The sequence below is a fragment of the Zalophus californianus genome, chromosome 12, assembly GCF_009762305.2.
Source record: "Zalophus californianus isolate mZalCal1 chromosome 12, mZalCal1.pri.v2, whole genome shotgun sequence".
NCBI classification, from domain to species: domain Eukaryota; kingdom Metazoa; phylum Chordata; class Mammalia; order Carnivora; family Otariidae; genus Zalophus; species Zalophus californianus.
Window position 1 is genome coordinate 64,523,786 of NC_045606.1, and position 144,179 is coordinate 64,667,964.

The 144,179-nt window shown below is 39.3% G+C and overlaps 1 protein-coding gene and 1 long non-coding RNA gene across 3 annotated transcripts; one reads left to right on the plus strand and one right to left on the minus strand.

Moving 5' to 3' along the window:
• The first annotated feature begins 3,714 nt into the window (after positions 1-3,714).
• Positions 3,715-20,327, plus strand: LOC113911948. Its single transcript, XR_003516643.1, has 3 exons — positions 3,715-3,812; positions 17,771-17,898; positions 20,031-20,327. It is a non-coding gene; the product is annotated as an uncharacterized LOC113911948 (long non-coding RNA).
• TBX20 (T-box transcription factor 20) lies at positions 6,582-64,270 on the minus strand. Of its 2 annotated transcripts, XM_027574932.2 has the most exons (8): positions 63,658-64,270; positions 60,042-60,294; positions 58,843-59,007; positions 54,956-55,064; positions 50,858-51,016; positions 42,445-42,521; positions 13,108-13,220; positions 6,582-11,648 (listed from the first exon to the last, which is right to left on the minus strand). In XM_027574932.2, exons 1-8 carry the CDS (start codon positions 63,782-63,784, stop codon positions 11,308-11,310), a joined length of 1,344 nt encoding a protein of 447 aa, XP_027430733.1. In that variant the 5' UTR covers positions 63,785-64,270; the 3' UTR covers positions 6,582-11,307. The 2 variants fall into 2 exon arrangements, with proteins under 2 accessions (XP_027430733.1, XP_027430734.1); XM_027574933.2 differs by lacking the exon at positions 58,843-59,007.
• Between the last annotated feature and the right edge of the window lie 79,909 nt (positions 64,271-144,179).

A 144,179-nucleotide genomic window follows, 5' to 3' on the forward strand; every position in this document is an offset into this window, starting at 1 on the left:
AGGTAGTTTAAAAAAAAAAAAATCACTGTCCTTGTAATAAATCAGTTTACCAAATATGAAATGTAGGGGAACTCCAAATTTAATTCCACATAAAAATAATTATGTTGCATATTTCGTATATCAAATTATTAAAGATACTCATTATGGCCAACATTTGGTTTTTGAAATAATAATGACTGCTTAAATGGATTCAAGTAATTTTTTTTTATCAAATTTAAATGTTTTAACTTTACGCAAATAGATATAAATTGAAGTGGATAGCTAAGTTACATCTATATGTAGCTTGGTTATATGGATCAGAAAAGAGAGGTAGTTCAGCGAACCATCATTTTGAAAAGGTTATATTTTCCTCTATAATTTGATAACATACTAATTTCACTTTAATTGATACTTTTCTGCATGAAAGATGGGTTTTTATCTGTGTTGTTTCACAGATTCTTATACATTACTTTTTTTTCCCTTCGACAGTACAAGGAGTTGGAATTGGTGTCAAAGTGTGTATCTAGCCTATCACCATTAGATAGTTCCAAAGATGGTAGCAGAGTTTTTAGGATCTCATAATTATGTCAACTGTAATTGAACTGCATATCCAAGATTCTTTTAGAGCCATTTTATTTAGTGATTTCATCATTTCAATTAAGAAGTTTTAAAAGAGTGAACCAAATGGGACTCTTTTTTTATATTTTTGTAGGACTTTCTATAAATTTGCAAAGATGAAAAAACTTTTTTATTTAATCACGTATCTCTGTTTTTGTCTCCAAAAAACAGGATAAACTATGGGTATGTGCTTCTTGGTGACTATGTGTTTTCTAATTGGTTTGTTTTATATGTTAAAAGGTCTTTTCGCAGGTTGTCTCCACTAAAAGAAATGTTTTTGCACATGTGTATTTTATAACACAACTACTTCAGTCAAACCATTACACACCTTGGATTGATTCACTTTTAAATAGTATGTTTGCTGCTATTGGTTTACTTTATAGATCCTGCTTTAATTCTAGCTGGATGCAGGTGCTTCTTCATAGGAGAAAATGGAAAGTCACCAGGTGCGGTGAAGCATACAGCTTGAACGTCAACACTTCATATGTAGTGCTTTGCATGCGGCTGCCTTTTCATCCACATGAGAAAGGTACCTACGATAAGTTGGAATTTCTAGGAGTTCTAGTCTACTTTCTGTGTCCACAAGGGGCTTATTCTCCTTTTAAAAACTGGAGCTCCTTCCACCATCCATACTCTGGTCAGTTGTTACCAAGCCTATGCTAGATGAAATGAGATCACTTTGCCCTTGATAGATTTATATGGGCATAATTCATTCAAAGGAAGGGGGTAATCCACGAGTTAATTGGGAAAATTCCTTCACCCACCCCCCTACCACATGGGGAGACTGCCTAATTGCATAGTATGTACACACTGATTTGAGAAGAAAGGTATTCAGTAATCATTAAGTGACTTAAGCAATATATACACAACCACATACGTGTGTATATATATATATGTACATATACACACACACACATATATATATACCACACCCCCCAAAATCTATTTTTCCATGAAACGAATGATGATAGTTCCATGTACAAACCCAAAAATACCAAGATTAGTTTTATTTACCACCAAAGTAACAATTACAAGAATTACTACATTCAATATTAATGAACAAAAGTCTTAGACTATATTAAAGAGTGAATTGTAGAATATGTGTGGGCAGATTAAATGTAAAACATAGCAAAACAGCAAAGATATATAAGGCATCTGTGTGCTGTTTTGTATCCCATAATATCCTAGATTGATTTAACTTTGATTATGACATAGTAGTCTAGAAATATCACTGTACTGGGCCCAGTATATGTTTTGGGCAATTTACTTCTCTAGCTTTTATTTCCCTGACTATGGAATATAAAGACTTTGGACTACATGGCCTGATTTAAGTCTTTTATCTGATTCTGATTAGTATTTGTGCATATACTTAAGTAGCAAGAAAAATATGGCTCTTGGGTCATACAGTGCCCTGTACCCAGCTCTCTTCTTAGCACTGCTTCCCTTCTCTCCTCGTGTGCATCCAGCTGCGTTTGGATTCCACCCTGAGGGTCTTCCTCTCAGCAGTCTACCCCAGAGTTTATCCCCATCTTGTACTCCAGGTGCTACACTTCACTGTCAATCCAGATGAGCTAAGCCTATCGCTCTTGAACCTGTTCATCCCAGCCCCAACCTGGCCTCCACTTCATCCCTGGTCTCTGTTCTGATTCCTCCCTGATTCCACTTGCTGTCCAGTCTTTTAGTATAGTGGGCTTCATTTTTCCTATTTTCTAATTATTTCTTTGCTCTAGCAGAACTAAGTTGGAACTGGAGTATAAGGGAGAAGGAAAAATATCCCCAAATGAGTAATAAGTGTTTACATCAAGACCACCAGACTCTTGCTTTGGGCAGCAGAGTCCTGCTTCCACACGGATATTGACCTATCTGCAAAAGATAATTTCCCTTCTGTTCTTTGCCATAATCTAAAACTCTTCTTGAGACATTTACCAGTGACAATTATGTAATCTAAGAGAAAATTTGTTAGGGTTATGCAGCTTTTATGTTTCTTGATTAAGGTTGTTTATATGGGTTCAGTAAAGGCAATGTAGACTTTCAAAAAATTTCTTAAAATTTAGAAATATTTGAGGGGTTAGCACAGTATCTCAGTTATGAGTACAGACAGGATTTGAATCCTGGCTATCTCACTGATGTAGGTTCTGAGCACTAATTTTCTCTACACCTTAGCTTTTTCATACCTCAAATGGAAATAATACTAGTTCCTACCTCAGAGAGCTGTTGCATAGATTAAATAAGATAAGGTATATAAAGTGCATAGTTATAGCAAATGTCCTAGAAAAGGTAGCAATTAATGCCATATCAAGGCTCAGGGTAGAGAGGGAATGATTTATATCATCTTTTTCCCACCTAGGGAGTTCAAAGAACTAGCTACAATTCTTTCTAGGAAAAAAACCAGGAGGGGATAAAAATAAATTAATATAAATGGAGGGCTTAAGGCCATACAGTGTTATCAAATTGGCAGTATTATCTTTCTTTTACAGATTAAAAAAAATGAGGCAGGGAGAAGATTCTAGAATGCCCACTCTTAACTCACAAGTATGTAAGATTTACTCCCCTGGAAGTCCTCAAAGTTGACAAGTTGGGCGCTAAAAATGGAAATAAAAGATTTGCTGCATGGCTTTTTCTCTTATGTTTAAAAATAACGATGATCTGTAATTCACATACCATAGGAGACATTCTTTTAAATTGTAGAGTTCAGTGACTTGAGTATATTCACAAGGTTGTGTAATCATCACTACTAGTTCCATCTTTTCACTCCCCCCAAAAGAGACCCCTACACCCACTGGCAGTAATCCTCATTCCTCCTTCCTTCCCAGTCCCTGCCTTCTGTCACTATGACTATACCGATGCTAGCTATTTCATACAAATTGAATCACACAATACGTGGTTGTGTCTGGCTTCTTTTACCTGGTTTTCAAGGTTCATCCATGTTGTAGTATCTATCTGTACTTCATTTCTTTCTATACCTAAATATACCATTGTATAGATATGCCAAAGTTTATCCATTCACCAGTTGATGAATGTTTGAGTTGTTTCCACTTTTTGGCTATTATGAAAAATGCTGCCATGAATATTCATGTACAAGTTTTTGTGTGGGCATATGTTTTCATTTCTCCTAGGTGTAGACTACGAGTGGAATTCCTGGGCCATAAGTTAACTATGTTTAACCTGTTGATGAACTGTTTTCCAAAGCAGTGCACCATTTTCCCAACATCAAGGTACAAGGATTATTTTCTGGACTCTCTATTGTTTGTTAATCTACTTGTCTGTTATTTCACCAATACCATACTATCTTTATTACTTTAGCTTAGAGCAAGTTCTTAAGTCAGGTATTTTCAATCTCCAACTTTGTTCTTCTTCAGTATTTTGTTGGCTATTCTGGGTCTCTTGCCTTTCCATATGGAGTCAGTTTGTTGATAGCTACAAAAGTTGCTGGGATTTTGATTGGATTATGTTGAATCTATAGATCAAGTGGGAAAGAACTGACATCTTGACAATATTGAGTCTACCTGTCTGCAAACATGGACTATCTCTCCATTTATTTAGATCTTTGATTTCTTTCATCAGAGTTTTATAGTTTTCCTCATATAGATCTTGTACATATTATACCTCAGTATTTTCTTTTCCCTTTTGGGGTGCTGATATAAATGGTGTTATGTTTTTAATTTCAAATTTTTAATTGTTCATTGCTGATATATGGGAAAGCAATTTACTTATTTATATTAATATATTTATTTATTTATATTAATCTTGCATCCCACAACCTTGATATAATTTCTTATTAGTCCTATGAGTTTTTTGTTGGAAGCATGTTAATGTTCCATATTTAAAAATCAGTAAGAATGAAAAGGAAAAAAATCCTTAAAATTATAAGCAACTGGCTGGCTTGATTGCATGTGACTCTTGATCTTGGGATCATGAGTTCAAGCCCCACGTTGGGTGTAGAGCTTACTAAATAAATAAATAAATAAATAAATAAATAAATAAATTTATTATTAAAAAAAACTGTAAGAAACTGAACAAATGAACCCAGTTGTATTGTGAATGAGTGACATAACCATACAGTAGGATAAAAAAGACACTAAGTAACTGCTAAACATGTGACTTGACTGTATTCCTTTAGTCGGGGGTGGGGCGGCAGGGAACAACTGCAAACAAAATCTGAACTCTTTTTAGAAGGTTTGTTTATTGCAGTTTTATGAGTGAAGCAATATGAAATTATTTGGGGCATATGGTAGAATTGAGTAAATATGTTGAGGTTGGGAGCCAGGAGCCAGTCTCACTGTGGAAGAAGACACATACAGATATGGAATGGGGCAAAGCAAGGCAAGTCCCCTATGGGAGTGCACTGGAATTGGAGATAGCAGCATAAACTCATGATGTCTTATACATCCTGTACACACACACACACACACACACACACACAGATGTGTGTGCTTATATACATATATATTCCCAGTTCTCTTGTCTGAGAGGGCCTAGACACAAACATACCCCAATGAGCACATCTGGCACCCAGATTTTGGTTTCTAATATAGTTCCTCAACTAAAAGGAATCTGGATTCCTTAGAGAAATGGCCGGTTCCAGAAAGGGTACAAGATGAGCCTCAAACAATGTATTATGCCAGAAACTGAGTGCAAAAAAAAAAAAAGTCAATTAGGGCATGTCAGAAGGACACAGGAGCCAACCTGAGGGGCTCCTGATGACCATACTGGGGTGATTTGAGCACTAAGATAACTAAGAATGGTAATAAATTATAAAACATTGAAAAATAGGAATTATTTTGCCATGAAAGAGACATAAAGGCCGAGGCACTGTACCAGTTTAAAGGACTGAAGAAGCGTGATAACTACATGCAAGATGTGCTCCTGCACTGGATCCAGACTGAAGGAAGAAATATACCACAAAGGACATCACTGGGTCATTTGACAAAATTGGAATACAGATGGTAGATCACAGCATTTTACCACTGTTAAATGTCCCCAAATTGCTGACTGTCCTGTGGGTATTTAATGGAATCATCTTGGTTTTAGGAAGTGCACTTTGAATTACTTAGGGTAGTGAGGCATGATATGTGAAGCTTACTCTCAAATGGAGGAAAACAATCTGTATATATTACGTGTGTGTAGGGGGTAGTACATGCACTACCTCAGTGTGAATGCAAATGATAAATCAAATGGGGCCAAAAGTTCACAATGGGTGAATCTGGGTAAAGAGTATACAGTGTTCTTTATACTGTCCTTACAACTTTTCTGTCAGCTTGGAATTATTCCAAATAAAAGATTTTTTAAAAGGTTGGTGTTTGGCATGCACAAAAAATTAAGGATAATAGAGCAGACTTCTGAAAGCAGAAGGTATGATAACGTCAAATATTCTGAAGGACTGTCATGTGGAAGGATTAAGATTGAAATTGGCTAATCTTATTTTTTATCAGCCTACTTTGTGTAATACCATTACAGCACATCGAAGAGCTCATGGCTGGAATGAGCAGTAAGCTTTAAGCTTTATGGAGTCTTCAGTATCTTTCCATACAGAGAGGTGCAAAATCCCATGATTCTAAGAATTCATCAGGTGGAGTAAGTGAATGAACGGGATTTAGGTGTAGGAAAATGGGAACCAGTGGGGACTTGAGAGCAATGACTTCTCTATAGGCTTCCAAATACAATTAAAAACAAAAACCAGGGGCACCTGGGTGGCTCAGTCGTTAAGCATCTGTCTTCAGCTCAAGTCATGATCCCAGGGTTCTGGGATCGAGCCTCCCTGCTCAGCTGGAAGCCTGCTTCTCCCTCTCCCACTCCCCCCTGCTTGTGTTCCCTCTCTCATTGTGTTTCTCTCTGTCAAATAAATAAATAAAATCTTAAAAAAAAAAAAACCCAAACTCTGTATAGTAATCCCATTGGCTGTGTCTGGTCTGGGAGTGGCCAGCTATGACCCCTAATCTTACCTAATCCATTTTTTTTCCAAGTGAGGAAACAGGTACCAAAAGTCATGAAGCAAGTGTGTAAGATAATGAAAGGTGTAAATGTGTGCATATATATCAAAACACACCATTTTTAATGAAAGAAATTAATATCACACATTTGTACTTCTGTACAATTTTGGGTAATATATAATTTTAAGCTGTTTACAAATAACATGTAATGCTTCAAATATTACATAATGTTGATAATACATTTCTAGCAGAAATAAATATATTGCACTTAAAAAGAACTTCATTAGATGTTACTTCATAGTATTAGGCTTATAACTTCTTTTTCATAAAACATTTCCCATGCCCTTCCCCCCACCCCCAACACACACACTTCATTACAGTGACTGTTCTCACGCAATTCATTAAGCAAATGAACACAGCAAACAATAGAACTGTGATAGAGTCTACTAAAGAGGGTATATCCAATTTTAACCTTTAGGAAATAAAAGACGTTCTTTTAGGTTTCTGAAAATAAGGAAAAAACAATACATATTTTAATGTATCAGAAGTAAAATACAACAAATTGTATTTTTTGTCTAGATGTATTATTTTACCAATGTTTTTATTTTCTTATTATCAGGGGAGGGGATTAGAATTGAGGGAGGGACAGAGAAAGAAGGGCCAAAAAATACTTATGGATTATTTGCCTATCAAATATTTATAAATGAAACTTTGCATATTTAAGCATGCTGAAGAAAGATAAATATTAGAATATTTTATAATTGGCATGGAATATTAGTGAAGAAATTATTTTATGGTTTTCTAAAGGTTTAAGAATTTTTAACCTTTCGTTTACATAAAATGCTTGCATTCTGAAATAATATAAAAACATGTAAAATCCATTCCTCCAACCAAGCCGTCTAAAGGAGCCAGCTGAAAATCTTTTCTGTCCAGTGCTTGCTTTCTTGTCTAGACTAGGGTATAATATTGTTTTGTTTGTAATAATTATCAATTCCATACATGTTTAATAATGTAAATAGTTTCCTTACTCAATGGAAGACTGAGTTAAAATATTGTTTGTCTTATAATATGTGACCCTGCACATTACATAACTGAGTTTTTTGAACTTTAGTTGCTGAGTCATGGCTAAGCAAGACTGCATATTTAATGGGGTGATAAAGTCATTCTATCCATTGTATCTGAAGCTCATTTTTCTCAGTATAATTCATCTTAAATATTAGCAAGACAGCCTGAAAAGCCATGAAATTTAGAAATGGGTTAAATATCCTAACATCTGTCTGAAAAATTCATAGGCAGTATGGGAATGGGGAATCCCTTTCTTCTAAAAATACTTTTTTAAGGAGGGCATGTATTGCAAGGAGCACTGGGTGTTACACACAATGAATCATGGAACACTATATCAAAAACTAATGAAGTACTGTATGGTGACTGACATAAAAAAAAAAAGTAAAAATACTTTTTTCTTGGGCTTTTGGAGGGCGTCCTTTTTCTTTTTTTGAATGGGGGGCTGGGGATGTTGTGGCTGGAGAAGTGTTGTAACAGAGATGTGGATGAGAGTGAGGAAGGGAAGATCTTGGAATACCCCAGAAGTTAATGTAACTCCTATAGTAGAGCTCTACACAGGGTTTTTCTTAGTATCTTTTTAATACCTCCCGTTCTGTGCCCATCTACTAGGAAGAACAACAAACCTTTGTTATAAACTCAAAAGGACCAGCAGTGCAACCTAAATTCATTAATATAGAACTTGTAACCTAATAATTGGTGATGTATTAGACACAAGATGGATATACTTTACCTATATAATATTGCTAAGAGTGGACAGAGGAGGGGGAAGACTTGAAAAAGAAGCAAAAGAAATAACTGAACTTACTCAGCATTATTGATAAATGTTTTAAAAACAAATCAGGTCTGCAGAACCTACTAAGATATGAATTAATCCCTTCAGGTTATATAAAGCAGTTCTGAAAGGGCCTCTTTTTAGCAGCACTGCACATCAGCGATGTATTTTGATACTGTACTATACCTTGTGGGGGGAAACCCTGAATTTATTCCAAATACACTGTAACTCATGCTCTTAATTATTCAATTGGCTTTTCCACTATCTAGTTCTAATAATTACTTTTGGTAGGATAGACTTTAGACTTTAAAATCTTAAATGCCCAAAGAGTTAAGAAAGAATCAACAACCAGAATAGCTCAGAAAGACCCAGGTTGGAGTAAATTTCTACCCTTGGTTCTCATGGCTAGGGTGACTTTGATCAAATTAAGCTCCATGTACCCTGTGCTTTTTATTTCTGGTTAAAATAATGCCAAATACTTTTAAGAATATATCCAATTTAGAATTTCAGGTGTTATTCCTGAAGAGCATGCTTTGGTATCTTAGTCTTTGCTTTCCTTGAAGCACTCTACTTATTTTTAGCCTTATTCTGCTTAATTACAAAATCAAATTATGAAGTCAGGAAATACTGGTGTAAAACCATATTTAACAAAAACATAAAACACCTACTTTAAGACACGTCAACTGGGAAAAATGTCTAAATAGTATTAAAATGATCCTTTCATTCTCATCGAAAAGAAAATTCAGATACAGATTCACTTTAGTAGACCAGCAATTTACCAGAGTATCAAGTAGCATCATGTTAAATAGCATCTAGTTTTATTACTCCTGCCGTAAGCAGCAGTACTGTGTATTAAAAAGAGTACTGGCAACAGGCCAACTATTAAGTATCAAATCCCTATCCTAAGCTCTATGGATACTTAAACATTAGTCACAGCTGCTTTTTTAAAGAAACGCATTATTTATGCTGTGTTTGAAAACAAACTACCTGTGGATACTATAGCATAACATGCAAGAAGTTAGAAATTAGCCTGCGGTGTCTGCCATAGGAATCTGAGATGCTTGGTTGGCACAGCCCATGCTTCTCCATAAGTGAACTGTGGGCCACAGTGGAAAAAAACAATTGCAAAGTCCAGCAACAATGGCATCACATAGACAGGCTCTGCCATTATGCCGCGTCTCCTAGACTAGAAATGCCCCAGAGAAGCATTTGGTATGGGAAAGCCTAATAGAACAACCAAATAGAATTCCATGCAGTCTGATGTGATCAGTATATTGCATTTACTCCCATCTCTACTCTCAGCAGTGATATTTCCCATCTCTTTTAACAGATTCAGTACTTTTATAGTCAGAACAAAGTAGATACAAAATCTAAATTAGGTTAATACAGAGTTTTGGGGAACACTGTAAAGAAGACAGGTTGTATCTCATAGCAATCTAAAGTTGAAGGACTGTAAACTTTACTCAATTTCTGTTGTTAGGGAAACGAACTGTTGCAAAATGCCAAATATGCTCCCCTGACTGTAAATGCTTAGATATATGTTGCCCCCCAAATATAATGATTATAGATAGCTAAAATATAACTAATTACTAAACACTAAAGGAAGGCTTAAGAAGACATTAAGAATGCAAAATAAAGAGGATAAATGCTTTACATTGATTTACAAGCACTGCCAGTGTTTTAGTCAGGGGGTCATTGAGTTGACATACGATTTCATATAATGGACTAGAAAAATGGTAAAGGAGTCACTGAATAGAGCAGTAAGAAAGAAGGACAAACCAGATATAGGGACACACAACTTGTAAGCATAGGTTAAATGGTGGCTATATGGGCATACAGAATGGTCATTCACAAATCCTTGTCAATCAGTGGTTAACAGCTATCTAATAACAAAGCAAATTTACCAAAAATGAGAATTTGGCCCAGTCCATTTTACCATCCAAAAGATCTCCCAAAGCTGAAGTAAAAATGAAGGGGCCTTTGGTACCCATGGCAGAGAAATTCCCTTAAGAACCGGGCAACCGTCCTGTTATTGCAGACTGAGAGAAAGTCTCAGGTGTCATCGCACAGAGGCTTTAGAAGTGTTCCTCAATGAGTAAGTCAGTAGTGCACTTAGAACGCAGCCCAGAAAAATAAAACCTCAGTTTTACAATGTAACACATAGAGCCTCTTGCTTCAAAATTGTGTATAGAAGGTTTTTCCTACATAAATGGCAAGTAATTGCAAGAAAGAGAATTAGGAAGAAAGAAGCCAAGACTGGGAAAAAGAGCTTGTCAGGTACTGGCCCTTCAGTATGACAAAAAGAACTTTGGAGGTCATTACCGCCTATTCATCCACAAAATAGGATGCTTCAGCATTATCTCGGCCCCTTCCCAAGCAAACTAATACAAAGGAAAACTAAACATGCTTAAGCTACAACACTACAAATATTTCTCTATTGGCTCTCATTTTCTACAGGGAGAAATGGACTTAAGTTAGTCATTATGCATTACGGTTGGTATGTTATATATATTGCCTCTTGGAAGATTCTTTTGACCTGTGGAAAGCAGAAAGAAAACCTCTACACATTGATTTTATACATTACTGCATTGACACAGCATTTTTAACTGCTAGGTATAATGCACCTTAAAATTCATCTGACCTGTGTTATGAAATTTCCTGGGTAAGTTAGTATACTATTGGTTGCAGGATTTAGGCTGGCTAAGTCTATACTGATTCTCTCTCGAACCCAAGAGCTGTCCCCAAACTACACATGACTCCCGGTCTGTGGTGCACTCCCTCAGTGGTAGGTTTTATTGTGAGTCCAGCTCTCCTCTTTAATAAGTCCCATGTCTCCTGGAGAGCTCCTGCTCTAACACCCCACATCCCACCCACCCAACTCTGTCCCATATTTCCATACCCATTTGCACATTCTGGATCTGGATTCTCCAAGGTTTAGAAGAGTCATACAAATGGTGTCATCACCGCAGAGGAATGGCGCAGTCCTTGGATAGCAGCATAGGGCCCCTGCTGAAAGTAGTGATGGTACCGGGGCATGTGGAATGAGGGGAATGTCGGGCCACTCCCCTGCATCGAGCTGGCAATAGCTGATGGTGTCAGAGGCATCCCAAGTCGGCTGTATGGTGGCAATGAACCTTGTATAGGGTGAGGAATGGGTGTTGCTATGGATGCTGTGCTGGTGCCAAGTGCAGTAAGGGACTGGGGGTGCTGAAATCCAGGAAAACTGGATGAAGATGATACCCAGGAGCTGAGAGACAAATTATCAGACGTTGTAAAGGCTGACCCTGAAAGGAAAAACAACTCATTAGACTAGAAACTCTGTTTCAGTGTGCGAATCAAGAATTACATTATCTGTAAGGATTGATTGATTTTTTAAAAAATATAATTGATCTGCAATTTAAAAAGACAAGCATGTCAACCATAAGTCACAGCTACCTTTCCAGGTAAGATATCATTTCTACCGTATATGGAAGAGAGAATTTACTAAACAGAAAAAGACTTAACTCATTAGATGGCCTACATGCTCCCAGAGAATGGCCAAAACACTAGAACCCTGCCTGGAAGTAATAACTGGATTCCCTTTAAAGGAGCTCCAAATAGCTAGTATCTGTCCTGACCTCTACAACATCCTTATAAGGAAGGCTGGACATATGAGCCTCAACAAAGTTACTGGGTTCTTAAAGGCATTGTGAAAACCCACAAGCATGTTTTTCTTTTTCTAGATTCCATAATTCCTTATTAAATATTTGACAAATTACAAGAGTAAGTTTTTCTTATATCACAGCATCCACAAGTTTAAACAAAAGTTGACACTGAATTTTCCAACTGTATAATTAATTACTAGTAGTCCATTTGGATTTAGTTTGAAGAGATGTCCTATATTTTGACAGATTATGCTATTCCATATAAGAGACATAAAATTATGACAGAGGGCTCTTTCCCCACACAAATATCCCTGTGCCCAGGTTTAGGCACCCTCTGGACTCCCAAGTGCAAAGTGCTCCTTTGTGAGTCTTTGGGACAGAGGAATTTTTCAGTATCCCCCTACTGTCACCGCTGGGGCCACTGCCTGTACGTAATGCCCTTCACTAAGAAAATCTTCTTTTAAGTGTTTTCCAGGGTGCCTGGGTGGCTAAATAGGTTAAGCATCTGCCTTCGGCTCAGGTCATGATCACAGAGTCCTGGTTTGAGCCCCATGTTGGGCTCCCTGCTCAGTGGGGAGTCTGCTTCTCCCTCTCCCTCTGTCCCTCCCCGACCCCACCCCACCCCCCGCTCATGCGCGTGTGCACTCTCTCAGATAAAATCTTTTAAAAAGTAAAGTCATTTTAGTCATCGATCCTAATAAGATATTTCTAGAATATCTTATAAGAGGAAGAGATATAGTTCCCAATTTTCAGATTATAAAATTAGGGTTCAGAAAGACTAAAGGACTGCCCCCAGAGTCCAACAGGTCTTTGGTGGTAGATCACAGACAAGTAACTCCTGAGCCCTGACTCAGAGGCTTGATGTCCTTTCACTAGAAAACCACAGGAAACCATCAGGCAGAATAATCACTTAAGACTCAGAAGCAAAATAATGAACTGTATGAAAATCAGCCTCAGGGGCTATCCTTTCCTCAAGAGACTCCTGAAATACTCTGGGGGAAGAGTGCACCCTGAGGACTACAAGTTTCATCACCTACCTTTCTTTCTCGTTCTGGGTGCTCTTGCTCCCAGCAGTTACATAGCCCGGAAGCCGTCTTACCTCGATTTTGTGTTGTCTGAACCTCATCCCCCAGCACATCCTCTTCTCCTCCATAGGTACGGATGGGTGAGCGGGCATAGGAATGCTTCTGGATCAGGCTCTCCACACTTTCCCTAGGTTAGAGAAGGACACATCCTGAATAAACTAAAAAGTACTTGGAGATGGGTCTGAAGGATAACTACTCAGTAAAACCATTTTCTCAGCCCAAAGACCCCCCACTTCAGGGAAAGATGACATTCAAAACATGTATATTTATGCCACTATAGACCCCTCAGAAACATGACCTCAGGCATGCAAATACAAGCAAACATAACTGGATAGGATAGGGACAATCCCCAGAAATCCTACAACATGGAGGACAAAGAGGTGAACAAGGAGCTGGGAAACCAGACTATAGGAATGCAGAATTTAATGATTTGAAAAATGAGTGAGTGAAAATCCTGAGGAGCTGCAGTGACTCTTCTGACTTCATCAGCTAATGAACATAGAACAAATACTTGACTGATACGAACTGCACTTACTGAACAGCTGATGAAATGCTGGCCAGAAGTTCAGAATATCATTAGTCATAAAAAGACTCAACGTTCACTAGTAAACCTAGTAAGTGCACAGAGTATATGACAATTTGGGTAGTTTGGATAATGTACACTTTGAGATTCCTGTTGCATTAAGACTGAAAATTACAGAAAACCTGTGAAGGACACATAAAATGGCCATTAGAAAATTGAGGCCCCCATATAAATTGGTTCCTTGACTTTGAAGGTAGTCTTCCTGTTGAAACATACTCTGACAACTAAAGAATGCAGTTCACTTTAAAAAACAAGAATTACTGGGGCGTCTGGGTGGCTTAATCACTGAGTGTCTGCCTTCGGCTCAGGTCATGATCCCAGGGTCCTGGGATCAAGCCCCTATCAGGCTCCCTGCTCCGCGGGAAGCCTGCTTCTCCCTCTCCCACTCCCCCTGCTTGTGTTGCCTCTCTCGCTGTCTCTCTCTCTGTCAAAAAATTTAAAAAATCTTAAAAAAAAAAAAAGAACTATTTTGGTATTGGCCCATTTGACCAGCTGCTGTTTAAAAAAAAAAAAAAAGGCCAGCAAGAGTTTAGCCAAAGAATTCTTTGCCAAAAATACATGTTGATAGCAGGTTGGTTTACACAGTATACATCTCTAGAATAGCTGTGGCCTAATGATTAACACTGAATTAACCACCAAAGGATAAAAAAATAAGTAATTTAAAAAACTGTGTGTTGAAGAACAAATCAAACACCAAATTTCACATTGAAGGGACAAGGAAAACAAAATGTCATAATAGCTTTTCAAAATGTAACACTTGTCAACATTTCACATAGATATATAGACTTTACTGGTGAGAAAAATACTAACTCATAGTGAATCTGGCCTTCTAGAAAACTTGTATACTCACAGAAATGAAAGCATTTTGTCATATTATGTAGCTTGCAAGTGAGGACTTAAGGGTAAACTTAAAAGAAAAATTAATTATAACAACAACTCAAGTTACATCTCCAATCCAAGAGAGTTTTAAAATAAGCATACAGTACCAACTTCATGTAGTCAAAATGATCAGGATCCATATCCAAAAGATTAACATACAGCTAGATTAAAAAGTGAAACCATTCCATACTCACTGATATGGAAAGAACTCTAAGATATAGTAAGTGAAAAAAGTACAGAAGATATATATAGGTATAAAGTGCTACCATTTGTGGATTTAAAACAAGGAATATATGTGTTTGTATATGCATAATATTTCTGGAATGTTCCAGTTTCATAACAGGAAACTGCCTAGAATAGGTCATCTCTGTACCAGGGATTTAAGGGACTGGAACCAGGGATTTAAGGGACTGGAGCAATGATTCCCAACTTTGTCTTGACTCTCAAATTTGTCCCAAATCCACTTGAGTCGCCTGGGGCTCTTAACAAAGAAAAACTAAATTGAGGTATAATTAATATACAACAAATAGTACATATTTAAAGTGTACAATTTGACCAGTTTGGGCTTATGTGACAAGTGACACCACCACAAGTGAGAAAAGAAACATACCTGACAAAGGTTTCCTCATGCTTCCTGGTCCCCACACCAACAAGTTTGACCAAGGAAATCACTAATATGATTTCTGTTCCTACAGATCAGTTTGCATTTTTTTAAATTATACAAAAATGAAATCCTATCTTATGTTTTTCTCTCATGTTTTCTTTTTTAATCTGGCTTCTTTCCACTCAGCATAATTACTTTGAGATCCATCATGTTGGAGCATATATCAAATAGTTAAATCTTACTCTGAGTAGCACTGTTGTCCAAATGATAGTATGTACTATATGTACTATAGTTTATCTATTCACCTGTTGATCAACATTTGCCTTGTTTCTAATTTCTGTTACACCAGAAGCTGCTACCCATATTCAGGTATACTTTTTTTTTAAATGGACATATGCTTTCATATCTCTTGTTTTCTTTGCAGAAAGGTTTTAGTTACAAATTCAAAACTATCATCAGGGGTGCCTGGGTGGCTCAGTTGGTTAAGCGACTGCCTTCGGCTCAGGTCATGATCCTGGAGTCCTGGGATCGAGTCCCACATCGGGCTCCCTGCTCAGTAGGAGGTCTGCTGCTCCCTCTGACCCTCTTCCCTCTCATGCTCTCTGTCTCTCATTCTCTCTCTCTCAAATAAATAAAATCTTAAAAAAAAAACTATCATCAGATTGTTTCTTCTTGAGTGGGTTTTGGTAGTTTGTGTCTGTCTTTAAGGAATTTGTCCAGTTCATCTAAATTGTTGAAATTATAAGCTAAGCATTCATAATATTGCTTTATTATCCTTCCTTTCAGTATCTGTAGAATCTGTAGTGATATTACTCCTCTTATTCCTGACTATGGTAATTTGTGTCTTGTCCCCTTTTTTCCCAATCAGTTTGGGTAGGGGATTGTCAATCTTATTAATCTTCTTTGCTTTTGGTCCCACTGATTTTCTCTATTATTTTCCTGTTTTCTATTCCACTTATTTCCATTCTGATGTCTATTATTTCCTTTCTTCCACTCACTTTGGGTTCAGTTTGTTCTTTAGATGAAGCTGAAGTCATTGATTTGAGATCTTTGTTCACTTCTAAAGTAGGAATGTAGGGGTGCCTGGGTGGCTCAGTCAGTTAAGCATCTGACTCTTGATTTCAGATCAGGTCATGATCTCAGTGTTGTGGGATCAAGTCCTGCATTGGGCTCCACACTCAGTGGGGAGTCTGCTTAAGATTCTCCCTCTCCCTCTGCCCCTCCCCCTGCTCACTCTCTCTCAAATAAATAAATCTTTAAAAAAAATAAAAATAAAGTGGGAATGTAGCCTATACATTTCCTCTATGTTCTAGCAGCATCCTATAAGTTTTAAGTTTTTATGGGCTATATTTTCAATTTCATTCAGTTCAAGATATTTTCTAATTTCCTTTTTGATATCTCCCATGACCCTTGGGTTATTCAGACATGTTATTTATTTTCCAAATGTTTGGGAATTTTCCAGTTATCTTCCTGTTACTACTGCTTTCCAACATAATTCCATTATGGTCAGAGAACATACTCTGTATGACTTGAACACCTTTAAATTTATCGGGACCTGTTTTTTGGCACAGGGTATGGTCTATCTTAGTAAATGTTCTGTGTGCACTTGAGAAGAAAGTATATTCTGCTGATGTAGGACAGAGCATTTTATAAATGTCAATTGGGTGAAGTTGGTTAACAGAGTTGCTTAAATCTTCTATATCTTTACTCATTTTCTGTCTACTTGTTCTATCAGTTTTTAAGAGAGGAATAGTGAAATCTCCAACTATAATTGTTTATTTTCCTATTTCTCCTTACAGTTCTGTCAGTTTTGCTTCATGCACTGTACTTTGAAGGTCTATTAGGCACATAAATATGTAGGACTGTAAGTTCTCCTGATGAATTAAACCCTTTACGGGCATACCTCAGAGACATTGTGGATTCAGTTCCAGGCCACCAAAGTAACATGAATAGTGCAATAAAGTAAGTCAAATGAATTTTTTGGTTTCCTGGTTCATATAAAAGTTATGTCTACACTACACTGTAGTCTATTAAGTGTACAATAGTATTATGTCTAAATAAAACAATGTATATACCTTAATTAAAAAATACTTCATCATTAAAAAATGCTAACCCCATCTGAGCTTTCAGCAAGTGGTAATCTTTTTGCTGGTAGAGGGTCTTACCTCGTTGATGGCTGCTGACTGATCAGGGTGGTGGTGCTGAAGGCTGGGATGACTGACAATTTCTTAAAATAAGACAACAATGAAGTTTGCCACATAGATTGACTCTTCCTTTCACAAATGATTTCTCTGGGGCATGTGATCCTATTTGATAGCATTTTACCCACAGTAGAACTTATTTCAAAATTGGAATCAATACTCTCAAACCGTGACTGCTGCTTTATCAAGTAAGTTGATGGAATATTCTAAATCCTTTGTTGTCACTTCAGCAATCTTCACAGCATCTTCACCAGGAGTAGATTCCACCTCAAGAAACCACTTTCTCTGATCATCCATAAGTAGCACCTCCTCATCCATTCAAGTTTTATCATGAGCTCACAGCAATTCAATCACATCTTCAGGCTCCACTTCTAATACTAGTTCTCTTGCAATTTCTGCCACATCTGCAGGTACTTCCTCCACTGAAGTCTTGAATCTTCAATTTGTAAAAAATGCAGTAACTACAAATCACAAGAAAGTGATGTGCAATATAATGCAATATGCCTACATCAGTATGAAATGATCTACTTTATCCATGGTAAGTTCTTTGCTCTGAAATCTGTGATATTAATATAGCTATTCCAGTTTTTCTTTTGACTAGTGTAAATATGGTATATTTTTTCCATTGCTTTACTTTGAACCTGCTGCCTTTAGATATAAAGTGCATTTCTTTTTTTTTTAAGATTTTATTTATTTATTTGAGAGAGAGAGAGAATGAAAGAGAGAGAGTACGAGAGGGAAGAGGGTCAGAGGGAGAAGCAGACTCCCTGCTGAGCAGGGAGCCCGATGCGGGACTCGATCCCGGGACTCCAGGATCATGACCTGAGCCGAAGGCAGTCGCTTAACCAACTGAGCCACCCAGGCGCCCATAAAGTGCATTTCTTAAAAGGCAGCACATATTTGAATTGTGCTTTTTAATCCAAACTGACAATCTCTCCCCTTTAACTGGGGTATTTAGTGCATATATATTTAATGTGATTATTAATATGGCCAGGTTGAAGTCTATCATCCCTATATTTGCTTCTTACCTTCTCATCTGCTATTTGCCTTTTTCTTTTTTTTGCCTTCTTTTAGGTTGTTTTATTATTTCATTTTATCTTTGTTGGTTTATTGGCTATAACTTACTCTTGTTATTTTAGTGGTTGATTTACTTTACAGCAAATATTTTTAACTTACTACAATTTACTAGGCAAATGATAAGATACCACTTCAAGTATACTTAAGACTTACAATAATATATTTCCATTTCTCCCTTCCATCCTTTGTGCTGTTCTTGTCAAACATTTTACTTTTACATAAATCCGATATTACATTGTAGCTGTTTTGTTTAAACAATTATTTTTTAAAAGATGTAAATAATATGAAAAAATTTGATCTACTTATCCTTGTAGTTACCATTCCCACTGCTCTTCATTCCTTCGTGTAGATCCAGATTGACATCGAATCTTCTTTCTACCTGAAGAACTTCCTTTAACATATTTGTAGTATAGTTTGTTGATGGTGAATTCTTTCAGCTTTCATATATCTGAAAAATGTCTTCATTTTACTTTTATTTTTTTAAAGATATTTTGACTGAGTATAGGATTCCCAGTTGACAGACATGTTTTCTTTCTGTACTTCAAAAATGGTGCTCCACTGTCTCGTTTACTTTTTTTTTTCTATTTACTTTGTTTCTGAGAAGAAATCTGCTGGCATCCTTATTTTTGTTCCTTTTATGTGATGTCTTTACTTCCCTGGTTGCTTTCAATATTTTCGCTTCATCATACTTTTGAGCAATGTGATTATGATGTGCCCTGGTGTTATTTCTTCAAGCTTCTTGAGCCTCTTTGGATTGTGTTGTTTTCAGTTGCCATTAAATTAGGAAAAATTTTGGATATTACTACTTAAATATAATTCTTCTCCCACCCCACCCCCCCAACTTCCCATCTACCTTTCAGGGACTCCAGTTACACATATATTAGACTGCTTAAAGTTTTCTCTTAACTCACCAATATGCTTCATTTTTAAAAATTTCTTTGTTCTCTGCATTTCACTTTGGATAGTTTCTATTGTGTGTCTCGAGTTTACCAGTCTTTTCATCTGCAATGTCTACTCTGCCATTAACCCCATCCAGTGTATCTTTCATTTTATACATTATAGTTTTTATCTTTAGAATTTTGATTTGAATCTTTTGGACAGCTTCCATCTATTTAATTTTTTGAATATATAACATAGATATAATAATTGTTTTTAATGTCCTTGTCCTGTAATTATAATATTTGTGTCAATTTCATTTTCAGTTGATAAATTTATCACATTATTGGTCATATTTTCCTACCTCTTTGTACTTGTTAATTTTTGATTAGATGCCAGACTGTGAATTTTATCTTGTTGGGTGCTGGATGTGTTTGTATTCCTATAAATATTCTTGAGCTTTGTTCTGGGATATAATTAAGTTACCTGGAAATAATTTGATCCTTTGGGTCTTGCTTTCAAGATATCTGAGGGAAGATTGGAACACTCTTTAGTCTAGGATTAAGTTTTCCTCACCACTGAAGCAAAAACCTTCTGAGAATTCTATCAAATGCCCTGCAAATCACAAGGTTTTCCAGTCCATCTGTTAGATGTCAGATCAGGCACTATTCCCACTTCTGTATAAATACTAGAGACTGTTTCCTCTAATCTTTTCAGGTGTGTTCTCCCCCCAACCTCTGGTAGTTTCCTTGGATGCATGATTTAATCGGATCTCTGCTGAACAGTCAAGAGGGATCCCCTAAAGATCTTTGGAGTTCTCCTATCCTACAGTCTATCCTGTGGATTCTGTTTTGGTCTCAGCAGACTCTTAGCTCGGATTATTAAACTCAGGAAAGTTGCCATGCTCTGCCTGTATTCTCTGCTCTTGTGCCATGGCCTAAATCTGCTCTCAGACTTATGCTGATGCCATCATAGGGCTCATCTCATTTGATTCCCATCCCTTGGGGATTACTGTCTTTTGTTGCCTAATGTCCAATATAATAAAAAAAATTGTTTTGTATATTTCGTGTGTTTCTTAATTATTTAAGGCAATAGAGTATACTTAGTCCTTGCTACTTTACCTTTACCTGAAGCAAAGTCCCTCCTGGAGATCTTCTAAAGATTCAAAAACCCAGGCCACATCAAGAGAACAAGTAAACCACAACCTCTGGGGGTGAGACACAGGCTTCAGTAATTGTTAAAGCTCCCCAAGTGACTCCAAAGGGAATGCAAATTTAAGAACAGAGGAGAGGTATGTGATGGATGTTTTTCACCATATACTCCCCATACCCTTTGAATTTTGAACATACATATTGTTCATTCAAAATTAAATGGAAACTATAAAAATGTCATGAAAGTAATACCCTACCAATTAACAAAAAAAAAAAAACAGCTGAACTAACACCAATACTTATTCCTTATAATGATAAAAATTGTCATTATCATGCCAATTTTTTATATAGTAAATGCACTGAAGGCAGAGTGGTATATTGGAAATATCATGGGCTTTAAAGTCATTTACCGAATGGATGAATGTATAGATGAGTAGGTGGACCATCTAGAACCATTTTCACATTCTAGTTCTGTTACTTCCTTAATCTCTCTTCATCTATACATTGAGGAGCATAATAGCAGCCTCACAGGGCCATTAATTCATCCAGAAATATTTACTGAGTACTTATTATGAACAAGGTACCATTCTAGGAATTGTGGATATAGCAATAAACAAAACATAAAAATCCCTAACAGGGGAGTAGGCTAGAGGGAAAAGAGAGAGACATTAAGAAAAATATGAAGCATATTAGATGATGACAATAGTGCTATGGAAAAATAAAAATAAAGCAGGGACTAGTGATAAGAACTGTAACTCTGAGGATTAACTATGATAAGGCATTTGAACTGGCCAAAACAGAGTCTGGCACATAGGAGGTACTTAGTAACCTATAAAAGTATATCTAAAGCAGGTAAAAATATTTTATTCTCTTAGATTATATTTGTCTCCAATTTATTCTACCCATCTGAATAATCCTAATACAGAATAATGAGATCTAAACAGGAAGTTTTCTCTTGGTGATAGAATACTAAAGTCAGCAGAGAACTTGACTACAGTGTTATTTGCAGTTCTACTATAAAATTATACCTATCATAAAAGATAAAATGTTAAGGGGCGCCTGGGTGGCTCAGTCATTAAGCGTCTGCCTTCAGCTCAGGTCATGATCCCAGGGTCCTGGGATCGAGCCCCACATTGGGCTCCCTGCTCAGCGGGAAGCCTGCTTCTCCCTCTCCCACACCCCCTGCTTGTGTTCCCTCTCTCGCTGTCTCTCTCTCTGTCAAATAAATAAAATCTTTAAAAAAAAAAAAAAGATAAAATGTTAAGCTTAAGCAAATCCATATCACTTGTTTAAAAGTGTAACTTATTTTTAAAAATCTCCTGAACAGACTTGTTGAATCCTTTGATTTAGACTTGTTGAAATGAAAATAGTTTATCATATACTAAGAGGCACAGTAAATATATAAAACGCAAAACTTAATGGAACGGATAATTTGGCATGATGCGGATGCTAATTAATCAATTTGCCAACTGCCCTATTTTTTAACCTTTATATGCCTACACTCTGGTGATGTTGGATCCCCACAACCTTAACAGCAGATGTCACTTCCTCAAGGACTTAATTCACTACAATATAAGAGAGTGACTGTCTTTGTGGGTAACTCGGGTCATTAAGAAAAAAGTCAAGAAAGCTTGGCAACCTTTACTAATATGAAAAGTGTAACATACCAATCTGATGTCCTTTTTAGTCTGAGCATGTGTCATACTATTAATATTTAAAATGAACTTAGATGGTTATTTTCACATGAGAAAGGAACTTGCTTCAAATACCCTAGGAAACATTTTCTCTTTGTACAGTTATAAAAGAATGGCCATCAATGAGCCCATTTTGGATGATCTATTTTTGAGGTATATTCCTCTTCCAATCCTATGCACATAAACTACTCAATCCAAGCATTTAAATTCAAAACCAAAATGTAGTATTTGCTTCTCTAAAAGTACCCTTATATAAAAGCACTTAAACATCTTTCACATACACACCCAGATAAATCATTTCCCAAATAACAGAATGAATCACTGCCTTGTGAAATATCTTGCTTTTCTGTAAGAAGTACATTATATTCATTTTGTCCTTGGTAGATCACTGGTATCATTACTTATTCTCGTCTCTAAGAGGGAGAAAAAATGGATTTTATCGAAGTGATTTACTTGTGTCAGGCCTGAAAGTGAACTGAAAGCAATGGCAGTTCTTATATAAAGGATGGCATAATTGAATTATTGCCTTTTAAGTGATTGAAAACAGTGGTGCAGTATCAGGGCCATCTCTTTGAAGATGTTGCGAAGAGTAGACAGCCCACATTGTTTACTTTGTGTCTAATCCCTGTTTCTAGCAGAATGAAAAGTGCAAAGAATTTGCTTAGCCTAGAAGCCCTATTGCAAGGACTTCTAAAATATTGTACCCTGAAAAATAAGGGGTGACTCACCTAATGGGTTAAGTGATTTAGGTATCACAAGCAATGACAGTGTCTTATAATGCTCAGTTCTCTAATATCCCCAAAGCAAGAGACTGTAGCTTTAGTAGGCTTCCTTTGGATTTAACAGATAAATAAAATGGGTACCATTACTGAAGTACCATTATTGGCCTTTCTAAATATCTAATACTAAGTTATTTTTCTAGGCAAAAAAAAGTACATTATACTTAGGTATTTTTAAAAGATCTCTTTTACTACTATGTAACCATCAATTTCAAGAATAATATACACGTAAGAGATACTATCATAGCCAGAAGGTGAGCAAGATAAAGAGTAGCTACGATGATTATGTTGATCCTGCCAAAATGTTCAGACCTGTTTGAAGTCACTGTTCAAACTCTAGATAAGCAAAACCAACACACTCTATCAGTATTGGAACTGATCACCGGTCGTCTGTCTCTGAAACCAGAATGCAAATTTCTCAGCATTCAAAAAGCAAAACCTTCCTTTTCTCCTCACTTTTTCCTTTGCACCACCACTATACCTAATACATTCCTCTTTCACTGTACTTACTAGATTGATCACAATCATGTGTTGGCATGACTGTCTCTACCACTATGCTGTTGGCCTTTGAACAAGGAGAGGATAATAATCTAGGCAGTGATTCTCAAGCTTTAGTGTGTTATGGACTGAATGTCTGTGTCTCCCACATATTCACATGTTGACATCTTAACTCCCAATGTGACGGAAGCAGGAGGCAGGGCCTTTGGTAGACAATTAGGTCTTGCGGGTGGAGCGCTACTACATGGGATTAGTGCACTTATAAGAGGAGACAGGGAGAGCTTGCTTTGGCCTTCTTCTTTCCATCCATGTGAGGACACACTGAGATGAGCCAGGAAGCAGGCCCTTATCAAACATGGACTCTGCCAGCTTCCAGAACCGTGAGCAATTAAAGGACTATGGTTTAAGCTACTCAGTCTGTGGTATTATTGTTAAAGCAGCCCAAACAGACGAGGACAGCGTGCGTCAGAATTACCTGATGGTGGACTTGTCAAAACATAGACTGGGGAGCCCCACCCTTGAGTTTCTGATTCAGTAGCTCTGTGAGAACATGACCTCCTGGGTGTTTCAAGGGCATGCTGATGCTGCTGACACAGAGACCACACTTGGAGAACCACTGCCCTAGTGTCATGGTTACGAGTATGTTTGCTGGCACCTGCTTAGCTTGAAGCCTAGCTCTGCCACTTGAGAGTTGTGTGCCTGTGGGCAAATTACTTCACTTCTCCATGCCTCAGTTTTCTCATCTGTAAAATGAGAATATTAATATGGTCTAGCTCTTAAGGTAATAAGATTCAATGAATTAATATACATGGAGAACGTATATTGGTACCTGGGATATAATAAGCATTCAATAAATGTTTATAGATAAAATTAAATTCTTGCTGTTATCATTGAGTACCAAGATCATGTGTTCCTAAAGCTGGTTACAGAATCATGACCATTTTAGATGAAATTAGGACTTCCAGTCACTATAACTTGCCATGCTTCATTTAAACTATCCTACACTATGCATGACAGGGAGAAAATTAAATAGGATTTCAATTTTTCCAGGCCTGGAAAAAAAACTGTTTAGGGAGAAAATGTCAAATCCATTAAAATCAATTCTAATTTATAAGAAACAAAATATTTAAAGTTGTTCTTGCTCATCAATTTGTTCAGGTTTACATCGTCCTCCTGGGCCTTTGTAAATAACTCCTTGTCACAATATTTTCCCAAAGATTTATGCAGATAATGTTATAAATTACTGGAAGACAATATATCAATACGTGTAGCTTCCACAAAGTACTTAATAAATGAAAACTTTAGAGAATACAACTTGAGATGTATTATAAATCATTAATTTTAATTTAAAACTGAAATATATAATACAATCCATTTTGGAAAAGCAAAATGATTTTTTTAGAAGCTTTTAGACTTCAGTTTATTATTTATTTATTTCACTTAATCCTACTGGTTCTTCTTTTCAGTAGTAATATATATTTCTGGTTTTCTATTATCATTAGCAACTTAAGAAAGTAAACTGGACCACTGGGGGTGGAGGGAGCTACTGTGTTTAGTTTCTAAGTCTTACAGCTGTCGCAACTAGAAGAAAGCTCTCAAGCAAAGTACAGATCGCTCGGACTCTAAATAAACTTTAGTAAATTGTGAGGTAGGGAACAAATGTCCTTCATACACAGAAAGACACAAGCAGGAAAAAAAAAAAAAAAGGAGCACAATTTACAAGTATAAGCCAATTGTGAATAACTCTGCTACTCTAACTACCTGACTTACTGGTTTGTTTAACACTACTTTGTAAAATAAATGCTTCCTCTTATAAACTGTGGGTAAATGAGTTAACATTTTTAGTGCAGAAACACAGCTTGCTAGTTAAAGGAATATTGCAGTGACTGTAAATTGAAAAAAAAAATTAATTCTGTTAAAAGCCACCCCTTCCTTTTTGAGATTGTTGTCAACAGATTATTTTACTTTATTCAACTAATAGATTTTATTTAAAAGCTGACTTTAATCCAGTTACTAAACAAAATTGCTTTCCTTTTATGCATGTAGGCTCTTACTCCAAGTCTCTTCTTTGGAGATGATTTAAAAAAGTGTTTCTTTCCTAAGAAGCTGTATGATCGGATTCCTTATCTGGATCTGGGTTTTGATTTCTTCTATAAAATGAGGGTGTGGTAGGCAGCTGGGGGGCTGGATTAGATAATCTTTAAGATTCATATGGTGCTAATGATTTATGAATCCTTAAATATATAAAAAGGAAAAATTAAAAATAGCTATTTTGAAAAAGTCCAGTACTATTTGTAAAGAACCCTGGGTTCTAACCCCCACATCTACTAACTGTGACCTGAGCAAATCACTTGAAGTCTCTGGGTCCTCGTTGCTTCAATGGTATAAATGATAGATAAATTGGATGGCTCCCCAAATCATTCCAGCCTCAAAATACATACTTCCTAGAAAGCTTGGCTTCAGTGTTTTTTTGGAAGTTTTAACTGCAAAATGTCAAGGCACACTTCAGTATGAACAATATAATTTAAAATATTTTCCTTATGCTTTAATCTGTACTTAAGAAAGAACTATATGCCAATAATTAAAAATAAAGTCATCTTCATTTATACAAGATTGGAGTATCATATGTTGCTCAATAATCTCAGAGATAAAATTGTTTTTAACACTTTGATTCCTGTCTCTTCATTCTGAGCAACATCACATTCCTGGGGTATGTCCCTCCAAGCAGAGGTGATACAGAGGTCTTCTGTCCTCCCCTATTGCAGAAGCCCTGGCCTGCTCTGTGGCTCCTGTCACAGAAAGTGGGTGCCAGGGGAATATTGTGGGTCACTGGGAGCAGGGGCAACTCCAAAGGGCAGAGACTGTCGTTATTAACTTTTGCCATTTGCTACCCTTAGTATGTGTATTTGCAAGTAGTTTGCCTCTTAAATAGTCACTGCCTTTAATATCCAAGGAAGGGTTTTTGGTTTGGTTTGGTTTGGTTTGGTTTGGTTTGGTTTGGTTTTAGCAGACTTCATTGAAATTATATTTCAGTTTTACATCATTACAGACACTGCATAATCTACTTTGTAAGAGTCTCTGTAATGCTCAAGTATCACTGTAATCATGAAACATTAAGGGAATTAGCAAACTTTATGACCCATAACTATTTACTATTTATTCACTGGGCTGAAGTTTAATCTACTTATTTTTTTCAGCTAGTATAGTCTTCTCCTCCCAATATACATACTTCTCTCCTTTGCCTAAATCTATTCTGCTGGTTATACCTATCTCCAAAGATAGGAGGTACGAGTGATATGAGAATTTATGTTGTTGTCTATCTGGGCAACAACTATTAGGCTAGACTAACTATTTCATGAAATGCATGACTTCGGGAGCCCTGAATGTCAGAGTTTTCTTTTTTCCAAAGCTAGCCCAAATGCTTAGAAGAAAGCCCACATATCAGCAGATACCCTGAGAAGGGGAAAGTGAAGATGGAGAGGAAAGATGAGCTAAGTGCACAAAGAAGTCTCAGTCTAGACCAAACCTCAAGAAAAAGATAACTACTATGTCCAACGAGATGTCCTTCAACAGACGAACAGATAAAGATGTGGTTCATTTATACAATGGAATATTACTCAGCCATCAGGAAGGATGAATACCTACCATTTGCATCGACATGGATAGAACTGGAGGGGATTATGCTAAGTGAAATAAGTCAAGCAGAGAAAGACAATTATCATATGGTTTCACTCATATGTGGAACATAAGGAATTGCATGGAGGACCACAGGGGAAGGGAGGGAAAACTGAATGGGAAGAAATCAGACAGGGAGACAAACCATGAGAGACTCTGGACTCCAGGAACCAAACTGAGGGTTATGAAAGGGAGGGGGTGTGGGAAGACGGGGCAACCGGGTGATGGGTATTATGGAGGGCATGTGTTGTGATGAGCACTACGTGTTATATGCAACTAATGAATCGTTGAACACTACATCAAAAACTGATGATGTACTATATATTGCCTAATTGAACATATTAATATAAAAAAAAAGGTAAAGGAGAATTTTTAAAGAAATACCTGTACTGTCAGACATCTGGAGAGAGTATTGAGCATGCCATCCATTCTGCTCTACCACAGAGTCCATCAAAATGATGCAAGTGCCAGGTGTCTGGAGGGGACCCATGATGTAGAGAAGGAAAATCCACATAATCCTCACATTCCACTTCACCCATGAATTTCCACCTCTCTGCCTCTAAAGTTATCGGCAGAGCTTTTGCTAATTCAAAAATGATTCTATGGGGAAGCTTACTACAATTTAGTGTAGGGAGAGACTTAGTTTATACTCCAACAACTACTCATTATAAGGAAGCATGAGGTACAAGGGGAGCAAATGAGTAACGTTTTAGAGGACTGATGCCACCTTCTTTCCATCCCTTAACGACACCTATGAGTGAAGGAAACAGGGACACAACAAGTCCAGGTAATCCTCTTCTGGGAACTAGGCGTTGCCCTTGGTCCTTTGATCAAGGACAATAAGAACAAAGGAAAAACAAGGAAATCTTTTGGTCACTCCAGAAAAAAGACTACATCACTTAAATGGGAAGAATATTAGATTGCCATCAGAGAGTGACAGCCACGTTTTACATCAGGACACAATAACAACATAGTTAAGATATGGAAGGAAAGAAAATGTGAGGCAAGGATTGCCTATCAAGTCAAACTGACTTTTGCAAATAAAAGCCCAAGCTGTCATGTTCAGGCAAAAGGCAAGGAATATCGGCCCCACAATCTTTCTTGAGGCATCTAGCAGAAAATGAGCTTCAGAAAACCAAAATGACTAGGGAGACAATGACATACGATGCATCAGTGGCCATTAAATCTATATTTACTTGAAGAACTAAGATTAAACCATGGTGATAAGAAAGTACATGTGGGGGCGCCTGGGTGGTTCAGTCGGTTAAGTGTCTGCTTTCGGCTCAGGTCACCATCTTGGGGTCCTGGGATCGAGCCCCGCATCGGGCTCCCTGCTCAGCAGAGAGTCTGCTCCCTATCCCACTCCCCCTGCTTGTATTCCCTCTCTCGCTGTCTCTGTCAAATAAATAAATAAAATCTTAAAAAAGAAAGAGAGAGTACGTGTGTGATGAGTCTATACTCTGACAAGGTAAATCAAGTAAAATTCTCAAGAATGGGAAGAGGATGAGGGAGGAAGATAAGTAGAATAAGATTATCGGTCATCTGTATTAACTGAGATTAAAGGGTTATATCTTCAAATGCTTAAAAACAGGAAAAGTGGGGGGGAAGAAAAAAAGAAGTTACTAGTTAATTTCAATTCTGCTCATAGGAGGGGACTTACAGAAAATCAGAAACGGGGGACTAGGAGTTTTTAAAAGACATTAGTGTAAAGGAAAACAGAGTAAGAGTATAAGCCTTGCTAGATACCAAAAAATAATAGTGCCAAAAAAAGGTTGCTAATAAAATAGACCACATAGTAAGAGATTATTTACATAAAAGACTTATTCATCTATTTAAATATAAAAAACAATAAAATGGAACAACTGAATTCAAAAATATTATGTACATTACATATATACTATATATATTTTATACTTATGTAGTATGTATGTACAACACATAATATTAATGTACACTGTCATGTGAAAAAAATGAGGTAGAAAATGTATAGAGTGTGTTAACATTTAAGAAAAAATGGAAAAGAATATATAAATATGTATCTGCTTATGTTAAAAAACATACTGGAAGGATAAACAGTCCTTTTTTTTCAAATGGTTACTTATAGGAGAAGGAAGAAATAGGGTGGAGGGGATTGGGAGAGAATCTTGACATCTCTGAATAAGGCATGTTCTGTACATCTGTCTTGAAACCACGTATATTAAACAATCATGTAAGAAAATTACATTTTTTAATGTAAAAAAAACAAAAAACAAAACAAATGAACCTAAATGTGTATCATTGGGTAATAAACATAACTACATAGAGAAATGCTTCCAAATGACTTTAGAATACTTTAGTAATGAACTAAGGAAAAGAAACTAAATGAGCTAAAAACGAACACCCTAGTAGAATCTACACTAAGGACGAAAAGAACCACAAAAAGATTTTCAGCTATTTTTAGTTGCCACATTGTTGGGAGTATGTGATTCACATATCGTGAGATTGCTGTGGATCTATGCACTGTGAGATAAAGCAAATGAGTAATGACAGAACGGTCTATCATTCCCTGTATTAGTGAGGGCTGCCATTCTCAGCATGAGAGAAGAGATAACAGCTGTAAGGTCTAAGAGGTTGCATAAAAGCCCGATCGCCCTGAATTTCAATGGAGAGTGTTCATTTGAACTCCTGTTGGATTTTTATCTTCAAAGTACGCATGCACGCGCACACCCCCTTCAAACTGAAAGGTTAGGTGGAGAGGTGGTGGCTCACATTTTACTTATTTGAAATTTGAGTACCTGCTTCTTAGGTATTTCAAGTACGTTACTTTGCCATTTTAAAATGCAAATCTGAAAAATACTAGAAAAAGTATTTTCTAATTCCCTCACAATAAACCAGATGATGTTTTAGGAGTCTTTCTAACACCTGCTTTCCCCAAAGCCTTTCATATTGTTCTCTGAAGACCCTGAAAGTTCCTAGTGCTCAGAGAGAAAAAAAAAAAAAATTACAGCGTGTTTTCCAATTACTCATCACAGTTAAGGTACAAGATTAGAAAATGGATAAAAATAACATAGATAATTGAGACCTGCAGTCTGGGTTGTATGCATGTCTGGGTTGTTACTTTGTTGCCCTACTCTGTCATCCTTCTTTGGCTTGAACTACAGGTGCTAAAATGACCCTATGAGGATGCCTCAACTACCACTGAAAAGACAGGAAGGATAAGGTGTTGGCAGAGATCACTTCTCCCCAGCTTTGTCAACAAGCTCAAAATGAATTTCTGAGTTTCTTCATTTTAACCCAGAAAGGGGAAAAAAATCATCCTGTGGACATAAAATTGCTGGGTTGGAGTTTTCCTTGCTGTAAGTATTTCCACGGCCCCTTCAAGCTCTCAGCCAGGAATCAGCAAACTTCTTCTAAAAAGGCCAGACAGTAAATGTTTAAAGCGTCACATGTTTTATGGTCTCCTCCAGACGCACTCCGCTCTGTCACTCTAGCAGGAAAACAGCCACGTGCAATACATGAACTGAAAAAACGTGCCTGCCGTCCAATAAAACTTTATTTATAGACAATAAAATTTAATTTCATATTATTTTTGTATGTCACAAAGCGTACTTTTGTATTTTTTGTCAACCATTTAAAAATGTAAAAGACCATTCTTACCTCATGGACTGTACCAAACAGGCGGCAGACAGCAGTTTACCACCCCCTGCTCTAAGCTACTTACCTGATTAGAGATGGGCCCCACTGGCCCTGTGCTGCTCCCCAACACCTTATGGCCTCAGAAACTCCACAAGCAAGCTAAGAGGTGTTAGAACCAAACATTACTTTCTTTTTAACACCGTACGTCGTCATGAAAGATCTAGAAATTATCCATAAACTATGAACCTCTTTAGCAAAGTTGCCAAAACAGTTGCTGCTCCATGGCGTGATGCACATAAAACTTCTATCAATTCCCAGAATATTAGATTTGCAACTTTCCTGGAGTTTCCTTCCTCATCTAAATTAACAGATGGCTTTGAGCTCTGAGCAAAAAGACCTGATTCCGACTGGGCCTGTGTCCAAATTTCATGTGTTTGAAAGTTTTATTCAATGCCAGGGGATTTTAAACTTATTTTATTGAGACTTTCAGTACAAATCCTGAATGAATAAGGTGAGATAAGCCTATGTATTGAATTCTCTGTCCCAGTGACATGACTGAGAAAACAAGAGAAACTCAGGAAATCAGGTAGAATTCCAACTGCACACTTAGATATTTTAGCCACAAACAGGAGAGGAGTGAGGGAAGCATCAAGCAGCGTGCCCAGTCATCACTGTACAAGGGAGAAAGCTAGCTGGGGAGCGAATAAATGAAAAGGCCTCCGTCAGAGCTTTACCTAAACCCCACTCTGGAGCAGCAGAGATTAATAATAAAGGCAGGTCTCTGAGCAGCTGACTGGGAGCAGATTCTCACGCCGCTGGAGGCGAGGACTAAGGAATCCCACCACAGTGCTCTCAGCTAGCACAGGGTGGTTATGGTATACTGAAGGCTGTGGGTCCAGGACTATGGCTAGCTCTGGAGCAGGGCTGCAAGGCTGCTCTGCCTGGCTGGAAGGAAGTGTGGTGTAGCTGATTTCTAGCGGCTGAGGCAGACTGAGAGATGAGGTCGGTCACTGCACAATGAAAACTCCCTTTCCAAGGCTATGTCCACCCACCTGCCACAACTCCCGACCCCGAACAGAGTAATTATATTTCCACAGTGGCAAATTATAATAAATTTAAATTATCACCCCATTCTTGGGTCTGCACCTGAAAGATTTAACAAAGATCCACATGCTTTTATTCAAAATTAATCTCAACTTCGAACACTAAGCAAACAAGACATCCCATTCTATAGATGTCCTGGGGAGAAGTAATTGGACATTAACAAAACATTCAGCAATTCAAAAGAAGAAAACTAATTTTATTTATTTATTTTTTAAGATTTTATTTATTTATTCGACAGAGAGATAGAGAGAGAGAGCACAAGTAGGCAGAGTGGCAGGCAGAGGGAGAGGGAGAAGCAGGCTCTCCGCTGAGCAGGGAGCTGGACGTGGGGCTCGATCCCAGGACACCAGGATCATGACCTGAGCCAAAGGCAGACGCTTAACCGACTGAGCCACCCAGGCACCCCAGAAGAAAACTAATTTTAAAAAGCAGAAAAAGTGTTCTCTTTGGAAACAGACTTGTTTCAAGAAACAGAGAGAGATATTTTAAGTCTATAATTTATATTTTCAAATTTGCAGCAAGATTTAATACCCTGTATTAACAAAGCAGGCACTAACTAACGGGCATGAAAAGGAAACCATCTGGATGGGAAAGTATACTCAGAAATGACAAAGTAATAATCACCACATCCTAAAAGAACTCAGTCCCCAGAACACTGGATGCCACAGGAAAACAAAATCAACAAGTTAGAAGTCTTACACAAGAAATTCTCCCAAAACCAGAGTAAAAAGTTAAGGAAATGAAAATTATTAAATAGATAAAAGAAACAGGGAATAGATTCAGGAGATGTCATATATGTATAATAGGAGTTTTAGAAGGTCTGACTAGAGCAGACCACTTAGAAGCAAAAAGAGTAAGAGATAAAGAATGAGAAGAAAATTTGCCTGAGCTGAAAAACAACTTGAGTTTTCAATTTAAAGCATTTAATTAAAGAGTCAATACTAATTTTCACAAATCTACAACTGGACAGATACTGGCACAATTTCTCAATTTCAAAGAAAATTTTCTAAAAGCATTCTATCCAGGCAGAAAAAAGGTAAGTTTCCAAAAAAGGGAAGGCTGTGGCACCCGCTTCTATTCTACAGTATTTAAAAGCCAGATGGCGAAGGACAGTTGAAAGAGTTCTGAGGGAAAAAGGCTGTGACCATAATGGCAGCAGATCCTCTTGGATAAGCAAGAATTCATCAAGAAAAAGAGCCCCTGGCCAATTACTTAACATTTACCAACAACTGAGAGTAAAGTCAGAACACAATTCCAAACATTGGAGAGACTCGAGAAATGCGCAGTACACAATGAAATGACTAGAATTCAATTTAAAAGATTATAGTTTTTGTACTGTGATCCTTACAAAAGAATTTTGAAAAAGATAAAGAAGACACATGAATAAAAATCTGGATTTAAAATCCCAGATTATTTAAACCAAAATTAAGGGTTGAAGGAAGGGTAGTAGAAAGAAGAATCATATACTAAATATCTCCTATTTTACGAGAAAAGAAAGTGTATAGTTTCTGACAATAACAGAGATAACAATTTTACAATTATGTCTTTTAGAGTTTGAAAGCATAATTATTAAAAAAAAAAATACAACATTAGAGAAAGGACTTTGGTTTCAGACAAACTAAAGTGGGTGTGAGGCTCAGCTCGCACACAAATTGTGTGAATAAAGTATCAGTCCCTCTAAACTTTGCTATCTCTTCTACCAAATAGGGACAATAATGGTTCTTTATTATAGGATTATTTCGAAGAGTGACTAAAATCAAGTGTGTAAAGCATACAGCCCACTGCCTGACAAAAATTTGATAAATATAACAAAAGACAAGAAGAGAAAATAAAATGTAAAGTAAATAGCTGAATTAAACAGAGAGCAGAAATACCAAACGTTCAGTTATTACAATACTGGGAGATGGATTACACTTCTCTATTAAAACACAAAGACCGTCACACAAAATTTTTAAAACTACAGATATTCTGTAATTACAGAGTATCTTTAAAACTATGGGTTTTAAGGGCACCTGGGTGGCTCAGTCATTAAGCGTCTGCCTTCAGCTCAGATCATGATCCCAGGGTCCTGGGATCGAGCCCCGCATCAGGCTCCCGGCTCAGTGGGAAGCCTGCTTCTCCCTCTCCCACTCCCCCTGCTTGTATTCCCTCTCTCGCTGTCTCTCTCTCTCTGTCTAATAAAGAAATAAAATCTTTAAAAAAAAAAAAAAACTATGGCTTTTAAGATACTCTGTAGATACACATCATTATTTACTCAACAAATAATGTGTTTACTATTTACCAGCCACTATTCTAGGATCTAGGGATATAGTAGGAAACAAAAGACAAAGGGCGCCTGGGTGGCTCAGTCGGTTAAGTGTCTGTCTTTGGCTCAAGTCGTGATCCCAGGGTCCTGGGATGGAGGCCCACATCTGGCTCCCTGCTCAGGGGGGAAGTCTGCTTCTCCCTTTCCCTCTACCCCTCCTCCCACTTGTGCGCTCTCACACGTGCTCTCTCTCTCTCAAATAAATCTTTAAAAAAAAAAAAAAAAAAAAAAAAAAGAGTTCAGAGACAGACCTGAGAAGGCTGGGGTGAGATTCCACAGGTCCTTTCAAGCCATGTCGGAAATGGGATTTTACCATAATTGAGAAGGTAAGTCATTTGAGAGCTCTGAGCAAGAGTGATGCGGTCCAACTTCCTTTCTTTGACAAGATCATTCTGACTGGTGTCCTAGAAATGGATTTAAGGGCAGTAAGAGTAGAGGTAGAAATATCAATTAGGAAATTAATGTAACAATCTAGGAAAGAGATGACAGGATTGCAGATAAGGGTGGTACCAGTGGAGATGATAAGAAGTAGTTGGATTCCTCTGAACAGTTTGAAGGATTAGCTGACTGTTTGGATGTGGAAAAGGAAAGAAAAAGAGGAGCCAAGGATGACTGCCAGCCTTTTGGCCAGAGCAATGGGAAGGATGCAGCTGTCCGCGGCACAGATGGGAAGAGCGAGGGAAGAGCAGACGTGGAAGAGTATGGCTGGGCATCCCTGTTCCAGATATGTGAAATCTGAGGTACCCTAGGGGAGAGGGAAGAGTAAATGAAATAGCCAGTCAGATCTTTGACTCTGAGGCCAGAAGCAGAGATGTAAATCTGATAGTGATCAGCATATAATGGCATGAAACTGGGTCAAATTACCCGGGAAGTAGGTGCAGACTGAGAAAAAGAGGTCCCAGGACCAAGGCCCAGAACACAGCACCGTCTAAAGAGGGAGGACAAGAGAAAGAACCAACCAGCGTAGGGGAGGAAAGAACGGCCAATGGAGTAGAATAAAAACCAGAAGAGTGAGAGGTCTTGGAAGCCAGGTAGAAACTAGGAGAGAATAAACAGCAGTGTCAAACCTGACTGACAGGCCAAGGAGGGCGAGGACTGAGACGGACCGTTGGATTTAGAAATGCAGAGGTCACCGGTGACCCGGACAAGGGTGGAACGGTGGCAAAGGGCGTGAAAGTCTGAAAGGCAGGGTAGGAAAGACAAAGGGAAGAGAATACACACAACTCTTAAGCAGCTTTACTTTGAGACGGAGCAGAAAAACTGAAAGAGTAGTAATTGAAGAGACAAGTGGGATCAAGGGAAGGTTGTTTTTTCCTTCATGAAAGAAATGTCAGGATATTTGATGATGCAAGAGAAGAGGGGTATACTGCTGTAGTGACAGGGATTTTTAAAAATTAAAAGGCAAATAAAGCAAGAATTGAAAATGCATAGCAATATAAGGCTAGGCAAAGTAGAATCCAAGACAAAAAGCATTAAATGGGATAGAAGTTAATATATATTTACTGAAAGACTATGGAACTTAAGTAGTTAAATAAGTCTTCCCCATTAAGAGTACTGCACCCAGATGAATTTATGGGCAAGACTGTAAAATCACTTCCTTGCTATTTAAACTGATCCAGACAATAAAAAGAAGGAACATATTTCAATTCATTTGAACAAACTAGCAGAAACCTCATACCAAAAACTGACAGAAAAGGAAAGAAGAAACAACGTCAAATCTGTTACAAAGATTGATAAAAAGTCTTAAATAAAATAGAAGTAAATTAAATCCAGCAATGTATTATAAGAAAACCAGATAAAATCCAGACAGGATTTATTCCAGGAATAAATGGATAGTTCAACATAGACACTATAAGTATAATTAATATTATTATTCTAAAGTAGAAAAATAATTAAAATCATCTCAGATGTTAAAAGAGCATTAAATATAAATTCAACTAATATTCAGGATAACAAAAAACTCTTTAGGCATAGAAGGGTATTGCCTCAATATGATAAAGAATATCCTCCTGAAACCCATAACCAGTGAAAATCATATATGATGACCAAACATTAGAGGCATTGTTAAGTAAGTCAAGAACAAGAGAAAAATGCCAACTATCATCATTACATTTCAATAGCGTCCTGAAAAATTTTAAGTCAGTGTAATAAAACAAGGAAAAGACATTTTTAAAAGCATAGCTATTAGAAATAAAAAGATAAAATTATCATTTTTTGCAAATTATATAGCAATCTAACTGGAAAACTCAAGAGACTAAAAGGAAAAACTACTAAAACTATTTTTTTAAAGTTCAGTAAAATGGCAGTATGCCAAAGACATATAGAAATCAATAGCTTTTTACAGACTAAACTAGGTAGGTTTCTAATTAAAAATTCTACTTTCAAAAGCAAGCTCTCTCCTCCCAAAAACTCTCTAGTACAGTACTATTCAATACAAAGGTAGTGTGAGCCATATATGTAATTTTAAATAGTCTAGATGTCACATTTTAAAAAAAAATAGGTGAAATTAATTTTAATATATTTAACCCAACATATGTCCAAAATATTATTTTCACATCTAACAGTATTTTAAAACTATTCTTGAGATATTTTCATTCTTCAAAATCATGGGGTTTGCTTTTTTGTACTTACAGCACATCTCAGTGCAGAAAAGCCACATTTCAGGTCCTCACTAGCCATCTGTGGGAAGTGGCTATTGAATAAATTGGACAGTGTAGCTCTAGTTGACTTAGCTATGAGCCTAAGAAAATATCAAAACTTCTAAAGAACATAAGAAGACACTGCAATAAAAGGACAAACATGACATATTCCTAGAAGGAAGTTCCAAAGCTATAAAGATACCAATTTTCTCCCCCAAATTACTGTATAAATTGAACCTAAGCCCAGTCCAAATTTCAATGACTTTTTTGGGAAGACTTGACAAAATGATTCCAAAGACTGGAAGCATAAATGTCAAAGAATATCAAGAAAATTTGAAAATAACAAGAAAAAGGTTTGGAGTTTGCCATATCAGATATCTAAGTATCATCAAATATTTATATATTTTATCAATTTGTAAAAATTAATACAATACTGGAAGATCAATAAAGAGACTACAAAACTACCACAGACAAAAATTTAGTATATGATAGGGGGAATTATAAATAAGTAGGAAAGGAATATGCTAGTACGTAGATGGTATTGGAACCACTTATAAAAAATATACAGTTTCAGAGGTACAGGTCTGTGATTCAACAGTCTTACACAATTCACAGCGCTCACCATAGCACATACCCTCCCCAATGTCTATCACTCTGAAACAAATAATACATTATAGGTTAAAAAAAAAAAAAAGAAGATAGTAGGAAAGGAAAAATGAAGGGGGGGAAATTGGAGGGGGAGACCAACCATGAGAGACTATGGACTCTGAGAAACAAACTGAGGGTTCTAGAGGGGAGGGGGGTGGGGGGATGGGTTAGCCTGGTGATGGGTATTAAAGAGGGCACGTTCTGCATGGAGCACTGGGTGTTATGCACAAACAATGAATCATGGAACACTACATCAAAAACTAAGGAGGTAATGTATGGGGATTAACATAACATAATAAAATTTTAAAAATGTAAAATAAAAAAATATACAGTGACATGTCTATTTTATATCTCATACCAAAATAAATACTGTATGAGTTTTTAAATAAAGGCGCCTGAGTGGCTCAGATGATTAAATGTCTACCTTCAGCTCAGGTCATGATCCCAGAGTCCTGGGATCAAGTTCCGTATCGGGCTCCCTGCTCCTTGGGAGCCTGCTTCTCCCTCTGCCCCTCTCTCTCTCTCTCTGTCTCTCATGAACAAATAAATAAAATCTTTAAAAAAAATAAATAAATAAAATAAATAAATAAATAAATAATTAGAAAGTAGTAAAGTGACAGAAATCTGTACTTGAATATTTATATTCATATTTATAGAGTTTTGGAGTAGGGAACCTCTTCTTAAGATAGAAATCGTAAAGTAAGAGAAAAACAGATTTGGTGATAAAATATTCTATTTATCAAAAACATACATAAAAAGCTAATTTCAAACTCACAAAATGGTTCCAATATATATAAACAATAAAAATACTAATATAAGTAGCTTATATGGATCAATAAAAGAAAAGATAAACAATCCAAAAGAAAAAAACAAGAGCTAATGACATAAACAGGCCAATTTACAAAAGAAAAAGTACAAATTTTCACCTATCAAATTGGCAAAGATGAAAAGATGGTGATTATGTTTGACAAGAATACAAGAAATGGGTACTCTTGACCATGCCATGGACAATCATTCTTGAGGGAAACTTGGCAGTTTGTATGAAAAAACCTTAAAAACATGTATTATCTTTCCCTTTATATGAAGTATCTAAACTAGACAAATTCATAGAGACAGAAAGTAGAAGAGACATTACCAGGGGCTGGGGGAGGAGGAATAAGGAGTTACTGTTTAATGAGTACAAATTTTCTATTTAGGATGATGGAAACATTTTGGAAATGTAAAATGGTGATGGTTGGACAACACTATGAATATACTTAACCCCACTGAATTGTTTACTTAAAAATGATTAAAATGGTAAACTTTATGTTGCATATGTTACCATGATTTTTTAAAATTCCATTGCATGGCCATACACATTTATTAAACCATTTTTCTATTAGTGAATATTTAGGTCTTTCCCAAATTTTTAACAATAAAAACAACATTACGAATAAAAAAAGTATATCCCTTTCTGCCCCCGGGTCCTGTCCCCATGCTTTAATGAAACCACCATTTTACACCAAAAAAATAAAATAAAATAAAAATAAAAAAGTATATCCCTAGACCCAACATTTTTATTTGTTAGTATTTATCCTATGGTAATAATGAAGAACATGAGTTAAGATATATATTTTCCTCCTAGCACTGTTTGTAATAATAAAAAGTGGGAAACCTAAATAACTATAGGACTGGTCAAATAAGTGATTGGACACAGTAGAAAATTAGGCAGCCATTAAAAAGTATACTATAGTCATATATCTATTGATATTAAGGGGAAATGATTAAAAATAGTATGTGTGTAAACCTTAAAGGAAGTAAATGTTCGTACATGCATAGGAAAGTACCTGGAAGAATATATAAGTCTTTGCCAGTGGTTATCTCTGAGTAAATGGGATTTGTTACTTATTTATGCTCTTTTTCTTGCTTGTTAGATTTTTCTGCAATGAGCATGAACTCTCTCTGGGAAAACAAGCAAACAAAAAAACCTAACAAAAGAAACTTAATTTTGAAGAAACCATTAAAAAACCCTCCTAGTTATTTTTCCTTTCTCAAAAGTAACACTGTGCTTTCCCTTACTGTACAAAGTGCCCTCCCTCCCCCCCCAAAAAAAGAAAACACCAACTGACAGTCTGTTTATTATTATCTGACAGACCAGCAGATAATTCTTTCTCTGAACTAAATAATTAAAAATTCGGTGATATTAAGAAATTCCTTTGGGCTTTTGGTTTGCTTCTAAGCTGTCCATTACAGGTATATGTGCAAAGCGTCTAATGAAAATGCTTTCTACTTTTGCTAATGAGATGGTTTTCCTTTTACAAATGAAGGAGATGCTGTCACTGAAGAGTAAGGCTACACACGGAGCATGGGAGACATTCAAGTGTCTGAACAGAACCCATTAAAATGAGAGCAGGAAAACTGTAATGCCTTATACAGTATCCCAAAAGCTTGTGCAATTGTAGAAGAATAAAACAAGGAGTCTGGAGGTAACAGATCCAGTCCCAAAAGCATTTTTGTTTGGGTGTCCCACACCGAAGTTGTAAATCTAGAACAGGAAACTTGAAATCATTAAGGTCACGTATTTATAACATCACATTCAATTAGGTTAGAAAAGTGTACTTTCTGTCATCATGTCATAAAAAGATGTGTTTTTGTCTCAGATCTCTTATAAGGAAAGTCCCCTATATTGTTACAGATAGGGCTGTTTTCAATCAGTTACAAGGAGCAATTCAATTACTAGATGGTTTAGTGCAGTAACTGACTCCAGACTAATTTAATTTCTTTAGGTCTCTAAAGATCAATTGATCTGATTTGACCCATCCCCAAAGGCTGTTTAGGGAAAATTCAGACTTAAATACCTGGAAATGAAATCCAAAACCTTCGCCAATTTCACACTAGTTAGGTCATCCTGCAAACTTTCAGCTGGTCACAGAAGATGCTCTCTTCGCCCTCAGACCACTGAAAGCTACTCAGCTTCATGGACGTGTGAGTGCTCCCCACATCAGGATGCTTATTCAGTAAGTGGAAAATGTGCCTGCATGCATTATCAAATCTGCTGTTCTAAAGGGCAGTCAGCCTGGGGACTCATATCTCGTGAGCACACGTGCAAATAAGGGGCTATTTTTACTCTAGGAGTAGTTTATTAAGACTATTAGAAGTACACTTAGATGGGGCAAAAAATAATTATTATTTCACATTTTTAGATTTATAAAGTGTTTCATAAATGTCACCTTACTTGGTTCTCATAATAAACCTTTGAAGGAGCAGGGTTGTTTTTCCCATCTTCTCGATAAGGAAACAGAGGCTGGGACAGGATCACTCAGCCAGTACAAGGCAGAGCTGGGACTCTAACCCATGAGTTTGTCTCCCAGTATATCATGCTCACCCCCTAATCTGAGATAGAAGATAAGGTACACACTATAAAAACACACCACTGCCGTCCCACTGAGCCACTGTCTTCATTCTTATCTGCTACCTGACTGAAATGAAGAAGTTCACTTCTAATCCCACCTGTATACATCCAGTTGGAGTCACTGCTTCTGGCTCTCCAGAAATAAGAGATGAAAAAGGTCATGGCTGAATGAGAGCAGCCTTTGTAAATGGACTTACTTGTCACCCACACTGCTGATGCCACATTCTCACTGACTTGGGTCTCAAGGCCTATCTGCTTGCCTATGTCCCACCACATTGGAGAGCTATCCATTTGGTGTGTCTCTGCAGTCTGCAATCGACTTCCAACTACAAGCTCAAGTTTCCTTCCCTGATCTCAGCCCCCTCAACCACTTGTCAAGCTCTCCAGTGACTTAATTTCTCTCTTCTACTTGAATCCCACAGCACCTGCTCCACTTTCAGCCTCTCCTGCTGGCCTCCTCACTGAGCCTCTATATCTTTTCCTCCAAATCAAAACCCGCTGTGCTCTGCTACTTGGGAGGGCTGAAGGAAGGATCAGATAGATATTGCTAAAATATGCAATGACCCCTTCATCTGCATTTCCAGGAAGGTTGGAGAGAAGTGCCGAGCTCAGGAGATGTGACCATGTGTTAGGTAACAAAGAGTGTGACAGAAATGTATAGCAGTTGGTGGGGAGGAAATCACACAAAGACCTGGAAGTAAAATACACCAGAAGTTCTGGTGGCTAGGGTACACCACCTGTCAAAGAAAGACTCTGGGCCACATAGAAGAAGTAGTACAGAAGACGAATAAGGTCTAAAGATCTAATGTATAACATACTGACTAGAGTTGATAACACTATTGTATAATTGAAATCTGCCAAGAAAGTAGAACTTAAATGTTCTCACACAAAAAAGAAGTACAGAACGTTCCATAGTATATGTAAGGGATACAAATGATCAGGTTGAAAAATCTTCTCCTTAAAAAAAACATCATTTTTTTGACATTCCTATGGGCAAGCTATGAATCTCAACGTAGTCATTACTCGCCATGTAGATGATTTCACACTGTGTAAACCATTTTAATTAAGTAAAAAGTGGAGTAAGTTACAGGCCTGTGATTGTCACTTGTCTTCTTAAAGGTCCTGAGACCTGATGTCTCTCCTATTAAATATGAGCAGTCTATGCCATACGTAAAATATGTGCCTTGAATTAAGTGACATCTCCTGGCTTCAGAGTTCCAAACTACTCATATTCTTCAGGCTAGCAAAAATGTCCACTTCAGAAGGCTAAGGCTATCAAGATTCCATTTCTCTGCAGATTGCCACCTAAGAGATACAGCTTAATATCATCAAAAGGACTGAATCTTTGATAAGGAAGAAACCCTATTTTTTTTTACAGTTGAGTCAATGTCCTGACCAAAGAAACCACTTCCTCGGAAACAGCGTGGAACAGATGCAGGTGCAGCAGCTGTCAGTGCTTAAGCAGCTGCATGTCTACAGGGTTTCGAGGTGGAAGGGAAGGTGGGCTGGTGGGGGTCGGAGACTATCTAAGTAGGGTTATGGCACTTGGGCGTTGAAAGGAGTGTGTTCTTACAAACTCACTCTTCTCTTTATCTTATCTGGACAAAAAAGTAAACAGAAAATTCTCATTACCTCTCAATGTCAGTGAGCCTGGAGGAGTCCCGGAATCCTTTGGCAAAAGGGTTGCTATCTATTTTCAGCTTGGTTATCTGCAAAAGAATGAATGGGTAACAGAACAATATCATTTCCGAGGTCAAGGAAGCAAAATCAGAAATAAAGAGTTTGTTCATTTTCCATGCTGTCCCAAGAATACTTAATGTCTTTCAGGATCGTGAGAAGGGTGGAAAGTGATAGAGAAGTTCACAGGAGGGAGGATTCACAGCCCAGTGGGACAGTTGGTCAGGGAGGGCTTCAGAGATGAGGGATTTGAGGACTGGCTGGTCCTAGAAAATAGCCCGAAGGTCAATGGATAGAGACAATTAGGGAAGGGGCCTTTTGTGAACAGTGTGGCTGCAAGGTGAAGAAATGCTGCCTCCTGCTGACTTGGCAGCATCATTTGTGAATCCTATAGGCGTGCATATATATATACATATATATACATATATACACACACATATATATATATATATATATATATATATATAACATAATGGAGAAAAAGATAAAATGGCCAATAATAGCTTCATGTTCAATACTGCACTGAAATACATGACATAAATACATGATATAAAGCTTTCAGAATATAGATTTACCCCTGCTCCCCTTCCATCTGACCAAATTAGAATCAACCAGTCTTTTGTTATCCTCCCATACAATGCTATTTATAGACTCTGTGCTTATATAAAAAAAAGTATTCCTTAATAAGAATCACAGTCTGAAGGATTAAGTATTTAGTAAGATGTGCTAGTCCATAATTCCCACAGTATTAATATAAAAAGATCCATTAAATCATATGCACTGTGCCTCCAAAGAAACAGACATTAGGTTATGAAGCAAAAAATAAACGCTGAATAAAAGATACTCGAGACTCATAAAATTCCTGATTAGAGCCAAAAGGAACCCAGAAGGACCAAGACACAGCTAGTCACTCTCTGAATTAGAACCATAGACACCTTTAAAGAGAGTCCTAGCTCACTGGCATCAGAACAAGAACCCACACTAATCTTTAGAGAGAGATGCACAAAATAGTCTTAGCCTGGAGAAAAGTTTATAAAGTTGAGGCATGTCCTCCTCATAAGCACTAAACACAATTATAGATTGCCTGAAATACTCTCTCACCAAAACACAACGTTTTCTCTGATCAGAGTGTATCTGCTATTCATTTTAAATCATTAACACCTAAAAATTGCCTTTTTCATTACAAAAGAAAGGCATTATTTCCCTTTTCGAATTTTCTAAATATGAGCTAACCAATGTACAAGTTGCAAAGAAGCTACTCACCTCACTTAAAATAGAACTTCCCACACTATCCTATCCAGAGACCCCCCCTTTTCTGTCATGAACACTGACTAGTTATAAGATTGATTATTTGATAGTATTAATTTCTAAGAGTGCATGACAGTGTCTCACAAATGCTCACTGTTAGCCTTTTCACTCTAGTGCAGCCAAAAAAAAAAAAATTACTAATTTCCTTTTCAGCTTAGTTAGTGGACATGATAAACAAGGAAGGAAGGAAGAAAACTGTTCTTAGTGAATAACAGCAGCTAATTTAAATTTGCATATAAAGAAATACACAGGAACGTCAGAGGTTGCCTCTAATGTGTAGCCATCCAGAGTTTGTAGACAACCTTCTCTAGCACACTGCTACCACGGTCATAGCCATGGATTTCTCAAGGGCGAAGTCTGTTTCAGCCACCTTTCAGACTACGATTTAGTTTTGCAGGTCCATTTTCAGGATGCAGGAGAAAATTTTTATTTGTCCCAAATAAACCATAAGCATCTTCTAAAGCACAAGCAATTAGTATGTCCTAAGATTATAAAACACCAACTAGATTTTTAAATCCTCAGTCAGGAGCTGCGTCTCTTTCTACTGAATAATTAAAGGTTAAAATGCCGTATATTTCTAAAGTGCTTTATGGTTCATGAAAGTGCTTTCAAATTAATTCATTGACAAATATTTAATGAGGATGGATTACTTATCATGCACTATGCCAAGTGTTGGATGGTACAGAGATAAAGAACACGTGGGCCCTGCCCTAATGGAGCTTCAAACTGCAAGGCACAAGCAGAGGGACACAAAGCTTACCAGAACTGAAGGTGATTTACATGCCACTAAAGAGGGTGACACCACATCCACTGCAGTGTTAGTGATTTAAGCGTGAAGCAAACCCAGATGAAAATTTCAAACTGAAACTGTGAGGTAGAACAGTAAGTCTTCTTTCAAGCTCAATTCCTATCAGCTAATTAATAAAATGTAAAAGTGAACAGATAAAATGTAAAAGTGAATAGATAAAATTGCATGGAGACAGTGACAGAGGGATGCCTGGGTGGCTCAGTTGTTAAGCGTCTGCCTTCAGCTCATGGGATCGAGCCCCGCATTGGGCTCCCTGCTCGGCGGGAAGCCTGCTTCTCCCTCTCCCACTCCGCCTGCTTGTGTTCCCTCTCTTGCTGTGTCTGTCTCTGTCAAATAAATAAAATCTTTAAAAAAAAAAGACAGTGGCAGATATCTGATGGAAAAAGTAATTTTGAAAGAAGTCCTTTTACAGCCCTTTCCTCTAAGATGTGAATTGTATCATTTAGTTTGAGTCTTTACAAACTAAAAGAATAGAAAGTATTATCTCTCTGTTGTAATGATTAAAGGACTTTTGATCTGCTTGGTCCCTGTGAAGAATTTTGAAAATTGTATTTGCTTTTCTTCATTATTTCCAAAAGGTAAAGACTATAGGTTCAGGATATGACGACGACTGTCATAGAGAATAAACACTCTCAGCAAGTGTGTGTTGTTCAAGCGGTATGTCACCATACATACCATTACTGCCATCACTCTGAAAAAGTGAATTACATTCAGCAAGTTTTCAGATGTCTTTGGAATTTTCTTTCTTCATTGGAATTTTCTATTTCTAGTATCTTTTTAGTCCCTCTTTCATAATACCCAGGCAGATCACCGGTAACTTTTTTTCTTTTTCTTCACATGTTGATATAACTTCAAACTATAGCAAAGTTTCGAGAATAGAATGAGGTACTCTCATACACCTAGATTCACCAATCAGTTACAGCAATGATTTGACGTTAGTGTGCTAACTAGAAATGGAGCTTGAGACTTTCTCCATAGACCATTTTATCTAATTCCAGGGAAAATAACTGCTTTTGGAAGTTAAAGGAAATAAAGCTGAATGGATGTCTAATTACTAAAATCGTAGGGGGGTCCCGGAGTAACACTACAATTTCGAACAGGTTTTATGGAGTACCGAGTAGCAGCACAAGGACTGTGAGTTAAACTTCTTAATGCACCCACCATGCTCACTGTGCTATCACTAGTCTCTGAGTTTACTGGGGTGTCAGCAGTAAGCACCCCCAGAAATGTTTGTTGAAGTTTGCTTCAAGGACAAGCAATGAGAAGTAGGATTTCATCTTTTTACCAGTTATGGACTAGCAAAACTTCCTGAGTTTACCTAAATAACATTTCATTTTGCTTTCTAATTTTAAAATAAAATAATTTTTAAATAGCAAGATTTTAACATTCCAGGTAATCATACATTTTTAAAAGGTCAGGCATAGATTTTATTCCATGGATATTTCAATGAAAACTGGTAGTAACAGAGAAAGAAATTCATTTCTGAAGATACAGTTTTATATCCCTTTATACTATTTGGGATAACTGAAAAAGTTCTACATCTGCGAACTGACGAGAGAAAGGACCCAAGTTACAGACAGTGATCTCAGCTGGACCCTAATACAGAATCCCTGCCCCTGTGTGTAACGCTGTTCGACAATATCATCCATGTCAACGGTGAAACTGCAAAAAGGATCCCCAAAGTAGCCAACTACCAAATATGTTTAAAAATATATATATATGAAACTACAGGTATAGCTTGTAACTCAAAAGCAACATTTAAAAGTAGTAACTTTTTTCATTTTGTGAGGAAAAAGCGTTACAGGGCAGCTCTGCATGCTTAAGAAATCCCGCAGTTTTGTGTATATGCAAATCACCGACTAATTCAGGCCAAAACACAGCCACTGTTCTTTCATCTGTTATCTCAATAATATAGGACATAATGCATTTCTTAGCCAGAAAATTCACTCTTAACATCTCCTTTATCTATAGGTCACAAGTGTATGCAAAACCAGAGAGCAGATTTTGACACTGCCGTGGCACCGATGAGGGTGGGGGGGACCTCTCCCAGTGGTCGTTATCCCAAGTGATACCGCTGAACTCTGGACCCAGCTGGGGTGCCCAGCCACAAGGTGAAATTGGTCCCCAGAGCCCATTTCTCCAATTATCAGGAAAAGATCTCTCCAAAGGCATTTAAAAATGAAACCTGACCTACACTTCAACTCTACAGCAATGGTCGGCCCGCTCAAAAACAATGCATGACCTTTAAATCTGAAATTATAAGATAGTTTGTTGAAAGTGTAATGTATTTAGGTTTTATCTAATAATGTAAAGAAATGCAATCATTTCCTTGCAAAAAAAAAGAGAGAAATAGCAAAATATGCCCCATTTTCATTACTTACAAATAAAACTACCACCCACAATAAATGAGAAGGCTTTTCACAAATTCTGTTGGAAACTGAATTGGCTTTTAATAGATATAAAAATAACAGTCCTGTCCAAAGTTTAAGAGATATGAAAGTGATCCTAAATGTGAACTTTTAAATCTTCCTCTCTTTTCTTTCTGTTCTTGTGCATGGAAAAATTCTAATCCTTATGCTAAGTACATGTTTACTTCCTATATATTTATTTTATTCTATATCTGGTATAGGAAAATAGTACACAAGCATGGGTGCAGCTGTGAAAAAGTGGTAGATGTGGGGAGGCTTGAGAAAGAATCAAAGTTTAGAAAATTGCTTAAGACTAATGAAAATACTAACCCCCAAACTGATTTATTCATCCCACATATGTTTATTGAACATGAATTTCTATTGGTCTTATGAGGTTTTAAACCATTTGCAAAACTGGCTTATTAGTATACCAAATGAAATCTTTGACTATTACCTGAATTTCAAATATATATATATATATATATATACACGCACACACACACACACACACGCATGGAAATTATGCGTTTAAAGGTAGATGTAAAGAAATAAATTCAGACACAGCAGGATCTATTGAGAAAAATTACTTCTGAATCTAATCACTTCTATTGTGGGTTATTTAGCAATGAAATGATATACTAATCATATTAATCTTTATACTTAATGATGCAGTGAATGAGAGCTAGGAACTGGTAACTAGATTTTGAGCCCATTTATAATCTCAATTAGAAATAAACATTTGCAAGAAGAACAACTAATGTTAGGATGTGTGTTTATTAGTACCTTTGTCTGTTTTAATTTAGCAACATTTTCAAATTCATTTTCGAAAGCTTGACATTGTCAGTGGTCACTTCCTTGGGCCTGCAGTCTAGTTCCCATGAGGTCGCCAAAGGAGGCGTTAAGACCCGGAAGATGGTTCTGTCACTTACCAGATTTGTTACCTTGGGCAAATGTATTAACCACTCTGAACCTGCTTTTCCATCTATAAAACGGGGCTCCCAGGGCCTTCTTCGGGAGACTAGTATCAGAATTAAATGAGATATTCAGAAAAAATGTAGATAGTTTTTTTCTAAATTAAAAGTAATAAACCCAAGCCATGAATGTTAGTTGGATCCTAGTTCAAAGGGGGGAAAGGATGGGGCGCCTGGGTGGCTCAGTTGTTAGGCGTCTGCCTTCGGCTCAGGTCATGATCCCAGTGTCCTGGGATCGAGCCCCACATCGGGCTCTCTGCTCAGCGGGAGGCCTGCTTCTCCCTCTCCCACTCCCCCTGCTTGTGTTCCCTCTCTCGCTGTGTCTCTCTCTGTCAAATAAATAAATAAAATCTTAAAAAAAAAAAAACAAAACAAAGGGGGAAAAGGTTGTTGGTCCCTCCTGGAAATATTAATATGAAACTGAATTTTAGAAGATATTAAGGAATAACTCTTATTAATTTTCTTAGCTGTGAAAAAGACATTGTGCTTACAAAAATAATATTCTTATTGTCAGTATGTACTTGTAGAAATATTGACAGGTAAAGTATCATGATGTATGCTACTTAGTTTCAAATGATTCAGGGAAGGAGAAAACTACATATACAGAGAAATAGAGCAGGCGAGGTCCAGGAAGGTCACCTTGAGTTATTTAACCCCATGCCTCAATTTTCCCAGCTGTAAATACAACGAACAAATACTGTTTGTTCCTATTTTATAATATCCTTGTGAAGATTAAATAAGACAATTCACTTTAAATGGTTCCCAGCACATAGTAAGTACACAAATATTAGCTATTGTTACAATTATGGAGATAAAACCTCATATTCCAGTGTACCATGACCTGAGAGGTCCTGCCAAGGTTTATTCAGGACTGCTCCTTCACCTATCAAACTAAATCTATAGTTTCTTAGAAACTTTCCTTCAATTTTCTTCAGTCTGTAATTTTCATTTAAAAAAAAAAAGCAATTTACCTATTCTTGCTTTGGTTTTCTTTACAGAGAATTTTGATAAAAGCAATGAAATTTTCACATGACACGTTTCTGGTTTATTCTCAAACATCAGCAGACTTCTTGTAGAAGTACAAATCTAATGTCTTATAGTATAAAAGCTATAAATTCAATTCATGTAAAATGAATGTTTTAGGAATGTTCTCTGAATCTATATCTGTTTTACATGTGTCCTCGAATAAAAACTGGGATAGTTGATGTCAATGTTTCAGATTCTCAGTGAAACAGTATTAGGGTTTTATACCCCTGTAGGCTTCAATCTATACCCAACTTTTTAGCTTGGTCATTCTCTGAAAGTTTCTACTCTTGTGTTGTTGCCTTAGAGACAACCAAAAAGTTTTAATACTTTGCTTTTACTTTAAGATTAGTATGATAACATTTGTGCCTTCATTTAGCTCATTAAAAAAATGTGCCACTAACATTTTAAAATCCAAAAAAGTGACAGTTTTGTCACTTTGAACACTCCAGAGACAGTCCGATAGTCACCATATGCCTTATTTATAGGATGCCTGACAGTTTCCACACAGCACCACATTTGATCCTCACAGGAATTCCCAAGATGTTCTGGGCAGTTCTTAGCTCTAGTTAACAGGTAAGGAAAATGGCAGTGGTGAAGTAAAACCTACTCCAAGCCATACAGAAATTATAGGTGCTTATGGCTTACAGACACACATCCACTCCTGCCTTTTGCTCACATTCCTTCCCTGGGCTCCTATTTCCTCATTTGTGTAGGGCTACCTGGGCTCTCAGCTTCACCTTCTTACTTTTCTCAAGAGACACAACACCGGATCTCCTCTGACTGACCTATCCCACTCTGGCCTCTGAAACATCTATCAGGCATGACCTTACAATTACTCATTCAGAACCCAAAATATAACAATGTCAAAACAAAAAGAGGGCAATAGTCCTGGCTACCTTAAAACTAACCAAATAAAGGCAAGCTACAAAGACCTAGAGAGGCCACAAACAACCAAATTTGTCAAGTAAACTGAATGAGTTCCTTTTACTGAAGTATATCAGAGGAATTCTATTTCTGGTCCTTCCTGACCCTGAAAAGTTACTATCCTCTCTTCGCCTCAGCTTCCTCACTACAGAATATTCCTATGACCCCCAGTCTTCAAGGTTATGCTGACCATGAAAGAATAAAATATATGGGGAAGTAGTGACCAGCACCCAGCCCTCAGTAAGACTTTGATAGTTATTAACTGAGTTGGATTAAACCTTATGGATGAAGAAATACATAAACTTGAAATGTGCTATATATCAAAAAGTAGAAACTATAAAACTCGATATTATAAATTAGATATCTTGAAGTTGATTAAATATACACTGCTTACATGCTATAGTTTATTATCTAAAGAGACATTTAAAAAATCCTTCTACTAGAATTACCTTAAATTACAGGTGAATAAGCTTCACAAAATTTCTGAAGTACCAGCAGTCTGGGTAGTTGGCTGGAATATGTGTGTTAATTTCGCAGAAAAACTGAATCTCTAAATTTTGTGAAGCAATGAGTGTATGGTTATATACATCATGAGGCTCTACCAGAAGGAGGAAAAAGAAGCAGGTGATTTTCTCAAGAAAAAAATTGGAGAAGTCAGATGGGGCAGATCTGGGTGGGAGAGTGGGCAATGAACAACTGACCAAGAGTATAAAGATTCTAGAAAAGATGGTATAATACAGACCTTACTAACCTTGAGCCATGGTCACTCAACATGCTTAGAGGTTCTGTGGCTGATATTCAATAGCACTCACCAAAGCGAACTTTGATTTTGAGTACTGGGATAGCCCTTCTCTCCAAGAAAATGAAAGAAGCTCCTAAATCTTTCCCTTATGTAGGAAATGAATGGTCAGTGTTGAACTCACCAATTGATTCTGGTAGGCAGTGACTGCTGTGAAAACGGTCTCTGGGAAGATGAATGTTCTGAATTCTTCTGACTTCAGATTGAGCAACGAGGCTGTGTGGTCTTTCTTCTTAATGATGTGCACCCGTGGCTGGTACTTGTGCATTGAGTTCAAAATGATCTATGATGAAGAGATGGGAAGTACTAATTTTTAAGTATTCATATTGCTAAACAGGCCAAAGTTCAATGAGGCAAAGAAAGAACCGTAAGATCTCAGCTTCGAATTCAAGTTTTAAGATTAGGACATACCCTTTCCATTCACAAGGCAAATCCTTTTCATAAGTATTGCAGAGTCATGGTTGTGAAATCATTTTATCAAAACAGCTGTACACAATATAGGTTGTTTCAAGGGTCCTTTCTAAAATGATGGAGGGAAAGTCACCTGAAGGTTGTTGATTTTTGTTTTTTAAATCAAGTCTTTAAAATATTTTTTGTTAGTCTGGTTAGACCAAAGGATGTATGGTCTAAATTTTCTAAAGTAAGAACTTATACATTCTAGGAGGACAGATTGCTATTTATGGTTGGGGGGGGTGGATACAAAGAATTAAGAAAGGCTGTGTGGTACTAGACCTCAGAGTGCTAAGCCTGTTACTTTCTAGTTCCTTCATCTTGAGCCAACTGATCTCACCTCTCCAACCTTGTTTTCTCAAATGCAAAAACATACCTCACAGAGTTGTAGGAAGGATTAGATGATGTAGTCCTTATAAATTACATAGCAAATAGGAAGTGTTCAGTAAACATGAACATTATTATTATTGTTATTATTTCTGACAGCTTCATTGATTCCTGGCTTCCAGTTATAAACCAAATATGAATGAGAGTGATGACCATCTTCCATTCTATAGCTAGTAAAAGTTGCCCAATACTTAGAAATCATGAGCCTACTTTGGTTAACAAGGCAGTATTTTTCATGTGTCTTTTGATTTGCCATTATGAAATCTGAGCAACAAGATTTACTTTCAGATATGAAAGTTTTTCCACATCTTCCCCCCTGCCACTCAGACAGCTACCTAAATCTACCAAATTGGGTGTGTCTTTCCTGGGCTCACACTGTATGCCCTTCATCCCAAGGGCCTCGCAGAGAGCCTGGCTCTCAGGGGAGGCATGTGATACATACTGTGGCAGGAGCAGGGTCAATGGCATGCAGTGTTGTTGCAACTGACGGCACCCCTGTTTTCTTGGCTACCATGGGTGTGGTAGATGAGCGTTTTTGCTAGCTGACTTTAACAGAGTTAAATACTAGTCACTGTGGGATGATTAATATAGAATCAGTTCCTCCCTGTGCTGAGACGTAAGCCAACTTAAAGTTACAGGGCATTAGCTGGTACTGAATTTTGAACATGCCATCCTTTTATGGTCCCAAGCCTGAATAGGAATCACTAAAACAAATGAGTTTCAAATGAGCTGAAATAGATTTAAAAAAAAAAAAAAGTCATCTCTTTATATAATGTGTTTATTTCACGGAGTTCAAGATATTTATGCTCACTCATAAAACTGGAATAAACTCAAAGTGACAATATCTAACTTATATCTAAGATATATTTATATATCTTAGATCTATCTTATATCTAACAATGATATAAGAAAAAACCTGGGCATTCATTATATGTTGTACTAACAAGTTAGAAAGAATTTTCACACACACACACACACACACACACACACACACACACACACACACACTGGAAAAAGCCCTAAGCTTTAAATAATATCCCTTCTCCCCTACTTACACTATCCGAAGGTCAATTTCCTTCAGGAAGGGGTGCCAGAGAGACTCAAACCTCAGACTGAATCTCAGCCCCCAGCGCTCCTTGACTCTCTGCTCAAGACCTCATAAGTCTAAGGAACACTAATAGAAATGTCAACTTTGCTTCACTGAAGAAATAAATTCCCTGAAGTAAAGAATTTTCCTGTTATAAAATGAAAAATGCATCTATAAGAAAGGCTTCTTCAAAACTAATTCAAAGGACTTGGCTGAACGACACAGGATCTAAAAATTTTTTCTTGTAGTTTTCAGAACACATTATTTATGGTGACAAAAGGTTATATTAAATAATAAAATTTTAAAGCTAAAATGGATATTAACAACCATCTAAGACTAAATAATCTGCCAAGGTCTAATCTTGGCATAATCAGATGAGAACTCAGAGCTCCTAAAATACAGTTTGGTGCTATTTCCACCCATGAAGTCGATATTAAAAGGAAAACATTAATTCTGGACAGCTGATCTCAAAATGAATTCTCAAGTCTTTCTGGAAACTCCCAAATAGTGCTTCTAAAAGCTTCACATAAGGGCACCTGGGTGGTTCAGTCCATTAAGCATCTGCCTTCGGCTCGGGTCATGATCTCAGGGTCCTGGGATGGAGCCTCATGTCCAGCTCCCTGATCAGCAGGGAGTCTGCTTCTCTCTCCCCCTCTGCTATTCCCCCTGCTTGTGCTCTCTCTCTTGCTCTCTCTCTCAAATAAATAAAATAAAAAAACACAACTATTCCAAGACTTTCCTCAATGATTTAAAAAATAATAAAATTAAAAATAAATGAATAAAAGCTTCACATATGGAAAATATCACAACCATAAAAAATTTCATTTCTCCCTGCAAAGATTTCAGTGGAGTCAAGAAATTTTAATATGAATGACATTAAGAATGATCTGGCCTGCAGAAAATGTCTCCCAGATACTTCATCATTTTTAATCTGAAAAAAAAAAAATCTATCAATGAAAACATCTCTTTAAAAAAGCAGAAAAAGACAATTATCCCAACATTCTTAAAGATAAAAGTCAATTATCTTTTCCAATACATAAAATAACAGAAACCTATTAACCTATTTGCAACATTGCAACAGTGCCACCAGCAGTCATGAGTTAACCTGGTTACTCTGATTTGGTCATGGGTGGGCAAATGGGTGGTGGCAATGCCTAAAGTGATTTATTTGGTTCCAATTTCACTCAAACCATTTGAAACCATTGGCTAGAACTCTCTAACTTATATCTACTTATAACCATCCTTTTTGAGAAAAGTTCGTAAACTACTAAATTGCAGAGATCCAATTAAGAATGAAAACCTTAAGTAACAAGAGTCTTAATAAAGGGGTAAGACAGAGAATAATTATATCAAAGTATCTAAGCCAAGAGAATCAACCAATGAATTGCTAATGTGCTTTCTGGCAAATCGAGGCAAAAAAAGAAATAGTCCTCTCATCAAAAAGTATGCAAGTCTCAAGTTTTCTTAGTATAAAAATCTAAAACAATTTTTATGTAAATCTTTCTTTTAGAGCACGGAATAACATCATAGTTCCTTACAAAGCAGTCTTATCAAATGTGTAAAGGCCTGTGTCAATGGCTATTTGTGCTATTAATTATTGATATGGGCTCAGAATTCCAATTTCTCTTTTTCCATATTTTGAAGAACTCCTTATGACAAAAAATCAAACTGTTTTGTTTTTAATTTCAAGACTTCTCTGTGCTTTACTCTTCATAAGACTCTCTACAATAGGGGTAGATAATGAGTAAAGAGCACTTCCCCAAATTTATTTGGACACAAAACCCTTTTGTTCTATTGCGTCTCACATGAACAGGCTCTACAAAACACACTTTGGGAAATCCCCATAGGAGATGTCAGCCCCATTTCCTTTACACTGTGTTATCTAATATACCACTGACAGAAATCAGATGTTTCACCTAAGAACTATCATAGCCTCCAGAATGCACATTCCCTTTGTTTAGCTGGTGCAGGTAGCAAAGTAGTTGCAGTCTTGGGAAATTCGTAGTGCCGAACGAAGGTCCCAGACCCTCTTGCATAGAAATGGCATATGGCATCCCTGTAAGTCGAAGGTCCCAGACCCTCTTGCATAGAAATGGCATACAGCATCCCTGTAAGTGGCCTCTTAAGAAGAGCAGTCAGGGTTCCCTGAACAACACATGAATGTTCTCACAGAATAATTGAGAGATGGAAGATGGGATGGGGAAAGGGAGGGGAAGAAGAGATTGAGAGGGAGGAAGTTCTGAGTGACTTCTCCATTCCATCGCAGGGAATCCACATAATCCAAGGCGCTGTACTTACATGGCCATGCTGATCCAGTTCGTTGTTGGTGAGTTTCACCTTTTCAAAAGACACCATCTGTTTGAGTAGCTGCTCACCAGTAAAAGGAGAGTCTGGGTGTACGTACAACCTAAGAAAATTATGAGAATGTTATTGAGACATCTTTTAAAACTCTGTTCTCTGTGGGTTATAAAATATTCTGATTCTAAAGGAACACAAAAACCTCATATAAATGGTGAATTTTATTTGCCCCAGATAATCTCAAATTTAATAATCTAACACTATCAAAATAACTCTAAAACATCTAAATATGTTTCTTCATGTACCGATGATCTAAAAGGGGTAATACCTAGTAAATTTTCTATTGTCTGCTCAGCAAGCCATTTTTAAAAAGGTGCATATTTTTCCATCCATCTAATCAACTATTGGTCTGCTTCAGTAAAATACAAAATTTTATTACTGTTGTAGTATATTCAAAAGACAGACTAGTTTATACTAATTGTATAGTTCCTAGTATAAATACTGCTAAAAAGCAATGAAGGCATAAAGAACTGAAGAGGAAACAATTTTAGAGAATTCATTCATTTACACTTGAGGATGACTCAGTTTGAAGTTTATAAATACAAGACAAAGTAATTTTAATACAGCAATGTGGCTAACTCTTAATAGTCCACAGATCACAGTCTGTTGCTCCTTCCACTATCTTAAATACTATTACTTTCATCTAGTTAAGTGCCCACTAAATGACAGTGAAAATAAGCTGGATAAACCTCAAATTATTCAGTGCATTTATTCACAAACAGTTTTTTTTGAGGGGGGGAACCTTTGATGGGAAAAATGTATTTATCAAGTATTTATCATTTATTGATCAGCTGCTACATGCGAGGCAATCTCTTCCTCATTCACAGTTAAATGCTGGCCATCTGTTCTACCAGGGATGGTTTACACAAAGTACAACACTTTGTAAATTCTAATCCTAGTATCCACTCAACATAAGCTTTTCTGAAGTCAGGGGAGATTACAGAACTCGTGAAAGAGAAGGAAATATCCCTGATTTAATAGGACAAATCCTTTTATCCATTTAACAGGTTATTTATATCTCAATTTTATATAGGTTCCTTATAATTTTAATTAAACATAAATATTATGGTTTGGGCAAAGTCAGGGGAGAAAGTCACAAGTACTTTCCCTGCAGTACTTATGGAAAAAAACCAAGAAGGCTGTGCCATGCTTTGTCACACAGAGGACTAAGTGCCCATGCTGACAGGCTAAAGCCCACCAGAAGCAGAGCACAAAAAAGGCACTAGAAATTCTCACTAGACCCATAGAAGAACTTTAAAGGCTTTAGGTGTGGGTTTGTCTGCCTGTTTGTTTTGGAGGACTGCTCAAAAGTGCCTTTCAATTCAAGTATTCCTTGATGACACAACCATAATACTGTTTCAAGTACACCCCTCCGAGGCTAAAACTTGACACGTGCAATGGTTTTACTGACCAGCACATCCTACCTACTCCGCCAAAAAAGTTTAAAAATATTTAAACTCCTAGAAGCTCATGAAATGTTCCCTTCTCTATCAATTCAACATGTGGAATCACATTAATAAAGTTTAACTTATTTAAATATCAGTTACTTTAAAGACAACGAAATGTCCTATATGAAAACACAACATTATTTTAGATAATGTCTTGCCCGTTGTTGAGATCAAATGATATTGTCAAGTATTATTTCTTCTGATTAGGAACAACTGACTGGTAAACTTCCATCTGAAATAAATATTTCAACAAGAACCACAAGGAATTTCCACCATCAATACAAAAATGATTACCTCCCATATTCCTCACCTTTCCCTTATGGAGCTATGAAATATAGTGCTATTTTTTAATAATAATAAAGAACATTTGCTTAAATTATCTAGCATATTTCTATCCTATAACACACTAAACATTTTTATCTAATATCAATATAAATAAACTGAAGTATGATGAATGAAAACGCATACAGGAAGCCCCTCCTCTCTCAAGTCCCCCAGGACTTAAAATTCCAGCAATAGCTTAAACATGCTTCAGTTAAGATAGTGTATTGGTACGCACTTTCCTTCTCCAACCAGAACAGATTAGTAACATAAACAAGGCATTTCATATTTCCAAAGTCCTGCTGGCCGGCACCAGTTCCCCAAACCTTCGGATAGTAAGAAAACATATGCTAAATAAGAGCGATTAACTTCTTAAAGGAAAGACTTTGTGGGGGGGGGAAGGATGTGCTTGTAAAAATGGTTAGGAATCTGCTAAAATACCTCTCTCTCTCTCTCTCTCTCTCTCTCTCTCTCATTTAAAGATTTTGGAAAATTTGGAAGGAAGCTTGAGAGTAATGTGAATCAGCTATTTAATAATAAACAGTAAAGAATACTAATTATAAACTACTAGAAACTGGTGAATCTTGCTCAATTTAAAAAAAAAAGGGTATAACATCTTTTAAAAAGTTCTTAGTCCAGTTATTTGTTATTTAATATGTTGATTTGGAAGGGTTGGGAAGATGTCCTTCCTAGTCTCTTGTGGGAATGGAAAACTCTGAGAGTTTTTTTAATCTCTTCTCCAGTGTATTTAGCATACTGTAAGCTCAGTAATGTGATTAATGACTAAGTAAGCGTAATATTCCATCTGAACTAGTTTGTGTAAATTGTCTGTGTTGGTTCTGTGCCTTGACTAAAACTCCAGACTAGATACTTACAAAGAACCAGCCATCAGAGTTCCTAAATCTGTACATGTAAATAAATTCTGAATTCTGATATGAATTTCTAACCAATTAGAAAAATTAGATAGTCATAAAACAAGTCAAAAACAGTAAGTCTTGGTTTAGAACCCTAAATGTAAAGTCTACTAATATCCTTTGTTTGTATTAAAGTGTGCAGTTAGGTTCCTATAACTTCAGCTACAACTTTTTGCATAAACTAATACATGCTTTTTTTTCCCCCTAGAAGGCTAATTTGGGTAAAGCAGAAACAATAAAAAACAGCATGTGATTTTTTAAACAGGGTTCTTCTTGAAAAACATTATTACCAATGAACAACATAATAATAAACATATATGATCCCTAACATACTGAGTAATGTTTCATGTAAAAGAATATTAACCTGATATTGAATTACATGCATCTACTGAACTTACTATGGAGAAGGGGGAAAAAAATTAGCTTTTCTTTTTTTTTTTTTAAGATTTTATTTATTTGACAGAGAGAGACACAGCAAGAGAGGGAACAGAAGCAGGAGGAGTGGGAGAGGGAGAAGCAGGCTTCCTGCTGAGCAGGAAGCCCGATGTGGGACTAGATCCCAGGACCGTGAGATCATGACCTGAGCCAAAGGCAGACGCTTTAATGACTGAGCCACCCAGGCGCCCAAAAGTTAGCTTTTCTTACTTAAAATGTCTGAGTCCTTTATTGGTCAAAAACAACCACATTTCACCAAAATGACCTTTATTGTGTGCAGATATAACCATATTACTTAAAAATATTTACTATAAGCAACCACTTCACTAAAATGCACTCTTCTAAAAAGGATTTTTAGGGCAACCACTTCAGCATTAGCTGTATTCAGTCTGGTATTAAGTAGCCAACTAGAAATGATGGGTGCCCTATGAAATGGGTCCGGATTTCTAATGAATATTCTAACTGAAATTAGGAAAGCATGGAAATGAATTACGAGAAAGATGAAATTAAAGACAACATTCTGTCTCTACAAACTCTGCCTTTCTCAGATATTTTGTAGAGTCAGTCCTGGAGCATCTGGGCTTGGAATGCTTTCTACCAGCGCCCACCACTGTGCAAACAGATCTGCTTAAAATGCAACCAACCAGAGACATTCTGCTCTCGGGGTTAAGACGCATTTTGCTCTGCCCGAAAATCTGGAGGCACAAACCTGGCTGGCAGCGGCGGGTCTGCCTTGCCAGCCACCAGCCAGGAGGACCGGTGGTAGGCGTAGCGGTACCTCTTGTTGTCCACGGGTACGATGTCCATCAGGACTATGTACTTGGCCTCAGGATCCACACCCGAAAATGACACTCGGATGGTGGGAAACATCCTCCTGACACAGGGAAACAAAGAGAATCGGCCACAGCTCATACTGCCAGAGGAGCCCACCGAATTAAAGAGGGAGGTCCGACTCCCCTCCCTACCCGGCCCCAAGCCCTTTTTTGTTTCCACAGAGATGTGAATTCGGAGATCTTCCTTCTCCCAAGCAGAAATAATTTTAGGCGTCACCTTTTCCGGAGTCCTCATTGCTAGGTGAAAAGTTCTGTTTTGTTCTCTAATACCCAAAGGTCTGTGATTAGGGAAAACCTTAGGTTACATTATCAAGCCTGTTAGGCTCCCAAACCAAAGTCTCTGGAGCAGACCGAGTCGCCCAACCCCTAGGGTGGCAGAGAGAAAACTCTGCCCCAGCCACAGAAATCTAGGGCAGGATTGGGTTTCCAGAGACCCTGGGGGTATTTCCCAGGGTCCAGAGAGCTGGAGTGACCAGGGCTGCCATTGGCCACCTTTAGAGTCTTTGCCCCAGGCCTGGGGAGCCGCCTGCACCCCCGGGGCTTCCGGCCCCACGGCACCAGGGGGCCTGCAGCACCAGCACTCTGTCCTACACAGAGTGTGGTCGTCTCAAATTTCATTCTTCTGCACAGGTTTTAGTTTTGGTTTTTAATGGGAGCTGGCGGCTTTTGCAAATTGAGACCAATAAAAGGGAAGCTACCTGCCTCCCTCCAAGTACCCAGCAGCCCGCCCTGCACTTCCAGCATGAGTTCCCTCTTCCCTCCAGATGCCAACCCTGCAGCCCAAAGCCCTCTCAGATTGCAGCGTCCCAAGATCACTGGTCCCTGCATCCCTCTCATCAAGGCCAAGTTGGGTTTTTCATGGCCAGATCGCAAGAAAGCGAATGCTTATACGTCTCAACAGTTCTCTCCAAAAGCAAGTCAGGGGAAAGAAGCCCTCATTAAGCGAAGCTTCATTAAGCGAAGCTCTCTCAGTGCTCTGGATTAGTGGGGTTTCACCCAGTTCCTGGGAACACCCTAGGCCACCCAGGGCGCTCTTCTCACCGCCCCACTCCTCACACACCAAGACCCCCGCTACCTGCCCGACTTGGTGATGATCATCTCTGTTCCCAGCTCGTGGAATTTGTCCCAGAGCTCCTTGGTCTCCAGGCTGCAGGCAATTTTGGCCATTTCCTCACTGGGGATGATGGGGGTAGTGGGAATCAGCGGCTCAGTACACAGAGAGGAGGAGGATGGGCTACTGCTGCCCCCGCCACCAAACTCCCCGTGAGCATCCAGGCTGGTCAGTTCGCCCAGGGGCTGGGCACACGATGACTTCTCAACAAATTGTTCTGCGGGCAAAGAGAATGGAGGATGACAGCTAACACTGTGAAGCAAAGACACAGGAAGGAGAACAACACAACTGAAATAGGCTCTGGACTTGACTTTGGAACAGTTAAGGTCAGAAACTCCAGGAAGGCAGTGATAACCCAACAATATATATATATTATCTCCCTCGATACACACACACACACACACACACACACATCTCCCTGGAGTGACATACTAAACCAAATGAGCTCTAGAACTAATAGCTTATTACTACCATTATGAAAGCCACTTTGGGGACAAAAAATATAAGGAGTGGATAAAGGGAAAGGAGGTGAACAAGAAAGATGAAAAGCAAATATTCCTTTTGTTATCCCTCTCAAGTTCCAGACTGCTTGTGGGATCTGGTGCCAATCCTGCCTCTCTGACAACCAGGCGAGATTTTTCTCCAGGGAGACCAAGGGAATGAAGAGATCAGCACCTTCCTTACTTTGACAGAAACTTTCCCTTCCATCCGGAGCCTTCTCTCCATAAGAAAAAAAAAATGAAAAGGGGAGGGGAAGTGGAGAAAAGCGGGGATGTGGTTAAAAGAAAAAAATTAAGTTACTTTACTTCTCTGCCTGGCTCTCCGTTTTCTAGGCTTTGATATGAGTGCATTTTTACAATATCCCTCCCAGCCTGAGATCTTATGAAAGACTCTAACATATCACAGAAGTGAGCTCCCCAGGCCATTTTGGGAACCAGTGTGAAACAACTGCTTGAGGGCAGTGTGTGTATTTTTCTCTCAAAAAAGTCCTGGAAGTAAGGAAAACAACCTCGACCCCAGGCTAGCAGAGTATTAAAGTAGAAAGAACGCCATCCACCATCAAGCTGGAATACCACTGCCTATGAACCAAACATTCTCCTCCACAGCTGATAAGGGCCCAGGACTACACCAGTCACTTTGATGGAATACAGGGGGACTTTTGTAATTGTCCCAATTATCTTGCATCCCTTAAAAAAGAAACTACTTGAATCTGCAATGCGAAACTGATCTCTAAACAACTCTGTTCTGAGTGCCCTCAAGGAATTGAAACAAGTTCTAAATGTAGGTATATACATATAAATGCTGTATAGCATATAAACTATTTTATTTCCCATATTTCTCCTTGACTTGGGGCAGGCAAGCAGGAAACGGAATTTTTACCTTTTCTTCTTTTACAATAATAATCCAACTCATTGTAACATTTTAAATTAAGGATGACCAAATTAATTATCTTAGCCTTCTATTTTCAAATTCAAAGAAAGAGAAGTATGCCACGGCACAATCTTATTTGCAACGAGTATTTTCAGAAACACGTTCACGTAAGGTCTTTATAGGGAATCAACAAGTAACCTCAGAAATTTTCTTATTTTCTGACAATTGAAAAAGGCAAGTCCCTAAGCCCCAGACTAAAGACTGTCAGGGTTGGAAAGTGAAGGAGGAAGAAAATGATACAGAATTGCTCTAACACAATGTTACATGTCAATTGTATCTCAATTAAAAAAAAAGTTTTTTAAGAAATGTTCTAGTGATCTAAGGCAGTTCTTCTAAATAGATTTAGTGTGTTTAAATGGGCAAGCACAAGACACTTTTGAGTCCCCACCCCACAGCTCCTTCAACATCTCTCGTGTTCCAAAGTACCACATTCTCTCTTAACAGAACCTCTAGGTGTTTCTCTTGCGGGAGTCCTTGGCTTATTATGCTCTGTTGAACTGGCCTGTGGAAAGGACAAGAATGCCTTCTGCTTCTTTCAGAGCCTGTCTCAAAAGCCCAGGGGAGGGAATGTTCATTTTACAGACTGTGTGTGTTTGTGGTGGGGGAGAGGGGATGGCTTTATAATTTAGAATTTAGATAGAAGGTGGGTATTCTCAGGAAAAGAAACAGAAAAGAAAGCAATACTGAAATGAGCTGGAAATGGCATGTTTCTCAGTCTGCTGTCTGTAATTCTGACAGGAATTTTAACCCCAAGCGCTCTTTTCCTGCTAGCTACCAAACTGTGATGGGGGTGTTTATAAAGAATTCAGAGGCCCTCTAAATAGGAGTGGATAACGTTGGGCAGTTTCACAAATATAACTTTGAAATTGGTGGCTAATATTTCTGTAAACGGTTGGGGGTTTTGTTTCATTGGTTGTTACCATATTTTTTCCGGCAGGCTTAGATTTCGACAGGAGGGCAGGTGGGAAGAACCAGAAAAAGGGAGTGAAAACCTTGGAGGAGAGAATTTTTGACATTATATTTTCTGGAGATCTTCCGGTTTCCCTTTCCTTGGTTCTAAGCTGCTCCGGGGATTTTAGCTCTTTCTTTTCTCTCTGCCCGGCCCTCTTCTTTTTCATCTCTAACACTTTGTCTTTCATACTAGGATTGTTGTTTCAGATGTGAGATGTTAAAGTATTGGAAAGGACAGGGAGAAAAAAAAGAAAACACTAGGGAGAGTTAAAAAAGAAATATTACCCTAAGTTTGCTATTTGACATTTCTCACCATTTTAGGGCTATCAGATGATCAGGATGTGGAATAATTATTTCCCAGGGACCCAAGAGGTGATGATAACACTTCTTTCTCTGTCAATTATAAAGGAACTTTGAAACACTCAAGTCCAGCAGTTTCTTTCCCACACAGTTCACTTGTGCTCGGAGAACATAATCCTTATTTTCCCTTTACTCTGAGCCTTGTGTCTTCTATAAATGGTAAAGGTTGTTAAACAAACAGTATAGCTAAAAGTTGAGGAATTTGGAAAATGGTTACTGGCTAATGTTTTTGCCAACCTCCACTGAAAATGATGGCAGCTATAAAACGATGTCTCACTGATAAGTCTGGAGCTTCCGTGAAGAAAATGGTTCACGTGGGGAGAACTGGCTTATTCTACAGCACTTGACGGTGGTTTTAAGGAGCTGGTTCTGCTTAATCGATTGAAGTCAGAGGAAAAACAAAATTCAACTAGTTCCTTGTGAAGTCGCTTAGTCTCCTTGGTTTCAAATGCACACGCAGGTGTACACGCTTGGTAAATTCTGCTGAGTCTTAAAAGGGGTTAATTATTATTTATCCCTGACTGTTTTTATCCCAAAAAAGTTACACACACTCTCATACGTACGACTTGACATGGGGATTCTAGACGAAAAGGTAGGGAAAGTGGCTAGCGCATAGAGGAGACGCGAAACCGGCTGTCCGTGAAGTCCCCAAAGAAAATTTGGGCGGAAAAGGAAAGAGTCTTCAACCCCTAGCGTCGGGCGCCTGGCCTGAGGATCAGAAGCCGCCACCAGCAGGGAAAGGCGGCCACCCTCTCGAGCCTCCCGCAGGCAGGGGACGGAGGGCCAGACGGAAGCGCAGCAGCCCCGCCCCTGCCCACGGCAGACATTCTGGACTCACCCAGAGGCTTGATGGTGTTCTCGGTGGCCTCCTTCTCCTTGGAGCCGCCGCTCGACATGAGCGCGGCGATGGAGAAGGCGTTGGCCCGGGAGGAGAGCTGTGGCTTCGGCGACGCCGTGAACTCCATGGCCCCCAGCGCGCGGTCCTGGCCACGGACGGGGCCTGCCGAACTGCCGTCCAGCTTCCCCAAGGGAGACAAAAACCGACACAGAGCGCAAAGTTTCCAAGTGCAGTCTCAGCGGAGTCGGCAACTCCAGATGAGTCAGCCCCAAACTCCCAAGAGCTCCACACTGGCCTCTGTCCCTCACCGCAAAGCCCTCCAGCCCCAAAGACTTCCAACTAGCCGGAGAGGATAGGACAGGACCAGCAGCGGGCTCAACCGGGTGCGCGAACACTGGGGCGCTCCGCAGGACCACGGGCTGCGCGGCCGGAAGGTGGAGACGAGCATCGGACGCGCAAAGCCCAGGGGTCCTGCCGCACCCCCTCTGCGTCCTTCCTCCCTCCACGCGCTGGGGAACAGCCGGAGCGGCCCAAGCTGCAGGAAGGTGGCGACCGGTGGGGCGCCGCTGCGAGGGGGCGGACGCCGGGGAGCGCGAGCGCAGGCGTGCCGAGCAAGGCGCGGCGCGGAGGACACTGCGCCCGGGCACTCGCAGCCCTGCGCCTTAATTTGCTGGCGGCAGCGATCCCGGCGGCCCGCAGCCAGTCAGCGCCGCCTCACGTCACCGCTTCCTGATTCCGCCGCCGGGGGCGGGGCCGCGGGCCGGGCAGGGAGGGCGCGCCCCGGGCGTGGTGCCCGCACGGCCTCGCGCCGCTACCGGCCGCGGACCTGGCGCCCCTTCGGAAAAAAGTGTCACCACCAAGCTGCCGCGGACTCCCCTAGCCTGGTCTCGAAGTCCCAGGGCGGAAGGGACGTGCGCGCGGTCGGGAGCGGGTATTTTTGAAGCGGCTAGGACGCGGGATTCTGGGAGATTCCCCAGTGCGGGAACCTAGACCAGAGGTAGCCTGGGGGAGTTCCTGCTTCTTCCGTTCTTTTTCTTCCCCGCGCTCAAAGTTGCAAAAGAAAGTTGGTAATCTCTAAATGGAGCGGAAACCGGCGCCACAGAGCCAGCACCTAACGGGCCAGATCCTATTCGCGGGACAGCTCCCAGGGCCGGTCCCTTCATTCGTTGGGCTCCAAAATCTGCTTGACGGGGGGACTGGAGAGACACAGCTTCTGCTGCACATCAGTGCGCCACTTATGCGGGGTTCCTGTTCCCGAAAGGGACTCCGCAAAGTGGGGCCCCCACGAAGGGAAGGCTCGGGGCGGGCGCGGTGCCGGGGGGCGCGGCACCCTGCGGGGACCACGCGACACGCAGTGGGGGAGTGCGAGATTTATAGCGCCTGAGCTTGGTAGACAAGGACTCTTCTGCCTTCGCAAACTGGGCTGCGACCAGGACTTCCCACGGCCTTATGGGGGTCGTCCTGTTGGCCCTGTTCAGCTTGAATAACTCAAATTCTCCGAATTCGCAGGGTAATCCGCTTCACTTGGAGCCGTGTAAACTCAGGCTGACACACACACTCAAGTTGTACATGTAAATATTTGCGCTCCTTTCCAGCCAGTCGGTCTGGCGATTAGGAGCCTCTTGGTGGGTCTTAAAATTTAAAAGAAAGAGAAAACAGCTTGCATTTCCCACCAGCCCTTTTCTCCCCTCCCTGCATCCCTGCCCCCCAGTCTCCTGAAATAAACTTACGGGGAAAAGCTTAAAAAAGTTGAGAAATTTTATGAAAGTGAAGTGATGACATCTGGGAGAGTCGTGATTTAAGCCACTTTTGCCAATGTGTATCAATAGTTTCTAACAAGGTGCTGCATGCAGTGACTAAAAAAAACGCATTCTGCTATCAGTTTCCAGGTACAAAGTGTCTATGTGCAAATATTTGGGGAAATTCGTAAAATCATAGACTTTATTGCTGGAAGGGGTTTGCACGTTTCTGTAGCGTATCTCCATTTGCTTTTGAGAAGGAAACACCAGGTAAGGCTTGGCAGGGGTACATCTCCTTTCCAGTGGGCCCAGCTGGCTAGAGGCAGACCCCAGAGCGCCGAACCGGCACTCCAGGCCACTGTCTCGGTCACCCGATGGCCCTGCAGCTGTGCCTGGGCTGTTCTCGGGAGATCGATAGTAGAGCTAACGCCGGCTGAGAGCAGAGGGCTCTCAGATTAAACCTCAGGAAGAACAGAGGCTAAGCCAACCAGGTGTGCCTAAGGATCCATTTCCATTCTTGAGCCTTTAAGTCTTTTGCTGTTTTTGGACAACCCAGACCCTCCATTGTTGTTGTTGAAGACCACTTCGTCCCCCAGCACAATGCAACAGTGACATTTCCCTCTTGAATGTAAGGCACATACTGGTTCCTTTCCTGTCTCAGAAAGGGAGATTTCTGATAAGAGGGTTTTTTGTTTTTAACTTTTTATCGGAGTGAGGGTGATGTCATAGTTGGTCCAGAGCTTAACATATGCTTCAAATGGGTGGTGAAGATCTTTTTGCTGGTTTTAGTTTTCAAAACTTATGGAATTATACCGCAAATTTTAAAAACTTACCATTACTTTTCTACACAGAGGAAACATCGTTTCTTTTCGTAATTATCCTAATGGTTTAGAATGGAATTTGAATAATTTCATGACAGGGACATTTTTAGAAAAATTGGCCCAGCGAGGGGAAAGTTGACTTGCCCCCAATCAGTTTCCGCTTCCTTTTCCAATTGCCACGGCGGTAGCCCAGTTCTGAGTCTCTTGTGGGCAGAACTCCGACTATTCATCGTATTAAAGGTAAAATAGAAAGCACAAAAAGCTAAATGAGCGCGCGGAGGCAGGAGGCAAACCAGAGGAATTGAAAAGGCCACTTTAAACAAATCCGGGCGCCAGAGGTGAGCCGTTTGGGGATCCCTAACAAGCTATGTATCTTGTTGGTGTTGAAACCGTGGCAGTAAAATGTATACTACAATATAATTATGTGGGGGGGGCACCCCATCCCTTCTGTTAGATTTATTGCCTTTGCAAGTCAATATGGTGCTATAAAAACGGGGAACTGGGGCTTGGCAGAGAGATGCTGTCAGAGGGTGATTCGAAGCCGTCCTGAAGCAGAGAGCGCTGAAGTTCTGAGGTCCCTTCAAAACTCATTGTTAGCGCGGGTTACAGGTAAAGCCACCACAGGGGTTGGAACAAAGCAATCACATTAACACTTCCCTCCAGGCCCTGCTCAGGCTGACGACAGGCGGGCGGGTGCTGCTTTCGGATACGGGAACGTGCAATCGGACTTGTAGAAGGCTTTGAAACTTGACTTTAGACCGCTTTAGCCCTAAGACTTCGTGTAGGTTATCTAAACCTCTCAAAGCCTCAGTTTCACCATCTACATTAAAAAAGGGCCTGGAAGATGGCTCTGTGGATTCATGAGATAACGTGTAAAACCCCTAAACCATAACCTTAACACCAATGTATGTAAAATAAAGTACAGAATTTTGTTATATTTAAATTTTGAACGGCAACTTCGTGATCGTAGAGACGTATCTCTCGCTCACGCTTGTCAAGTTAACTGTACAGACAGTTTTGGAATGTGCGCAGAGGAGTGGAGTCACATGGTGATAATGAGCGGTTCCTTACATCCCGTTAAACTTCGGAGCCTAAGAATTAAACATTTTGGTTATACGTCTGAGTTTGGTTATACGGAGTTTGGAGACCTGGAAGACGTCTCCCTATACATTCCACACTTTCGAATTCCCATTTGTAGTCTCCGGAACTCAAAAATTAGCGGTAGCAGAGAACAGCCCAGGAAGTAACTGGTTTCCCGCTTTTGGCCAATGATCCCTCGCTTAACGAATGCTAACGCAGAATCCTCCGCCGACAGCGGCTGGGACCCGTCCGCGCCCGGTCTCGCTCACCGGCGGCCAACACCAGGAGCGAGAGCTACGCCAGGGCTGCAGGACCGGGTTCCAGACCCAGAGCGCCGCCGTGCACCTGAGGGTGACAGCGGGAGAGAAGGTGAGAAAAGAGACCTGCTTCAGGGCACAAGGGCAGCTACTCGCGAACTTGGCCCGAGATCCCGTCCTCATCCTCCTTTCCTCTCTTTCTGGTAAATGCTTTAAAAGCGACAGAAATGGTGCCTTTGGATTCCTAAATTCGGTTTACGGAACAGAAAAGTCCCGAAGCAGCGTGGGGAGGGCGACCGCAGCCCCTCGGAGGCCGCCGCAGCACGTCCCAGGGGAAAGCAGCGCGCGTCCCCGCGCCGGCAAGGGAGCGCGCGGCGAGGCCCGGGATTTCGACCGCTTGGCTGGAGGGCTGCTAGTCCGAGCCTTTCCTGGGAGAAGTCCGGGCTTTAGCTCAGACCCACACCCTGACGGGGTTAAGTTTTCTTGAACCCAAATGGTCCCCTTGAAGCACCCCTCCAGCCCAGGCCCCAAGAACGGGCCTGGAGCGTCCAGGCCTTCGGGCCCACCCCGGAGGCCCGTGGGCCTGGCGCTCGAGGCGCCCTCGCCCAGTTCTGGCTTTAAGGGCAAGGCAAAGATCAGCTCCTCTAGGGGTGAGGCGGGAGGTTGTCGTCTGTTTGGCCCCAGGTGTGCGCGCTTTTGGTTCGGGACTTCACACTCGCGCCCGCCCTTGGGACCTGGAAAAGAGATGTCTTGTGCGCCTAGGGAAGGACGTGCCCATCTCCAGGGCCCGTGTCCTCAGGTGGTGAAGGGAAAGGCACTTGCGGCCCGTGGTACTGCGATGTTACCCCGCCGGACCCGGCTAGTGGAGGCCTGCCGCTGTGGGTGCCCGCCGCTCTTGCCCACCCCGGGCCTCCCCCCACCCCGGTTTTCACCAAGCGGGTCCCCCCCCTCGACCCTCCCCAACCTGGGGCCAGAGGTCAGGCGTGGGGCCTCAGAGACTCCTCACAGGCTGCTCCCTCAGGGCCTCGACCCTCCGGATCCTCGTCCCCCAGGAGCTCGCAACTGCAGGGATGGGCTCTTAGCGCACCCCCCCCCCCGATCTCCCCCTGACCAGAGAAGAACCCGTACACTAGAGTTGGGTGCAAAACTCGCAGAGTGATCCTAAGACCAGTACAGAAAGATTTCTCCTGATACCGCGGGCGCGAGGAATCCAGACCCACTCTCCCTCGCCCCTCCACCTTCCTTTCTCCTCCTCCACGAGTGCTCCCGCCTTCCTTCGCCAATGCTCCTCCTGGGCCGTCCCGGTCTTTCCGCACCCAACCGCCCGCCCGGCTGCTGACGGATCCAGTCTTTATTTAAAGCTAAAATATTTTGTACACCATGAATTTTTGCATGAATTTTTATGTCTTAAATTGCTGCATTAAAATATTGTTTCTCGATTACTGAGGTTTTTGTCGACCCTTAAATTGGGGGCTTTCACCCTACTCCCAGACCTGTCAAGAAGGTAAAGAATCTGATCCAAATTACACTGATTTAAGCGGTAGAACGGGGATTCTGAGGCCAGTCTCTAGCTTGGAAAGCATCACTCCTGCCGTTACGGTGCACTCTGGACTGATTAAGCAGGAACTCCCACTAGGAGGAGGAAAGCGTGGACAGAGGACAGTCCCTTGCTTCAGGATGAAGGTCCTGTTGGCCAGGTGTCCTCATCTGCCCGCACAGACTCATGCGCGCAGAGAGGACAGCCAGACAGGTGGCCCCAGCAAGCTTCCTGAGCTTCAGTTTCTTAGGTGTTTGAAGACAAACTCAAAATTAAATGAGACAACTTCCGCAGATGAGCAACCACAGCTTGCCAGCGCCCTTCCTCTCCCACAAAGTAGCATCAGTTTTGAAGATGTCACCTAATTAAACTTAAAGCAATCGCCACATTTCAGATGATCCAGTCTTCCAACAGCCAACTGCTCCCTGTCCCCTCTGGTGATTCCAGGGGCACATCCTGCCTTCCCTCTTCAGGAACCAGAGCTGGCTGTTCAGTGACAATCTATCTGTGTCTTTGTCAGGAGGTTTGGGAGACCAGGGTGCGGGAAGACACAGGCAGGAAATAGTCCTCCAAGGTCTCCGCCACCGGCTCCCACTGCAAGTCACCCCAGAAACCTTCCACTGAAGGTCCTCTTATTCCTTGGGGAGGGGAAAAAAAACCCAGTAAGATCTGGGTTCCTATCCCCATGTGAGTATGTGCCACAGACTTGAAGCCTATATTACGTAAGGGAGCAAAGATGTATGCGTCTAACACAAGATAAAGAATGCAGAATATTTGTTCAGTCATCCAATATTACCTGGTACTTACTCTGGGCTGAATACTGTGCCAGGTTCCAGGAATTGACCAGTAATCAGAACCCTAATATTCCTGCCTCAGGCAACTCACAGTCTGGTGGGAGACACCAATAGTAAGCATATAAAAACCACAAGAAATAGAAATTGTGATAAAGACTCCAGGAAACAAGGAGCAAAGAGAGCTAGTCCCATCTATTTGTGGGCATTCATTCATTCTGGACCAGGCACTGGCTTGGTGGGGTGAGATTAGCATTGGACAATTTGCATACAATCCCTGTCCCTCCAGGTTTCAAAGCCCAGCTAGAGATGTATAAAAAAGCACCAACATGAAGAATATATATTACATTCTCCTCAACACGGAGCTCTATGAATGAGGAGACATAATGGCTTAATGTTAATAAAATAAAGCAGAATAAACAACTTTAATAAAAATCCTGGCAGAAGAAAAGTGTTGAGGTCTGGCATCAGAAACGCTGGTTTGGAGCAAGCTGTGCTGACTCCTTTTCCACCTCTGTAAAATGTGGTTACTGATGGAAACATCTACATCGAGAGTTTGTTGTGAAGATTAAATGGTGTAATATTGGTGCGAGGGCAAAGGACTTCATAGGTATTACTACTGGCCAACTCTGGAACTTGGAAAAAGCCTCCATTTCGATTTAGGGATGATATAGATTAAATCCGATCAAGAAATGTGTTCAAGAGCCCCGATTTCCACCCTGCACTCAAAGAATGTAAGAAACAGCTTTCTCTATGGGGTCTGTAGAGGCTCTGGGTCTCAGTTCTATGGTGGAAGAGAAACCCATGTGCCTCCAGGAGGAAAGCTTCCCTGCAGATGCTCAGACACTCAGCCTCCGTGCTATGAAGCCAGTGCTAGAAAGGCTGGAGGCCCACAGGAGGCCTCTCCACTGAATTTTTTTTTTCCACTAACTCACCTAGTTTGAAGGCATTTTGCATACATTTCAAGTCCTGGAAGCTAGTTTTTCAATGCATTACAAAGAGCTTCTATTGTGCACTTCATATGTGCTAGGCTCTGCACTAGGCTTCCCAAGAAACATATAATGTTGATAATATCCGTCGGGTGGCATTATCATGTCCATTTTAAAGCTGCAGAAAATGAGTCTCGGAAGGCTAGCTCACTTGTTCAAGTGCACACGGATAACTTCGTGGTAGAGCAGGAGGCGACCCCGGACTGTGTGACCCGATTGCTCCCCGATCTTCACCTCCACCCCATATCGAATTCTATCACTAACTTCGTAGGTTTCCTGTTCTGGAAGCTGAGGCAGTTCGGAGGAGAGGGCTCAATTTTCTTGGTCTGTTTGTAAATAACAGCCCCAGGGCCCGGGAACACGTGCATGTCTTTGTTCTCCGCCCGATGCGACCGGGTACTTGGTTCCTTCAAACGTGGGCTGGTGTGAGTAGCATGCCCACGGTCCACCTTCAAGGCGCGCAAAGGGGAAGGCAAGCCAAGTAAAGGTCTTTCGGTGTCGCACGTGGACCGCGGGACCAGGCAGCCTTTGTAATTTTCTTTTCCTGGGGGGTAATTACTGAGTAATCTGTAGGTTCCGCGAAGACCTCAGAGTTGCCAGCGGGGTGGCGGTGGGCCGGGTGGCGGGGCGGGCCGGGAGATCACGCACTGCTTGGCAGGTGTCTGTACAGGCTTACCGCCCGCATACCCCCAACTTTTGGAGGCGGACTGCCAAGGTTTGGAGGTTCGAAGCCGGGTTTGTCATTTGCCTGCGGTGTGATCTGAGCTATCTGGATTGCTCTGAGACTTAGTTTCCCTATCTATGAAGAGAAAGGTTCGCCCAGTGCCAGGCGCCGGCTGAGCGCACGGGGTGCAGCGACCCCAGTTAAGGTATTGCGATGTCAGGAAGCAGGTTACTTTCCACAACGGAGCAGCGCCGAGGCGCACCTAGCGAAGGGGCTTGGCGAGGCTCACTCCCGCTTCTCGGGGCCGGGATCTGCTGGTTTTCTTCCTTCAACCGATCCCAGCCTTTGCGGCGGTCGTCAGTCCCAGACCTCCCACCTAGGAGAGGCCAAGGCAGACCAGAGAACAGGGGACAACAGCGCTGTACGCCCGGTTCTACTTAGTTAGTTCCACCGCTTGGGGACTCGAGAAGCGGACTCTAGCTCCTAAAGACTCCTCCTAGGGCGACGCTGTCGGGTCCCTGCGAACAGCTGACCCGGACCCGCTTCTCCGCTCGCGGCGCTCGGGCCATCCTCCCACACACGCCGTTCCCAGCCAGGACTTGAGGCCAGAGACGGCGCCCTCGGCTCCGGCAGCCGTCGTTCCCGAGGCTGGGACACAGACGGCCAAGTTAGAGCCCCCGCCGCTGCCGGTCCCCGGTCAGTCGGCGCGGTGACGGTGGCGCTGGCGGCGGCGGGGGCCTTCCCTTGGCTGCCCCGCCATTTAATCAGGGCTATTATCAGACTCGGCTTGCAGGATGGCGCCGGCGGAGCTTTACCCCCATTAGCGCAGGGCGGGGTGGGGGCTGGGCCCCCAGATCGCAAGCTGTCCGGCCGCAGCTGCAGGGCTTCTGGGGGCGCTTAGAGGAAGGCCGAGGAGCGGGGTCTGGCAGCAGCTTGGCCAGTCTCAACCCAGCCCTTGTCAGGCTGACAGTTTTTATTTCCCAGCTCCCAGCTCGACCTGTACTAGCTCTGTGACGTTGGGGTGAATCACTGCACTTTCCTAAACCTCGGTCTCTCATCTGTAAAATGGGTTCGGAAAGATACTTAAATCAAGGTTGTCGTGAAGATTAACTGTCTCAAGATTAACTAAGATGATACATCTTAAGTGTTATGTGCACAAATGGTGTGACTACTATTATTACACTAGAAATGTGTCTGCCTTTTTAAAAAGTCCCCACCCGTTTGTTTGTTTCATTAAAAAGGAGGGGGAAAGAGGGACAGAGGTCGAATGTTTCAAAGAAGTCCAAGATTGCTTACAGACTTGCTGGTTTTATTCACGACTGACTGGGTTCCAGTTTCACCTATGTCACTGGCTGACCGATATGACTTTGGGCATTCCCTTTCATCTCTCGGTGCCTCATTTGCCTTAGCTGTGAAATGGAAGAAGTGCTAGCACCTGCACTGCTGCACTGTTGTGCACATAAATGAGACGATGCATGTAGAATGCTGAGCGTGGAGTAGGCTCCTCAAGCACAGGTTGTTTGTTGTTATTAGCAAAATTTTTACAAACCACAGTCCTTCCTTCCTTCCTTCCTTCCTTCCTTCCTTCCTTTTTTCCTTCCTCCCTCCCTCCCTTCCTCCCTTCCTTCCTTCCTTCCTCTAAATCTCCCTGCGAACAGGCAACTGTCTTCTGATCCTAAGGGATATTTATGGGGGGATGGTAGTGGGGAGGTGGCAGACTTATGTTCAGAGCTGAATATCAGGCTGAAAATGACAGGGAAAGAGACTGTGAATCACTGGACAGTGTCTTTCAGCCTCCAGAGTTTCCTCTTTGCATTCCCACCACAATACCCCATTGACACTGTCCATTTAAGATAAAAGGCGGACAGCAAAATCAGTCACTTATTATTTTCAGATGGCTGCTAAAAAATTAGCACTTGCAGCAACCCCAGTGTTGTCAGCGGTAGTTTATAATCAGTAAAGTGTAATTAGCAAAGCAAGACTAATTATTAAAGTGACCTTCTAAGTAGTGAATGTTTGTAAATGGTTCTTAAGTGAGATGTGCTTGGGCACACAGCCCAGTCCTTAAGGACTGTGTTTAGCTTCAGCCAATGCTGGCCCCAGCTCTCTTGCTTTCCCCAAAGCCTCGTCCTGCTTTTGGATTGACTTTCTTCCTCTGGCATGTAAACAAATGGCTCATAATAATAATGATTAACTTATTTCAAGTGCTTGTATGTGCCTGGCAATATCCTAAATACCTTACCTGTACTATCTCATTTGATCCTCCCCATTTTACAGATGAGGAAACTAAGGCACAGAGAGTTTCTGTAACTTAATATCAATCAGACTGCTGATAGTTAATGATAGGTTGGAATTCTTATCTGTCTTTTTCCAAGTCTTCTGTGTCCCCATCTCCTATCGCTTTTAGTGTCCACTCTTCTACAACTCCAAAAACACTTCAAAGAAGATGGCAACTCAGTGAGTCTAGAGGAAAAGGAACAAACAAGGAAACTGTAGGATGTTCTCTGCTTCTAAGGAGGCACCCAGGGGTAGAGAATACAATACCTGGTAGGGGTCTGAGGGCCTTTACTAGTCAGAATGACTTCTTGTTAGTCCCTTCTCCTTTGAGCCACCATTACTCTTTTATTAAATGATCACATGCTTCTTACATTGTATAACTGTTATATAACTAACATTTAGTGAGATCTAATGTATCAAAGCCTGTGGTAGATGCTTTTAGGTACATCATTTCATTGTAAAATAAATTTCATAAATTTTATTTTATAATAAATACTGTCTACTTCACAGGGCTTTTGTGATGATCCAATTCGCCAAATTATTTGAAAGTATTAAAAAAATAAGAGCTTATTAGAACTATTGTTGATTTTAAACATTTTGGAAAAAAAAATACATCCTTTTCAATATGTGGTTCAAACTTTACCTGAATCCAAAGCACTTAGGAATTTTGTGTATTTCTTGGCTCCACCCAGAGTGACTGGACTCAGGGCCCGCAGTACCTATCAGGGTGAGGCACGGGGGATGAACATGCTTCTGAACTAAGCACCCCAAGAAGCTTCTGAACAACTCTTCCTCTTCATGGCATTCCAGTCTCCCTATTGGCCACATCTAGCTTTAGATTTGACCAGAGCAAAAGAGAAACAAGAACTGTTGACCTCTTCTGAGAAGCCATCTGTGAATAATCAAAAAGCCCCAAATTGAAATCTATAACTTTTATAATTTCCCACCACACTCTTAATCAGAAAGGGTGACTTCTGGATCTGATATGCCTGTTGTTTCTTTCAAAGGTGAATACTGGACTACTGGAACGACTGACTCTGTGCAACCTGGGAAAAGAAAAGCCACTAGCAAGTCCCATCCCCACCACACACACCTTACAGAGAGGGCAGAGCTGGAGGTGAGATCTTTAGCTTGGATTACTACAGCAGATCAAGACATTTCAGAATGTTTGAAAAGACAAGCAGGGTCACTCAAATCCCCCTCTTTCCCTATTTATGGATGAGGAAATTGAAAATTGGAAGCTAAGTCAGGAAGTGACATGCCCAACGTCACATTGCTGGTCATTATCTTTGAACCCAGGTTGGCTGACTTTTAATTAATACTGACCCCTTTATTGGGAGCTCTCCTTAGGAGTAGGAGAGCCTTCTCATTATCTATCATTGGTTTCCTGATATATGCAACTACACTCGCTGAGTTGTGGCCCACACATATTGGGCTTTTGGGGAATGATCATGAAGACCACACAACTTCTCTAAGACTTGAAGCTGAATTCTACAGCATGGCTTCATTTGGCCATGAGCAGGAAAGAAAACTTGGGAGTCTTGCCCTTGGCATAAGGATTTGACTTCCAGAAGAGTTCCTTGTTATCTGGATTACAGACAACAGTCATCTTTGGATTTTAAGGTTGACTGACCTGCAGGATTGATCTGCTCTTTTTTGAGGGGGTGGGGGCAGACTTACATATGACCAGATAGAATGTGAGTATTTGAAATTTTGAAATTTTTAGGAGAGGGGGTTGAAATAATATGTGCATCAATTAAGAATTTATGTTTCCAACAATGGGAAATCCTTATCAATCTAGTTTAAACAATAAGAGGACTTTGTTACCCCACCCACTTAAATCGTTTAGCTATAGCTTCTGGTGAAGTGCCATCCAAGGCTCAAAGGAAATCTTGGTTTCTCATCTCTGGCTTCTTGCTGTTAGTGCTATTTTTAGGCGGGCTTTCTCCTGGGGTCACAAGATAGCTATTATCAGCAGGTCTCATGGCTACATTTTGACTTGTATGCACCCATTAGGGGCTCTCTCCTTCAGTAGCACCTATAGAGAAATGAGTCCAGGCAATATCTTTACACTCGTTGGAACTGGCTTAGGATCATGTGCCTTGAATTCAAAATCATGATCAAAGGATTGGCTTAACCAAGTCAGGGGTCTACCCCTGGAGTTTGGGGAGAGTGGAAGTCCTCTGGAACCATGTAACTGAGACCAGCAAAGGGGTGACTTCATTAAGGAGAAATGGGATTACCGTTGCATACTGGAGCTTCAGAAACTTTGCTTGAGAAGATTTTTGTTCTTTGCAGGAAACCTGGATTGTGTTTCCCAAATGAAGCTTTGCAGAACATAGGTGGTTTCAGATGTTGTCTGTTTCTACACGTCCCATGAACGAAGAATGGCTTTCACATTTTCAAATGGTTGGGAAGAAAAAGCAAAAGAAGAACAGTATTTTGTGACATGTGAAAATTATATGAATTCAAATTTCGGTGTCCATGAATAAAGTTTTATTGCTGGAGTTGGCAAACTTTTTTCTGTAAAGGGCCAGATAGTAAACATTTAGGTTTGCAGGCCATGTGGTCTCTGTCACAATTATTCACCTCTGTCATTGTAACATAATAGCAGCATAGGCAATATATAAACATATGGATGTGGCTGTGTTCTGATTAAAATTTTATTTATAGACACTGAAATTTGAATTTCATATAATTTTTACATGTCAAAAAATATTATTCTTCCTTTGATTTTTTTTTTCAACGACTTTAAAATGTAAAAACCATTCTTGGCTAGCAGGCTGTGTAAAAACAGGTAACTGGCTAGATTTGGCCCATGGGCCATAATTTGCAGCCCTGTTTTATTGGCTGCTTTTGCAGTGTAGTGGCAGAGCTGAGTAGTTGTGACAGAGACCACATGGCCTACAAAGCCTAAAATATTTACCAGTTGGTCCTTTACAGAAAAAAATATGCTGACCCTTACTCTGGAGTGGTACTTCTCCAGCTTTAATTTGCATACAAAGCACCTGGGGATCTTAGGAAAATGCAGATTCTGATCCTGTAAGTCTGGGTCAATCCAGAGATTCTGCATTTCAACAAGTTCGGAGGTAGACCACATTTGAAGGATTTTTCAGTCATTCTTCTAAGGATATCCTTTATCAGAAACCTGAGAGGAGCTCCTCTCTCACCTTCCCCCACTTGTTGAATGCGAAGTTTCTTTGCAGGGGGATGGGAATCTACATATTAAATAAGCAGATCACATAATCTGTGATTCTTTTTGAGAACCATTGGTGCAGATGCTTTAACAGAGATCCTATGACAAATTCATTGAGGGTTGGGTATGAGCCAAACAACTGGCCTCAGAGCTCAGGTGGGATTTTGGTGGCTTTTTGTTCAACAGAGGATTAATATTATATTTTAAAAATGTCATTAATTATCTAATTACTTTGGCATAAGGATTATTTGTTGGTTAATTTCCAGAGAGCAAACACTGCTTAGCATATCTTGATTTCACATGAAAGCAGTGATTTAGGCATATTGATTGTTAGCAAACCCCTTCCATTTTTCCCATTTCAGGTATGCACTTATGACCTGCCAGATCTATTAATGTTCAGATAGGTTTAAAGAGCAAGGATTGGGTTTTCCTCTATTCTTCATGTAGTAGTAAGGCCAATTTTCTATAAAACCCCATTAAGCCCTTTCTTTATTGACCTCTTTCCTTCTTCCCTCCTTCTTTCCTTTCCTCAGTGTCCATCCATCATGAATTTTTAGTTTTATTTCCAAGTTTACTAACTTCTGAAGGATTAAATTTCCCAAACCATGCAGCTATGATATTAGAATGGAGAAAGAAAAGAGGAATGGAGAACTTTACTAGCCATGGGATTTGGGGTTTACAGAATGTGAATCAAACTCTGGTCCTAGACAGCAAGGAGCAGCCAGACTGGGGGCCCTGAAGGATGGAGACTGAGCAGCTGTGGAAATAGAACACTCTGGCCCCAAATTGAGTGGGGAATCTGCGTTGTGATATGTGATGTGTCAAACACACTGTTCAAACAGCGTTTATGACACTGTGGATCACATGAATGGAAAAGCACTACTTGTTTTCTTCTGTTTTATACTTGCTAATGACTCAAAGCCAGTTTTATAATTCAATCTGTGCATGTGGTCATACAAGCCAGGCCTGTCAGTACTGTCTGCTTCTTCCTGGGGAGGGATAGGACAATGGGAAATGAGGAGGTGGGTGGAAGCAAACCTTGCTTTTTAAAGGCTGCAGAAAAGAGGCGCCTGAGTGGCTCAGTTGTTAAGCGTCTGCCTTCGGCTCAGGTCATGATCCCAGGGTCCTGGGCTGGAGCCCTGTGTCCCCTGGGATCCTCCCCTGGGATCAGGCCCTGCTTCGGGCTCCTTGCTCAGCAGGGAGCCTGCTTCTCCCTTTCCTCTGCCCATCCCCCTACTTGTGTTCCCTCTCTCGCTGTCTCTCTGTCTGTCAAATAAATAAGTAAAGATTACTAATCTATTACTAGTTTAAGTTTTGGTTGTTTCACATTGGATCCTGATGAGTGTTTTTATTTTTATTTAAATTAGCAGAATTTCATAGGAAAAAAAATCAAGTAGATGAAAGTTAACAATGATGATTTTTGGAAGGGCTATCTTTAATGTTCTTAAATAGTTAAACTCTTATTTAACTAAGCCAAGGTGAGAGAGAAAAGCAATATTCTCCTACCAGAAAATAATAATAATAATAATAATAATAACCCGCAAACCTGCACAATTAACTTGTCAATGTTGGGGCCTGTGGATACAGAGAGCCTTCCATTCTTGACTTGATTTTTACTGTAATGCAGAATGATTAGTCTTCTAGCTTAAAAGGCTATAGAGTAAAAGAAACCAAAAAATGAAAATCCCCTCAGACCTCTTAGAATAAATTATATGGATTTGCTAAGTACACAGGCTGGCCCTCTTAAAAGAGAGATAACCACTTTAACTATTGCTTTGGAAAGAGAATCTATGAGGCCCGATTATGAGTCTAATTTTACGTTAGTGATTTTACATCAGTAAAAATAACCAACCTGGGTCCTTCACAAGGTGTTGTTTTAGAACAAAAACCAAATGAATTTGGAATCTGTTTATATTTCAAAGATAAAGCAGCAACGTGTAGTAAAGAGCCTGCCAGACTAGAAGCCAGAAAACTGAATTCTCCTGATTCCTTCCCAGTAACCTCAGCAGGCCCATGAGGCTCAGACTTTTTCATCTATGAAAGGTAGAGAAAAATGTCAACCCCACATTCTTCACAGTATTTTTCTTTCTTTTAGTTAATTGTGGTAAAGTTCATGGCACTTTTGTGAGGCACAAATGAAATAAAGGCTATAAAATTCCCCTTTGAAAATTATAAATCCTAATAAAAGATACTTCAGAAGGTTGAGATAGGTTTATTGACACTGTAACATTCCATTTTCTTTTCTCCCCCTGCTAGCCTCAGCTTTCTTTTTTTTTTTTTTTTAAAGATTTTATTTATTTATTTGAGAGAGAGAGAATGAGAGATAGAGAGCACGAGAGGGAAGAGGGTCAGAGGGAGGAGCAGACTCCCTGCCGAGCAGGGAGCCCGATGTGGGACTCGATCCCGGGACTCCGGGATCATGACCTGAGCTGAAGGCAGTCGCTCAACCAACTGAGCCACCCAGGCGCCATAGCCTCAGCTTTCTTGAAGTAAAAATTAAATATAAAATATCCAGAAGAGAAGGATACTGATCTTCCTTAATGACTGATCATAGGTTCTGTGGTAGCCAGCCTCCAAGATGGCCCTCAATGAACCCACCTCCTGATATCACATCCTTGTGATATCTTATACCAGGGTTGGCCTCTGTGACCAATACTATATATCTCTTCTAAGATTAGGTAATAAAATAGTGAAGCTTTCCTCTCTTATTCTCTCTCTCTTTGGGATAAGTAAGCTGACATGTTATGAGTAGCCCCATACAGAAGCCCATGGAGCTAGGACTTAAAGTCTCCCACCAACAACTAAACTTGGAAGCAGATTCTCCACCCCAAGTCCGGCTTCTAGATGATTTTATTTTTTCCCCCAACAGCTTGATTGCAACCCAGTGAAAGATCCTGAGTTAGAACCACCCAGGCAAGCTGCTCTCACATTCTCTACCTATGGGCACAGTGTGGAATAATAAATGTTAATTATTTTAAGATGCTATATTAGGGCAGCAATAGATAAATTATACAGGTTTTAACAGGGAGGTAAAGAAGCAGAGTGCTGATGCGGAATTCTTTTAACTTCAGAGAACTTGACCAAGAAAGCCTATTGGGCACACATTTCCTTACTCCTCAGTTCAGCTTTGATAAGGATGTGGCAAAATGTCCATATATAGTAATTTAATCTAATGAAGGGTGTTTTGGTCTTCATGTTGCCCTTGACAAATCATAGCACACAGTTGAGGCAACTGGGCAGTGTGAAGAGAAGAGGAACCTCTGAGAAGCAAGAGGGTTTAGTCAGGCTCTCCTCAGGAAAACAGCCCATGCTGGATAGCTCAGTAGAGGGAATTTAAGATGTGGGTCCAGTCACAGAGATTGAGGGAGCTAAAAAGCCAAACAGGAAATGGGGGGGCGGGGCACAGGCAACTCAGATTAGCAATATTGAGAAGCTGCTATTGCCCCTCTGACTGGAGAAACCAGGGTCATGTGCCCGGGACTAGAACAACAATGAAAGCAGCGTGGCTGGAGAAGAAGCAGGCATTTCTGGAATTGCTACCCTCAGTGGAGAGAAACTGAGAGAAATGCTGTGGCTCTGTCCCCTCCACTGGCCTTCATTGTCCGCCAGTCCCAGCGTGGGCTAGCCTAACCAGAATCCTTTTAGAAACAGACCTTGAAAATACGATTTGCTAGAGTCATCCCCTTGTGAATCAGAGCAGCGGAAGGGTGGGGAATGGATCTGAGAGCAAACTGTCAAACAGCTGGCCCAGTCCACCTTTTTTGCTGCTCAGTATCTGTTCTCACATTCCTACCCATATTTATTTCCCAAGCAATATCAACTTTACATGTCTATTATGCATACAGATGAAGACTCTCACCCTCCTATGACGAGGAGACACAAAGTTGCATCAGTCATATCAAAGTCCATATCCGCCCATTTCAAGGTCTGGAATCGCCAGGTGATACAACTGTCCCCTTTAGGATCAGATATGGCTCCTCATGGTCTGGGAATTGATAAATAAAGAGCCCCCAAATTCCCTGCTCAAATAATAGAGGAATGGAGGGGGAGGAAAAGAAATCATTGTGTGTATGTGTGTGTGTACAACTATATTTATTATGATATATTAATTATAATGTGAATATATAGAGTAACAAAATGTGCGTTATTACTACAGTCCTCATTTCTGTAACTGGAAGCCGTGTTAATATTTATCACTTTCTTCTTCTACCACTATTTCATGTTCTTTTAGTCCTCAGCTTGCATTTCAGCTAGTCTGGGATTTTTATTTGGTGGAAAGATCCAAAGTTTCACTCTTAAAGTTCCTGAAGTCTCAGTGCTATTGCCTTTATTAAATTTCTGTAGTCTTCCATTACACATATATAGAATAAGTAAGAGGTGTCCCAGTGAATTTCAGTTCTAAAGAGTTCTCCATGACCCGATTATGTAGCAGCAACTCAGCTTCTTGGTAATTAGGATCTGACTCTTCAACCAGCATCATACCTCCTTTTCCTGTTGGTTCGTTGTCATGAGGAGCACAGATTCAGAAGCAGATTCAGTAGAAATATTGTGTCTCCTAGTGGAAGCTTCATCCCCTGGGAACCCAAGGCCTCCAAATAATCAGAGCCCAAGATCTTGGGATTGGGAAGTGAATATTCTTCAAGGGGGCCAATAAGTGTAAAGGGGCCCCTTCTGTTTCCATTTCTTTATATCTGGACCTCTGTATTATGGAGAAACAGCGCTATATATTGGTTGTGGTTCGGAGTATGTATTACATCCTGCCGGATAACATCTGCGGTAGGTAGAATAATGCCACCCCTCCTCCCAAAGATGCCCATGTCTTAATCCCTGGAATCTATAATATGTTAGCCTACATAGCAAAGAAGAATTAACATTACAGATGGAATTACAGTTACTAATAAGCTGATTTTAAATTACGGAGAGTATCCTGAATTACTCAGGTGGGCCCACTGTAACCCAAAGAATCCTTAAAAGAAGAAGAGAGTGTGGAAGAGAATCAGAGGAACAGATGTGATGATAAAGGCAAGGTCAGAGTAATGATATGTGAGAAGGACTCTTTTAATAACTTTGAATAAGAAGGAAAGGAACCATGAGCCAAGAAATGTAAACAGCCTCTAAAACCTGGAAAAAGGCAAGGGGACTGATACTACCCAGAGCCTAGACGGGGAGGAAAGGATGACCAAAGACATAACACCAGTGAAACCTGTGTCAGACTTCTGACTTCTAGAACTTTGAGATGACATGTTTGTATTGTTGAAGCCATTACGTTTGTGGTGATTTTTTACAGCAGCAACAAAAAACTAATACAGTACTTTAGTCTTACAAGATGTTTATCTCCCAGTTAGTGTTGTAGCTGAATCTGTAGTAAGCCATCCTACCATTTTATCAGGCCAGATGCTTCTGAGTGCTGGTTAGATTGTAAGATCAGTAAGTTCTATGAGGGTGATTCCATTACTAGATTTTTCTCACTATGAAGTGAGTTCCTTGGTTAGAAGTGTAATAGTGAATTAAGTATTTTGTAATTCCACAGGTGGTGGTGTTGGCAGAAGCACTGTGGGCAGAGAAGGTGAATCCATGGAGTATCCCTATCACATTGGATGAAGGTAAGTGCCATGAATCAACTCTTCCTATACCACCTGGCTATTTTGTACATGAACCCATGGCAGTTTTGTGTATGGGTCACTGAGCAAGCAAGCACTGGGGTAACGGAGGAAAGAGGACAACTTTCATTCATGAAACAGGCCACCTTGTCCACCGAATATTGAGTCTTCTCTGTAGTGGAGTCCCTTTACGGAGCATTCCCATGGGACTCAAATATCTTCACACTCTGCATCCATTCTAGGTAAGTCAGCCACCTATTTCATGTACTTTCTTGCAGTCAGCCTCATTTTTTCCAAGGCCTTCGATCAACTGGGAGACTTAGACACAGCCTATGAATAAAAATAGATTCGTATGTTAGGACATCTCTCCTTCCAGGCAAAGTGGACAACCTGATGTACCCCTTAAAGATTTTCTCACTTCCTTTCGAAGGCTTCCCTTCTCTCTTGTATTTAAAGCCACCCTAGAATGGAACTTTATTAGCTGAAATTTCCAGTTGGAACCAACTTATCATGTAGATTTATATGTAAAAAAGCCCAAGTATTTCCTTTCTTCAACAACTGGTCATAGGTAACTCCTCATATGACCATAGAATGGATCGAGGGAGAGGTAGTGATGCACTGAAGACGGTCCCAGATAGTCTAAGTCAACTACATATTCAAGCATTTTTCTTGAGCTTTCCAGACCTGCAAATTTACATATATCATTACTATTGGATGATGGGTTATTTTTGTGACCACTCTAATTTATGGCTTGATGGCTCAAATGAACACCCAAGTTTAATATGGGTGATTCTGTAGCATAGTCACTTGGTGTCCTGCAGTTAAGAGTTCAGGGCCTAGTAGTTAGCCAGAGGTTGTTCTCAAAAGAAAAAAAAAATATCAGCAGAATGAGATATGGTATGTTCCAAAATTTAGGAGTCTGTGTAGAATCTTTCTATTGTGGCTTGCCACTGGGCCCGTATAGCATCCCGATTTGCAACAGACACTTCAAGCACTTTCGTATCTGCCAAGTCAGTAGGTCTGAGAGTTACAGAGCAGCTTGTATCACAGCTTGGAGAAATTAAAGGGTCTCTAAAAACTAGCAATCTTCCAGGTAACTCCATAAAAGACTTGAAGTAGCAAATTCCAATGAGGAGCCTATTGCTTTCAAAATGTAAAGAGGCCCACCAAGCAACATGAATCAATTTATCTTTCATTTTCTTTCTTTTTTATTTAAATTTTAATTGGTTAACATGTAGTCCAATATTGGTTTCAGGAGTAGAATTCAGTGACTCATCACTTACATACAATACCCAGTGCTCATCATCACAAGTACCCTCCTTAATCCCTATCACCCATCCAGCCCATCCTCCACCCAGCTCCCTCCATCAACCCTCAGTTTGTTCTCTCTTGTTAAGAGTCTTTTATTGTTTGTTTCCCTCTCTCTCTTCTTCTTCCCTTTCCCATATGTTCATCTGTTTTGTTTACTAAATTCCACATATGAGTGAAATCATATGGTATTTGTCTTTCTCTGACTGACTTATGTTGCTTAGCATAATATACTTTAGCTCCATCCATGTCATTGCAAATGGCAAGATTTCATTCTTCTTGATGGCTGAGTAATATTCCATTATATATATATAATATATATGTATATATATACACATATGTATACCACATCTTCTTTATCCATTCATCAGTTGATGGACATTTGAGCTATTTTTATAGTTTGGCTATTGTTGATAATGCTGCTGTAAACATCAGGGAGCATGTACCTCTTCAAATCTCTATTTTTTGTATCCTTTGGGTGAATATCTAGTCCCAAAGGATACAAAAATAGAACTACATTATCTTTCATTTTCACCAAACGGTTCCACTTGTCTTTAACCAAGCAGCAGGCTCATGAATTTTTATGGGATTTACCTTCTACCTGCTAAAATGCACATGTCTTACTAAGGCATCTAAGATACCTACTCTTACTACTCACCAAGTCCAGTCAAGATGATGTTATCAATGTGGTGGGCCACCATGATGTTCTCTGGAATGTCCAAATGATCAGGGACATGGTGGATAATACTTGACAAAGAGCAAGAGGGGTAACATAACCCTGAGGCAAGATGCTAAAGGTGTATTGTTGTTCTTATCAGCTACTGCTTCTGACTGAATTTGCTAATTGATAAAGAAAAAAAAGCATTTGTGAAATCATTAGCTGCATAATAAGTGCTAGGGACTCTATTACATTTTTCCAGTAAATATATCCACATCTAAAACATCAATTGCAATTAATATGCCACTTCATTAACTTAATAATTCCTGTCATTCTGTAAATGGAGTCATTCTCTATCTGACCAAAAAAAGGTAGGTTAAAATGGAGAAGAATAGGAATCACCACCCCTGCATCTTTCAAGTCTTAGATGCTAGCATTAATCTTTGCAATTCAACCAGATATGTGACATTACTTTTGGTTTACTATTTTGGTAAAAAGTGATGGTTCCGGGGTTTTCAACATGGCCCTTCCTCCCATAGAAACCCTTACATTAAGTCAGGGAGCCAGTGAAGATATTCTCCCAGTTCTCTACTATTAATGTTTTTTCCAACAATGCAACACCTGGGAAATAACCACATGGATGGGGGAGCAGGCTCTCTAGGCCTGTTCTGAGACTGACTAGGACCCAAGCTCTATTTGCCACATTAGGCATACATAAACCTCCTATTATGACCAGTAGATCACAGTGAAATGTAAACTCAAAGTCAGTGTAATAACTTCTGAAAAGTTGGTATTACTGTTTTTTTTTTTTTTTTTTCTCTTCCTGGTATATTGTCACTTAATTAAATGGTCATAGGTCCCTTTGGGGAAAGTGTGGAGAAAGATTTACAGTACATACTTATGGCAATGGGACCTGCTTTTCCCTCAAATCAAAGGCTCTGGGTCTGTCAAGTGGCTTAGGTTTGTGAACTGGGTGAATGGTCTTTATCTCTTCTTGTGGCAACACAAGTCAGAATTATGCTCCTAAACCTACAATTTTTCTGATACTATAAATCAAGTAATATTTTGTTAGGCAGCCTATTTCAGTCCTAGAGGCACCACGATCAGTTAACCACCATCGTAGAGCCTTATGTGTCTAAACACTCTAATTGCTGCTGAACCAACCCTGCTGCCCATTAATGGCAATTGCACCCATTGTGCTGCTACTTGGCTACTATTTCTCTGAAATCCCATCATTTCCACTGAAACAGCCACCTATTTTAGTGGCAATATCTTCAGCCTATAGAGGACAGCCACCACAGAGCTTTTCAAGGATGCTTGTTCTTCCCTCCCCAGCGCATTTTTAAATTCCATGATGGACTATGTCCTGACACCTCCCAGGATACACAGGGAGGTTGCCTATAATAAATTCACTGCAATATTTACATCTCCCTAAGCTTTTTGATTCCTTCTTCCACGTTATACCAGAGAAGTTCTGGCATCTTGATCTCATTGGATGTAGATCGTCCGCTTATAGTTTCATCTGTCTAAACAAGCAAAATATTAGATCCATTTGCAGCCAGGTAAGCTAGCACACTAAATTCAGAAAGTTGGGTAAGTATATCCTCCTTGATAAATTAGCCTATATGATATAAGGTCTAACAATTATTCAACTTTCAGTAACCCAGTGCAGGTTCAAATCTGATCATTAGCTATGTCTGCCCTGTGATTATAAGAAATTACATTTTTTAAGGTTGCTGTAGAATCTCTCTAATTCTCTGAACATGTCTTGAGTTGGGAGTTAAATCACCATGATTATAATTTTATTTCTGTTACTTCTCCAGGGCTATTAGAAATATCTAGCCCATTCCAGTCTTTGTTATATTTTATTTATACTATGATGGCTCAATGCGGTGGCCATTTGATCTCTTAAAGACTTGCCTTCAACCAGCAGTCATCCTAGGCAACCACACATAATAACTAAAGTAATCTGAATGTCATCACATGCCACATGTAATCAGTACTCCATTAGTGGCTATGGGATCTTCCTGAACAATGCAAAAACTTCATAACTATCTCATTCCATTTGCCCCCTTCCAACCTTTTATGCCATTATTATATTTTACTTTACATATTTCATAGACTCAAGACATCGTTATTGCTACTGTTTTAAACAATTAATATTTTAAAAATTTACCCATACGTTTACATTTTTCAGTGCTTTTCATTCTTCCCTAAAGTTCTATGCTTTCATCTGAGATTACTTTCCTTTAGTCTAAAGAACTTGCTTTGGCATTTTTTTGTAGCTCAGGTCTGCTGACAAAAAATTGTCTTAGCTTTTAGTTGTGTGAAATGCCTTTATTTCATCTTTATTTAATTTTCCTAACTTTAGTTCAGAACAGTTTTTAGACTTACAGAAATACTACACGGATAGGATAGAGTTCCCAAATACACCCCACGAAGTTGCCCATATTGTCAACATCTTATATTAGTATGGTACATTTGTTACAAATAATTCACGAACATTGTTGCATCATCACCATGATTATTGATACGTTATTATGAACTGAAATCTTATCCAGATCTCTGTAGTTTTTACCTAATGTCCTTTTTCTGTTTAGGACCCCATCCGGGATCCCACATTCCACGTAGTCACAGTTCACCTGTCTCAACGTGGCTCTGACAGTGGTCATTTGGGTTTGTTTGTTTGTTTTAATGTTATTTTCACTAGTTTTTTCATTTATCTCTTTCAAGATGTCATTTCCTTATCTTCTGGTATCTGTAGTTTTTGATGAAAAGTTAAGCAAAAGTCTCCTCTTGTTCTTGTGGCAATAGTAGTCTGCCTAGGAGTGCTTGGGTGGGAGAGGGGGTGTATTGACAAGAAATGCTTCTGAAGTACTAGAAATGTTCTGTGTATTGATTTGGGTAACAATTACTTGGGGATATAACCATGTAGAGTTAATTGAGCTATATCTATATGATTTATGCTCTATATGTATATTTCCAAAAAAGCATTAAAAATATCATTCAAAGACCAGTCTTGCTAATAGAGTCTACCAACTTAGTTCCAGACCTCTCTCTATAACCAACAATAAGTATGAATAAATTGAAAAAGATATAATTATTTAAATAATTATTTTTTATGACTTATAAACTATTATTTTTGTTTGACCTAAGACAAACTGATATGTTTTGTTTAATATCATAGTCGTGATAAGTAACATACTCATGGTCATGGTAAATAAATAAATCAACTCTGGTGGTCAAGAAAGTTATTTTGTAAAACAAATTTGTGTTGAGTGCTAATGTCATTTGCTGTATGAATCAACCTTATTAATCAATAGGGCAATAAATGCTCCAGCTAGACACTCTCACATTCAATGTGCTTTCATACTATACTGAAAAAATGCAATCATTAGCAATGATAAACAACACATTCAAAAGAATATGATGTCAGATACAATGGAGTTTGAAACTGGTTCCATTTCTTGCTAGTCGTGGAACCTTTGTGACTAAGTTACTTAACCTCTCTGAACTTTAGTTGTCTCACCTATATAATGAGGATAATAAAACACATCTCATAGAGTTGTGGTGATGAGTAAAATTATATAGTACATGTAAAGTATGTGTTATATATACATCCAATAGATGCCCAATACATGGTAACTATTAATAATAAGAAATATTATAATATCATCCATAAGATAATTTTGGATTATGCTGTTTATTTCATGTATAATATTTTCCCACTATCTAAAATAGTTTGTTACTGTGCATTTTGGTTTTATAGATACTATCAGTAGTATCTATTCTGAAGCCAGCTAGCTGTGCTTCAGAATGAATTTCTGACATCACAATTTTTCCCTTCCCTTTATTTAACATTCCCTAGGATAATGCTCATTTAGAACAGTCAGTGCAGTGCCACAAATGCTGCTCACTAGTGCTAAGGAAGTTCTCTTGCAAATGCTTGTCTCTTGAGTTCGTGGTGACAGGCTGGCCACAAGACACCCATCACAGTGAGATGGCTCCATCCATCTCTTTCTGTCAGATGAACAGCAGTGACTTATTAATAAGAGAGGAAAATGATAGTAGCCTTAGTGTATGGAAATTGTTATTCTTTAAGACATGCCCTCCAGATAATTCAGAATTGGACAGTGCCAATTTTTGAAGAATTACATTAATATGAATATGAATTATATGAATCTGGAATTACATGAATTATATAAAACCAAATCTCAAGTACCAGCATGTTTTCTGGGTAAATAATCGATAAATTATGAATGTGCTGGGCACCTGAGGATGCAAAGAAGGGTAGCACTTGGCTCCTGCCCTTGGGGGATGTATGATTGAACACCCAGCAGTATCAGATTAGAATGTGATTAAATTGCAGGTGTTCAGAGGAGGAGGTTGGGAGGTCCTAAGTGGGATCCAGTTGGAAATGATGGATGAATAGGATTTATATGGGTGAAAAGAAATTCCAGAGGAGAAGAATCACATAAGTACTACAAGGATAAAGAGTCAGGTTGAGGATGAATTGAGGAGGGAGGGTCTTTCATATAGAGATGTATTCTGTAGGAAAGGAGAGTTGGGAATCTTGCAGGCTTTATGACAACCCAATGGTGGTGAAGGGAGGGAGAGACAGAGCAGACATAGTGGATGGGACACACAGTAGCGGGTGGTGGTCTAGATGCAAGGTCCCGGGTCCACACAAGGGACAGAGGAGAGAGAAGTTTCTAAAGAAGGGCCAACAGACCTTGATAACCATTGGTTACAAAGATGTCTTTGTGGAGAGTGGGTGAGATTTGGAAGGAAGAGGGAAGGTGGAAAGGTAGAAGTCTCAGAAAATTCTCAGTGTTTAGATCTTCTTGGATGGAAGAATGACTATGTAGAGAGACATGACAGTCAGGGAATAGATGGTGAGTTTGGCTCCAGAGTTTGTGAGTTTGTGATTATCAGAACACCGTGTGCAGATGACCCACAGCCAGAGTTGGAATGGAGCCAAGTGATGTAAATAGGAGTTGTGATAACAGTTGTTAGTGTTTTGGAGTAACCTCTAGGCATTAGTGGTAGGTAAATTTCTCCCTTCTCCCCTCCCCACAACCTTCTATATGCAAGTGAGGCCTCAGACAGACTCATGAACATTTATATCAAACAGCGAAGCAACCTGTTCCTGCAAGCTTGGAGAAACCCTGGTCTGTCTGTCCTTAGGCCTTCTGACAAGCACCCCACCTGAAAGATTCTTCATGTAATGGATGCAAGGATATTCTGATGCCAGGAGCAAACAATCTTTTGGTCATAGCAGGCAACAGAGTCACCCATTAAGTGTGTGTGTGCGGTGGGGGAATGGGCACAGGGTGAACCCAGTAGTAAACTGAGGGTCAGCCAGAGAGCTTACACTACCTCTTTCCATAAGGGCAGAGCTCATAAAATCTCTCTAGCCAACCACGTATCATGTATGCCACCTTTTCACTGATTTAAAATGATTGTTAACAGCCCTTGCACAAAATAACAGTCCCTCTAATGAAGATGTAAATAACAACGTTAGAGTTGCTTGTTACACAGGCACACGGGGTGGGGGTGGGGAAGGTGTAGATTCTTCCCCTGCTAGCTAACCAGTGCCTAGGGTGTAGACTGAGCTTAACTCACACATACATGCACATCATACACAGAAGTATTTTATTTTATTTTAAAGATTGTATTTATTTATTTGACAGAGAGAGACACAGTGAAAGAGAGCACAAGCAGGGGGAGTGGGAGAGGGAGAAGCAGGCTTCCCGCGGAGCAGGGAGCCCGATGCGGGGCTCGATCCCAGGACCCTGGGATCACGACCTGAGCCGAAGGCAGACGCTTAACGACTGAGCCACCCAGGTGCCCCCAGAAGTATTTTAAAGAAAGTGACTGCACAGGAGACAGTCCCAAAGAGAGAAAAGCTGAAACCACAGAGCCACTCCCTCTGAGGGAGGGGGATATCAGAAGGACACACTCATGAGATGAGAGCATTTCAAGGCAGTAAAGAGGGTCTTGTAGCAGCCAATGCATCAAAGAAAAGAGTTATTGGATTTGGTGATCAGGTTGGTGATTGGTGACCTGTGGGAGAATCATTTGTGCAAGTTGCTGGGGCTGAGGCCAGAGCAGGGTGAGTGTGAGACTGGGTGGCCAGCAAATGGGATCAACAGGTGTGAACCACCTCTTTGAGAAGTTCCCTCCCCAAGACGGATCATTCTTCTGGGACCGCTGAAGCATCACGATTAGAACATAGAAAGCCGTGCCAGTGCCTGGGACCTCCATTTTAATGCTATTTTGAGGGGTCTCAGCAGCCAGGCTACTTTCTTAGGAGAGCCTTTCAGACATGGGTAACTCACCTTCTTTGGGCATGTCCATGCAGCTCTCCTTTTACCAAATATTGGGCAGTGCTATGGAAAAGCTTCAGGATATAGGACTTCCGTTCTGCTGCAGCAATAACTAAGTCTCATTTATGTGTAGTGGTTTCCCTCTCTCCCTTCCTTGGGCAAAGGTATAGTGAGCCTCCAGGTGTCTGGGCTGAACAGCAGGCTCAGCAGAGGCTCTGTCTTCCAGGACATAAGTGAGTCAGGCATGAAAGGGAATGGTCCCAGCAAGGTCATCAGTACCAGGGGCATGGGGCAAGTGTTGTGGGAGCGTTGCCCGGGAAGGCTTCCTAGAGAAGATCTTGGAAAGGGCAGCTAGGAGTTTACAACCCAGCTAAATAACAAAGCCCTCTAGAATTGATAAAAGGAATTTTTTTCTCAGATGGGAAAGAGAGCTGGGAATGTGAAGGTAGCAGAGCTGATATTCCACTTCTCATTCTCCATACATTAGACATGCCATATGCGTCTCTATTCAATGGTCTAAAGAGAAAATAAAAGCGTGCTTCTATGCACATGGGTCCAGTAGAGAGAATAGTTTTATACATATGGGCATGAACTCCAAACAGAAAATAAATGACTCAAATCACATTAATAGTCATGTGGTCACAATGTGCTTGGGCCAGGAGCTGCATGCAGAGAAGAGATGTGACTTGCCCAAAAAGCTAACACTTGAATAAAATACAGACACACGGCAGAAAGCCAGGCCAACCCACTGTGCGAATGCAGGAAGTAGCAAGATCTCATACGCCGGCAGGCCTTGTCTTCCTGGAGGTCTGGGTCTGGCCAAACCCTCAAAAGTAGGAAAGTCATTTCTGTAATGCCTGGATCAAGGTGCAATGTGTACGTCTTCTCTAATCTTTTCTGATGACAGGCCTGGTGACCTTCAGTGGCACACAAAAACTTTTTAAGGAGAAAAAAAGTATAAAGTACAGAAGTCTAAACAATCCAGTTCCCAGGATTAGCAGACCATGTCCAGCCTTCACCTTGAATTCTTCATCTTGCTCAGTTTCCCATTAACACGAGACAAGGTATTAAAAAGGTCGGGGTTTTGAACCAGAGACCATGTGCTTGGTTTTCTTTATAGGTCTATCTTCGAGGCATAATTAAAAGCCTCACTTCACAAATTAATTTGCAGCTCACAAGGCCAAAAATAAATCTAAAAGTAATTTTCAGAAGAATGTTTTGTGGCCTGGAGAGGGGCACTCATGGTTTTAATGTGAAGCTACCTGTACCCAATCCCCTTTCAATAGCATGTCAGGGAGCAAAGCCTTCCTGATAAGATCTGACAAGCGTATGTTCTAGAGGAAGTGGAGGGGAAGCTCTCTGTTCATATGACTAATTAGACGGACTTCATGCTGGGTTGCTCTTTTTTGATGCAGGTCCTGGTCCTAATTGTCAGTTTGCTCCTCAGGAAAGTAAGGTTGAGTTCAAATGCTTATGTGCCCTGTTTTCTTTTAGCATTCCTGACCTGAAACTGATGCGGGGTGACAGGGAACAGACAGGAAAGACTCCTTGTTGTACTCAGAGTTAACCTTTTCAAGTTCCCCACTAGGAAGACTGGACCACTAGGAGCAGCTTCCTAAAGCTGTGTTTATCAATTCACATGGCTCCCTCTAGCTGGGAATTCTGCCCAGGACAGTGCCATCCTCTGTGATGGGCAGCTAAGCCCAAGTGAGGAGACCAGGGATACTTATTGGCCAGGTCTACTCGGACAGTTCTCCAAAGGCCAAGGCAGTTATTGGCAAAGACATGGCAGTGTGTTTGGGGATAATGCTGGTAAATGGGGTGTGAGAGATTGATTGCAAGAATGGCTGCAATTCTTTACCCCACCCTATGGCCATGCCCTTTAGAATGTTCCTCCTATCAAGAGGTGGGGTCTGTTGCTCCACCCTTCAATCTAGCCTGGCCTTTTGACTTGTGTTGACAAATTGAATGCAGTGGAAGTAAGTTGATGTTAGTTCCAACGCCGGATCTTAAGAGGCCTGAGCACTTACAGTCTTCTCTTGAGAAAATGCCATGTGCACAAGTGCAAAGACGAGAGATCATGTGAAACAAGGCTAAAGCATCCCAGTTGAGGACATCCTAGATCATTCCATGCCTTGCTGACTCACCGCCTGACTGTGAAGCATGAGCAAGCCCAGCTGAGGTCAACCTCGTATGACCTGGGCCAGAAATACCACCCAACCAACCTGTGAACTTCTGAGCAAAAAGAAAACTTTATTGTTTTAAGTGATTAAACTTTGGGGTATATGTTAGTCCACATCCTCGGAGAAGCAGATGCCAAGTTGGAAATAGATGTCCAGGAGATTTCTTGGATGAAATGCTGTTGAAGGATAAAGAGGAGAGAGACAGAGAAGGTAGGGAGATCCTTCAGATTTAGACACAAGTCTGGCCTCTGTATAAGAAAGAGGGAAGGAAGGAGTGAGTAGGTAGAGTCCCAGGTTGCAGCACAGGGCTAAGGAAGTTCTGGCCAGTCTGATGGGGAGTCCTTGAGTCCACTATGAAAGGAGTGGGTCTGCATTGGTGCCCCTAATGTGCTTCTCACTGGAAGTGTGGCCTCACTGCCTTCCAGGTGGATCCAGAAGGGCAGCAGCTGGGGCTATTACTTGGTTATACTCCCCCACAGCAGGAGGTCTGAGCAGAATCGGCCAGTTTGTTATGCAGCGGAACTGGGACAATAGCTTACTCATACATGGGGCAAACAGGTTTCCATGCCTCTGGAGATTTTTGTTATGGCCTGAGCTTGACCAGTCTTTACCCTAAAAGTGTCTCTTTGACTCAAACTAGAGGAGAATCTTTTTCTTGAACAACATCAAAGTTTTAAAATGTTCTTGGCCAACGGTATCACCGAGACCTAGAATGTCCTGCAACAGACCTGACATTCCACCCCCAGAGGGCACTTTTTTGTTCATTACTTTGCCCAAGAAGGTGTCACATGGTGTCTACCCTGCCGGGAGGAGACATAGCCCTTGGCTAAAAGACTTTAATTACCTAGATGTGAAATTGGCTTCGACCTGTGAGACAAAATTTATGGAATATTGTTGTCAAATCCTTTATGTGTCTATGTGGCCCAGATTGGCACACCTCATTATTATTGTTTTTATAAAGCAATTTAATTACTAAGCATTAGCAATCACTGTTATTAATTAGTTTTTTATAGAGATCTGGGAAGAAGATAGAACCTCAGATTCAATTAACATTTGTGGGGCTCCTTCCATATGCTGGGCACTTTGCCAGGTACATATTTTATTGAATTCTCACCAAAACGATGGGAGGCTCTCATTATCACCATTTGTCTCAGCAGTTGTCCTGCTGGTAAGTGGTAGAGCACAGGCTTAGAGTCAGGTCCTCTGACTCTGTAATTCATATACTCAACAACAAACATTCACTAAGCATCTAGAGTATTCCGGGAGCTGTAACACTTGACAGTAATACAAACACAGTTCCTATCTCAAATTGTCCACAGATACCATACCAGACACATACCATATTTGTCTATACTCAGCGAGATGCAACTATGACTGAGAAGCACTGGACACTACAAGACCCTGAGAAATGGCACCTGTGATGGGTGAATTGTGTCCTCCCCAAGGTCATATGTTGAAGTCCTAACTTAGTACTCAGATGTGACTGCATTTGGAGATAGGGCCTTTAAAGAGGTAGTTAAGGTGAAAGGAGGTCATAGAGTTGGGTCCTAATCCAACATGACTGGTGTCTTATAGGAAGAGGAGATTTTCCACAGACATATGCACATATGTCAAGTGGCTTAGGTTTGTGAACTGGGTGGAAGTAGAAACAAGGAGAGAGGCCTCAGAAGAGACCAAACCTGCTGACACCTTGATCTCAGACTTCTAGCTTCAGAACTGTGAGAAAACAAATCTCTGTTGTTTAAGCCACCCAGCCTGTGGTATTTTGTTATAGTAACCCCAAACTAGTATAGCACTTAATCATACTGGGCGGGGTGTGGCGAGAAAGCAGTTACAGGAGCATCCCAGAGAGGCAGGAGTTGGGAGAGTGAGGGGAGGAAACATGGCTTTTAGTCTTTTAGTTCCTGCCTGGCTATGGAGTCCTTGAATGACCTTCAACAAGTCACTTCTTCTTCTGGGCATTAGGTTTCTTATCTGTGAAATGAGGGGATAATCCTAGAAGACTGTTTCTCAAAATGTGTTTCATGGAACCCTGGTCCCCTGAGACACTTCTCAGGAAAAGAGCAAGGAGGGTCTCCATGGTCAGGTACTTTGGGGAACACTATATGCTATATGCCTTCCTGGATATTCAAAACACAAAGCTGCACATGGTGGTTGTGAGGAGTCCCATAGGGGAAAAAGTTCTGTTTTATTTAGAATTCGCTTACCTTATTTAGCCACAAAACTCCATTTCCACATCACACTCATTAATCCTAGTACTCCAAAGATCCACATTGGATAACTCAGGCCCAAGTACCTCATCTGTTTATTTCCCAACTCCAGTACTTAGCGACTTAAAAAACCAAAATGTTAAAACCCCAAGTATAAAATCTTCAGGGACGAGGGGTTAGACCTATGATTTAAACGAACCACTGATCCAGGGAACACCAGGGATAAATGGAAAGGAGATGGCATTCACTGGGTTGATGTGCTCCTGCTTGATATTTTCTCTTCATTTCTAATATTTAAACTTAGTTCTTTTTTTTTTCTTGTCCTATCTCTTTAGCAAAAAGTCACTGTACAGTGTTGAATAATAGTAGTGATAGTGGGAATCCTTGGCTTGCTTTTGACTTAAATGCAAACATTGTAGTGTTTCATTATTAATTTGATCCTTACTATGTTAAGGAAATATCTTCTTTTTATTTATAGTTTTTAAAGATTAATAGAAAGTGCTATTGACTCTTAAGATCCTCTTTGACTTCTATGAGGATAATCATGTGATCTTTTAGTCTTTGATTATTAATAAATGCTATTCATTGGTAAATTTGCCCCTACATTCTTAGGATAATGGTAACTTGGTCATGATATAGCATGATACATTGATTGATTTGAGAATTTCAGCTGAATTAAATTACTGACTTTTGGCCAACTATAATTAGATGCATATATTACAAAAACACTTAAAACAAAATAGATTTGTGCTATTGAAAATTTCACCAAATTATACCAGGGTACTTTAGTTCCCTTACATAATGAAATTGCCCAACTCTGGTCCAAGGTGATATCAGGCAACTGTTAACTTATAAGAATACTCAGTAATGCATGCAAAGAATTTGATGAAACATGGCCAGTCTACAGAGAGGGTCTTCTAAAGAAAATTCTATTGTGTAAATCTCACTTTATATATATTTGTTGTAGCAAAAACAAATATTATAGAAAGAGTTGTTTATTTAAGGTCAAATTATAAAATAAGACAATGAAAATAGTATTTTAAAAAAGATAATTGGCAATTATTTTTGCAAGATCTCCTTTAATAACCCCACTTGATAAAATATTGATATATAAAATTCTTTTTCTGATACTCAGTTACAGTTCTAGCTGTGAAAACACCACATCTGATCTCTATTAACAAATACACTTACCTGTTTTTTATCACAAGATCCTAACTGAAAAATATGGTATTTTATCTAAACCTTTCTTCAAATCGACTTTTAGAATATTTTTTTAAATTAAAAAAAAATTTTTTTAAGATTTTATTTATTTGGCAGAGAGAGAGCAGGAGAGCACAAGCAGTGGGAGTGGCAGAGGGAGAGGGAGAAGCAGTCCCCTTGTTGAGCAGGGAGCCCGATGCAGGGCTCAATCCCAGGACCTTGGGATTGTGACGTGAGCCAAAGGCAATCGCTTAACCAGTTGAGCCACCCAGGTGCCCCGACTTTGAGAATATTTAAACAACAAAGCTGGACTACTTGTTATGATAAAGTGGAAAACATCATCAGGACTGATATTCTCTCTCTCATCTTGATATTCTCTATCTCTCATTTTACATCTCATAATGTAAAACAAAACAAAGAAAATAAGACACCAAAGGAAATGACATCGGGCTGATTTGGTAGTTAACCAGTTTGTTTCAAATTTATTATTGATTTAAATGCTTATTCAAATCTTGATAGCAATAGTCAGATACATATCAATGACAGATTGTTCATTTATGCTTATGTCAGCAATGTTTCCCAACCATGGAGAAAATCGGACTTTGGAGATCTTCAGAAAAGCCCTAACATCAAACTAACCAAAACTAACATCATTAGCCTCTTAATCTCTCTTATGACCGTAGCAATAAACCATGAAGCTCAGCCTGTATAAGAGAACTGCTACTGAAGCCATATGGTTGTTCCAGTCCCAGGGATTCTTGGACAACTTTTTTGCTAAATGAGGAGCATGACACAATGGATTATGGAACGTTAGGGCTAGCAGGGCCCCTGATTTGCTGTTGATGGCTCAGTCAGCTTTATCACATGCATTCCCTTACTTTTTTGGACATTACTAGAAGTGCTAAAGACAAATGTTGTGTCAAGAAGTGGAAGGAAAGTCTCAGATAATAGCAGAGTGGTAAAACACCTTCTCTTATGTGCAGCCCATGTCTGTGAACCCAAGCTAGGGATATTCTCCTATTTGAGAATCACAGAATGCGAGAACTGGGTGTGAACTTAGAGATTCTATTGTTCCACTACCTCATTTTATGTATCATTCTAAAGTGAGTGCCAGAGTACTTGAATGATGTGATTTCTCACCAGGGCAGATTGCCCAGGTGCTCACCCATCTCATTACTTCCACTGCATTTACTAAACCTGTGGTTAGATTAGAGTTATGTTACTACCCATGAGATATGGGCATAAGTGGTATGTGCTATTCTGAGCTGGGCACAATCCTCTTCTCTCACTCACTAGGTGAATGCAGAGGATCCTATGGGAGACTCAGGAAATCCTAGAAAATGGAAACACAACAAGATGAAAAGAACTGGCATCCCTAAACTATTACATCGAAGACTGGACACCTGATTGGACCATGACATGGGTGAAACTACAGCATTAAACTACTACTATCTTGGGAGTTATTTGTTACAGAAGCTAGTGAAGTTATCCTGACTAATACACTGTCAGTGTAATTTGGTGGTGACAAAGCTGAACACAGGATTTCTAGTACCCTGTTTGTGCTCTCAGTTACATATCCTCCTTTAGGCAGAAATTGTCTCCAGACCACAAGGAATGTTTTTATTGTTGAATAAGAGAAAAGAAGTTTAACTTTTGCAAAGCTGAACTGACAGGTGTGGATGTGGTCCCACTTAAGAGTTCTCAGTTTCTCTCACAGTAGCGTATATTTTTATTCTTTTAGATACGGTTGAGGGATGGTTGAGCAATTGTTCAAAGTTCAATAAGCTGTGTTTTTGTTGCTTAGAAGATGTGGAGGAACTTAGCAATGTTTAGGCACCTCTGGAAATTTCTCAGGAGTCAAGGGATATGACTCAATCTGCTTGGGGAAAATGGTCTCATCTGTTTTTAGTGATTCCTCTTATTCTTATCATTAGCTTAGAAAATGACTAAGAAGGCCATAGGTGGGGAATTTTCCACTTGATTCTCTGGCCAGTTGATTGAAAGTTGAAGTCATATTAAGCTGTGGATGGCCTGTCTCCACAAATTCACAAATGAGCCCCAGAATCATCTTATTTTCATGCTTATTGGGAGGTGGAGTGAATGTGGTAGCTACTTCTAGCCACTGTGGTAGACTCATGGATATACCCCACTGTGCCAGAAAGGGTAAATTCTGTTTCCTATTTCCTATTTGGGAATATTACAATTATTTTTTCTTTTTTGAAGATTTATTAATTCACTTTGAGAGAGAGAGAGAGAGACTGAGAGGGAGTGAGCATGAGTAGGGGGAGCGGAGGGAGAGGAAGAGAGAGAGTCTGAAGCAGACTCTCTGCGGAGCGTGGAGCCCAACTCAGGGCTTTATACCAGGACCGTGAGATCATGACCTAAGCTGAAACCAAGAGTCAGATGCTTAACCGACTGAACCACCCAGGTGCCCCTGGAATATTCAACCTTTTAGTGATATTTCTGTGGGGTTTTTTGGTCCCTATTATTTCTTTCTGATGGACTTAAAAATTTTTCAGACTATGATGAAGGTACTTTTAGTCTTTTCATATCACTTATTTTTAACTTTCTTAGAAAAATAGAAATTTTTAGAAAGAATAACATTCTTGATGAACACTTTCAACTTGAGTTGACCAATTGACATGTTGTCTGGTTCTCAGATTGGCTTCCTTTGGAGGCTACAGTATAATTTTCAGGGGGAACTAGGAAACAATTTGACCTAAACATCTATTTGAAGAAGTTAGAAAAAGAACAGCAAAATAAACTGAAATAAAGTGGAAGAAAAGAAATAAAGTTGAGAACAGAAATTAATAAAATAAACACAGATTCAATAGAGCAGATCAACAAAACCAAAAGTTTGGTTTTTTTGAAGACTATTAAAATTGATCAAGAAATCAGGGGTGCCTGGCTGGCTCAGTTGGTAGAGCATGCGACTCTTGATCTGGGGTTCATGACTTCAAGCCCTGTGTTGGGTGTAGAAATTACTTAAATAAATAAACTTAAAAAAAAAATCAGTTGGCAGAATTGATCAAGAAAAACAAGAGAGGTCCCTCTTATTTTCTAATGTAGTCATTTTAGGGCTATAATTTCCTCCTTAAAAATTCTTTTGGCTGCAGCCTACACTTTTTTAAATGTAGATTTTTTTTTGTTAGCTTTATATTCAAACTTAATGTCTCATTCCAGTGCGATTTCTTCTTTGACCCACAGATTATTGAGGAGTGTATTTTCTAATTTCCAAACATATGGGTATTTTCTAATTTTTAAGTTTATTTCATTGTGATCAGAGGTCATTCTCCACATGATTTCAATCACTTGAAATTTGTTGGGACTTTCTTTATGACCTAGTATATGTTGCCTCCCCCCCTTCTTTTTACATTTGACTTGTGTTTGAAAGATAAAAGATGTGCATTTGGCCCTGTCTACACATGTCAGTGGGTTAGCATATATAATCGTGTTGTTCATGTCTTCTCTTCCACGTTCTTCCTTTGTCTGACACTAAGAATACAGAAGATTCTTGTAGATTTGTCTATTTCTCCTTTTAGCTCTGTCAAAATTTCTCTTTAGATTTTTTGAGGGCCTATTTTTAGATGTATACATGTTGGTGAACCAAACCTTTATCATTATATAGTGTATTTTTAATATGTAGTGACTTTTTTGACCTGAAGTCTACCTAGTTTAACATTAATGTGGCTGCACCAGCTTTCATGTGGTTGTTTGCATAGACTATATAAAAATAATATTTATGTTCTATGTATAATTATTTTTTACTTTCTACCTTTTTTGTTCCTTATATCTCAGGTGTTCATCTTACAAGCCATATATTGTTGTTGTAGTTGTTGTTGTTTTCTTAAACTCAGTCTGGGTTTTTTTTCTTCTTAAACCCAAATCTTTGTCTATTAATTGGAGTACTTCATCCATTTATGTAGTGAGAGCTATTATAATAGTGTAATAGGGCTAAATCTGTTTAAAAAAATTTTTTAGACCCAATTTAGCAGCTTGGCTTTGGGGTTGTAGACAGTAAGACTTGTTTGTGGCCACTGGCTGGGAAACTCTTTTCTGTGTCTCTGGATGGTACCCAAACAAGTCATAAGAAACGGTCCTCTGAGGCATTCCTTTTTGTTTCTCAGAGTCCTGTTATCTGAGAGAGCACATGGGGTGGGAGGCAGGGCCAACGTGCCTGGCCAGCCAGCTCAGTCCCATCCACCCTGGTTCCTTACACACAGCAAATGCCAGGGCTGATTGCCCTGATATCCAGGATGCCCTGAGGGGTGTTCCGTTCCTTCTCTGATCCCTGGTGACTGGGAGCAAAGTGGCCATGTGCAGATTCTCAACCTTCTGTACACAGTTGGAGCTGTGATGTGGGAGAGGAATATTTCTACTTTTGGTATTTATCTAAAGAGATTTTCCTTCTGAAGAATGACAGCATTTTTTCCCCCTCTATCCCAGATTGGAAAATCTGATGGCATGATTCCAGTGCTACCAAACTGTGAGTCTCTAGATAAGTCTTACCTTTATAGATCTTAGTTTCCTTGTTTGAAAATGTAAAGGATTAAAAGTTCTAAAAGACCTCTTGCAGCTCTTATATCCACCCAAACTAAGTAAAAGAAATATGAATGGTCTCCCTGGATTCTAAAAAAGAGACTAAGTGTACCCCCAAATCATAGGAAAAAGCTAAGTCTGAGATGATTTTCCCCAAAGAAACGAAACATAGGCAGTGAATTGCGGGCATTATGACTCATTTCTATTTTGCGGGGTTGGGAGGGGAATGGGAAGGAGATTAAATAAAAAGAGAGAGTAAAAAGTTTCATGATTTTAAATGAATTTGCTGAGAAATAATTTATAATGTCATTGCTTGCTCTTTGTTTCATTTTTAACTTCCCCTCCCCTCTCCCATCTTAGCTCTTCTCCAAGGGCCAGGCTTTTATCACTGGGATCATTTGATAAAAGTCCTACTTTGTTGTGTGACATTGCAAAAAGGATCTGTGTGCCCAGGAACATTCTCACCATTTCCAAAGTATCCAATTTTTGTCTCACTTGCTCTGTAGAAATGTTTCCCCCTGGGGTGTTCTTACTCACTTGAGTGCTTTAAGTCTACATTAATACACTTATTTAACTAGACCTTTAATCAATATTTCATGGGATGTATTGAGAAGACCCACTTAATCTCTTTTAGTGTCTGCAGGTGTAGGAGTGAGAGAAAGCACTGGCCCAAGAAGACGGGTGTCATTTACACAGAAATGAAGATGTTCCTATCGATCATAGGCTTGTTGGGATAATACTTGTGATGAATCATTTATAGGAAGGGGACAAGGCATTTTATGTTTTACAGAATGGGACTTTTGGGTCCTTAAATATCTATCAGAGTCCCATTACTGAAGGAGTCAAGGATAACCATGGGATTCACTTCTTAGCAAGGAAAAAAACTAATATAAAAAAAATGACTTGAATAGGCAGACCAGTTGGGGCCACAAAAGATTCTAATATTTGTAAATTGGGATACTCTGAAGAGATCTCAAGAGTGTTATCATCCATAGACAAGTAAGATTTGAGTGGGAAGTTTTGAGTGGCCTATGGTAAGGTAATTTCTTTTTGGTGATGTTTATAATACGGTGGTAAGTCACCTGGGACTTGGAGTCAGTGGGACTTCGCTCAAATTCTTGTTCCAACACTTACTATCTGTATGACTGTGGGCATTTTACTTTACTTAAATGTCACTTCCTCAGATGTAAAATGTTTGAGTAATAGCTCACTTTGTTAGGTACTTACTATGTGCAAGATACTTACCTAATGTCTTAATATATATTATCTTTTATAATCCTCAAAATAGCCTTAATAGGGAGATACTATTGATTACTGTAGCTATGTAGTAAGTCTATAAAGGGGAATTTTTCAAGATAGTTTTAGTTGCTTTAGTTCCTTTATATTTTCATATAAATTTTAGAATAAGCTTGCATATACCTACAGAAATCTTGCTGGGATTTTTGGCAGGAATTGCATTAAACCTATGAATCAGTTTGGGGAGAAATGACATCTTTACTGTATTAAGTATTCCAATACATGAAAATGGTATATCTATTTATTTAGATTTTTTATTTCTTTCATCAACTCTGTAATTTTCAGCATATGTATCTTACATTTTTTAAAGATTTATATTAAGTATTTCATTTTTGGAGTGATTGTATATGACATTGTGCTTTTAATTTCAGTTTTCATACATTCACCTGCTATAGAAATATGATTGATTTTTGTTTTTTTGATCTTGTATTCTGTGTAACCTTGTTAAAAATCAATTAGTTCTAGTATTTTTGTTTGTTTGTTTCCAGAGAATCCTTGGGATTTTCTACATAAGCAATCATGTTATGACATAAGGGAGAGTTTTATTTCTTCCTTTCCAAACTCTATGCCTTTTATTTCCTTTTCTTGCCTTATTAAGCTGGCTAAGCTTTCCAGTATTATGTTGAATAAGAATGGTGAAAGCTGATATTCTGCTTTGTTTCATATTTTTGGGAAAAAACATTCAGGTTTTCATCATTGTACTGTTAGTTGTATGATTTTTGTAGACTATCAAGTTGAAGAAATTCTCTTCTGTTTCTAGTTTTTTTATATACATTCATTCCATATACATTTTGTGCACTTATACATTTATACTTGCTTGTATATTTACTTTTGTAACTATTTCTCCATGGAGAATTGAGTTACTCTGTTGTGTTTTCCTTTTAGCTTGAAGGACTCCCCCTAATATTTCCTTCTTTTTAATTGCTAATGTCTTTTATTTATTTTTTATTATGTTCAGTTAGCCAACATATAGTACATCATCAGTTTCTGATGTAGTGTTCAACAATTCATTAGTGCATATAACAGGCAGTGCTCATCACAACACGTGCCCTCCATAATACCCATCACCCGGTTGCCCCGTCTTCCCACGCCCCCTCCCTTTCATAACCCTCAGTTTGGTTCCTGGAGTCCAGAGTCTCTCATGGTTTGTCTCCCTGTCTGATTTCTTCCCATTCAGTTTTCCCTCCCTTCCCCTGTGGTCCTCTGAGCTATTCCTTATGTTCCACATATGAATGAAGCCACATGATAATTGTCTTTCTCTGCTTGACTTATTTCACTTAGCATAATCCCCTCCAGTTCCATCCATGTCCATGCAAATGGTAGGTATTCATCCTTCCTGATGGCTGAGTAATATTCCATTGTATGTATGAACCACATCTTCTTTATCCTTTCATCTGTTGAAGGACATCTCAGCTCCTTCCACTGTTTGGCTATTGTGGACATTGCTGCTATGAACATTGGGGTGCATGTGTCCCTTCTTTTCATTCCCCTAATATTTCTTGTAGGGCTGGTGATAGCAGGGGACTCTCTCAGGTTTTGTTTATCTGGGATCTTCTGTTTCTAGTTTGCTGAGAGTTTTTATTATAAATGAATGTTGAATTTTGTCCAATGCTTTTTATGGCCTCTATCGATATGATCGTATGGGTTTTCTTATTTAATCTGTTAATATAATGAATCACACTGAATGTTTTCCAAAGTTGGTTTTCCAAGACTTGCTATTCCTGGGAAGAACCCCACTTGGTCATGCTGTATATCCTGTTTATGTATTACTAGATTTGATTTGTTAATATTTTCTTGAAAATTTTTGCATCATGTTCATGGGAGTTGTTGGTCATCATGTCTTTGTGTGATTCTAGTATTGAAATAACATTTTTAATATTACATTTTTGAGTTGGTATATAGAAAAGCTATTAATTTTTCCACTTTGTTCTAATATCCAGCCACCTACTAAAAATTTTTTTAATTCTAATAATTTTTTAATTGGTTTCTTGTATATTCTAGGTAGACAATGATAACTTCTGCTTAAAAAACCACTTTGGTCTCTCCCCTGTCCCAAATCAATACACTTTTTAGTTGTTCTTGTATCTGTGCCTTATCTATCAAACCTGCATCAATTTTAGTAATTTATATTTTTATAAATTCACATATAGTATTTACTAATAAATTTAACCACCTTCCTATGCATTCCTAAATTTTACATATTTTCTCTCTCTTTCTCTCTCCTTACTGACTAAATATATCAGAATTTTAACTTTTTAAATTGTCTCAGTATCTTTAGTTGGGGTTTCTTAGGTTCCATATATAAGTGAAATCATTTAGTATTTGTCTTTCTTTGAGAACTTTAACTTTCTAATTGACCTTTAAAATAACAGCCTTTGATTTTATAATTACCTACTCCTCTCTGGTGGCTTGTATAATTTATATTTTATTAATTTATGTTCTTATTTTTAATTAATCTCTTCCTTAGTTTGTTTAGCTTCATTCATTGAATGCTTGGTTTATTTATTTTAAAGCTGTTAATTTTTCTCTGAGTACTCTTTGGTCAAATTTTAAAGATATCAAACTGTAGTGTTTTCATTACCCCTCATTGCTAGCTTATAATTTCAATTTTGTTTTCTTCTTCCTTCTTCTTTCCTGGCAAACACTGATCTTTTTTTCTGTCTTCATAATTTTACCTTTTCCAGAATGTTATGTAGTTGGAATCATACAGTATGAAGCATTTTCAGATTGGCTTCTTTCATTTAGTAATATGCATTTAAGCTTCCTCAATGTCTTCATGATTTAGTAGTTCATTTCTTTTTAGCACTGAATAATATTCCATTGTCTGGATGTACCACAGTTTAGTTACCCATTCACCTACTGAAAGACATATTGGTTGCTTCTAAGTGTTGGCAATTATGAATAAAGCTGCTATAAACATCCATGTGTGAGTTTTCGGGTGAACAGTTTTCATCTCTTTTGGGTATATGCCAGGGAGCATGATCATATAGTGGGAGTATATCTAGTATATTTAGTTTTGTAAGAGACTGCCAAACTGTTTTCCAAAGTGACTGTACTATTTTGCATTCCCATCAGCTGTGAATGAGGGTTCCTGATGTTCTACATCCTTGCCAGCATTTGGTTACTTCAGTGTTTTGGATTTCGGCCATTTAAATAGGTGTGTGGTGGTATCTCATTATTGTTTTAGTTTGCATTTACCTAATGGTATATGACATGGAACATCTTTTCATATGCTTATTTGTCATCTCCATATCTTCTTTGGTGAGCATTATTTCATTACTCCAGTGACTGTTCTTAAATTTTTAGCGAACATCTTTAGAAATGTATTTATTACTTTCTTAAATTATAAAAGCAACACAAAGTTGCTATAAAAATTCCATTAGCATGAATTGTAAACAGTAAAAGTGAAAGTCCATTCATACCCCGGAAAAGTTGTTAACAAATATTATACTTTCAGATATATTGACGAATGAATACACACAGGGTTTTCTATACAAATACCATTATTTTACTTTCCCTGTCACCACAAATTTCCGTTTAGTTGAAATTATATCTAATTTTAGTTCAAGACTGCTCAATTTTGTTTAATATTTTGCCTCAATATTTTATAACAATTGTATCAAGATCATAACCATAATAAAATCCTTTAGCCTTGTATTTTAAATTATTTTTACTTATCACCAAGCTTTTGATTTCAAGCCTTCCTTTTTGCTCATTTTACTTTTTGTCTTGCTGAAGAATTTTCTTGTATAAATTTTTTGAAAATTGAAGATATATTTGCTTTTTTTTTTACCTTACACATTAGTGATAATGTCACTGTCTTCTAGAATTCTGTATTGTAAAAATAAAGTTGGATATTGCTCAAATGCCAGTTTCTTTGTAAGTAATTCCTTACTTTCATTTTATAATGAGTTAACAGATTTTCTAGGATGTCTAGATAAGCATCTTTATTAATTATTTTTGCTTAGTGGTCAATAGTGAAGTCCCAAATCTTTGTTCATCTCAATAAAATTATCCTTGATTATTTCTTTTATTGTTTCTCATTTCTCCAGTCTGTTTTTCTTTCTTTTCTACTAAGTAGTTGCTGGATCTTCTAAATATATACCCTAAGTCTTTTGTGTCAGATTTTTCATTTCTTTGTTTATTGTTCTGTTTTATGGGACATTGCTTTATTTTCCAGATCTCTCGTTTGGCCTTTGGATGGCCAAATTTTAATTGCTTCAATTTTTAGCATTTCTTTTGAGCAATTGCTTCTTATTTTTTGACTTCTGCTTTAGAAATAACACCTAGTTCTAGTTCTTGTTTCACAAATCCTCCTGAAAGTTTTAGAGGATGCTAATTCAAATTTTAAAACTTCTCTTCCATTTTTCACATATTCCATTTTCTTTAAAATTGGTCATTCTGCCTTTTTGTCTTTGCTCTTTATCACTCTTGGTTTTCTCAAATGTTTGATGATCTTTAGTTGCTCATTTGTATTTACAAATGAAATATTGGATGATGTGTGTTTGAAGTTGGTATAGATTTCCTTTGTTGTGTATATCCGTTTCCATAATAGGTTTCTCCCCAACTAAAGGGTTAACTGTAGACTGGGCCTGCTGATGGGCATGTTTCTCTTTAGAGTGGAGGACAGAGGCACAGTGGGGTCCCATAAGCTTGCCAAGGTGAGGAAGACTTTACTCTAGTACTAGAATACTTTAGTGTTTTCATTTCTGGGAGAGCTGCATTTCTTCCCTACCCACTTTTCCCTGCATGGCTGTTATGTAGGACTGGAATTTCTTGGAGCTCTGTTCTACTTTTCTCTTTTTTCCAAACTCAAAAATGTTAGGACACCCTGTCCTCCCAGCCCCAAAAGGAAGACTTGCAACCAGGGGAAGTGTTCTCAAGGCTTTGTCCTGGAGGCAAACACTATGACCAGCCTCCCAGTTCATAGAGAGGGGTGGATGGGGACTACAGACCCAGGGGCTCAGCAGGCGGTCCCTTACTTAATTGTCCTGAGAATTGCCCCGGGGCTAGGGTCTCCTCTAGTTCTGTATTTACATTCTCTGAGTTTGAAGATTGAAGAGCCATTTTGGGGAAAAACTGCTTTCTTCTCTGCAGCAGGCTTTTCCCCTCTGTTTTGTGTTGTAGTTTATTCTACTCTGGTTTCTCTATCATTCCGATCTTATTAGTTTTTTAATTTCTAGAAATTTTCCAAAATATATGGTCTACTGGTGGTGTCCTTTCCAGTTTCCCAGATTGTTATAAATTTATTTTTATATTACATACTTCATGTCATTTAAAAATAGATTTTGGCAGAGAACGGAGACACGTGTGTGCTTAGCTTGCCATATTAAAATAAAAGTCTTTACCTATTTTTGATTCACAGTTAAGATTTTTCCAGGCTAATCAAATGGAAGCTGCCACCAGTATGTAGGCTCTAGTTTAAATAATCTTTTAGTTTCTAAATGAAATCTCTAATCCACTCTCTAGGAGATTCCAGGAAAAAGAACTAGAATAAAGCCCTTTAAAAATTTTTTCATGGAGTACTTAAAATAGCAGTGGACGAGGGGTGCCTGGGTGGCTCAATTGGTTAAGCAACTGCCTTCGGCTCAGGTCATGATCCTACAGTCCCGGGATAGAGTCCCACATCGGACTTCCTGCTCAGCAGGGAGTCTGCTTCTCCCTCTGACCCTCTTCCCACTTGTGCTTTGTATCTCTCATTCTCTCTCTCTCTCAAATAAATAAATAAAATCTTTAAAAAAAATAGCAGTGGACGAACAATGAAAGATAAACAAAATCTAAAACTGCACAGATCATTCAGGAAAATTTACACAAGGTGACTTCCCTAGCATTATAATATGACAAATTTTAACACAGAGAGAAGTTGAAAGAATTGTACAACAAATACCATATACTCACTTAGTTTTGACAATTATATTTAACCCTATTTGCTTTATCTCATATCTATCCATTCTCTATTCGTCAATAAAGTTTTCTTTTCTTCTTGATGTATCTCCAAAGAAGGTACAGTCAGCAGTGTAACTTAGAAGGTACTTTTAAAATGACAATACATTTTCTCTGATTTCCCTTCCTCTCCTTTTCTTTCTCTCCTTTTGTCATTATATTCGCATGACATTAAGAATTAAGCTTCCCTCTGGACATCAGGTCTTGGTTAGTTTGGTTGACTAACTGAGTAGGTGTTTAGACATGCAAACTAGACTGATTGCTTTAAGGACCAGCAGAAAGTTCACCTCTTTGGTAAAGTCTTCTTTTATTGGGAAGGATTGGAAAGGATGTGTTGACAATCCTTTCTCCCGCGATCTTAGAGCACTTTGGGGCAATCTCTGCTAAGCTATTTAACAGATTGGTATTATGATTTATTCTTTATAGGAATTGTCTCCCCTTTTGACTATCAAATCCTATAGATGTATGTGTGTGTGTTTGTGTGTGGTTGTGGGAGACAGTAGGTTAGAGACTGTGCCTTATTTATCTCTGTGTCCAAGAGCTAAAATAGTTCCTAGAACATATTAAATTAATAAAACAGTAGATGAACCAATAAATCAAGGTTTGCCTGTTTGACTAGACAAATCAGTTCAGAATTGTTTTTATGATCATTGCTTTTTTATTAGCTTAGTGGGTTGAACTAGTTTGCAACCCACACAATTGGTATGGCTTTGGTGTAGTTCTTAAAGAAGGTAAGAAGATGGCCCAAATGAAGCTCCTTACATGATCCCAGATTTAATATCTCAAAGTCAAGGATTCATATCACAGTGCAAAAATAGAATCCGTCAAGTTGTAATCTCAGATTCATGGACAAATCTAGTGCCATCTCTATTCTGCTTTGCTACTGTCATCAGAAAATTTTCACATTCTTTTATTAGAAATAATAGGCAGCATACCATTGTGAAGAAATTACTTCTGGTTTTTACTTCCTCTCATTTTTAGAAATTTTCCCATGGTGAATTTTCGTAACTGATCTAATGATACTGATCTCAATAGTGGAGTAAAACCTTGCATCTTGGCACAGCTTTTCTATATGCCAGACCTTCCTTTGAGCATAGATGATTCACGAACCATCCATAGTGAAGAAATGCAGGGCAGGTGTTAAATGGGAACCAACATTTATTGATGGACTATGACATGCTTGGCACTATACTAGGCAATTTATAGTGGTTGTTGTTTTTTTTTTTTTCTGAAATGGCCTTTAATTGAGGGAAAATTGGATTCGCTGGCTGAAATCACTCAGTTGAACTATCTACATGGCTACTGATCATTGGTTCCTTGCTGATTTGAGGCTAAGAAGCCCCTCCTCCCCTTTCATGTTTATCTTCATGATTTAACACCATATTCAAGAGTAGTGTCAGAGAGCTTAGCCACCAAACAAGGCCCACAGAGGATGCAGGCTCACATCAATATTCTGCTCAAAAATGAAAGGAGTTCAGAGAATTCCCTGGTGGACAAGACCTGGGGCAGACATCTTAGTCCTAGTTTTTGCTTTTGTTCAAGTCACAGATTTCCTGATCTTTAAGACAAAGGACACAGACACATTCCTCCTCTTTCTCTTCACTCTCCTCAAGTATGCCATAGCTCTCTTGCTTCTTGTTGGTAGCCTAGGAATTCATTTGAAGAAATGTAATAAATGTGGCCTCGGAGGGGATTGAAGCGTGATTTACTGTGGGACAACTTTACAGTCCAGAAGCCTTCCTGAGCCCAATACACCTTCAGGAACTGCCCCAGAAGCCTGTCCCTGTCTTGTGGCTTGCAGGCATTTCCCATGCACCATTGGGTGGCTGGGTTCCCCAGGATGCTACTTTAGGGCAGTCTGTGCTTGTGGGAGCAGATAAGAAGTGAGCTTAGAGGGGCCTTTTATCAGCTGCTATGTTCACAGAGGCCAGATGATCTTCAAGGAGTTGCTTGGAGATTTAAAGCACTGATGTGACAAGGATGCTTTGATTCCAATGTTCCAGCCATCTCCCTGCAGCCAGTGTTTATGTAAACTTGAAAAAACCTGCCACTACTGTTCATCGCCCTCGTTTTTCAACCTTAATGATAATTACATTCCATGGACTAGGAGAGATTTAGCATCCTTCAAGTCTGGTTGGATTCTTCCTCACATGTGGTGGTGGAGTGTTGTAGTCCAGCTTCTGGGGGCATGGGCAGAGCAGGCTGCAGGAGACAAGGGAGATTGGTCTCCAATGGAGTTTTGAAATCAGTCCCTGGAAAGCTTTAATTTATTTATTGATTATTATTGTATATGCAAAGTTCTGACTTAAAAGACTTGAAGTCTCTTTTTGCTTTAATGTATGAATCAAAATTCAAAAACCAGAATGTGGGGCTTTGTGACTGCACTCTGTGGAGACTGTGATCCCTTTTCCAGGCTCTCAACCTCCTTAGTCCCCTTACTACCCTTTCTTCTCAAACTCAGATCCTATCTTCTCTCTTTTTCGACCCTTCTTTCAGTAGCAAAGATGGGGCTCTGAGAAGCAGAGAGAGACCTGTTCCATCAGTTCCAAACCCCAAATCAAGACAAGAGGAAGGAACATTAAGAATTGAGACTGTTCCCCCAAATCAAAGGCATAAGCTAGCCCTTTGGCTAGCTTTAGGTACGTCTTCCCTGCCTTCCAGTTCTAAGAGACCTTAGATGTCCCTCCCATCATCATTTTTCTTCCTCAATCTATCTTTATTCCTATACCTATTGTCCTACAAAAGCAAAGGGAAAACAAATGACTGCATAGGGAATAGAGTTATGTGTGTGAATATGTTTTCTTCACTCCCTTTCCCTAATCAAGGCCTAAAGGATGGAGTTGGTGGGTACCAGTCAACCATATCTTGGGTCTTAACCATCCCAGCCACTTCTAGGGCAGTTCCTGATTTCCCTTTGGCACTCTTGATGCCACTAAGCCCTAGCCCCAGCATGGAGCCATGGTGAGCCCTGCCTTCTGTCCCATCTTTGGAATAGTGCCAAGGACTGTGAGCACAACCACTCAGATGAAAGGAATTCAGATCCTGTTCCTGGAATCCAGAGCAAGAATCCTGATGGAGACTTTTCTTCCTCTCAAAGGCCCAGCCACTGGCAGACTTCTTTTCCATCTGTCCAGGAAAGCCGGCTTTCAACAAATACAGTTTTCAGAGCTTTTATCCTGCTCTTGCATCCAAGAGTTGGCCCAGAGCACAGCTCTTGGCTTTTCTCAAAACCGACTCTGCTTGATATGAATTCCATAGGGTTTAGTATATGGATACTGTCACTTTTCAACTTGCCTATCTTAAGTAGAAATCCAGGGTCAGATGCAGGTTTTGTGAGGCTTGAAAGCTGGTACAATTTTTAAGGGCCCTCTTTAAGAAAAATTATATAATATTATAAAAACAAAATTAGGTATTCAGTTTCCCCTTAGGCATATCCCCAACATGACCATGATATTTCAAAACCACCAACCTGATGAGAGGTGTGATAAAGTAGAAGATGGAGTGGAGAGAGACAACAGTCTTGCAAAATGTGTTAAAATGTCTTACTTTAGCCACTTACAAAGCAATCAAGCAACATATGACCATATGAGCACATTACTGGTGATCGTCCAAGGCCTGGGAGAAAGCCTGTGCAAGTGAGGAGCTCTGCAGGACACACTTCATTATATTCACTGTAAATCTACCTCTATAGGAATGTTTTCCCCTTAAAAACATGAAAACACATCTTTCCCTTTCACCAAACCACTTTATTTTATGTTTCCAAAAATATTTTTCAAGTGATCTCTGCACAACTTGACAATGAATCAAGAGCTTGAAAGCATTCATGTTTTATCCTAGTAATTCTACTTCTGGCAATCTGGTCTGTGGAAAAGTATCTAGATTATGGAAGAGCTTTGTGCACAGAGATGTCTGCTGCAGCATTATTGATGACAGCAAAACATTGAATAAGCTTCAATGACTAACAACATGGCAATGACTAAGGGAAATATAATATATTCACCTGCTGAAGTATTATATCATTAATAGCAATTTTTTTTTCAAAGTCCTTATAGTAACCTGGGAAAATGCTAATCTACTGTTATTAGAAATTAGCGGGCACATGAAAGTTACATAAACTGTAACATAAATAGCAATTGATAACATCACCTTTGAGTTTCTAGCCCCTTGAAAGTGTTCTTGCATTATATGTATCTCTTTGGTGAGGAAAAGAAAGTTCTGAATCTTTTGGATCCTTGGAATTTCCAAAGTTGAGGACTAACACTGAGCACACTAGAAGAAAATCTCACTTTTTAAACAAATTCTCTATGCTGTGGGACCTCAAATTTAGACCTAAGCTTTCTGATAATCAACATGAAAATGGAAACCAGATCAGTTAATTCAATGTTAGTAACAGAACAATAAAACATTTTAGTATCAGGTATTCCTGATACTAAAACCAGAAAAAAACTTCTTCAGAAAGAGAATGCAGTGTTTTTTAATGAACATCATCCTTGAAGGAGAGACCACACCACACCTGATACCATTTTGGCTACTCTCCCCTCATAGGCTGAGCCAGGGACATTGCACACAACAAAGGATGCTTCAACAAGAGTGGTTCTATAGGGTTAGGTGGGGGCAAGGGAGCTATATAGTAATGCTCAAATGCTTTCTTTAGTGAGATGACTTAATTCAAGGATAACTTAAAAAATATCCAAAAGAATAAACACAGTGCATATTCTTTATGCAGTAGTCCATAAATACTGTTTCTTTCAGTCAGCCTTTTGACAGAGGTTAAGACACTGCTTTAGTATAGTAATCCTGTTTATTTCCACAATTCTCTGTAGGTATGCAAAATAGGTAAATTAACTCATTAAAGTTCAGATTTCCAACCCTTAGCCCAGAATTTTGCACCATGAATATTAATGAAATCAGGTAAGGTCTTGTGTCCATTACCTTCTTTATCCACGAGGCCTCTATAAGTCTGCAGGTAAGCTGCTGGAGAAGGCCAGTGACTGTGTGGCACACAGAGCAAGTTCCTTCTCTCTCAGACGCTGAGCATGAGAATGCATTTGCCTATGGATGAAAAATACAAGTTAAAAATTTCAATAGGATTTTTACGATGGTACCTCTTCCCTATATGTAATCCTGGTGAAAAAAAAGGAAAAGAAAAGAAAAAGCAAAGCCAAGTGTGAGTGCACCTAATTCCTGTTATATGCAACACCAAAACTGGTTTGTCCCTCTTCTCCCCCATCCCAGGTGGTAGGAATAAGCCAAGTCAGAGAAATGGTGTGCTTCTGAGTGATAGTCCAACAATGCCCTGCTTTTCTCAGCCAGTTTCCAAGAGAGTCATAGCAAAAACAAACATGCAGAGAGAGCCGGACTCTTTGTTTATGGTGTTGATTTCTTCAAGGAAAGGACGGGTCTGAGGGGCTAGCTGCAAATATGGCACATGGCCCAGGAAGCCATGAATGAGTAGCCATTTCTATCTCAGTAGCCCTGAGCTTTGTTCTGGGGGCTATGAACAAAAATGCCCTCTGTTCTGTTCGTTAAGGCATCCAACACTTATTATGGGTGTAGGCTTATTTTTGTCTTGTTTTGGGGTAATTCCCACTCCCTGCCAAACCTCATTGTTATAGTGTCCCGTCTGTGAAGTATGAGTTATTGTCATTAACTGGGGCCTCATTTGTATTAACTTCTCATGGACATTTTATTGGAGCCACTGAATAAATATATCCAGAAGGAGTTATGGCTAACTGGAGAGAACTAATCTGTCCTTTCAGTGTAGATTTCTGTGCCAACTACCACCTTACAGATTTTTGTATTAAGTGCAGCAGGGAGCAGATTTCATTTCCCTAGGGACAGGACCTCATTCCATGACTTGGGTCTTTCGGGGCATCTCCCCACAAGCACAGCCCTTTCTGTCTCTCTACACACAAGTACACACATCAGTACACTTGCTAGACACTCAGGTCTTTCCTCCTGACTAGGGCTTTTCAACATAACCCTTCACCCCCACCCCATCTTCATTTTTCCTGACAAGAGTCCAGGTCCCTGACCACACCCCCAAACTAACTCTCTCTTGTGACCCCAACCATTTTTGGAGTTCTACTTCCAACTCATTTACCTGAGAAACAAACACAGTGTTTAGCTACTGGTGGATGATGATGGTTTAGGAAGGTGCTTCTCAAGTTTTATTATATACAAAGGTCACTTAGGATGTTTGTTTTAAAAAGGTAAATTTCTAGGCTTTTGTCCACAGCGATTCTGATTCTGTAAATCTATTCCTCATTTTGTTTGTTGTTGATTCAAATAAAAATAATGGAAGCATACAGTTTAAAAATTGAGTAATATGGAGGTGTTCTGCTTGCAATAATACCAGTCTAGATTTAGAATGACCCTATCACTGAGGACAGCTAGAAAAAAAACTGGGCAAATGTTAAAAAAAATAGTTTGAAGGCTTCAGTGGAGAATTACAGAGCCGGATGCTGGAGGAAGGAAACTCAGAGAGGTGACTGGTCCCTAGAAGTATTTTGCAGATCCAGAGAGGTAGCTAAAAGTTGTCAAACTTAAAACTTTTGACAGAGTTTTAGGGCTAAGGGGACAAAATTGGAGTTTAGCACCTACCAAAAAAGTTTTAAGATGAGAGCTGGAGGGAGTACACATAGGAGCATGACAGAGAGCAGACCAGGTTCAAACAACCTCAATCCTTGATTGGCTGAAAATGATTGCTGGGGGGGAGGGCACAGCCAAGTACCAGAAGCAAACAAAATATGCTTTCTGGAGGAAGATAGCATCATTTTAGACTAAATTGCCTTTACAGTTTTTCATTTACAATGTCCATCATACAATAAGAAACAACCGGGCATATCTGAACACTACAAATGAAAACTAAGAAAAATAATAATAGAAACAAAGCCACATGATATGCAGATAATAAAATTATCAGATATAGAATTTATGTCTAAGACACATAAGCTAATATGTTCAAGGAAGTCAAAGACAAGATTAAACATTTTGAAGATAACTGAAATAGTACTGAGAGATCTGATAACCACTAAGGAAATTGAACCCATAATTTAAAATATTCCAAAAATAAAATTGAAGAATTTTATCACATATTTAAAATAAGACCAATCAACCCAGACATTTCCAGTGAATAGAAAAAGAGGCAACATTTTCCAAGTCATTTTATGAGGCCAGTATTACCTCAACACCAAATCGGACAAAACAGTACAAAAAAGAAAATTATAGGTCAATCTCACTCCAGAAAATGGATGTAAAATTTAAAAATAGCTGCTAACTAAATATTAGCAAACTGAACCCAGTATAAAGGATAATACGTTCCAATGAAATTGGATTTGTTCCAGGAATGCCAAAATAATTTTATCATTCCAAAATCAATTAATAGAATAAAAGAGGAAAGCCTTATGATTATTTCAACAAGTACAGGGAAAAAAGCATTTTACAAGTTCACTACCCTTTCATGATAAACAACAACAAAACACACATGTAAATCCTCTTAGCAACCTAAGAATAGAGGGAATCTTCCTTAGTCTGATAAATGGTATCTAAAAATTGCAGCAAAATCATACTTAATGGGAAGGTGTTAAAATTTTCTCCTTTGAAATTGGAAAGGAGACAAAAAATGCTGCTATTCTCACCTCTATACAACATTGGTCTAGAGGTTCAAGCTGGTGTAATAGCAAGAAAGGGAAATAAAAGGTGAAATTATTTAAAACTGCCATTACTGAGGAGGAGATAAGATGGTGGAGGAGTAGGGGGACCCTAAGCTTGTGTCGTCCTTCAAACACATCTAGGTAAATATCAAATCATTTTGAACACCCAAGAAATCTGTTTGAGGACTGAGATAACAAAACTACACATCTACAGTAGAAAGATGACCACCTCATGGAAAGTAGAAGCTTTGGAGAGTTGATTTGGGGGAGAGAAGAGCTGCAGGTGCTGGGGAGGGGAGGGAGCCCTGATTATGGAGAGAGGAGTGAAAAAGAAAAGAGAGAGAGTGAAATCACTCACAGTGGATTGCACAAGAAAAACTCTTCCCTAAAACCACTGACTGGGAAAAGGAGAAAGACTGACTACCACAAGTTTTTATAAGCAGCAGAGCATAGGCTGAAGCTTTGGAGATCTGAGCAATTGCCAGCATTGAGCCTGGCAGGTTTGGCAGTGCTGTGGTGGGGAAGGAGGGCAGAGACCTGGAATCGGGCAGCGCAGTCTGAGGATCCCCTAGGTCTCATAGGGAGAAGCAGTTCCTCTGCTTGGAGAGCCTTAGGGAATGGTGTCATGACCTCTCTGGGGACAAGAGAACTGGTGGCACCAACATGCTGCCCTATTCACTGGCATAGGAACAGAGACACCGCCTGAAGCCTGCAAACCTTGGGCTAGCTGTCTGCTGCACCTTACCATAAACTGCAAACCATGGCGTGGTCACGCAACCAAATTCTAGGACAAACCAGCACCGCCCACAGCACAGCGAGACCTTCCCCCAGGGGATCGATGCAGGTCCATGCCACGGGCATCTCTAAAACGTGGAGTTTGAAACCCAGCCCCATGCCTGAGATAAAACACAGGAGTACTGTGCCACCTGGCAGGTGGACAGCTCAGACACAGGCAGGGTAAAGGCAGGGATCTGGCAGCAGCTGAGGACACAAGAAAGGTGATTGTTTCCTCTTCTGTGAGGGCTTCCTGAAGAGTGTTGGTCACAAACTCCCTTCTCCTGGTCCAGAGAGCTGCAGGGCACCATTTCCTCCCACGCATCAGCACTGACTGACTTGACTGAGCAAAACAGCACCACCCAGGGGAGGCTGGAGCCACTTACACCAAGCCCCACCCCCCTGCACCCTGCAGGGCAAGTCTTCCTGAGAAGCAGGGCAGCAGGCTCAGCCCCCAGAAGATGAGCACAAACTCCTCCCTCACAAAGTCTACTGATCATAGAGAGCAGTAAAGCTTCAGCTCTAGGGGTAATAGGATCTAGGTGTTGCTGTTGGTGTTTGTGGTGTTGTTGCTTGATCTATCTTCTTTTAATAAGCAGACCAAAGCACACCTAGGATCTAGCTTCCTTTTTTGGTGGTGGTGGTGGTGGCGAACCTCTTCTTAATATAGCCATTACTCTTAGGAGCAGGAATACAACAGGCTTTCTTAACAATCACACACACAAAAACTAGTGACCCAGACAAAATGACAAGATGGAAGAATTCATCCCGAAAGAAAGAACAGGAAGAAGTCATGGCCAGGGATTTAATCAATCCAGATACAAGTAAGATGTCTGAACCAGAATGTAAAACAATAACCATAAGGATACTAACTGGGCTTGAGAATAGCATAGAAGACACCAGAGAATCCCTTATTGCTGAGATAAAAGAACTAAAAACTAGTCGGGCCAAAATAAAAAAAATGCTATAACTGAGATGCAATACTGAATGGATGCAGTGACAAAGAGGATGGACAAAGCAGAGGAATGAATCAGTGATATAGAAGATAAAATTATGGAAAATAATGAAGCTGAAAAAAAGAGGAAAAGAAAGGTATTGGATCATGAATGCAGACTAAAGGAACTCAGCGACTCCTTAAAGTATAATAACATTCACATCATAGGAGTCCCAGAACAAGAAGAAAAAGAAAAAGAAGCAGAAGGCTTATCTGAGCAGATTATAGCTGAAAACTTCCCTAATCTGGGGAAGGAAACAGACACTGAAATCCAAGAAGCCCAGAGAACTCTCATTAAATTCAACAAAAGCTGGCTATCACCAAGACATATCATAGTTAAATTCACAAAATACACAGACAAGGAAAGAATCCTGACAGCAGTAAGGGAAAAAAGGTCCTTAACCTACAAGGGAAGACAGATCAGGTTTGCAGTAGCTCTATCTACAGAAACTTGACAAGCCAGAAGAGAGTGGCATGATATATTCAACATGCTGAATGGAAAAAATATGCAGCCAAGAATACTTTATCCAGCAAGGCTGTCATTCAGAATGGAGAGATAAAGAGTTTCCCAGACAAACAAAAATTAAAAGACTGAGATCCTACCATGCATATTTTCAGACCACAACACTAGGAAACTTGAAGTCAACCACAAGAAAAAATTTGGAAAGACCACAAATACATGGAGGTTAAAGAACATCCTACTAAAGAACGAATGGGTTAACCAGGAAATTAAAGAAGAAATAAAAGAAGTACAAAGAAGCAAATGAAAATGAAAACATGACAGTCCAAAACCTTTGGGATGTAGCAAAGGCCTGTCCTAAAGAGGGAAGTATATTACAGTACAGGCCTACCTGAAGAAGCAAGAAAAGCCTCAATACACAACCCAACCTTTTACCTTAAAGACGTAGAAAAGGAACAGCAAATAAAGCCTAAAGCCAGCAGCAGAAGAAGGGAAATAAAGATTAGAGGAGAAATAAATGATATAGAAACAAACAAACAAACAAAAACAGTAGAACAGATCAACAGAACTAAGAGCCGGTTCTTTGAAAGAGTTAACAAAATTGATAAACCCCTAACCAGACTTACCAAAAGAGAAAGGATGCAAATAAATAAAATCATGAATGAAAGAGGAGAGATCACAACCAACACCACAGAAAGACAAACAATTGTAAGAGAATATCATGAAAAATTATATGCCAAAAAATTGGGCAATCTGGAAGAAATGGGCAAATTCCTAGAAACATACAAACTACCGAAACTGAAACAGGAAGAAATAGAAATTTTGAATAAACCCATAACCAGCAAAGAAATTGAAACAGTAATCAAAAATCCACCCCACCCCACCCAAAATCTCCCAACAAACAAAAGTCCAGGGCCAGATGACTTCCCAGGGGAACTCTACCAGACATTTAAAGAAGAATTAATAGCTATACCTCTCAAACTTTTCTAAAAATTGAAGTGGAAGGAAAACTTCCAAAATCATTCTATGAGGCCAGCATTACCTTGATTCCAAAACCAGACAAAATCCCAAAAAAGGGAGGATTACAGACCAATATCTCTGATAAACATGGATGTAAAAATTCTCAACAAGATACTAACAAATTGATTCCAACAGTATATTAAAAGAATTATTCACCACAATCAAGTGGGATTTACACCTGGGCTTCAGGGGTGGTTCAATGTTTACAAATCACTCAGTGTGATATACCACATTAACAAAAGAAAGGATAAGAGCCGTACGATTCTCAACAGATGTAGAAAAAGCATTTGAAAAAATATAGCATCTATTCTTCACAAAAACCCTCAGCAAAGTAGGGATATATGGAACATAAGTCAACATCATAAAAGCCATATACAAAAGACCTGCAGCTTTTTCCCTTAATGGGGAAAAACTGAGAACTTCTCCTCTATGTTCAGAAACAAGACAAAGATGTCCACTCTCACCATTCCTATTTAACATAGTACTGGAAGTCTTAGCCTCAGCAATCAGAAAACAAAAAGAAATAAAAGGCATCCAAATTGGCAAGGAAGAAGTCATACTTTCACTCTTTACAGCTGACACGATACTCTTTGTAGAAAACCCAAAAGACTCCATCAAAAATTTGCTGGAACTAATACATGAATTCAGCAAAGTTGCAAGATATAAAATCAATGTACAGAAATCTGTTGCATTTCCATATACCAATAATGAAGCAGCAGAAAAAGAAATCAATCCCATTTGCAACTGCACCAAAAACAATAAAATACCGAGGAATAAACCTAACCAAAGAGGTAAAAGATCTGTACTCTGAAAACTATAGAATATTTATGAAAGAAATTGAAGATTACACAAAGAAATGGGGAAAAATTCCATGCTCGTGGATTGGAAGAACAAACATTGTTAAAATGTCTATAGGAATCCAAAGGGATATGTGCACCCTGATATTTATAGCAGCAATGTCCACAATAGCCAAACTGTGGAAAGAGCAAGACGTCCATCGACAGATGAATGGATAAAGAAGATGTGATATATATATACAATGGAATATTATGCAGCCATCAAAAGGAATGAAATCTTGCCATTTGCAATGACATGGATGGAACTGGAGGGTGTTATGCTGAGCGAAATAAGTCAATCAGAGAAAGACATGTTACATATGACCTCACTGATATGAGGAATTCTTAATCTCAGGAAACAAACTGAGGGTTGCTAGAGTGGTGGGGGGTGGGAGGGATGGGGTGCCTGGGTGATAGACACTGGGGAGGGTATGTGCTATGCTGAGCGCTGTGAATTGTGCAAGACTGTTGAATCATAGACCTGTACCTCTGAAACAAATAATACATTATATGTTAAAAAAAAAGAAGAAGAAGAAGAAGAAGATAGCAGGAGGGGAAGAATGAAGGGGGAGAAATCAGAGGGGGAGATGAACCATGAGAGACTATGGACTCTGAGAAACAAACTGAGGGTTCTAGAGGGGAGGGGGTGGGGGGATGGGTTAGCCTGGTGATGGGTATTAAAGAGGGCACGTTCTGCATGGAGCATTGGGTGTTGTATGCAAACAATGAATCATGGAACACTACATCAAAAACTAATGATGTAAGGTATGGTGATTAACATAATAATAAAAAAATGTCTATGCTACCCAAAGAAATCTACATGTTTAATACAATCCCTATCAAAATACCACCAGCATCTTTCACAGAGCTGGAACAAACAATCTTAAAATTTGTATGGAACCACAAAAGACCCCAAATAGCCAAAGCAATCCTGAAAAATAAAAGCAAAGCTGGAGGCATCACGATTCTGGACCTCAAGCTATGCTACAAAGGTGTAGCCATGAAGACAGTATGAGAGTGGCACAAAAGCAGATACATAGATCAACGGAACAGAATAGAAAACCCAGAAATAGACCCACAACTCTATGGTCAACTAATCTTTGACAAAGCAGGAAAGAATATCCAGTGGAAAAAAGTCTCTTCAACAAATGGTGTTGGGAAAACCAGGCAGCAACATGCAGACGAATGAAACCGGACCACTTTCTTACACTATACACAAAAACAAATTCAAAATGAAAGATGAAAGACCTAAATGTGACACAGGAATCCATCAAAATCCTAGAGGAGAACACAGTCAGCAAACTTTTTGACCTTGGCCACAGCAACTTCTTACTAAACCTGTTGCCGGAGGCAAGGGAAACAAAAGCAAAAACGAACTCTTTGGACTTCATCCAGATAAAAAGCTTCTACACAACAAAATGTAACAATCAACAAAACTAAAATGGAATGGAAGAAGATATTTGTAAAGGACATATCTAATAAAAATAACCCTAATAAAGGGTTAATATCCAAAATCTACAAAGAACTTATCAAACTCAACAACCAAAAAACAAATAACCCAGTTAAGAAATGGGCAGAAGACATGAATAGACATTTTTCCAAAGAAGACATCCAGATGGCTAATGGACACGTGAAAAGATACTCAACATCACCCACCATCAGGGAAATACAAGTCAAACAAACTCAGGGTTGCTGGTGGGGAGGTGGGTGGGGGGATGGGGTAATTGGGTAATGGGCATTAAGGAGGGCACTTGATATAATGAGCACTGGGTGTTCTATGCAACTGATAAATCACTAAATTCTACCCCGACACTAATAATACACTATATGTTAACTAAATTGAATTTAAATAAAAAATAAAAGAAAAACATAATGAGGGGGTGGGGGGATGGGTTAGCCTGGTGATGGGTATGAAAGAGGGCACGTTCTGCATGGAGCACTGGGTATTATGCACAAACAATGAATCATGGAACACTACATTAAAAACTAATGATGTAATGTATGGTGATTAACATAACAATAAAAAAATAAAACCAAAAAAAACCATAATGAGGGGCACCTGGGTGGCTCTGTCAGTTAAGCATTCAACTCTTAGTTTCATCTCAGGTTGTGATCTCATGAGTCGTGAGATCGAGCCCTGCATTGGGCTCCACACTCAGTGGAGCATCTGTTTGAGGATTCTGCCCCTCTGCCCCTCCCCCCACAAAATAAATAAATAAATCCTTTAAAAAAAAACAAACCATGATAAGATATCCCCTCACACCTGAATGGTGAAAATTAACAACACAGGAAACAACAGATGTTGGTGAGGATGCAGAGAAAGGGGAACCCTCTTACACTGTCAATGGGAATGCAAACTGGTACAGCCACCCTGGAAAACAGTATGGAGGTTCCTCAAAAAGTTAAAAATAGAACTACCCTATGACCCAGCAATTACACTACTAGATATTTATCCAAAGGATACAAAAATACAGGGGTAGATGTACCCTGATATTTATAGCAGCATTATCAACAATACCAAACTATGGAAAGATCGCAACTGTTCATCGACTGATGAATGGATTAAGATGTGGTATATATATATATATACAATGAAACATTACTCAGCCATCATGAAGAATGAAATCTCGCCATTTGCAATGACATGAATGCAGCTAGAGTGTATTATATTAAGCGAAATACATCAGTCAGAGGAAGACAAATACCATGATTTCACTCATAGGTGAAATTTAGGAAACAAAACAGATGAACATATGGGAGGGGGAAAAAAAGAGGGCAGCAAGCCGTAAAAGATTTTTAATGATAGAGAACAAACTGAGGGTTGATGGAGGGATTTGGGGGGGGGATGGGCTAAGTGGATGATGGGTATTAAGGAGGCACTGTGTGTTATATGTAAGTGATGAATCACTAAATTCTACTCGTGAAGCCAATATTACACTGTATGTTAACTAATTAGAATTTAAGTAAAAATGTTGAAGAAAAAAACCTGTCATTATTATCAGATGCTGTATTACAGTATATAGAAAATGCCAAAGAATCTATAGATATGGATTAATCAGTAAGTTGATATACAACTTACAATGTCAGTATTACACAATATTACAAAAATCCTTTGTATAGATTTTAGAAATATATCATTTACAATAGAATAAAAATAACATCAGATACCTAGAATTATGTCTAACATAAGATATACAGAACTATTATCCAGAAAACTGTAAAATACTATGGAAAGAAATTAGAGAAGACCTAAATAAATGAAGTTGTACCATGTTCATGGATTGGAAAACTATTGTTAGAAGATATGAGTTCTTTCTCCACCCAAATGATCTATAAATTCAGTGAAATCCCAAGCAAATCCCAGAATTTTTATTTTCTCTTTGTGGAAATTGTAAGCTAATTCTAAGGTTTACAAAGAAATGCAAAGAGCTAAAGATAGCCAAAACTGTCTTGAAGAACAAAACAGGACTTTAGTAGATATCAAAATAACCACTATGGAGTTATTTGTAGGCATAATTAGTATTAGTATTATATTATATTAAACCTCCACTCCTTTTCCCATCAATATATTTTATATTTTAATTAAAGATATATATGACTATAAATACTAAATTTATACATATTATATATATTTTAAAATTTACATATTCCTATCTGGCTTTATAAATAAAAATATGTATTTTTGACAATGATATGTTAGGGGTGGGTTTTTTTTTTTCATTCATTCCATTTTGTATTTTGTAGACCTTTTCAAATTGAAATTCTCATCTATCTTTAGCTCTGAAAAGTTTCATTTTTTGTTTTTTGGGTTTTTTTTTTCATTGAGAATTGTTTCCTTTGCATTTATTGTCTTTTATTTTGCACTTCTCTTAGGTGGATATTGGACCTCCTGGCTTGATCCTCTATGTCTCTTATCTTTATTGCTCATATTTTTCATCCCTTTGCCACTCTTTTATATTCTGACAGGTTTTCTAGACTTCTCCTTCAATGCTTCCATTGAATTTTTATTTCACCAATCATATTTTTAATTTCCCAAACTACTCTCTTGTACCCTGATCATTCATTTGCATAGTTTCCTGTTTCTGATTTGGGATTAAACAGTTCCTCAGATCTCATTGAGCCTATTGATTAGAATTTTTTAAAAAATCACTGAACTTGAATTATGTTCATGTTCGATTTCTCTTGGACTTTCTCTTTCAAACTGCTGTTTTTCCTAAAATGGCTGATACCTTCAAGTGTTTGTTGATTTTTAAAAGTGTGGACTAGGAAGATGAATCAGGAATTCTCTGTACATGGGTGTGGGCTTGTTATTGGCAGGCATGTCTTTAACATGAACAGGTGGAGAGCTATTACTCTGAAGGCCCTCCAAAAGCCAGTATGAAGGTTGCTTTACTTTTAGGAACTAACACCTTCAGTAGTTAGTTGCCTTACTTCACTTCAGGTATATTGTAACTTCTTTCTTTTCTTTTTCTTCCCTCCCTTCCTCCCTTCTTCGTTTCCCTCACTTTCTCTCTCTTTCTTTCTCTTTCAGAAAAATGTCCTTGTTTTTTGGCTGGAGGTAAATGCCTGCCTGCTGGAGCTTTGTATAAGAATGGAGATATTTACTATTTTGTTTATAGTCTTTTCACTTTTTCCCTGGTTTTCCACCCTGCTTCTTTTTTAATTTTTTTATTATGTTATGTTAGTCACCATACAGTACATCATTAGTTTTTGATGTAGTGTTCCATAATTCATTGTTTGTGTATAACACCCAGTGCTCCATGCAATACATGCCCTCCTTAATACCCATCACTGGGTTAACCCATCCCCCTACCCCCTTCCCTCTAAAACCCTCAGTTTGTTTCTTGGAATCCATAGTCTCTCATGGTTCATCTCCCCCTCTGATCCCCCCCCTTCATTTTTCCCTTCCTTCTCCTACCTGCTTCTTTAAAAAAAAAAAAAAAAGATTTGGGGCACCTGGGTGGCTCAGATGGTTAAGCATCTGCCTTCGGCTCAGGTCATGATCCCATGGTCCTGGGATCGAGTCCCACATTTGACGCCTGGCTTAGCGGGGAGTCTGCTTCTACCTCTGAGACAGAGAGAGCAGGAGCAGGGGGAGAGGCAAAGGGAGAGAGAGAGAGAGAGAAGCAGACTCCGGGTTGAGCAGGGAGCCTGACATGGGGCTCCATCCCAGGACCCAGAGATCATGACCTGAGGTGAAGGCAGATGCTTAACTGACTGAGCCGCCCAGGTGCCCCAGTCAGCTCTGCATCTTATTTCCACTCCAGTATGTGTTCACTCTGAGCCCAGAGGTTCTATGGCTCTGCTGCTTTTGGATCCCATAGCTTCCTCAAGGCTGCTATTTCCTGTTTTGCTTCAAGCCAATGATGCTTCTGCATCTACTTTCTATCCTCTTGAAATTTGTTATGATCTCTTTTCTGTGGATGAGTAACCTTCTAGTCACTTGCTGTGATAGGTTTATGCCTTTTTGTTGCTTTACTGTCATTCTTCTGAGGGTTCAGAAGATGGAGAGTTTAACATGGGGATTTACTCTGTCATCTTGAAGCCAAATCCCTTAATGTTAGAGGACTCTCTTAAATTCCATGGAAGATATTTGATTTAAGCCCACTTTTGAAAAGTAAATAGGATTTGTATAGAAACAGAGGATTGTGACAGACCATGTAGAGGACACATTTGAGTGGCAGAGTGGAGATGGGTATGACTATGTTAGGTTTAAAGAATAATGAATAACTCAGCCTAATGGTCCCAGAGTTTCAGGGGAAGAGTCACAGGATAGAAGATGTGAAAAATAATCTGGATTGAGAGCTTTTAGTTCTATATGGAAAAGTTTGGCTCTTTTGAAAGAGTAGAAAAGCAATGAAATCAATATTTTAGAAAGATTCATTTGGCAGGACATGAAATGTGCTTTGGAGGGAAATATATTGGAGGCAGAGGGCCAGTTAAGAAATAGCAGTAATTACTCATTTGTGAAATGAGGGATGATGGCCGCAGGAATGGAAACGTAGGAAGAGATTAGGCAGATTAGGAATAAGAACCTATAGTATTTAGTGGCTGATTGAATATGGAGGATCAGATAAGTTTGGGGTCATTTGATATGGGAGATCAGTAAGTTTTCAGGACTAGCTAATTATGGAGAATTATTGGCATTGATGTAATTGGAAAATTCATAGGCACCTGTCACACTTTTACCCCCTCTCTCCACCAAGAGTAGGTTGCTCACAGTAGAATCCTTGTTTTCCAGCCTAGGTTTTTACAGATGTTGGCAGCAGTGGTGGTAGTGTGGTGATAATGATGGAGATAGTGGTGGTGATGGTGGTAGTGGTGGAGGTAGTGGCAGGAATCATAATGATGGTGGTGGTGGCGATGGTGATGTTGAAGGTGGTGGTAGTGGTAGTAGTCATGGTGATAGTAATAAGTGTGGTGGAGGTGGTTGTGGTGGTGATACTGGTGGTAGTGATAGAGGTGGTGGTAGTGGTAGTAGTCATGGTGATAATGGAATAGTGGTGGTGGTAGCAGTTGTGTGATGAGGGTGGTGAAGCTACAGATGGTTTTAATGATGGAGGAAATGATAGTAGGGGGTTGTAGTGGTGGTTCTGATGGTAATTGTGGCAATGATTGTGGTGGAGACTGTGGTGGCAAGGGTGGTGCTGATCATGGTGGGTGGCTGTAGTGTTGAAGGGAGTCCTGGTGGTGGGAGGAGGAGCGGTGGTGGGATGGCCATCCTGGGGCTGTGACCGGGTGTGCTAGTGGGGGGCCCATCTAACCCATGCAACTACAACTTTAAGTCGTGAGCTTACTCTCGTTCACACATATCATGAACTTAGGAGGCAGGAGAAGGCTTGGTTGTCCACAGAGCTACGCAACCCTGCCCTACCTACCCTGTAGTCACAGTTGATCAGACTCAAAGTGGACATCAGCCTCAGGGGAACAGTCCTTAGGCTCCATTGAACTAAGAAGACTTGCAACCTCTAGAATTTAATAGACTTGGACATTGTAGCTGTGAGATGTGGACAGCTGACCTGAAAAGACTTGTGGAGTCAGAGCCTGAGTAATCACCATGGCAGGGCAATGCTGTACACAGTTAAGGTTAAAGAAGAGTTCAGACATTCTAAGTAAGCAGAAAGAGCAATGTGCTGAGAGAGGCAGGAAATGAGAGACAGAGCAGTAGCCTCCTTCCTAGCTGATAAGGCCCAGGCCTCGTGGGTTCCCAAAGAGACCATCCGAGTCCAGTCTGATTTTAGATGGCCATGAAATTGACAGTTGTATTCTTTCCATAAACTTTCCTTTTATTGGAATTACTTTGTGTGGGCTTCTGTTTCTTGCAACCAAATAACAGGAATTAAGAGATTTGTGAAGTTAATTGCTTATTTTCCATGCTGTTTACAGACTTCTTCAGGGTCACTGGGCCCTAGATACCCCTATTACATGCTTTTGTGTTTGGGCCACCCAGCCCTCTCCTGGAAGCTTACCAGGGACAGATCCTGAGCCTAAGAATTACATTTGTTATCAGGTCCATTTCACGCAGGGGTCCAGGCTTTAGGTAATATAATCTATTACTTAATAGTGTCCCTTAATATTTCAAAATTAGAGTTTCCTCACCCCATGGAATATCACATCCTCCTTCTCCATTGGCAGGAATGTCTCTAGATTCTGTCTCCCATACATTTTCACTATGCTCTTGTTTCTCTGGCTTGCATTCTTTTGACTTTCACCTTGAGCCTCCTTCTCTGCCTTCCCCCTCAGATCCTGAACCTGGACTCTCCATCTGACTTTGGTTTTGGCTCACTCATAAGATCCTGGCTCCAGTGTCCCTCTCCCAAGGATGAAAGCGCACAGCTGACTGAAATGCTATACTTTGGCGTGACCCCCACACTTCTGTCAGGTTTGTAAGAGAGGAATGGAGGGAAAGAATCTTGATCTGCTGAGTACCCAGCATGTGTCCAGTATTCTATAACCTGGGAGGTCAGCATTACTGCCCTCATTTTATAGGTGATAAACATGAAGCCCAGAGTGTTGAAAGTGACTTCCCAAGTTTATACAGTGAATGAGTGGCAGATCTAGGGTATGAACCCAAGTGTGTTTGACTTCAAAACTTACTTTTTCCTTTTAAACTGTGCTAAACTTTTGCCAAAGATGGAATCAAACCAAGACCTGTCGAGCACCATGGCATTGACCTTTAGGGGCTACCCAACATCCATTCTCCCTTTCTTTCTAAGTAGCAAACCCTGGGTTTTATTTGGGTTGAAAATGTGTCTCCCCGCCGCCCCCCCGCAAAGTCTCCATATTGTAGACTTCCTGAATTGAGGTATGGCTGCGTGAAAGCTGTATGATGAAGGTGGAAGGGTCATATGGGGCTTCTAGAAAGACTGCTTAAAGTTGACCTCACTGGGAGGTTCTTCTTTTTACTCTTCTTCTTCTTGCTGCTCGACACAAGTGAGCTCTGATAACCACCTTGAACATAAGGAGGTCCTGAAGACAGAATCCATATCCTAGGGTGGTGGAGCCTGGGTCCCCGAAGGCTGCAGTATCAGTTCTGAAATGCTGGCCTCTGGACTTTTATGTTTACATCTATTTTGTTTGAGCTTTTATATGTAATAGGATTCAAGCATCTCCCGTATGTCCCATGTGAAACCTCTCTCATATGAGACATTATGCTGGCACTCGGATATTTGGTTGCTCCTATTTCAGATGAGGCCTTAAGTTTCAGAAAGTTTAGGTAATTAACTTAAGATCACATAGCTACTTCAGTGGCACGTCTTGACTTTAGAGCATATTGCTCTATCAGAATAAAAATCCAAATTCCTTAGCATGACATACAAAACACCCATGATCGATCTATTGTTTATCTCTTGAGTCTTATATTTTGTTTTATGCTTTTGAAACCATTTATTCCCTCTGCCTGGAATTCTCGGCCCGTACTTTTCCTCTGGGAAATTCCCACTTATCCGTTGAGACCCAGTGGAAGTACTTTCTCCTCTGAAGTTTTCCTAAACAGCTGTCTCATGAAATAGGTCTTCCTTCCCTGCTCCTACCTCTCCAGGCTGTGCCTTATTAAGACACTGTGTCACATGTAGCATAATAATTGGTTTAAAAAAACTTTTTTGAGTATAGTTGACACACAATGTTACATTAGTTTCAGATGTACAACATAGTGTTTTAACTTTTCTATACTCAGGCTCTCTGCTCACCACAAGTGTAGCCAGCACCTGTCACCATACTATATTCCCTTTGCTGTGACTTTTATTCCCATGACTGGAAGTCTGTTTTGCCCACCCCCAACCCCCACTCCCTTCTGGCAACCCTCGGTTTGTTCTTTGTATTTATAGGCTTGATGCTGCTTTTTGTTTGTTTGTTCATTTGCTTTTGTTTTTTTTTAGATTCCACATATGGTATTTATGGAATATATGGTATTTGTCTTTCTCAGTCTGACTTATTTCATTTAGCATAATATGCTCTAGGTTTATCCATGTTGTCGCAAATGGCACTATCTCATCCTTTTTAATGACTGCATAATATTCGTGTTTGTGTGTGTGTGTGCTCCACATCTTTTCTTATTCGTCTATCAGTGGACACTTAGGTTGCTTCCATATCTTGGCTATTATAAATAATGCTGCAATAAACATAGGGGTGCATATATTTTTTTGAGTTAGTGTTTTTGTTTCTTTCAGGTAAATACCCAGGGGAGGAATCACTGGATCATATGGCAGTTCTATTTTTAATTTTTTGAGGAACCTCCATACTGTTTTCCATAGTGGCTGCACCCATTTTATATCCCCACCAACATGCACAAGTGTCCTTTTCTATACCCCGCCAACACTTATTTTTTGTCTTTTTGATTTTAGCCATTCTGACAGGTGTAAGATGATATCTCATTGTGGTTTTGATTTGCGTTTCCCTGAAGATCAGTGATGTCGAGCAACTTTTCATGTATCTGTTGGTCGTCTGTATGTTTTCTGTGGAAAAATGTCTATTCGGGTTCTCCACCCCTTCTTTAATTGGATTTTTTTTTTTTTTTAGTGTGGAGTTGTATCAGTTCTTTATCAATTTTGGATTTAATCCCTTATCCAATATATCATTTGCACATATCTTCTCCTATTCAATTGGTTGTTTTGTTTTGTTGATGATTTCCCTTGCGATGAAAAAAAAAAAGCTTTTCATTTTGATGAAGTCCCGATAGTTTATTTTTGCTTTTGTTTCCCTTGCCTGAGCAGACTTATCTAGAAAAATGTTGCTATGGCCAATGTCAGAGAAATTACCACCTGTGTTCTCTTCTAGGATTTTTATTGTTTCAGATCTCACATTTAGGTCTTTAATCCATTTTGAGTTTATTTTTCTGTATGGTGTTTAGCATGGTAATTGGTTACGTGCCTGACTCCCCTCTAGAATGTCAGCTTCTTTAGGGGCCAGATCCTTCTAATTCTGTATTCTCAGCACTAGTTCACTGCCTGGCACAAGAAAAGAAGGTATTTATTGAATGACTGCCTGAATGAATAAAAGGCAATCAAGTTGAATGGTATCTCTTAGTAAACTTCAGGGGCTAAACATCACATAATGCAGCTTATCTCCTGGTGTGTCTCCGAAGCTACCTGGGAAGCCTATGGGAGCCTGTCACAGGAGCGTTACTTTAAACAGAGACCAGTGAAAGGCATGTCTCCATGGAGATCCTTCAATTCACTCTTCACTCCCATTCCATAGCCCCTGCGTCTAAGGAGGACTGGGGCGTATTTCCAACTCAAAATATCATTTTGTGAGGGAAATGTGACTAAAAAGATGATAAAGGTAGATCTGATTCTTGCTTTAATCCTTTAATCCTTAAATTGAATCAGTTCTGACACATCATCCTTTTTCAAGATTTCGAAAACTTTGAATCCATTTTAAACTAGATTGTGATCGACAAACCCACTGGAACATTAGCGAACAGTTAAATACTAATTAGCCAAGTCCCTGCTAATCTCTCTGCTGTCAAAGGCAGAGATAGAAACAAAAGCTTAAATTAAACCTGAGTTGGTCCCCGAGGAGGGAGAGGTCAGAGGGGAGTGTTCAGTCAACTGTGAGATTATGTGAAGGAAGTCCCAAGTAATAATCATAAAAACATGCAAATGTTCCTTCACTCATTTAAAAAGACATTATATTGACATAAAAACTCTTTTACTCTTCCCAATCTCTCCCATCGTTTAAATGTTGCCCATTATTATTAGGATCAAGTTCAAAGTTTCTCCCCTTTCTGTCCCCCAACTAAGCTTCCCTTTGTATTTGTCACTTCCTTCTACTCCTGGGCATTCTGCTCACATGATAAATGTGCCTCTGGGAACAGAAAGCTTGGAAAAATAATTGCAAGGTTCCAGATGGGACAGAGATATTGTTGCGACTGTGAATGGTGGGGCAGAGGGAAGGGTTGTTGGGGGGAAAAGGTGGAAAAGGCTGCCTCCTGAGGACCCAAATGCGTCTACACAAAAGACTTCACTTCTACCACTGTGGGCTAGCTTCTGTTTATACTTCACTGCCCTTCAGAATTTCTCCTAATTGTCTTTCCAAATTGGAACGAATGTAACCCAGTATTTTAGCTCAAGTCTCCTATTCTAGTGAAGCCCCACTAAACCCATTTTTTAAAGATTCCATGGCAGTGAGATGCTTTTCTTCCACTCCCCTGATAGGCAGGTGGGATTGGACGGGGGAGTGCCCATAACTTCACATAATTCTTACAGGTACTTAAAACACCCCCAAAGATAAAGAAACATCACGTTAGAGGAGATTAATATGAAAGATTAAAACAGAATTTTTTAAAATTATGGTCTGCAGACCACTTATGTTAAGATCAACGGGGGGCTTGTTTTTGATATAGATCCTTGGATCACAACCCAGAACTCCTGAATTAAAAAATCTGGGCCGGGGACCCCAGAATCTGCATTTAAAAATCCTCCCTGAAGAGGTATGTTAAAATTTGAGAACCACAGGCTTTAAATGGATCTAGTCCATGTTTTGTGGTATTTTATAATTTGTGGTTCTTTTAAAATTATCCATATTCCTGAATTCTAAAAGTTTGCTCCTTCGGTTTTCCTGAAAGACAATCATAACATTAGAAATAATGATAAATTTTCTTCTTCCTTTTAGTTTTCATGATTATTCTTTCCTTCTGTTTTCTCTTATTGCACTGGCTGTGTTGTAGAATAGGGTTTCACAAACTATGGCTCGCAGTCCTAATCTGGCTACCACCGATGACCACAAGTTCGGAATGATTTTTACATTTCAAAATGGTTTTTATATAAATACCTACATAATATCCTCCATGTTCCTTCTGGCCAGCAAAGCCTAAAATGTTTACTATTTGGCCCTCTACTGAAAAAGTTTGATGACCCCTGCTGTAGACTTTGAAATGCACCTTTCAGACCCCAAAGGAAGGAAGGACAACCTGCCCAGCCACACAAAGTGGGCAGTAAAGAGCCTCCAGCCGGCAGCTCCTCCGAGGCCGGTCTTGGCTTCAGGGAACCTGCTTATCAGGAGAAAAACCCTTCTGGGACAGCTCATAATAGGCAACCAAGCGCGATGGGGTATAAAGGTCCATTTCAGCCCACGAGGAACAGTCAATGGGCACTATTTGCTTGGGAGCTACCTCCAGGCCAGTCTGACTGTTGGACTACATGGCCTTGTACTTCTTCCCCTGCAGATTCCCGCTTCCTCCCCCTACCTTCATGGGTATTGGCCCCTGGATATATCTTGTACCTGTGCTGCCTCAGCATCTGCTTCAAGAGGACTTGACCTTTGACGGGTTATAATTTTGCATACAACATGAGTAATATTGGCAATAATGAGCACTACTGTCTGATTTCTAGCTCTGGGAGAAATGTCTCTTGTTTATTATATAAAATGTTTGGTATAGATTTCAGTAATTCTTTATTGCTTTAAGGAAGTCTGTTCCTAGTTTTAAGCATTATATTTATTATGAATTTTATTAGGAATAAGTTTTAAATTTTATCATATATTTTGAGCATTTTCCACCTTTTTGTACTAATATAATGGACTCCATTTAGAGATGTTTTAACACTGAAACATTCTTGCATTCTAGACTAAACTTGAGTAATAATATGTAAATTTTATTTGTTTATTTGCATAATATTTGCTGGTCTTTTCATTTTTAACATTTACAAAACAATAATACTATAAATTTAATTATTTTTTTGGAGTACAGTCCTCTAAATTTTAACATACAGATTTATGTAACCATCATCACTATCAGGATACAGGATACTTATATCATCTAAAAAAAACTTTCCTCATGTTCCCCTTTGTAGTCCAACCCTATCCATACCCTTATTCCCTGGCATCCGCTGACTTTTCTCCATTCCTATAGTATTGTCTTTTCCAGCTGTCATATAAATAGAATCATTCAGTATATAACCTTTGGAGACTGGTTTCTTTGAAACTGGTTTCTTTTCTTTTTTTCTTTAATGTTTTTTTTTATTATGTTAGTCACCATACAGTACATCATTAGTTTTTTTTTTAATATTATTAACATATAATGTATTATTTGTTTCAGGGGTACCAGTTTGTGATTCATCAGTCTTACACAATTCACAGCGCTCACCATAGTACATACCCTCCCCAGTGTCTACCACCCAGCCCCCCATCCCTCCCACCCCCCTCCACTCCAGCAACCCTCAGTTTGTTTCCCTGAGATTAAGAGTCTTTTATGGTTTGTCTCCCTCTCTAGTTTCATCTTGTTTCATCTTCCCCTCCCTTTGCCTATGATCCTCTGTCTTGTTTCTCAAATTCCTCGTATCAGTGAGATCGTATGATAAGACTGGTTTCTTGAACTCGGCGTTATTCCTTTGAGATTTTTCCAAGTTGTTGCATGCATCCATATCTCATTCTTTTTCATTGCTGAGTAGGGTTCAAATTTATGGGTGTACCAGTTTGTTTATTCATTTATTCTTTGAGGACATTTGGATTGTTTCCAGTTTTTATCTATTATGCATAAAGCTGTTATCAATGTTTATAATTGGGTTTTTGTGTGAACAGAGTTTTTGTTTCTCTTGAGTAAATAAGAATGCAATTGCTGACTCATATAGTTACTGTATGTTTAACTCTATTTAAAAAGCTGCTAATCTGTCTTCCAAAGAGCTGTACCATTTTTCATTGCCACTGAGTTTCAGTTATTTCACCTCCCTGTCAGCATTTGTTATTGTCTGGTTTTGTTTGTTTGTTTTTAATTTAGCCATTCTGATAAGTGTGTATAAGTATCTCATTGTGGCTTTAATTTTCATTTTACTAATGGATAATGATGTTAATTAAGCATTTTAACATGTGTTTATTTGCTATTTGTGTGCCTTCTTTGGTGAAATGTCTTCAAATCTTTGATTCATTTAAAAAAATTCAATTGTTTTCTTATTGTGTAGTTTTGGAGTTCTTTATATATTCTGGTTACATTCCCTTGTCAGAAATACAATGTGGAAATATTTTAATACTATTAACAGTGTTTTATTCAGAGGAGAAGCTTTTAATTTTAATGAAGTGCAATTAGTCATTTTTAAAAATGTCTATATCTGGACACCTGGGTGGCTCTGTCGGTTAAGCGTCTGCCTTCGGCTCAGGGATCAAGTCCCACATCTGGCTCCTTGCTCAGTGAGGAGCCTGCCTTTCCCTCTGCCTGCCACTCCCCCTGCTTGTGCTCTCCCACTCTCTCTCTCTCTGACAAATAAATAAAATCTTTTTTAAAAAAGTCTTTATCGGGGCGCCTGGGTGGCTCAGTCGTTAAGCGTCTGCCTTCAGCTCAGGTCATGATCCCAGGGTCCTGGGATCGAGCCCCGCATCGGGGTCCCTGCTCGGCGGGGAGCCTGCTTCTCCCTCTCCCTCTCCCCCTGCTTGTGTTCCCTCTCTCTCTGTGTCTCTCTCTGTCAAATAAATAAATAAGATCTTAAAAAAAAAAAAAAAGTCTTTATCATGTTGGTGTTATATCCAAAGACTCTTTGATTAACTCAGGTCACAAAGGTTGTTTCCTGTCTTTTCTTCTAAAAGTTTTATGGTTTTCTATTTTGCAATTAGATCTATGATTGATGAGTTAATGTTTGTGTAAGGTGTGAGGTAAATTTGAGGTTCATTTTTTGCATATAGATGTTCAATTGTTCCAACAACATTTGTTGGAAAGACTTAGTTATCAAAAATAAATTGACTATATATGTGTGGATCTATTTCTGAGTCGTCTAACTTTATTCTTTCTTTTCAAAATTGTTTTGGCTATTCTTGTTCATTTACCTTTCCATGTAAATTTTAGAGTCAACCTGAACCTGCTAAATTTACAAAAATTCTGCTAAGATTTTGAGTCCAGTTGAGTTAAACCTATAGATCAATTTGGGGAGGACTTACACCTTAACTCTGTTGAGCATTCCAATTCATGAACACAGTAGGTATCTTCATTCATTTAGGTCTTCCTTGATATTTCATCAGGATTTTGTTCTCAAGGTGTGGATCATATACATGTTTTGTTAGTTTTATACCTAAGTATTTCGCTTTTTTTTTTTTTTGAACTATTTAAATGGTATTTAAAAAAATTTTTCAGTTGGGCGCCTGGGTGGCTCAGATGGTTAAGCATCTGCCTTCGGCTCAGGTCATGATCCTGGAGTCCCGGGATCAAGTCCCACATCGGGCTCCCTGCTCCTTGGGAGCCTGCTTCTCCCTTTGCCTCTCTCTCTCTCTCTCTCTCTCTCTGTCTCTCATGAATAAATAAATAAAATCTTAAAAAAATTTTTTTTTCAGTTTCCAATTGTTGACTGCTAATATATAGAAATGCAATTGATTTTTGTATGTTGACCTTATATCCTGTGATCTTACTAAGCTCATGTATTAGTCTTAGGATCTTTGTTCTGTTGAATTTTGTCAAATACTTTTCTGTAGTGGTTAATATATAATCACGTAGTTTTTATTCTTTAGTCAGTTAATGTGATAGATTACATTGATTGATTTTTGAGTGTTGAAACAACATTGTGTTTCTGCAATAGAACCCACTTCTTGTGATGCATAAGTCCTTTTATAGATGGCTGGAATTGACTTGATACTCTTTTCTTAAGAATTTTTACATCTGTATTCCCTAAGGGATGTTCTTAGCTGTTTTTTATTTGTTTGTTTTCTTGTACTGTCTTTGTCTGGTTTGGTACCAGGTTAATGCTTGGGAAGGGACTTAGGAAGTATTTTCTCCCTTTCTATCTTCTGGAAAATATACTGTAAAATTTCTGCTTTTACTTATTTAACAGTTGGTTAGATTTTACCAATGAAATGATGTGGGCCTGAAGCTTCCTTCTTGGGGAGGGCTTAAACTAAATTTTTAATTTAAGAGACATAGGACTAGTTAGATTATTTCCTTGTGGATGAGTTTTGGTAGTTTGTGGCTTTTAAGGGGTTGGTCCATTTCATCTAAGTTTTTGAATTTTTATTCACAGGCTTGTTAGACTATTACCATATTGTCTTTTTGATGTCTATGGTGTCTATATTGATATCCCCTCTTTTATTTCTAATGTTGGTAACTAGTGTCTTCTCTATTTTTTTCCTTGTCAACCTGTCTGTAGGTTTGCCAATATAATAAGTGTTTCAGAAGATCAGTTTTTGGTTTTATTGATGTTTTATTTTTCTCTTTTCAATTTAATTTATTCTGCTCTTGTCTTTATTGTTTCCTTTCCTCTAGTTGGCATCTCTATTTTAATTGTTATGCCATCGCATCTCAAACTTAATCAGTTAATTTTGTTGCAATTCTTAAATGGTGTAATATGTCTTCAAACAATTATTTTCAAGAAAAATAATACATGTGTCATATAATTTTTTGAACATTTGCCTCCCTGAAAATTTCTTTCTGTTGGTCATATGTGAAAGCCATCTAAGCTAGGTATAAAATTCTGAGGTTATAACATATTTTCTTTCAAAAATCTATAGATGTGGTTTCATTGTTATCTAGAATTTATATAGAGACAGGTTTGAAACTACCCTGATTTGTGTTCTATCATAGGAAACTGATTTTCCTGCGTGCTAATAGAAATTTTGTAATTTATTTTTTTAAGTTTTATTTTATTATGTTATGTTAATTACCACACATTACATCATTAGTTTTTTGGCCAAGAAGTGTAGGCAAATTTTCAATAATTTTTCGCTGGAACTTAGTGGGTGCATTTACTCTTCAGGTCCTTCTTCATCTCATAAAAGTTGAATTAGATAATATATTTGATTATTGCTTTACATAATATTTCTAGTTATCTAATAATTCAAGCATCTTTCTTGTAAATACTATTATCCAAATGGTGATTTGCTATTCCCTATTCTATATATCTCTGACTTTCAGTGGTTTTCATTGTTTTTTCTTTTTTCTCCTGCAGTCTATAATACCAGCTTATTTTGTTACTTTTTTATCTCCTCTTATTCTCTTGATTCTAGGGTTTTTTTGCTCCTATTTATTGTGGTTATTTCCCCTTGCACTCCTCTGAATATATCAATTAGTTTTCTGAAATTTTATTGTGAGTCTTATAGTAGATATTTCATAGGTTTATGCTTTTCTTCTGAGTCTTCATTACATTGTTCTTTTTACTTTGCATTACAGTACTTAAAAAAAAAGGTTGGTTTTCTTCCCTTTACTCAGTCATTGCCTAAAACAGGGCCTTGCATACAATAGAGCTTCAATGGACATTTGTTTCATAAACAAATCGTAAGTACAGTGAAATCCTTCTAGACATTGGGTGTGTGAATCGCCCTTGGCTCTGCTTTTACCCTGCTTAAGAAGTCGTCTAATTTCAGATCTACAGTTGCAGGCTAATTGGTGTACACAGTTTCCAATCTAATTCCCAGGCTTTCAACTGATGTGTCTCTCTTCAGTTAAGTTGATATGTGTCCCTATGTCTGATTCCACCTGTCTGGTACTCAACTGATGAAATGCACGAACCAGCTGTCAACTTCCTTCCTATGTCTGTGCATATCTATAATGATTTCCTGTGGTGGTTACCTATCTCATGGACAATGAAATGAAAGTTTCTTACCTACACTTTCTACCCAACTGTCATCTGGCATTTGTTCTTTGACTGTAGGAAGATGTCGGACAGAGCAGAGTGGTTTGTAGGCACATGGAAACAGTAGTCCAGCTCTGTTCAGTCATTGAAGGAAAGACTGATGCCCCATTTTCTGGGTGGTACAGACAGAGTCTCGGAAACACTGGTGGTATAAAACGCAGTCTTGTTCTGTAGTTCACATCTTTTTAAATTTAAATTAAAACAGTTTAAATACAAATTTAATTTAAATTTTAATATAAATGAAATTCCTGTTTAATTTATTGAGAAGTTAGATGATATTAAGCACAGAGCTACTAGCTAACACCCTTTTGAGCTAGGACTCCATTTGTAGTATATTTTAAGGTATTAGAATTTATATTAAAACCCAGCCAAAATCTAGGGCATTTATTTTGAATGAAGACACATTGCTGTTTTTTCTTATCGTATACACCTCCTTCTACACATTCTTATACATAAATATGCCCAAACTAAATATCCACAATGTACTCTCACTCCAGACAGTTGACAAAAGATTTTTAAAACAATTTATAAATATTGATTAAAGTAAAATAATGGCTCTCTTGCCAAAAGTAGCATCCTATCCAAGTATATTCACAATGGATGATCTCCAAAATCATTTTACGCTGACTCATATTTTCATTTTATTCTAATGCTGACATGTTTCTCTCTCCCAAATCACTTCAGAGTTATCAGCTCCTCTCCCTCATGAATTTCCAGTCCAATTAGCAAACCCTTATGTATCCTATTACACTATCTTTCACAGTGTGTTACTTAGTTCCAAGTCCAGCACAAGCTATTTCCAGCCTGTGGTTCTTCCCACAGGAATTTTTTTTTTGCAATTCTTTAATGTCAAAGAATTTATTTTCAAAATAAAAACTGATAAACAAGTTGCAGAAAAATGTGTATTTTCCTCCCAAGAAAGATTACTGCAGAATGTCAGAAAAACACATCGACTTCTGATTTACCATCTACAATAATCCTGATTTACACAATTGACCTCCACCATCCCTTCAGAACTGAGAAAACATAGCTAGGGAAACTCCATCAGCTATAGAACTAAAGGCAGGGAAATGCTGAATTAGAAAACTAGGCAGCCATAGGCTGTATGTATTGATTCATTTTTCATTTAAAATATTTTAGCAGCCATCTTAGCAATCAAGTCTCTTCCCCCTCTTTTGACATTTTTTAAAGCAGCGAACATAGTCTCAACCATTGCATTTACTGTTTTTAGATCTGATGTTTGTCTTTGTTTGAACAATGGCTGTAATCATGTTTTCTCAGGTCTCTCAGAAGTTACACTAATAAGAAGTAGCAGACAGGCCTCTCCATGCATTCTAAAAGCAGATTTCTCATGTGGCAAGACAAAAAAGGGAAAAAAAATTCATGTAACATGAAATGAGGCCCTATATCTGAGACCCTGTGAGGTCATGTCTGTATAGCAGATTGGAGTCCTGCTTAAGTTTTTCTTACGGAGGCAGGAGTGATTTGGTGATGACATAAAGGGGCCCTAATAGGGGATTGTCAACTTTTTCTTAGGTGACAAGACTAGTTCAGAAAAACAAAAAAGTTATTCACTCAGCTCCTCCCCTGGCTTCCCCAGAGCAGAAGTGGAGTTGAGGCTTGTTCAAGTCCCCTCTGTCTGCCTCCTTTAAAAAGAGGTGTTGATGTGAAAATTAAGACTCTCTAGTTCTTACCACCAGCACTGCCCTTACTCCGCTCACTGGCGAAAGTACAAAGTTGGCCTAAACAAGTTTCTTGAAAGTTTATTTCCAAGCTAAACCCACAGTGCTATTGTGCTTACAGTACCACCCACTGCCTCATCGAATTAAGTATCAGAAAACATACAGGTGCATGTGTGTGACTGGAAAGAAAGGTGAATTTCAGAATTGGGAGAAGAATTTGTCAGGGGAAAATCTGTCTTTGTTTTGTGAAATGCGTTGATGGGCCATTTTGTTGTATGAAGAGCCCACAGAGCATGGCTTGAACACCGAGCGGGGCAGAGAGAAACAGGCTTCTTTCTGAAATTCACACGTCGCTGGTAGTCCCATAGTCGGGCTGGGAACCCTATAGTAGATCCTTGTTAGCACTAACATTCCAAGATGATTTTTGCAGTGAATCAGTCAGGGCTCAATCGAGAAAGCAGATCCACGGAGTTATAGAAGAGATTTATTACAGTCGTTAGACCTTACACAATTGTGGAAAGAATTGGGGAAATGAAAATTCAAGAGGGACTTTGAAGGATCAAAGAGAGAGTCGCCAACCAGCCTGTCGGTCTCAGAGGCTGAGCACTTCCAGCCACCTGAATACAGGGAGGCTCGCGGGAAGCTGTGTCTCCACATTAGCTACCGCTTCTCCGCATCTCCTGCTAAGTGTCTGTGGGATTTGGGGGCTCGTGGTGACCCTGTGTCTGCCTGGCACCACACCTCACCATGCAAATCTTCAGAGAAAAATGGTTGCTGCTTCACTTCTGATTCCAAATACTGTCTGCATGTCTCCTTTGGTTAACTCTCACTCAGAACAATACAGGGAAGAGGATTCTGGAAAACATAGTTCCCACTTCATCAACTTGACACAGTATAAACCACCACACTCAGGAAATCTGGAGGAATCTATTGCAAAGTTATTTGAATTAATAACATAATTTAGTAGGTAACAGGGAAACAAGATAATAACTTTCTGATATAACAGTGATAATTAGTTAGAAAATATAGTAGGAAAAATCCCACTTGGCAACCCTAAAATCTAAAACACTCAGAAATAACATCAGTGAGAACAAGGTGGTACTTATGTGTAATAAACTGCATCACATTACTCAGGAACATAAAAGGAAACTTGGTGAAATGGAAATATTTCCATAAGCCATGTTCTTTCATGGAAACTCGGCATTGCAGAGCTATTGATTATTTAATTTATAAATGTGATATAATTCCAATAAAAATTCCAATAGCATTATTTTTTAGAACACGTAAAATTATTTAAAATTCATTTGGAGGAATAAAAACAGGGGAGAATAACAAAGAAAATTTAGAAAAGGAAGAATAATGAAGGAGGACTTGCCTTGCCAGATGTTAAGACATATTGTAAAGTTACAATAAGCACAGCAACATAATACTGGCCCCAAAAGAGACAGACATGCCAATCACCAGAAGGAATTCCTGAGATTTGATAAAGATGGCATTTCAAATCACTAGATAAAGAATATTCAGTAAATAACATGGGAGCAAAGGGCTAACCAGTTGGAAAAAATTAAATTGGAGCTCAAAAAACCTCTAACCAAAATAATTTTCAGATGACTTTGAGATGTAAAACACCAGAAAAACATAGATAAATATTTAATCTTGGGGTAGTGAAGGCCTTTTAAAGCATGATGCCATAGGCAAAAATCATAAAGGAAAGATCACTGGATTCATTGTATAAAAATTTTAAACCACATAAGCAAAAAAAAAAAAAACCCACAAAGTGACAAACTGCAAATTGCATTTGTAATGTTTTTGACAAATGGTTAATATTCCTAATATATATCATTTTTAACAAATAAGAATATAGAAAAACAATTAAAAGGTATGTCAAGAAATCCACCCCCACAAAGTATAACTAAAAGCAAAAAAAAAAAAAAGATAAATTCATAGTCATTAAGAAATCAAGGAAATGAAAATTATAATAGTATAACTTTTCCCCCATCAAATAGGCAAAGATAAAGGGAAATATAACATCCACGGTCAGACTGTCCTATTCGGAAAATGAGTCAGCATCTACTGCAGACAGGGACATGAACTGTAAGGTGTTGGGAGGGTATGTCAATAGGGATATCAAAAGCCAGGGGTAGATATCAAAAGTCTTAAAAATGTGCACCCCTCTGATCCAGGACACCTCCTTCTGGTATTTCTTTTCTAAGGATATTATCATGAATGTACCTCTTTAACTACAAGAATATTTATCAGAGCTCTATTTATTTATTTTTAAAGATTTTATTTATTTATTTGACAGAGAGAGACACAGTGAGAGAGGGAACACAAGCAGGGGGAGTGGGGGAGGGAGAAGCAGGTTTCCCACAGAGCAGGGAGCCCGATGCCGGGCTTGATTCCAGGACCCTGGGATCATGACATGAGCCGAAGGCAGACGCTTAATGACTGAGCCACCCAGGCGCCCCTATCAGAGCTCTGCCTGGGTGACTCAGTTGGTTAAGCAACTGCCTTCGGCTCAGGTCATGATCCCAGAGTCCCGGGATCGAGTCCCACATCGGGCTCCCTGTTCAGAGCAGGGAGTCTGCTTCTCCCTCTGACCCTACCCCCTCCTGTGCTCTCTCTCAAATAAATAAAATAAAATCTTTAATAATAAAATAAGGGCCAATCACATGAGGTTTGGTGAAGCATGATTCATATATTGATAATATCATGTAATCATTTAAAAGATTGTTTTAATACATGGGAAGTTGTCTACAATGTAGAATGTAATAAATGAAAAATCGGTTTATGAAACAATGTCATCAGTCATTTATGGTCATTTATTACTTTAATAAATATTTATTAAGTCTCGTATGTGCCATGCACTAGACAGTATAATCATATTAGTATTAGTAATGGAACTAAATAGGACCTAAATAGTACTTTAACAGTGCCTGTCCTACTTTAATATACACACAGAAATAATATATACATAGAAACATATACAACCAGGTGCCTGGGTGGCTCAGTTGGTTAAGCGACTGCCTTCGGCTCAGGTCATGATCCTGGAGTCCCAGGATCGAGTCCCGCATTGGGCTCCCTGCTCGGCAGGGAGTCTGCTTCTCCCTCTGGCCCTCTCCCCTCTCATGCTCTCTCTCTCTCTCTCATTCTCTCTCTCAAATAAAGAAAATCTTTGTAAAAAATAAAGAAACATATACAACATACGTGTGCATATACACACATAGAAAATACTGGAAGGATATCTACTTTGGTAGATACCTGTGATTTTCATTTTTGTACTTGGCTTAGTTTTGTTTTCTAAATTTTGCTCAGTGAGTAAATTGTTTCCTTTTGTTTGATAACAAGTTGTTTGTCATTCTGTTTTATTCTTCTTTTCCTTTTACGGTCTTTGACCCCTTTCCCCCTCTGTCCAGTGTGAAGCTTTGGTGGAGAATCAGAGGACGGGAAATCAGTTGCCCCAGGAACAGCGGGGTGACCTAACACTGTGGCTAGGGAAGTACACAGGCAAAAAATGTCTGCTGAGTATAGTGACCCCCCCCACCCCCGCCATTTATCAGAAAGGAAGGAGAATGGTGCATATTTGAATTATCAGAGACTCGACACACAGCAAACTCCTCCTTTACGCAGCCACTTCCTTTCCACCCGCACTGCCTTTCTCCATATCCAGCTCCCTGTGGTTCTTCCAGCCTCCCGTCTCTTCTGTGCCTTTTGCTGCAGGTGGCTGCCGCAGCACGGCTCTCCTCCGCACCCATCTTCAGCCGCTCTCCACGCCTACATGATACAGTCTGAGTGCCTCAGCCTGGGTTCAAGGTCCCTTCATCTGGTCCCCATGCTCCCCATGATGTTCATCACCCTTTCAGTGCAGCCCCTCCAGACTACTTCCTGCCCTGGTCCGTCCTCTTGTGGTTTAAGCTCACACTGTTGCTTTCTCCTTCACTGTCTGCCTCCAGGCTCAGATGATACTTTCTCCCCCAGACTTCTTCATAATCTTTCTGCCAGATTTCCCCATCACCGACAGTTTGCTTCTTTACTACAGCACATGCCTGCCATTAATTCTTTAAATGAGCTGTGTCTTCTTGTTAGCTTCCTCTGTGCAAGGAGCTCAGTATGCATTTGCTCTACTGCATTCAGCATGCTAAATAGGAGTTAGCAATTTTCAAAGGATTAAAGGGTATAAGTACTCTCACCACTGGAGATAGTTCAAGTATTGCATTTTTAAATAATACTACTTTACTTATATAGCACTCTACCATTTCTTTATAAATCCCTTTCACATGATGAGAGCTAGTCTGAGCAATATTTGCATCTTCCTGGGAAAAACTGATTTATCTAATGTTACATGGACAGATGGCAGAGTTGGAATATAAAATCTGATTTCTTCCTTCCTAAGGCTGTATCTTTTGTTGCACTAAATGGTTCAATTTGGAGGGAACCTCAAGATCT

Excerpts from the sequence above, each read along its gene's own strand:
- TBX20 (XM_027574932.2), bottom strand. The coding sequence starts at position 63,784 with ATGGAGTTCACGGCGTCGCCGAAGCCACAGCTCTCCTCCCGGGCCAAC. Across the intron at positions 51,017-54,955 it reads AACTGGATCAGCATGGCCAT|ATCATTTTGAACTCAATGCA; the intron begins GTAAGTACAGCG and ends TCTTCATCATAG. Across the intron at positions 42,522-50,857 it reads CTGCCTACCAGAATCAATTG|ATAACCAAGCTGAAAATAGA; the intron begins GTGAGTTCAACA and ends ATTCTTTTGCAG.